Source organism: Myotis daubentonii, chromosome 11 (assembly GCF_963259705.1).
Source record: "Myotis daubentonii chromosome 11, mMyoDau2.1, whole genome shotgun sequence".
Classification (NCBI taxonomy): Eukaryota; Metazoa; Chordata; class Mammalia; order Chiroptera; family Vespertilionidae; genus Myotis; species Myotis daubentonii.
The window spans coordinates 65,532,133-65,658,424 of NC_081850.1; the positions used below are offsets into that span (position 1 = coordinate 65,532,133).

The 126,292-nt window shown below is 40.5% G+C and overlaps 11 protein-coding genes across 12 annotated transcripts; 4 read left to right on the plus strand and 7 right to left on the minus strand.

Moving 5' to 3' along the window:
- Positions 1 to 4,838: 4,838 nt before the first annotated feature.
- LOC132211728 (olfactory receptor 1J2-like) lies at positions 4,839 to 5,825 on the minus strand. The gene has a single exon (XM_059656226.1). It carries the CDS (start codon positions 5,823 to 5,825, stop codon positions 4,839 to 4,841), a length of 987 nt encoding a protein of 328 aa, XP_059512209.1.
- Positions 5,826 to 18,475: 12,650 nt separating this feature from the next.
- Positions 18,476 to 19,449, minus strand: LOC132212804 (olfactory receptor 1L4). Its single transcript, XM_059658791.1, has one exon. The coding sequence runs from the start codon at positions 19,409 to 19,411 to the stop codon at positions 18,476 to 18,478; it is 936 nt and encodes a 311-aa protein (XP_059514774.1). The 5' UTR covers positions 19,412 to 19,449.
- Positions 19,450 to 34,429: 14,980 nt separating this feature from the next.
- LOC132212805 (olfactory receptor 1L3-like) lies at positions 34,430 to 35,407 on the minus strand. Its single transcript, XM_059658792.1, has one exon. The coding sequence runs from the start codon at positions 35,405 to 35,407 to the stop codon at positions 34,430 to 34,432; it is 978 nt and encodes a 325-aa protein (XP_059514775.1).
- Positions 35,408 to 43,498: 8,091 nt separating this feature from the next.
- On the plus strand, positions 43,499 to 44,470 carry LOC132212806 (olfactory receptor 1361-like). Its single transcript, XM_059658793.1, has one exon. The coding sequence runs from the start codon at positions 43,499 to 43,501 to the stop codon at positions 44,468 to 44,470; it is 972 nt and encodes a 323-aa protein (XP_059514776.1).
- A 4,908-nt stretch (positions 44,471 to 49,378) lies between these two features.
- Positions 49,379 to 50,323, minus strand: LOC132212807 (olfactory receptor 1Q1-like). The gene has a single exon (XM_059658794.1). The coding sequence runs from the start codon at positions 50,321 to 50,323 to the stop codon at positions 49,379 to 49,381; it is 945 nt and encodes a 314-aa protein (XP_059514777.1).
- Positions 50,324 to 57,351: 7,028 nt separating this feature from the next.
- On the minus strand, positions 57,352 to 75,672 carry LOC132212808 (olfactory receptor 1361-like). Its single transcript, XM_059658796.1, is given in 2 exon segments — positions 57,352 to 58,286; positions 75,168 to 75,672. Coding segments are annotated over 2 exon segments (1,440 nt in total).
- LOC132212666 (olfactory receptor 1N2) lies at positions 66,984 to 67,949 on the plus strand. The gene has a single exon (XM_059658691.1). It carries the CDS (start codon positions 66,984 to 66,986, stop codon positions 67,947 to 67,949), a length of 966 nt encoding a protein of 321 aa, XP_059514674.1.
- An 8,829-nt stretch (positions 75,673 to 84,501) lies between the features above and the next one.
- On the plus strand, positions 84,502 to 93,997 carry LOC132212299 (olfactory receptor 1J1-like). Of its 2 annotated transcripts, XM_059657729.1 has the most exons (2): positions 84,502 to 85,426; positions 93,978 to 93,997. In XM_059657729.1, exons 1-2 carry the CDS (start codon positions 84,502 to 84,504, stop codon positions 93,995 to 93,997), a joined length of 945 nt encoding a protein of 314 aa, XP_059513712.1. The 2 variants fall into 2 exon arrangements, with proteins under 2 accessions (XP_059513712.1, XP_059513713.1); XM_059657730.1 differs by lacking the exon at positions 93,978 to 93,997 and having other exon boundaries at positions 84,502 to 85,443.
- A 1,649-nt stretch (positions 93,998 to 95,646) lies between these two features.
- Positions 95,647 to 96,343, plus strand: LOC132212809 (S-adenosylmethionine decarboxylase proenzyme-like). Its single transcript, XM_059658797.1, has one exon. The coding sequence runs from the start codon at positions 95,669 to 95,671 to the stop codon at positions 96,341 to 96,343; it is 675 nt and encodes a 224-aa protein (XP_059514780.1). The 5' UTR covers positions 95,647 to 95,668.
- Positions 96,344 to 99,524: 3,181 nt separating this feature from the next.
- LOC132212301 (olfactory receptor 1J21-like) lies at positions 99,525 to 100,463 on the minus strand. The gene has a single exon (XM_059657732.1). The coding sequence runs from the start codon at positions 100,461 to 100,463 to the stop codon at positions 99,525 to 99,527; it is 939 nt and encodes a 312-aa protein (XP_059513715.1).
- A 10,317-nt stretch (positions 100,464 to 110,780) lies between these two features.
- Positions 110,781 to 121,276, minus strand: LOC132212810 (olfactory receptor 1J4-like). Its single transcript, XM_059658798.1, has 2 exons — positions 120,780 to 121,276; positions 110,781 to 111,723 (listed from the first exon to the last, which is right to left on the minus strand). Exons 1-2 carry the CDS (start codon positions 121,274 to 121,276, stop codon positions 110,781 to 110,783), a joined length of 1,440 nt encoding a protein of 479 aa, XP_059514781.1.
- Positions 121,277 to 126,292: the final 5,016 nt, after the last annotated feature.

Genomic DNA, 126,292 nt, shown 5'->3' on the forward strand with positions numbered 1-126,292 from the left:
ATGTTCTTTGATTTGTTTTAGTCTATTTTGCTTTACTAGCCACCTTTTCTATTCATGTTTTACTTCCAAAAGGCAACATAGTCAAAACTACCCAAATAATTCTACCCATCTCCGCATCACTTCTGCCCCACCTCCTGTAGATAAAACATACTATTAATTTCTGATTTACCTGTGCTTCTTTTTGCTCAATGGGCAGACAGTTGGATATTTTATTTCCCTTCATTTTTACATGAGAAGTAGCACGCTATAAATGCTCTTTTACACATTGCTTTTTTTTTCCATTTAGCAATATATCTTACTATTTCTTTTTTTTTCAGAATTTTATTTTTTATTTTTTTTAATTGTTTTATTGCTTAAAGTATTACAAAGGGAATTACATATGTTTCCTTCCCCCCCCCCCCCCCCCCCCCCCGCCCTTGGTAATCCCCTGGCCTCCCCTCCCCCGCAGTGTCTTATGTCCATTGGTTATGCTTATATGCATTCATATAAGTCCTTTGGTTGATCTCTTACCCCCCCACCACTTCTGCCCCCCACCCTCCCCGGCCTTCCCGCTGCAGTTTGACAGTCTGTTTGAGGCAGCTATGCCTCTGTATCCATTTTTGTTCATAAGTTTATAATGGTCTTTATTATCCATGAATGAGTGAGATCATGTGGTATTTTTCCTTCATTGACTGGCTTATTTCACTTAGCATAATGCTCTCCAGTTCCATCCATGCCATTGCAAATGGTAAGAGTTCCTTCTTTTTTACAGCAGCATAGTATTCCATCGTGTAGATGTACCACAGTTTTCTAATCCATTTCTTCATATTAATTCATAGATACCCTTGTTCTTATTTTTTTACAGTTGCAAAATACTCAATTGATATTCTGTGGAGACTACTTTAGTGGTCATAAAATGAGATCTTGCTGATGAGTGTCTTAAATGGTTCAAATGGCTAGAATGGTAAATGTTATGTTTTGTATATCAAACTAAAATTAAAAATTAAAGAGAGTGTAAGAAGTGATCTCTTAAGAACACAGTGAAGAATCATAAGACAATAGTGATAAAGTATGATTAAGTTAATACAGACAGTCCTCGGGTTACTTCGGATTCAACCTACGCCGTTTCGTGATTATGTCTCCATCTCCCATGTACTTATAAAAAAACCATGGGTGGTGTAACATCATGACCGATCTGGCCACCAAGTGGAAGTCAGTCCTGCAGGGCTTTTCTTGGAAACGGCTGCACCCTCCCCGAGCTGTTTCCGATGAGGTCAGGGTTTGAGGCAGGAACCCGCCCTCGGAGCATGGAGGCATATCTTTACAAAGTGTGTCGCGCCAGCATGGCCAAGGGTGAACCTGAGTGGGGGTGGCTGAAAGGCTTAGGAATGACAGACAAGAGAATGAAAGCCGGGTCTCGGTGGGACGCTGCCTCTCTGAGAGACAGTGACCATGCCCACAGCCGTGTCTTTATTTTATATCAGATGCCACGAGGCAAAGTAAGGGTGTGACCAAGATGTTTACAATATTCTCCTGGGTTTCAATCCTACTCAACTACATGCACCTGAACTCCACCAAGCCTATATCTCTCAGGCACATGGGGTCATGTGTTCGGACCATAGTTCAAAACTATAGCTGTTGGTTATAATTGTGCTGGGAGGGCCCTGCACTCCAAGCTGGGACTTGCACGTGGCAATGAGAGGACTGTGCCCTCTCATCAGTCCAAGGCTTGAACCTGTCCAAAACACTGTAGCGCCTCCCCACAATAAAGTTTTAATCTACTTAAATAAAAACCCTGGGTGTAACATCACAGCCAGTAGTGCGTCCAACCGGAAGGAAGTCAGTCCTGCAGCGGTTGTCTTGGAAATGGCTGCGCCGTCCCCCAGCTGTTTCCTGGAGGGTGAGGTTCAGGCAGGAACCTGTCCTCAGGGTGAGGTTTCAGTCAGGAAGCTGCCCTTGGAGCGGAGCATGGCAGTGAAATGATTTGTAATGGATCTATTATTGAAGCTAACTTTGGAAATACTATATCTATAGATCAGTGGTTCTCAACCTTGGCTGCACATTAGAATCACCTGGGAATCTTTTTAAAATCCTGATTTCTGGGCCTCATCCTCCGAAATTCTGTTTCTTTGTTACTAATGTTGTGGCCCCACCCCATAACAAAGAAACAATTTCTGGAGGATGCGGCCCAGGAATCAGGATTTTAGTAAGATTCCCAGGTGATTCTAATGTGCAGCCAAGGTTGAGAACCACTGCTATAGATAATATTAAAAATATATCTAAACATGCAATTCTTTGTCCAAAAAATGAGCATATTCAAAAATTAAATGAAGAAATTTGGATATACTCAATGGAGATTTTCTCACATATTTAAGTGATGATTCCATTGATCCCACAGATGATGTCAAAAAGAAAAATTTTCCCATAGAACTTTTTATAGTATTACTCCTTTGGGAATGCTGTATCATAAATTAAAATTGAAAGTGGGCGCAATCATCATGCTATTGAGAAATCTCAATAGTAAATGGGGTCTTTGTAATGGTCCCAGATGTATTATCAAAAGATTACGACCTAACATTATCAAAGCTAAAGTACTAACAGGATCTGCAGAGGGAGAGGTTGTTCTGATTCCAAGAATTAATTTGTCCCCATCTGACACTGGCCTCCCATTTAAATTGATTCGACGACGGTTTCCTGCGATGCCAGCATTCGTGATGACTATTGATAAATCACAAGGACAAACTCTAGACAAAGTAGGCATGTTCCTACCTGAACCCGTTTTTGCACATGGTCAGTTATATGTTGCTTTCTCTCGAGTTTGAAGAGCATGTGATGTTACAGTTAAAGTTCTAAGTACTTCATCACAAGGGAAATTAGTCAAGCACTCTGAAAATGTTTTCACTCTTAATGTGGTGTACAGGGAGATATTAGAATAAGTTTAATCATTTTATCAGTCATTGTTTGCATCACTGTTGTTTTTATATCATGTTTTTGTTGTTTTTATATCATGTTTTTGTTGTTTTTATATCATGCCTCTGTTGTTATATTCTTTTGTTACTGTTTATTTATTAATAAATTTATTATTTCCATATACATTTTACTAATTTCCTTTCATCTCTCACACTTCTATGATAAAGGGCAAATAGCAATATTAAAATATCTCCATTAATTAATTACCCTTTTAAAAAATATATTTTATTGATTTTTTACAGAGAGGAAGGGATAAGAATAGAGAGTTAGAAACATCGATGAGAGAGAAATATCGATCAGCTGTCTCCTGCACATTCCCCACTGGGGATGTACCCACAACCAAGGTACATGCCTTGACCAGAATTGAACCTGGGACCCTTCAGTCCACATGCCAATGCTCTATCCACTGAGCCAAACTGGTTAGAGCAATTCCCTTTTAATGTGCACAAATTTCGTGCACCGGGCTACTAGTTTATTTATAAAAAAAGTTCTGTTATTTTGACATATGTACATATGTGCTTTATGTTTTCTTATTATTTATTTATCACAAGTAAAGGTCAGGAATTGTTATCTTTCCTTTAAATTTTTTACTGTTTCACTTCATTACTGCTGTGTCTGTGCTCCATGTGAGTGACTAGGTGTTTATGTAGGTGGGTTTTGCGCTGTAGGAACAGATCCCCGATGTAACCCAAGAACCTACTGTAGAGGAAAATGGATTAAAATATACATTTTATCAAAAGGGAGGAAGAAAAGAGAGAATATATGTGAAACATGTATCAAATAAAAAACATAGTTGCATGGAAAATATAAATTCAAATGTATTATGATTACATCAGATGTCAAGAGACAAATTCTCCAGAAATACAATACTTGTTGCTCTACATAAAATGAGCAATATCCAGCATTACATTGTGAATAATGGACACCTCAGAGATATAAGGAAAAAGAAAAGTTTAAAAGTGATGGAAAAAATATACCATTAAACTCTAACTGCAAGAAAACTGCATTTTACTCCCTATTCTGTACTAGTATCTATATCTCTATCTGTATATTTATACCTATATGTCTGTTTGTATATCTGTATGTGTACCTATATCCATGGCAACGTAATCACAAAATGGCGTACATTGAGTCTGATGTAACTCGAGGACTGTCTGTATTAACTTAATCATACATTATCATTATTATTTTATGATTTTTCCTGTGTTCTTAAGAGATCACTTCTTACACTCTCTTTAATTTTTAATTGCAGTTTGATATACAAAACATAACATTATAGTAAAGTACCTATACTATATTAGAAGTAGATGAGTAGTTAAGGTAAAGCCCATTTCTAGAAACATCTCCTAATCATAAATGCAGTGGTGTGCTTTTGAATGTATTTTTAAAATGAGTGGCTCTCTTGTTTGAAAAGCGTTATTTGTAGCATATGCCATTTTTCATAGTGAAATTTTTCTTATCATGGCTGATTGCAATCTACCAACATGATGTCATTGAATGTCAGTTGGGAAGAGATCCTCACAATCATCTTGAAGTCATCAAAAGCCAGCATTAAAGAATCAGGTAGAAAAAAATTTCACCAGAGGCAAATCATGAGGCTAAATCAGTATGTCATCAATAACATAGCATAAAAAATACATAAGCAAAAGCTGACACATCTCAAAGGAGAAAAAGAAAATCCACATCTATAACTTTGCAATATATTTTACATAAGATTTTGCATATATCTTATGAGATGATGAACAAGCAAAAATTACTAATTGGGAATATAACATTATTAACAATACATGTAGCAAACTTGACCTAGTTTACATATAAACCACACTGTACATGACAACAGAATGCATATTTTATTAAAGTTATATGGAGATGTTGACTATTCAGTAATTTTAGGAGATATATTTCCCTGTGCTCCTGACTGCAACCAGAGGATTTAGTGATTGCCACTTAAAGAACTTAATCCTCTTGACACACATCTCTAAGGCCTGTTTGATATCTCTGTTCCTCAGGCTGTAGATGAAGGGGTTCAGCATGGGGGTAACTACCATGTACATGACCGAAGCAATTATGTCTTTGGAACTCCATGTTGAGGAGAAAAGATAAACACCTGTAGCTGTCCCGTAGTATAAAGACACCACAGAGAGATGGGAGCCACAGGTAGAAAAGGCTTTATAGAGTCTCTTAGTGGAGGGGACCCTGAGGATGATGGCCCCTATACGGATATAGGAGCCCAAAATAACACCAATACACAAAAAGGAAATCATTCCTCCCCCGGTGAATATGACCAGCTCATTGAGAGAGGTGTCTGAACAGCTCAGCTTCAGGAGTGCAGCGAGGTCACAGAAGTAGTGGATGATGGCATTTTCAGCACAGAAAGACAGTCGGACCAAGAGGAGGGTGTGCAAAAGGGCAATGACACAGGAAAGAATCCAAGAGCCAGCCACCAGCAGCACACACAGCCCCTCCCTCATGATGGTGGTGTAGTGCAGAGGCTGACAGATGGCTACATACCTGTCATATGCCATGACAGCCAGAAGAAAATTGTCAAGACCAATAAAAAGTATGAAAAAATACAACTGAGAAAAGCACTCATCATAGGAGATGGATTGTTGCTGAGTCTGCATGTTCCTGAGCATCTTAGGGACAGAGACAGAGGAAAGAGAAAGGTCAGAGAAAGCTAAGTGGCTGAGGAAGAAGTACATGGGCGTGTGCAGGTGAGAGTCCAGCCTGATGAGCAGGATGATGAGCAGGTTGCCCAGCACCGTGGTCAGGTACATGCCCAGGAACAGGGTGAAGAACACGCCCTGCTGCCCTGGCTGGATGGGGAGCCCCAGGAGGAGGAACTGGGACACGCTGCTCTGGTTCTCAGGCCTCATGCTGCTCTTCTGTCTGCTGGGGAGGAAAAGGCTTCGGAGTCTCAGGAACCTAGAAAGGACGAACAGGACATCTCATCTCATACTGTCATTATTGGGACACCCATTCATTTTTAAATATTTTCATATTAATTTCTCACACCTGTGGATGTATGCATCTTTCCTCTCTCCCAGTCTGGCTCCAGGAAAACTTTGAACCTCCAAAGTAGTCACAAGACCTCATCACATAGAAGAGGGGTTCGCTGTTTATTCAAATATTACTTTTAATATCACGTCTGTATCGGAACCTCTACTAAGGACTGCAGTGTAGCAGTGAGCAAGAAAAGCAAGGCTCCCACCTCTGTGAGTTTACATCTTGATGAGCATGGAGGGATCATTTCTACACCAGGCCAGAGCCAAAGCATAATGATTCACTGTGGCAGGAATAGAAGGTGAGCCCATGCAAAGTGGTGTCAGTTGTTTCTGCCTAAAAGTCACGTGATGCCGGGAGCCGGTCCATCCTTGCTGTTTCAAAGGACCTGGCATATATGGCATACTGTTCTTAATATGTTTGCTCACCTTCTTGGCACTATGTGTTTTAACCAAGGTCTCTGAGAAAGGTTGTTTCCCCAGGTATGGATTTTCCCCTGAAGTTAGGGAAGGAATAAAACCTCTTAACTAAGTGCCAGGTGGTTAATTAATCACTTTAACTATGAACAATCATGCTTAAGCTACATAATCTGTACTCCCTGGAATGGAGATAAGAAACGCCCTAACCTTTGTAATAGAGATTGATAGGATTGAATCAACTGGTATAAATACAGATGTAACAACAGAGAACTTAGAAGACAGAACCAAGAGAGACAGAACCTAGGCACAGAACCTACACAGAACGTTCTCTAGAGACAGAAGAACTTCGCTGGAGAGAACATGGCAAAAGATCCTGGACAGAAACTGGCCTCAGAACCTAGCGAGAGAACATGGCAAAAGATCCTGGACTGAACCTGACTACAGAAATTGGCAAGAGAACCTGACTAGAACCTGGTGACTGAACCTGGCTGGAGAACCTGGACAGAACCTGGCTGGAGAACCTAGCGAGGGAACATGGCTACAGAACCTGGCTGGAGAACCTGGACAGAACCTGGCTGGAGAACCTAGCGAGGGAACATGGATACAGAACCTGGCTGAAGATCCGAAGCAGAACCTCTCTGGAGATCCAGACCAGAACTTGGCTGGAGATCCTGGCTGGAGATCCTGGCTAGGCTGCTGATCAACTGAACACTGTCTCCGTGTCCTTCCTTCTTTGCCGACTCCGTCTACGCCTTTGGGAACCCCGGGACCCGCTGGGGTTGGACCCCGGCAACGTGAGACTCCAGTGCTGAGCGGGTGTTGTTGGAGTATTGTCAGACCTCCTGTGAGCCTTCCGGCTCCCATTGACCCTCAGTTGTAAACTCAGGGACACTCTGGAATTGGGTGGCCATTGAAACTCAGTTGAGGCCAGAATATCTCCAAAACCAGAATAGTCCACAAAGTATCTTTCATAATAATGCTGAACATTTAGATGCACATTTGGGTACCAGGCGAAGGACTTTACCTACATTTCCCAATTAAATCCACACATCAGCCTTACATTCCCAGATTTTAAAACCTCTTCACAGCTGCTGTAAGGATTTGTATTCTTTGAACTATTTTAGTTTTTACGAAATAGAAACATAAATGACACAAATTCTATAGGCACACAGCAGTATAGCAGGGACAGAATGGCACACAAATACACGTGTGTATATTAGTATCTATTACATATGTGATATGTACTGTTTATAACTTGATATATATATATATGTATATATTACCATTTTCTATAAATTAAAAATCACCAAGTGTTAGCTACTTCATGGGATTCTGTCTAATATGTCTGTGTGATCAGAAACCATGCTCTTAACTGTTACACAGGGGAACTTCCCTTTTCTTGCTTAGGAGCAGAGCACAATATATCATTTTAGAGCTGTGAGGACCCAGAGTTGTCCAAAATTTTTTTATTCCCTTTACTAGATATTTTTATTCCTTCATATTTATTTACTTTCCAAATGACAAAAATTCTCAAATACATTAAGATGTATTTATGCAATAACTCTATACTAAGGGCCTCTGCAATATTCACAAAACTAGTGTCATTATTTCCAGTTTATAGACGTGAAAGTGAGACATATGTTTTATATAATTTCCCCAAGGTCTCATCACTATTTAATGGTAATTCTGCCCAACACCTTCACACAGCATGATGCCTGGAGGTTAAGGTTAGTTAGTGTGTTTGTTTCCCTGGGACGTTTAGTAAAAATAAAGGTTGGAAAATTATGAGCAGCTCAATCACACTCATGTACATAAAAATGATAGCAAATCCATTTCAAGAACCAGGGTGTTGCTTAGAATTTGAGTATCTTAGGTAATGGTGCCCCAGAAGGAGGACACTTTAGGAAATACTTGAGTCATCAATACAGATCACACACACACACACACACACACACACACACACACACACACACACACTCGCACACGAGCGCGCGCGCACACACACGCACACACACACATACACACAGCTGCTTTGAGAATGTACATCACCCCTGACCAAATTTACATCCTAAGGAAGAATAGCCAATATGTGGTTCATCTCATAAACACTCATATGCATTCATACAAGTTAGAATTAACAGAAAGTTGGACAAACACACACACAGTAATACACCTCTCAGCCCAAAACACACTTACAATGCACATCAATACTCCTACTCCTGTTTCATGATGTACCTAGTGAACACTCACCTCACCACATATACGTAACTCAAACACTACACACACTTCACCAAAAACACACAAAACCACAAAAAATTCAAAAATTTTACAAGAAACACACAACACAACACATATGTAGACCCAGCCACACTCACTACAACAAATAGTATACACTCTCCTATTAATGAGAATGTATTAATGAGCTTCCCTCCATCTGACCTTCCCCTTGCTGGGGGAGGGCAGTCAGCATGGGGCAGTTAAGTTTATTTAGTCATAGGCACAGTCATTAAACCACCACCAACACCCATGCATATGGTCACACACACATGGTCACATACACACAGAGAAAATCTTATAACTCCCAGCTCTCATACACGAGGTGTCACGCACAGGCACAGCTCACATGTGCACCTCAACACACTACTGAGCAGAGGTCTGAGCTCCATCTGAGCTGACCTTGGCTCCTGGTGAGGTCGGCATCTTCTTGTCCAGCAGCACAGACAACAGTGTTACTCCCGATGTTCAGCTGTGATGCCAGTGTTTACAGTCACAGACATGAATCAGGAGTCCCAACCTAACACCAGGAGGCTGAGAACTTGGTCCACATATGGTAAAATGAGACTGTGAGTCAGATTCATAGCACATACACAACTATCAAACAGCACGTACACAACCATATACAATACGTGCACACACACAGGGTCATGGACTCAGAGTCTCAGAAATGAACCCGCTAGCACACAGGCAGATTCATCGCCAAGGGCACATTTCCAGTTCCTCTCACCTGGGCTCCTCATTGGTGAGGTCAGACACCTTCTGCTCCAGACTGTCGCCCATCTCCTCAGGTTTTCTTCAGGAGACCTAACATCAGACACACAGAAGCAATATCTGTAGACATGGCACTTCTACAGACTTTCCTTTCCCTTAAGCAACTCCAGAGAAATGAGTCCAGAAATGACACTTAACTGCTAATGAGAGACTGCAACCAAGTCCCCAAGCTTGTGGCTGATTTCTAACTGGCCTTTGGGAGCTGTGTGTCCAAGAGCCAGCGGGACTGGCATCCTAGGGGACAGTGTCCCTGATTCCAGTCATGCCCTGGACTGCTTTGTTCTTGGGCATTGCTCCAGCTGGGAAAAAAGATTTTTCAACTTTCTATTTTGAAATGATTTTAAAGATATAGAAAAGTTGTAATAACGATATTAAGAATTCCTGGTCAATCTCCAGCCAATTCCCCAATGGTTAACATTTTACTATGTTTACCTTCCGTGTGTGTATCCTATATAATAAGAGAGGAACATGCTAATTAGCTGTTACTCCCTGAGGCGTAATGACCAAGCACATCAAGACCAGTTCATGGATCAGCAAGAGGTTGGGGCACCGAGGTACAAGTGGGCTGTGGAGAACTACAGGACAGGGCAGGGCAGCAAGCAACGGGGAGGTGGAGAGCTACAGGAGAGGGCAGGGTAACATGAGGGGGGATGGGGGAGTTACAGGAGGGCGGGGCAACGCATGGAGAGCTACAGAAGTGTAGCAGCGACCTACTGGTGGGCGCACAGATTCCTATGCAGGGCTACTGGTATGTATATATTTATGTACTAGTATGTCTGTATGTATATTTCAGGCTTAAATTTATAGCTGATATACCAGCACATATTATCAGAAGGCATATGATAATGTTTCCAAAACCACTGTTTTTATCCTTTTTTAACAAATTAAAAAAATTTATTGTTGAAATTATTACATATGCCCCCTTTCGCCACATTAACCCTTGTAGCCTGCCCCCACTCCCTACCCCAGACCTTCACCCTACTATTATCTGGATCCACTGATTATGCATACATGCATACAAGTTCTTTGGTTGATCTCTTCCCACCCACCCACCCATGCCCGCCTTCCCTCAGAGATCCGAGAATATGTTGCATGCTTCTATGTCGCTGGATCTATTTTGTTCATCCGTTTATTTTGTTCATTAGATTCCACATTTAAGTGAGATCATGTGATACTTGTCTTTCTCTGACTGGCTTTTTGCTTAGTGTAATACTCTGCAGGTCCCTTCATGCTGTCTCAAAGGGTAAAACATCCTTCTTTTTTACAGCTGCATAGTATTCCATGGTGTAATGTACCACAGCTTTTTTATCCACTCATCTACAGGTGCGCTGTTTTCCGGTCTTAGCTATTATGAATTGCACTGCTATGAACATAGGGGTGCATATATTCTTTCTGATTGGAGTTTTGGGTTTCTTAGGATATATTCCTAGAAGTGAAAACATGGGGTCAAATGACAGTTCCATATTTAATATTTTGAGCAAACTCCATACTGTTTTCCATAACGATTGTACCAATCTGCATTCCCACCAGCCCTCTATTAGGGTTCCCTTTTCTCCACATCCTCGCCAGCACTTGTCATTTGTTGATATGTTGATGGTAGCCATTCTGATAGGAGATGCATTGTTGCTGAGTCTGAATGTTCATGAGCATCTTAGGGACAGTGACAGAGGAGAGAGAAATGTCCGAGAAGGCCAAGTGGCTGAGGAAGAAGTACATGGGCGTGTGCAGGCGAGAGTCCAGCCTGATGAGCAGGATGATGAGCAGGTTGCCCAGCACCGTGGTCAGGTACATGCCCAGGAACAGGGTGAAGAGCACGCCCTGCTGCCCTGGCGGGATGGGGAGCCCCAGGAGGAGGAACTGGGACACGCTGCTCTGGTTCTCAGGCCTCATGCTGCTCTTCTGTCTGCTGGGGATGAAGAAGGTGTGGGAATCTTAGGAACGCAGAATGGATGACCAGGACCATCATATCTCATACTGTCAATCTCTGGCAAAACCATGAATTTTAACTGCATACCTGTTAGTTTCTTACACCTGTGGATTCATGCATCTTCCCTCTATTCTCTTCTGACTCCAGGAATCATCACACCCCTAAAGAAACCAGCAAGACCTCCTTGCACAGAAACAAGAGGACATTCACCCAGTTCTGTGAGTTTACATCTTTAAAAAAAATTTTTTTTATTGATTTCAGAGAGGAAGGAAGGAGAGAGAGAGATATAGCAACATCAATGATGCCAAGAGAATCATTGAAGGGCTGCCTCCTGCAAGGGGAATGTAAGACTGATGTATGGATTTAATTAGGAAATGTGGGGATTGAACTCACAACCCCGCTATGTGCCCTGACTGGGCATTGAACTGTGACTTCCTGGTTCATAGGTCAATGCTCAACCACTGAGCCACACTAGCCTGGCTGAGTTTACATGTTAATGACCACAGAGAGATAATTTCTAGTTTGGCCAAGGCCAAACCATAATAATTCACTGTGGCAGAAATAGAAGATGACCTGTGTCAGTTGTTTCTGCCTGAAAGTAATGTGAAACCCAGTCCCATTGAACCACACATGTAAACTCAGGGACACTCCAGCGATGGGTGCCATTTAAAGCCACTTGATGATCAAATAGCTCCAAAACCAAGATAGCCCACAAACTTTCTTTCACAATAGCGCTGAACATTTTGGTGAACGTTTGGGTGCTGGTCTAAGGACTTTACCTACATTTCCTAATTAAATCTACACATCAGTCTTACATTCCCAGATTTTCAACCATCTCCACAGTTACATTAAGAAATTGTGTTTTTTCAACTTTTTTAGCTTTTAAGATAGAAAAACATAAATGACACAAATTCTGTAGGCACACACAGTACAGTAGGGGACAGAATGGCACACACGTGTGTATATCTGTATCTATAATATATGTGACATGTATATAACTTGATATATATATATGTGTGTGTGTGTGTGTGTGTGTGTGTGTGTGTTATCATTTTCTATACATTAAAAATGATCAGGTATTACCTACTTCTTGGGATTTAGTCTAATATGTGTGATCATAGCCCACGCTCTCAATCATTACACATGGAAACTTCTCCTTTGTTGTTTGGAGAAGTCAAGAACAATGTATTTATTTTAGAGATGTGAGGACCAAAAGTTGTCCAAAATTTTCTTTGTCCCTTTACTAGGTAATTTAATTCTTTCATATTTATATACTTTCAAGTGACAAAAATTTTCATATACATTAACTTGCATTTAATCAATGAGTATTTACTGAGAGATTTGACTATAAACGGGTGCTGGATTTTGTCAAATGCTTTTTATGCATCCATTGATAGGACCCTGTGGTTTTTATCCTTCATTTTGTTTGTGTGGTGTATCATGTTTATTGATTTGCAGATATTGCACCAATCTTGCATCCCTGGAATAAGTTTCACTTGGTCATGGTATATGATCTTTTTAATGTATTACTGGATTTGGTTGAGGATTTTATTGAAGATTTTTGCATTTATGTTCATCAGGGATATTGGCCTATAAATTTTTTTGTAGTGTCTTTATTTGGTTTTGCAATTAGGGTAATGCTGGCTTTATAACATGGATAGGAATTGCATTGAATCTGTAGATTTTTCATTCCATTGATTATTTAATATGCTTTGTAGGAGCTTTTTAGCTTGATGTATTATCACTTGTCTATTTTTGCTTTTATTACCTGTGCTTTTGGTGTCATATCCAAGAAATCCTTACCAAGACCAATGTCAGTTAACTTTTCCTTTAAGTTTTCTTCTAAGAGTTTTATAGTTTCAGGTCTTACATTTTAATCTTTAATCAATTTTGAATTGATTTTTTGGAGTAATGTAAGATAAGGGTCCAATTTCTTTCTTTTGCATTGGATATATCCAGTTTTCCCACCACCATTATTTTTTCTCATTGTGTATTCTTGATGCCTTTGTTGAAAATTAGCTATTCATGTAAATTGGGTTTATATCTGGACTTTCTTTTGTTCTATTGGTATCTATGCCAGTACTGTACTATTTTGATTTGGTAGATTTGAATATATTTTGAAATCATGAAATGTGAGGCCTCCAGTTTTGCTCTTTATTATTAACACTAGAGGCCCGGTGCACAAAAATTTGTGCACTCGGGTGGGTCCCTCAGCCCACCCTGTGCCCTCTCGCAATCTGGGGCCCCTTGGGGGCCCCTTCCCCTGGCTGCTGGCACCAGTTTTCCTCCGGTGCCCGGAACCCAGGCCTTCGCTCTTCGCTGGGAGGGGCCCACACGGTGGGCGAGGGGCTTAGCTCTTTTAAAAATACTTCTGAATGTTTGGTAAATAACCCTGTAGGAATCTACTTTCTGAAACATGCTGGTTGTTAAGGGCTGATTTGGGTAATCAACAAAATGTATGTTAAAATCCTAATCCCCAGAACCTCAGAATGTACCTGTATATGGAGATAAGATCTTTAAAGAGGGGATTACATTAAATTGTGGCAGTTCCAGTGGGACCCTTAGCCCATCTCACTGAGGTCCTTATAAGAAGAGGAATGTTGGGGTCCAGCCCCAGCAGGTCCAGGGGTTCCCAAAGAAGGAATGACACAGAGGCAGCATTCAGGTTATCATCATAGCCAGGTTCTCTTTTTATTGTCCTGTTACATCTATATTTATACTATTTGATCCTATAAACATGCCTCTGTAAGCTTTTTTTTTTTTTTTGCATCGGGTCCATTTATTGGGGGGTCAGTCAAAGGGGGAGCTGGCTAGGGTGGGGTAGGGCAGCAGCTTGTCTGGCCCCCGAGAAACCCAACTTAAGTCCGGAGCCTCGAGGGCTTAGAAGCCAAAGTCTTCCTCCACCTTTATCTGCACGGGGGCCAGCTCCGGAGTCAGCGGGACTCCTGCCCAGTGCCCTTCCTATGGCACTCGCCGCCTCTTCCAACTGCTGGGCCCCTTGCCAGGGGCCGGGCTGCTGGCTTCTGTGGGCGCTGGCGTCCTCCTGGGCGGGGACAGCCCCTCTTTCTCTGGAGGCTCGTTCTCAGCGTTGCCTGGGTTGGGGGCGTCTCTGCCCTGGCTGCCCTCATCCTCCAGTAAGATGGTGAACTGGCTGGCCCGGTAGTTGTCACCGTAGGAGTCCAGCACCTTCATGAGGAACCTCCGCTCCTGCTGGAGTCTCCATGTTATCCTCTATATCTGATGGAGCCTGTTCAGGACCCGCTCCTTCGCCTGCTCAATCTCCCTGCAGCGCCGATCCAGCGCCTGGTACTTCCTGCGATTGAGTTCCTGTTGGCGCCGCCCTTGCTGGCCTCAGGCTGCCTTCTCCTCTTCGTCTCACTCCTGGAGGCTGGAGCTGCCCAGACCCCCAGACACGAACTCCACTTTGGTCTCAAGCTCGCTCTCCAGGATGTGACCACCTTCAGCGGAGGCAGCGCCAGCTCCCAGCCGGTAGGTGCTGAGAACTCCTCAAAGCCCACAGCTTCCATGGACCCCTCTCTCTGCTCCAGCTCCATTTCTCCCTGGCTCCCGACGCAGAACTTCCAACCTTGCAAGCCTCTAGTTTAAAGTGGCTTGCGAAACTACAGCCCATCCGATTTCACAGCCAGGCACCCAGGCCCTGGCCGCTAAGCCTCCTGGGAGTTGTAGTTCTCTATTTCTGGCTTGCCTCCCTCGCCCCACCCCCACCCCAGTCCCAACTGAAAGGCCCTGCTGGCTGGTCTAACCCTGTGGCCAGGCATCTGAGTCACCTCGGGTCTTTATTCCTGTCCCGACACCACGCCATCTGACCATGGAGACTCTCCTCTTGCGAGGCCCCTGGGTCTCCTTCTGGGTCTCCTCAGCCCAGGTACTGGATCGCGTGCCCCAGCAGCAATACAGCCCTGGTGCCTGGGTCTCCTTCTGGGGCCTGGCTGTATCGCCCCCGGACCGGATGGCGTGCCCCAGCTGTGACGCAGCCCCGGGCCCTGGGTCTCCTTCTGGGGCCTGGCTGTGTCGCCCCTGGGGTCCAGATGGTGTCCCCAGGCAGCTATGCAGCCTGGCCTCTGGCCCCGCCTCTGGGTGTTCTCCCATCACTGGTGATCAGTGATCTGAGAAGCCAGGCAGACATCCGCCTCTTCCCTGCCCCACCCAGCTTCTCCCATTACTGGCCCAGGGCCGGCAAAGGCGGCCAGGTTCTCTTATCACAGAAGCCGGCAAAGGAGGCCTGGCTTCTCCGAGCAAAGGCAGCTCGGTTCTCTGGCTCTTGGCTGCCGCCTCGGTTTCCGATTGCAGTCAGCGGCAGGCAGCTTCTTCCCTCCTTCCCCTTTCGTCTCCCAGCATTGCGCCTATGTTGGCAGTTAACTGCCAATCTTAGTTGGCAGTTAATTTGCATATAGCCCTGATTAGCCAATGAAAAGGGTATCGTCGTACACCAATTACCATTTTTCTCTTTTATTAGATAGGATTGTTTTTGCTGTTTTGTTCTTTTTACTTCCATATGCAATTTAGGATTTCTTTATCTATTTCCGTTAAAAATGCCAATTTTGAATTTATTTTGTGCCTACCAAAGACTTATTAGAATTTTCCCAAGTTAACTTCTGTACACCTAGTTTGGATAGAAAAACTTTTATTAACTTCCTCAGATTGTACCTGTCCACATTAGTTCACCTTCTGAAGTGTGACAGAGAATGTCCTTGGGCATTGCCTCATATTCTGATAGACACCATAGTTCTGACTGAGAAGGTTAGGACTAACCTGAGGGCCAGATTGGTAATTCTTCCACCTGACATGTTACTGCATGGTCTTATTATCTGGAATTCTCTTTAGTGTGAACTTTTTGGAATATCTGTAGGCTTACACATAAAAGATCTTGATTTCTTAGTGACTTGTGTGTTGCTGAGACAAAGAAATCAGATGCTGATGGCAGAGTGAGGATAGAAGTGAAACAATATGTTTCCTGGTACCAAAGGACTTCATAAGTTACCAGAAGCTATAATTAATGAGTTTATTTATTTAATATATGCCAGGAATTCTTCATATTCTAAAGTGGTGTATTGTACCTGATTGAGCATGAGAAAACTATGGCATGTAAATAGTGGAAAGGGTACAGATCTTCTAGGCCAGCATCCGTAAGCCAAATGATTGGTAAGAGTTAGTGGTGACAGCCAGGTCACCACTATGAAGATTATTGCAAATCAAATTTGTTGCATGAATTGCTGGTTGCTTCATGACAATTAGAAGAAAACATAATGACAGCAATGGTGGGGACCTTGGTTTTGGGCCCTAGGTGTCCCTGAGTTTCATTAGGCCCCTATAAACTTCTTGTTATATTGTTAGGGCAAAAGGACTTGTATTCAACTTTAGGTCCTGCTATCCACAAGTTTATAATCCATAAAATCTGCTAGTTGTAAAAACATTTTTTAGTTTGGTTTTGTAAATTCTCACCTGAGGACATTTTTTCCATTGATTTTTAGAGAGAGTGGAAGGGAGGAAGGGAGGGAGAGAGAGGAGAGGACACACACACATGCACACACACACACACAGGGGGCGGGGGGGGGGGAGAAAGAAAGAGAGAGATAGGAGAAACATTAATGAGAGAGACACGATGATTGGTTGCCTCCCACATGCACCCTGACCAGGGCCAGTATTGAACCTGCAACCCAGGTACATGCCCTTGACCAGGAATCAAACTGGTGACCCTTTGGTGTGTGTGTGTGTGTGTGTGTGTGTGTGTGTGGAGGGGGGTGCGGGGGAGGGGAGGTGACATTCTAACCATTGAACAACACAAGCCAGGGCTGGTTGTAAAAACTTGATGAACTAATTGAGGCAAAAGAATTCCAGGAAGGATATATATCTTACTTTACTATTGTTATTGGCAATAACAATCAGGGAAGGATTGATTAAGCAACAAATTTATACTTTTATGTATTTGTGAGTTGTTAGGATTGTGTAATGGTCATTAATGTTGATCTCTGAATACTTTGGGCTCTCCATTTTACAAATACATTGTTGGATTGTGCCTTGGGTTCATTTTGTTGGGTGGCGTTAGGAGATTGGTTGTGGACAATGAGTTGTGGTCAGAAGTGCTGTGAGTCACTTCAGAACCTAAGTATTTATTTGTCAGAACAAATCTTCAAGAGTCTTTCTCAGCCTCTGACAGTAATGATTAATGCTTACAATGATGACTGCTCTATCAAATTTGATCCTTGAGTGTATAAAATGGGCAACACCCATATACTTTTTTTTTTTTTTTTACAGTGGACTTGCAGTGTGAATAAGAAACTAAAACCTTTGGTTTTTAGTTCCAAAGATTTTTGAGGTTGTTTGTTCCCACAACATAACCTAGCTATCCTGATTGATTTATATCACTATCCCAAGCTATAAAGGGAACTTCAGTGAAGATTCTGGCCATGTGGAGAAAAGAAGAATCACTAAGGAAGGGAAAAGGAAATGAATATTGAGAATTCACACTGTGATAATACATTGGTGTTGGTAAGATATACATCTGCTTTGTAAATTCTTTTATCTTTCCAGTGTTATCCTCCCTGCTCTCAAATTGAACAAGCTTCACAGGGCTCTTTACTGTATATCAAACGCATCCCATATGCTTATTGCCTCTGCCTGCTTGAATGATTCGCACTGTTTTAAATACTCTGCTCATTTCCTCGTCTAGTGAACTCCCATCTGTCAAAATTCAACCCAGCCTAAGGACAATCTTAGGTTATTCCTCAAAGAGCCTTTGCCAATTCCTGACCAACTCCATGTAATTTCTTATTCTAAAAACTAATTGAATTTTATAATTCCTTGAGGACTAGCTGATGTCAAACTTATAGAAGACATATTTGGAGAAAGCTTTATTCTACCATCTGGGTTGAAGAAACTGTTTTCCTGAAATTCGGATTCCTAGCAGTACCTACTCTGGGATTAAATATTTGGTCAAGTTCACTGATAGACCCCAAGTGTCCTAGCTTCCAGGTCAATGCTCTTACTGCTATTCAACACCACCTGCCATGACCTCTGTGGGTGCCATGTGAAATATAGTTAGGAAGGAGGATAACCTATCATCTCTTAGGTCACCTCCCCATTATGACATTCCACTGTATTGCTCTTTCTATGAGTGAATTCTGTCCCTTAGTTTCCTCAAACCGTTCTTCATATCTTTGTTCCTAAGGCTGTAGATAAAAGGGTTCAGCATGGGTATCACTACTGTGTACACAACTGTGGCTACCCGGTCCTTCACCACTGAGTACATGGACAGGGGCCTAAAGTAAACATAGATGACACTCCCATAGAATAAGATGACTACAGTGAGGTGGGAGCCACAGGTAGAGAAGGCCTTCCACTTCCCAGCTGTAGAGGGGATTCTGAGTACAGTGATGATGATTTGCAGGTAGGAAAAGAGAATGCACAAGAAGGGGGTCACAATGACTGCCAGCGTCTCGGTCATGACAACAATCTGGCTGGAGGAAGTGTCAGAACAGGATAGCTTCAGCACAGGCTGGGTATCACAAAAAAAGTGCTTAATGACGTGAGAGGCACAGAAAGACAGGCGGGACATGAGTAGCACACGGAACAGGGAGTGCACATGGGAGATGGTGCAAGAACCCAGCAGCATGAGGACGCAGCGCCGTAGGTTCATAACCACATCATAATGGAAGGGGTTGCAGATGGCTACCAGCCGGTCTATGGCCATAGAGGCCAGCAGGTAGCTGTCAGTGTTCGCAAATGCCATGAAAAAGTACATCTGGACCAGGCAGCCCACATAGGAGATAGACTTTGTCTCTGATAGTAAATTTACCAGCATCTTGGGCACAACAACTGTTGTGAAGCAGATATCCATAAAGGAGAGATTGCTGAGAAAAAAGTACATAGGTGTATGGAGCCGGGAGTTAGAGTAGATGATGAGGATGATGAGTACATTTCCCACCACAGTGACCAGGTACATGGTGAAGAAGACGGCAAAGAGCGGTTTCTGCAGTTGAGGGTTGGAAGATAAGCCCAGCAGGATAAATCCTGAGGTGCTGCTGCTGCCGTTCTTTATCTCCATGTCTATTGCCTTCCGGGACAGGGTTGGAGAAGCAGTGGAAGAGATATGAGCATCTTCCTCACCGCCAGCCTATGAAAAAAGCGCGCTGCTGTTTGTTAGGGTTTTAGAGATCAAGAAACTGTAGAGAAATCGGGAGTAAAAATCTCACAAGGGAAACGTTTGAAAATTTCAAGTTGCTTCCTAGATGAGAAACTAAACATTTCTCATGTGCTCTTAGGACCTCCTATGTAGCCTAATTTGTCTGAGTTTTCCCTCAGTTCTCTTTTTAAAGATTCTTCTTAGGTTGTTTTCTGGCCAACTTACTAGCCACTTTTTTTTTTTAATCCCATGGGAAGAGGCTGCTGGGTCCCACCTTTAATCATGATGCTTTCAAAGAAGGGGTTAATGAGGTCCTCTCATTAGGATCCTCTTCTGATAGTTCCAGAGGTTGTGGTAGTTGAAATCGGACAAAAGTGAGCATCAGATTTAATCAGTGCTCCTTGGTATCCACAGAAATCAGATGAGAATATTTAAATCTTAAGAGAAAAATCTTCTTAATATATATTTAAATATTTCTGTTTGGCTAATATAATCGGGCCACTTAAATTATAAGTTTTTGTTCAAGGATGCCACTCAAAATAGAAATGTTACCAGGAATAGCCTATGTTATGGAGATTAATTATTTAAATATATTAATTTTCTGAATAAAAACTATGAAGTCCTTATTCTAAACATTCAAAATACCTGAATATAAAACTGTGAATGTAAAAGTCTGATTCCCATCAATATCATGGAAAGGACAAGTCAGTATGGCCTCTGTTACCATTATTGAACTGCATTGCTTAGATGGTAGTCTAAGCCAATTAAAGGCAAAATTAAAGAAATAAGAGGCATAAACATGCGATTAGGTAAAATTGTCATTATTTTCAAGTGACTTGTATATCTGGAAAAGTGCTAATACATATCTGAAGACTTTAATCATATGAAGATTTCACCAAAGTGGCCAAATACAAGATAAATACACAAATATTAATACTTTTCTTACATTAGGAAAATGCATGGAGAAAAAGTTTGAATTGACAATGCTAAGAAAGTCTAAGAAATACTTAGGAATAAACCTAAAAGGGAAAATAAAAAGAAATGTGAAATATCTATCTGAAGAAACTATAACAGAATACAAAGTTATGATCTGAATAAATGGAGATGTTTTGTTCCTAAAAAAGATTCAATATTAAAGAATGTCAACTTATAGATTTCACATATAAGTAATATCACATAGTAATTGTCTTTTTCTTTCTGACTTATTTGACTTAGCATAATGTTCTTGAAATCTATCCACATTGTTACAAATGGCAGGATTTCCTTATTTCTCATGGATGAATCTAAAAAAAGACAAACTCACAGAAATAGATTGTAGAATGGTGGTTGCCAGGGACTGGGAGGTGAGTGAAATGGGGAGATGTTATACAAAAGGTACAATTTTCCAGTTATAAGATGATTAAGTTCTCGGAATCTACTGTAGAGCATGGTGAATAAAGTTAACACTACTGTATTACACAGTGCACAGATGTTGTATTGTAGAATTGTGCGTCTGAAACCTATATAATTTTTTTAACCAGTGTCACCCTAATAAATTCAATACAAAGGAAAAAAATCCCCAATAAAGTCGTTTATACATTTAAAGTAAAAAAATACTGTATTAGATACTTGGAATTTGCTAAGAGAATAGATAATTATTTATTTTTATTGAGACATAATTAATATATAACGTTGTGTAAGTTTAAAGGGGTAGAACATGTTGATTAGATTCATTTATATATTGCTGTATGATTACCAGCGTAGCATTAGCTGACACACATATTATGTTACAAGTCACATAATTATCATTTTTTTATGGTGGAAACAATTAATATCTAGTCTTTTATCAACTTTAACATTTATAGTACAGTATTGTCTATAGTCACTGTGCTGTGCATTAGATATCGAGGATTAATTTATTGCTTAGAAGTTTGTACCTCAAAACAGTATTTCCCCATTTCCTCCACCAATCCTCCCCAGCCCCTGGTGACCATAATTTCTACTTAAGAGAGTAGATCTTAAATGTTCTCATCACATAAAAGAAATAGTAATTATGTAAGGTGATAAAGTTATTAACTAACCCTACTGTGGTAATCATTTTGCAATATATAACTGTATTAAATCATCTGTACACTTTAATTTATAGCAATGTTATGTGTTAATTATATCTCAGTAAAGCTGGAGAAAAGTCAATTTTTCTTGAATTATAAAATTCAATGCACCTATAATAACACCCAAAGGGAATTTAAAGTGTTGATTATTTTGCTAGGTCAGAATATTTTAGATTAATCCTTCACAACCTGTTGAGCATCTTCACCTTAAGCTTTATTTTCATTCACAAGAACTCAGAATTGATTACAATGAAAATCAAACAAAAACGTTGCTATATCCTAGGTATTACAAGTTTATACCGATTTATGCAGCTTTGGTAAAACAATACCATATTTTAAAAGTTACTAGCTAATTTGAATGATAGTATCTTGCACATCATTTCTTCTTCACATATACATTTAAGCAATGTAAAACAGTGGTACCCCAAGGGAATCTTTTAAGAATTGAACTTATTAGAATGACTGACATCGGTTAATAAAATTATACTGGTTATATAGGTTTCAGGTGTACAGTTCTATAATACATCATTTGTATATTGTATTGTGTGTTCATCGTCCCAAGTCAAGTCTCCATCACCATTCATCCTCCCTATGCCCTCTCTACCGTCCCCCACCCCCATTCCCTCTTACAATTAACCCCAAGGGAAATTTTACTGTCACTTTAAGTCATTCTAAATTTATCTAAAGGGGTAAATGGCTAAAGAAAGACAAGCTTATTCTAATTTGAAAAAATTAGAATAACAGAGAACTTTTCTAATCTAAAAATAAAAACACACAAATAATGAAAAACAATAAGAAAAACATTCAGAGAAAAGCAAATTAATGGACCAACATAAATAAATTCTGTATATCTGTATTTGTACATATATACAGATCTTAAACTCTATGGAACTTAGTATGTAATAAAGATTTATTTCATAGCAATGTAGGAAAGATGGAGTATTAAATAAGTGATATTTATGATAGTTGGCTGAGTCTTTGGAAAATATGGCTAGATTTCTATCTAACCCACACATAAAAATAAAACTCATATGAATGAACAATCTAAAAGTAAAATTCCAAAGTGTAAAGTAAGTTTTAGCAAAAAATGAAGGAGCATATTTTAATGGTCTCAGTATGGGGATGCTGTTCCAAGCAAGAAATAAAATATAGCGGTAAAAAAGACAAGTTAGTGTACTAAAATATGTAAAAATTGCACCAAAATAGACAATAAGTAAAGCTGAAATATAAACTATTGATTCAAAGAAAATATCTACAACACATTTACCGAAGAAAATATGAGATGTTTAGCCCACTGGCAATTAGGAAACATAAATTACACTGAAATACAATTTTCACCCATCAGATTATCAGTACAGTTTTTGAACAATATTTAAAGGGAAAAAGATCCTCACAAACATTACTAATGAGAGGGTAATCAGGATAGACCTTTCGGTAGTTTCTATCAGAATTGAAAATCTGTATCTATCCAATAATTCCTCTTGAGTAAATATATCCTTTTAAAATAGTCACATATGTGTAGCATAGAGATATGGACACATTTTTGTTATTACTTTGTTTATAACACCAAACAAACAGTACAAATACGCAAAACAATCCACAGAGGAAGCAACCTAAATATCAAATAGGTGAATTATTAAACAATTTGTAGTGCATTCTTGTTAGTCAATATCATGCTGTCTCTAAAGAAATAATGGCTAACATTAACCATCATATATTAGTACTCAATATATGCCACACATTGAACTAAGCACTTTGTGTGTCTTTTATAATTTTATTTCCTCCAAATCCTCTGATATCGACACTGTCATTATCCCTGTTTTACAGATAAAGTAATAGGATTTAGCAAAGTTGAGTAACTCACCAGATCCCACAGTGTGGAGGTGGTAGAGCTGTGGTTTTAATCCAGGCAGTCTGATGCGCAGAGTGGAAGCTACTCATTGCTAAGCTATGTTATCTCCATTACAGAACTGTCTAGGATATTTGTTTAAGTGATAAAAGCAAGTTGCATATAGAATAATCCCATTTTGGTAAAAAAAAATCTTTATATTTGAGTTTGTTTTGGTGTGTGTGGCTTCTTTCTGAAGTGAGATTGGAGGGATGGAGTGAGGAGTTCTTTCCATATTTAACTTTATATTCTATTGTCTGCATTTGAATAGGCATGACTGACCAGCTAGGGATTGTGCAGGACCCTTTTTTCAGCTCTCTGAAATCTCTTCTTTCTGTCTATTTTTTTTTTTTAACAAATATGTCAGTTTAGCGATTTACCTCTCCCTTCCCAGCTGTTCTAGATTCCAAGGAAATGGACATTTACTAGTAAAATATGCCCATTGGAATTCTTTTCCCTCAGCCTCAACATACCTCTAGTCTCCATCTGATCAACCAGAGGTGCTTAAAATGGGACTTACGCTGGAAACTAATCGCTTGCGTTTTTTCTGCTGAGCTGGCAGCACCTCACCTGGAAGTTCCCTGTTGGAGATGCCCACTTCATCGCAGCCTCTTCCCTGTGTATTGTCAGCACTTACACATGCCAGAAACTGCTCTAAGAACTTCACACCCAGTAGGTCATTTAGTCTTTACAGCCCTCTGCTTTATAGATAATGAAAGTCAGGTACAGGGAATTGAAGTGACTTGCCTAAGTCCACATAGCTAGATGGAGTGGAGTCCAGCTTCGGAGTGTGTGCTTTGAACCCCTCCTTGCATTATCCTAGCTTCCTTGTTTACTTGTTTCCTGGCTTTGGAGATGGAGGAGAGAAGAAGATAGGATGAGGAAAGGGAGAAAGATCACTTGAATATATTGATGCCACAGTCTCTGATCCCCAAACCCCTCAGCCTGCCTACCTGTGGGCTGACAGAGGAGATTCAGTGTCCTGAACTTGGGGCTTGCCAGGGAGTTAAGATCAGGCTCTTAATCTCTGAGGACAAAGGCTGCTAGAAGTGCTCATATAACTTCAGAAATGTGCCAACTCTTCTCTCCATCTACTGTGGGAATTGATGATAGAAAGGGAGACCCAGGGGCCTGCCCTCCCAGCAGGCCAGAGACCTGGGGGCATTGGCCCTGGGGTCTTCCTAGGGGAAGAAACATTACTGATGCCCGCGCTGAGCTCTGTGCCCAGGAGCTTGTGGGGAACCTGGGCTCCAGAAGTGTAGCCTCATCCCTGGGAAGGGAATTAGGGCCATGCAGCAGCAGGGGTGGAGCTGTGTTCATGCACATATGTGTTCATGTGCACATGTACTCTCTGTACATGCATGTGCTCCTTCGCATGTCTATGTGTAGGCTTATCAGTACCTACCTAGAGGGAGAGGTGATGGTTTCTGACATCTCTGAGGTTCTATGTCTGTGTGTATGACTGTCTAGCTGCAGATTGTAGTGTTGTGGGGAAGGGATTGAGGTACTAGCTCTGGGGACAGACAGAATAGCTTTGGATACTGGCTCTGCCTCTTACAAGCTGTGTGAGCGTTTGCAGAAGTTAACCTCATTTTACTTTGTTGTTGTTTTGTTTGCCTTTCCCAAATATTTTATTGCTTCTATTTTTTAAGCCTGACTGCTTTTTCTAAAATATGTTTTTATTGATTTTAGAGAGAGAGGGAAAGGGGAGAGAAAGAGAAAGAGAAACATTGATATGAGAGAGAAACATCGACTGGTTGCTTCCCGCATGCACTCTGACCGGGGATTGAATCCACCACCTGGGTATGTGCCCTGACCTGGGATCGAACTGGTGACTTTTCAGTGCAGGGGATGATGCTCAACCAACTGAGTCACACCGGACAGGGCCTGACTACTTGTTTTTCAATGCCAGTTCCAGGCCTTAACTGCATAGCTAAGTTGGTTAGAACGTCCTCCTGATATGCCAAGATTGTGAGTTCTATCCTGGGTCAGGGCACATACAAGAAGCAACCAATAAGTGCATAAATAACTGGAAAAACAAATTGATCTCTCTCTCCCCCACCTCATTATTAAATAAAATTTAAAAATAAATAAAATAAATGCCCATTCCACCAGTTACTAAGTGGGTGAATTTGGGTAGGATATTTAGCTTCACCAGCTCACATTGTCCTCATGTACAAATGGCATAGCAATCATAACTTTCAGATAGATATTTTCCTTTAAATAAAGATTTTATTTTTAGAGCCCTTTTTATGGGTTCATAGCAAAATTGATCAGAAAGTGCAGAGATTTCCCCTACCTGCTGTCTCCATATACATATGGCCTCCCCCACTATCAACATCCCCACCAGAATGATACATTTTTAAAACTGATGAATCTACATTGACATATCACCCAAAGTCCATAGTTCACATTAAGGTTAATTATTGGCTTTGTACCATGTGTAGATTTTGACAAATGTACATTGACACCATTATAGTATCACAGAGAATAGTTTCACTACCCTAAAAATTCTCTGTACTCCACCTACTCATTCCTCCTTTCCTTCTAACTCATGGCAACCACTGATCTTTTTACTGTCTCCATAGTTTCACCTTTTCTTTTCTTCCAGCTACTGAAGGACACTTGGTCCTTCCAAGTTTGGCAATTATGAATAAAGCTTCTATAAACATCTGGTTTTTATGTGGGCATAAATTTTCAACTCCTTTAGGTTGACACGAAGAAGAGTGATTGTTAGATCATATGGTAAGAGAGTATGTTTAGTTTTGTAAGAAACCATTAAACTATCTTCCAAAGTGGCTGTATCATTTTGTATCCCTCCAGCAATGAGTGAGAGTTCCTATTGTTCTACATCCTTGTCAGCATTCAGTGTTAAAAGTGTTCTGGATTTTGGCAATCTTGATACATGCGTAGTGGTACCATACTGTGGCTTTAATTTGCATTTCCTTCATGACATATGATACTGAGAATTGTTTCATATGCTGCCCTAAAAATCCTCTGTGCTCTGCCTATTTATTTTTTTTGGTGAGGTGCCTTTATGGTTTTTGGCCCACTTTCTAATCAGTTTTTTGTTTTATTATTGTTTAATTTTAGAAAGAAAACCTTTTGATACATAGCTCAGTCTCATGGAGCATAGAGCAGGGTGGACAGGGTGGAGAGAAGAGTAAATGGAAAAATGGAAACTGTCCTCACAACTCCATTCATCTTCCATCTGGTGACCACAGTGGTCTTTATAAATTAGAAGTAATTTTGTAATTATTTGGCCACTTCTCTGCTCTACATCCTTCAAAGTCTCCCCCTTGTTGACAGATTGTTTTGATTTTATTTTATTTTTTAATATATTTTATTTATTTTTTATAGAGAGGAAGGGAGAGGGATAGAGAGTCAGAAACATCGATGAGAGAGAAACATCGATCAGCTGCCTTCTGCACACTCCCTACTGCATGTGTGCCCACAACCAAGGTACATGCCCTTGACCGGAATCGAACCTGGGACCCTTAAGTCTGCAGGCCGACGCTCTATCCATTGAGCCAAACCAGTTAGGGCCAGATTGTTTTTAATGTGGTTTGTTATGGTATATAACTTAATGGAATTAATATGGGAGAATGTCCATTTTACTCATTTTTTAAGAAGGAGGAAGGAAGCATTTAAAAATACGGCATGGAATAAGAGTTTTGGCTGAATTTTAGTGATAGAGCATATATAACTTTAATGTTTACGAGTTTCTCATCCTTCAGCAGAGTCGCTTCTTTCTTGAAGAGCCATCAGTCTTGGGGCCAAGCCCCATGTTCTAAGACTGAATATCCTTGCTGGCCTTCTCATGAGCTTGTGACTGCTGCTGCTGTAGTTCTCTTTGGCTTGTTTCACTGCAAAGTGTGACCGAGGTCATCTTTTATTTCTCAAACACATACTGCTTAGGGATGTGTATTAACAGATTCCATCAAGACAACAAAGCCCTATAAGTAGTAAGTTTTAGAGGGTGACCAATTGGTCACATAATCCATATTCCTGGATGGAAAGATAATATAATAAAAATGACAAGTCCTCCAAATTAATATATATTACTTAATCATTATATATATTATTATTATATATAAATTATATTATATAAATCATATATAAAATTATATAAATTATTATATATAATCAATTATTATATATATAAATAATTTATATATATATATTAGTCAGTAGACTCACAAAACTCCAGTAGGATTTCTTTTCTTTTTAAATATTTTTTTAAATTACAGTTGACATAAAATATTGTATTAGTTTCAGGTATACAACCCAATGATTAGACATTATATAACTTACTAAGAGATCATATTGATAAATCTTACACCCGTTTGACACCATATATAGTTATTACAATATTATTTACTATATTCCCTATATTGTACTTTACATCCCCATGACTATTCTGTAGCTACCAATTTGTGCTTCTTAATCTCTTCACCATTTTCACCCATCCCCACAACCCATCTCTCATCTGCAAGCTGTCAAAATGTACTCTATATCTAGGATTCTGTTTCTGTTCTGCTTGTTCAATTATTTTTATTTTTAAATTCAATTGGTGATAGATATGTATTTATTGCCATTTTATGATTCAAATTTTTGATCTTTAAAATAATTTTCTTCTTAAAGAAGACCTATGTAATACTGGTTTGGTGGAGATGAACTCCTTTAGCTTTCCTTTGTCTAGGAAGCTCTTAATATGTCCTTTGATTCTAAATGATAGTTTTGCTGGATAGAATAATCTTGATTGTAGGTCCTTGCTTTTTATCACTTTTAATATTTCTTGCCATTCCCTTCTGGTCTGTAAAATTTCTGTTGAGAAATCAGCTGACAGTCTTATGGGAGCTCACTTGTAGGTAACAAATTGCTTTTCTCTAGCTGCTTTAAAGATTCTCTCTTTGTCTTTAACCTTTGGTTTTAATTATGATGTGCCTTGGTATGGATCTTTTTGGGTTCACCTTATTTGGGACTCTGAGCTTCCTGGACTTATATGTCTGTTTTCTTTACCAGGTTAGGGAAATTTTCCATCGTTATTTCTTTTACATAGGTTTTCAATTTCTTGCTTTCTCTCTTTTCCTTCTGGCACCCCCATGATGCAAATGTTGGTGTACTTGAAGTTGTTCCAGAGGTTCCTTATATTACCCTCATTTTTTTTTGGAATCTTTTTTCTTTTTGCTATTCTGATCGAGTGTTTTTTGCTTCCTTATCTTCCAAATCTATGATTTGATCATCTGCTTAATCTATTGCACTGATGATTCCCTATAATGTATTGTTTTAAAAAAATATATTTTAAATTGATTTTTTAGAGAGAGAGGAATAGGGAGAGAGAAACATTGATGTGAGAGTCAAACATTGATTGGCTCTCTCCTGCACACCCACTACTATGAATCAAGTCAAGGCATGTGCCCTGACCAGGAATCGAACTGGCAACCTTTCGGTACACAGGATGATGCCCAACTAACTGAGCCACTCTGACCAGGGCCTGTAATGTATTCCTCATTTCAGTAATGTATTCTTCATTTTTGAGTGGTTCTTTTTTTGTGTTTTCTAGTTCTGTTTTTATGCTCCCTATCTCTGTTGAAGTTCTCACAAAGTTCATCTATTCTTCCCCTAAGTTTACTGAACATTGTTTTTTAAAAAAATCCTCACCCTAAGACATGTTTTTATTGCTTTTCAAGACAGGAAGGGAGAGAGAAACATCAATGTGAGAGAGAAACATTGATTGATTGCCTCCTGTATGTGCCCCAGCTTGGGATTGAACCCACAACCTAGTATTTGCCCTGACCAGGAATTGAACTTGCAATCTTTTGGTGTATGGGATGACACTCAAACCAACTGAGCCACCAGCCTGGGCAGTGCCATTAATCTTCATATTTGTAAATGTAAAGATATATTTTTATAAAAACCAGTTTTTCAGGTAGGATCAAGAGACTTTCAGTTTTACTTTATAACTTCTGTTTAAATTTCACAACTGTAGTGTATTCATGTGTTATCTGTATACTTAGGAAATAGAAAAGAGAAATATAGAAGGCCAGAAAAGTTGAATTAGAATATCTTTAACTTAGTGCCTTATTGTGTCTTCTTGCTATCAAGTATTGACACACAGAAAACGTTAATGATATATAAAACTTCCTTGATACATAAAAACATACCTAGGAGACAGGGGAAGAAGTTCATTAATTTGCTGAACCCTAAAATACCAGTTCTAACAAATTTCACAAGCCAACTGGGGTCCTCTAAAGAGATCAGTGGTCTCGACCTGGCTGTTCACTGAAACCATGTGGGTGCTTTAAAACGACTGATACCTAGCCTACATCTCAGCGATTCTGACTTAATTAATCTGGGTGTGGCCCTGAGCATCGGGATCTCCTTATATGCTAAATATGTGGAGGATAATGTTATTCAAAGAATACAAGGAAAAGGATCTGGCTAGAACTAGCTTAAAATTCTGGACTACTACTCACCCATAAGAAAAGATGGAAAGGAAAAGAAAAGATGAAATACTGCCATTGGCGACAACATGAATAGATTTTGAGAATATCATGCTAAATGAAACAAGTCATAGAAAAAGTTAAGAACCAAATGATTTCACTCATATGTGGGATATAAAACTGAAAGAAACAAATGAACAAACAAGACAAACAAACAGAGACTCGTAGACACAGACAACAGTATGGTGGTCACCAGAGGAAAGGGATATGGGAAGCGAATTAAAGGGTAAAGGAGGTCGAATATATGGTGATGGTAGAATATTTGACTTTGGGTGGTGGGCACAAAATGCACAATTCAGATCATGTATCATAGAAATGTACACTTGAAGCCTATATAATCTTGTTACCAATGTTACCCCTAAAAATTTATGCTAAGTGAAATAAGCCAGTCAGAGAAAGATAAATATCACATAATCTCACTCATTTATGGAATATAATGAACAACATAAACTGATGAACAAAAACAGATCCAGAGACAGATAAGCATCGATCAGACTGTCAAACCTCAGAGGGAAGGTAGGGGAGGGTGGGGTATGGGGGAGAGGTCAACCAAAGGACTTATATGCGTACATATAAGTCTAACCAATGGACACAAACAACAGGGGGGTGAGGGCATGAGTGTGTGTGTGTGGGGAGGATAGGGGGTGACGTGGGGATAAGGACACATATGTAATAACTTAATCAATAATAAAAAAAAAATCCCCTCCATCTAAAACAGGTTACTCAGTAGCTCCCTCCAGTGCTAGCCGTGGAGGATTGGCCTCAGGAGGAAACCAGGAAACATCCTGTTGAAAAGTTTCTGAGGCACTGTCACTGCAGAAGCTCCCTCAGAGGGATGAGGTCCAATCTCAGCTTTCTTAATGAGGCTCTGGGGAGCTCTTGCTGGTGAACCTCCAGGCTCCTTTACTTGTATGATAATTAACTACTCAGAGCATCTGTTACAGACCAATTGAATAGAACCCAGGGGCAAAAGTTTGGCTCCTCCGTGGGAATGGTTGGTTGGGAATTAAACCAGTTGTCTCTTAGCACATCAGATCAGTCTCAAAGTAACCATGGCTACAACTGATCTCAGCACAGCCCCTGGTCAGAGAAACAGGCTACCAAGGCACATTTATCACACCGTCTAGTCTGAGAAGCATGCTTTACCTTGAGAGCAAAAGTGTCGATCTCCTGTTCAGAAGGACATGGGCTCCTCTGGTTCAGAATTCTGAAGTAGGAGCCAGGAAGGGACTGTGGGGATGTGATGGCTGTCCTCGGTGATGTGCTCACACAGATTAAAGTGTAGCCTCAGACAGGTCTCACTCCCCCCCATGGCGTTTGGGTAGGCACTTCTGATTTAGAGTTAGTCAATTTTGAGTTTGAATTCTATTTACTACTTACCTGATGGTGACTTTGGGTAAGTCAGTTCACCTCTTTGAACTTCATCATTAAAATTAGGTTATTAATTTCCATAATTCAGAATTCTGGATGATTGATTTGTGCTAGTCGCCTTTCTATTACCATGATAACCTCGTGTACATGTATTGGCATCTTTAAATTTATTAAACAGTCCAATTATAAAATGGGCAGAGGACCTGAATACACACTTCTCCAAAGAGGACATACAGGTGACCAAAAGACATATGTTCTCAACATCACTCATCATCAGAGATATGCAAATTAAAACCACTATGTGGTATCACCTCCCTGCCAGGATGGCTAGCATCAATAAATCAACAAACAAGTGCTGGCAAGGATGTGGAGAAAAAAGAACCCTAGTACACTGCTGGTGGGAATGCAGACTAGTATAGCCATTAGGGAAAACAGTATGGAGTTTCCTCAAAAATTTGAAAATAGAACTGCTTTTGACTCAGTGACCCCACTTCTAGTACTATATCCTAAGAAACCCGAAAAACCAATTAGAAAGAATATATGCACACCTATGTTCATAATTTACAATAGCTAAGATCTGGAAATAGCCAAGTGCTCATCAGTAGATGAGTGGATAAAAAAGCTGTGGCACATTTACACAATGGAATATTTTGCAGCTGTAAAAAAGAAGGAATTATTACCATTTGTGACAGCATGAATTGATCTGGAGATTATTATGCTAAGTGAAATAAGACAGAGAAAAAAAACATGATCTCACTTATATGAGGAATTTAATGAAAAAAATAAACTGATGAACAAAATAGAACCAGAGGCATGGAAACATGGAACAGACTGATGAATCTCAGAGGGGTAGGGGAAGGGAGAGTGGGAGATTCACCAAAGAATTTATATTCATATATGCATTGCCCATGGACACAGACAATAGGGTGGTGAAGGCCTTGGTTGGGGCGGGAACTGGGTAGAGGAGTGCAGTGGGGAAAAAGAAGGGGACATCTGGAATACTCTCAACAATAAAGATAAAAAAGTCAATATGTATACCTCTGTACCCATGGGTTCTGTATCAGCAGATTTAAGCAACTGTGGATAGAAAATATTAAAAATAAATGTCACCTTATTGATGACATGGACTATGTAGTTAGGCTTACAAAAGTTGTGTCTGTACTGAACTTGTACAGACATTTTTTTCTTGTCATTCCCTAGTATAACAGTATAACTAGTATAACAACTAGTATAACAACATTTGCATAGCATTTACATTGCCTTAGGTATTATAAGTAATCTAGAGATGATTTAAAGTATAAAAGAGGATGTGCATCGGTTATATACAAATGCTACATCATTTTATACAAGGGACTTGAGCATCCATGGATGTAGGTATTTTGGGGAGGTCCTGGAGGCAGTCCAGGGGACAGTAGTATATGCTGGCTCACCATGTGATGGAAATTATGAGAGGGCATTGTGGTCAGAAAACTCAGGAAAATGTGGATCTCACTCTAAGATTCAGTTGCCCAAGGAAACTTGGCAAAGTGGAAGCAAAGAAGCACAGAGTCTGAATGCAGAGAGTAAAAAAAAAAAAAGCTAATTTTATAATTGAAGCTGAATGCAGATGGTTTATTTGGAGAAAATACTTGTAAATGCATATAGCAAACAAATGGTTAATATGTACTAGTACTTTCTGCTCCCATGGTCATAGCATACACTGTAATCAATCTTTATTCATCCTTCTTCATTCAGCCCAAAGGTAGGGAAAAATATTTTTTCACTACAGCATTTCAGGAAGTCCTTATTAAATTATCAGAGTAGGTATGGAAGTGAAAACTAATTTGCCATACATTCAACAAAGGAATGAAATGGGGCAATAAATACTCACCCAGACTTTGTCTCACCCTAGGTTTGGCATGATTGAGGCAAAATCAAAGGAGTTTAAAGACTCTTTATTCTATCATTTAAAATCTTTAAGATTATCCATTTATTCCTTGTCTAAAATACCATGAAAGATTAATTTGTTTGACTTAGACATTTCCATCTATTAAGATAAAAACACCAGGAGAGAATGAGAGAGAGAGAATCACAATAAACTGCAGTTTTTCTTCGCAACACAAAACAAAATAATTCATCTGACTGTGTTGCTATATAATTCATTCTCCAACTAAATCGCTTGTTTTATATCAGGCATTCTCAACAAAGCTTCTTACTAGTAGTTTACATCATTTTCTTTTTACATGTAATAAAAAGAAAACATTTCTGATTACATGTAATAAATCTTCTATTCTTAAAAAAATGACAGAGACAAGACACATGGAAACACAGGCATCTCTAGAGAGGAGAGCACACAGGCAAGTAGCCCCAGGAAGAATCAGGTGATGAATGCACCCTGAGCATATGAAGGAGAGGAAGAGCCGAGACCAAAACATGTGTAGAAGCATAGAGCTGGCTCACTAGTGGTAAATTAGGTGCTTGATGTCAGTTGCTGGGAATCTAGTGACCAGAACCCAGGATAGTCAGCTGTTGGGAGAATTTCAAGAAAGGGCATGATCAGGGACAGATTCTACATCGGGCAGCTTCTAGTCTGATAGGAAGTTCACACACACACACACATACACACCCCTGGAAAAAAAAATCCTAACAGTTTCAAATAGAATAGAGTGGTTATTTATGCATAAACATCTCTGCACGTATATACTTTCTGTATAGATATGTATACAAATTTTCTGGATATTCAGTGACCAAACAGGCTGAATTTATAAGTAGAGAGAAATATGGAAATTTGCAAATAAATATGGAAGGAGTAAAGAGAATGTGATTTTCTGGAATGGAGAGATATTATGGGGTAGGTCTGCAGTCATAGCCCAGGTACTAAGATTGAGTGGAACTGTCCTGTCATGGCATGACAGAGACCACAGGGTGGAGAACCACAGGGTGCAGCTACAAAGATGAAAGAGTATTTCTCCACCAAAACTTGCCTCAGGTGCTGGTCGCGGGTGTTTGTATGTACACCTGAGTGTGCAAGTGTGTGTGTGTGTGTGTATGTGTGTGTGTGTGTGTGTGTGTGTGTACGTGTACACAAACACACCATACCTTGCAATTAGGGTCCATGAATTTTGTTGATTGTTGTAGTAGAAAGCCTGTCCATTTCAGACTTAATCTTGCTTATCAGTTTCTCTAAGCCCCGTTTCATGTCTTTGTTTCTTAAACTGTAGATAAATGGGTTCAACATTGATGTCAATACAGTGTATATGATTGTTGCTATTCGGTCCTTGACAGTATACTTTGACAATGGCTGGAAATAGACATAGCTAATACTCCCATAAAACAGAGTCACCACAGTGAGATGCGAGCTGCAGGTGGAGAAGGCTTTGCGTTTTCCAGCAGCTGAGGGAATATTAAGGACAGCAATGAGGATCCTTAGGTAAGAAATGATAATGCAGGCAAATGGGGCCATCACAGAGGCCAGCCCTTCTGTCATGGCTATGACTTCATTGACAGAGGTAGAAGAGCAGGCCAGTTTCAGAACAGGGTTGACATCACAAAAGAAGTGATGGATAACATTTGATGCACAAAAGGTGAGTTGATTCACCATGAGAACATGTAGGAGGGAGTGGAGGCAGGAGAAAGCTATGGAAAAAACCACTAGCAACATACAGCGTTTGTGGTTCATAACAGTGATGTAGTGGAAAGGGTTACAAATGGCCACATAGCGGTCAATGGCCATAGCTGCCAGGAGATAACTATCCATGTTTCCAAAGACCAGGAAGAAATACATCTGTGCCAGACATTCAGCATAGAAAATGGTCTTTGTGTCTGATAAGAAGTTCACTAACATCTTGGGGACTATGACTGTCGCGTAGCAAATATCAGCAAAGGACAAGATGCTCAGGAAGAAATACATGGGGTTTTGGAGTTGAGAATCAGAGCGGATAACCAAGATGATGAGCAGATTTCCCATCAAGGTGACCAGGTACATGATAAGAAAGAGGGCAAAGAGTGGCTTCTGGTCCTCAGGGCGAGAGGAGAGTCCTAAGAGGATGAATTCAGGAAGTCTTGTCAGGTTGCACATTTCCATGGATTTATATGCACCTGAAGGTAAACAACACTGTCAATAAATGATTCTTGTCATCTGTAATATGTATTTTTACATCTTGTTTATTATACTGAGCTGTTATTAATAGAGCATGTATTCCAGTGTTTTTCTTCCTGAATATGGAAAAATCAGAGCCGAAAGTGTTTTTAACTTGTTCTTTTAAAATCTTTGAGATAGAAATCTAAAGAAAAAGACAGGAAGCAGGGGAAAGAAAGAGAGAGACTAGGTTGGAGAGCTGGATTTTCTTTTCTGCCTCCTGACTCTGGGCTGATAAATCACAGGCCCCACAGATGCAGTCTTTGAATCAAGTTCAGGTCAGTTTTAGATTAAGGATTATCAGTAGCGAATCCATATCCAGCTAATTATGATAGCTATCTCACCTAGCTTGTGGTTGATGAATAACCATCATTTTAAAGTCAAGATGCCTCTTTCCACATCATCTACAATGGAAACAAGAAAGTCATTTAAAGAACATTAAATTGAATATAAACAGTTACAGGGAAAAGAAAGATGGAGGGAGGGAAAGTGAGAGAAAGGGAGTGAACTTGTGTGAAAAATACTTTCCCAAATTTCCCTACATTTTGGCTGATAATTTATATCCTGAGATAGGGGAACTGTGCCTCACAAGTAAACCAGGGCAAAGGCAGATTGAACTTTAGAGTATAGTTGCAAAAGACATCCACATTTAGCATGAACATAAGTTAACTCTCTTATTTAGTGTCTCTCTGAGGTAAGATATTCCCACTTCTCACCAGGCATTATCAAAGTTGATTTCTTACCTAGAAAGGACATTGAGCTCTTTTGTCATGTATTCTATTCATTCCACTCCCTTCCTTTATGCTCCATGAAATGATTTGTCAAAAAGAAGACAAAACTCTGCCAAGAGACAGCATATAGAAAAGCTACCTGATAAAAATCTCTGAATGCTTCTTGAATCCAAATGTTCCCTTCCTTGGATTCTTACCATCCTTCATAGGTGTAGATACTCATATGCTCTGCTTCTCTCATGGGAGTATCCTCTGAGACTGTCTCACTAAGTTTCTGATGTTTGATGAGGGAGAGAGTAAGAAAACAAACATCTATTAACTTAGTGCAAGGTTGTCTCCAAGGAGCCAGTGGAACTTACAAGTATTCTCCCTTTCCAGGTTGCCTACATGCCTCTCCTTGACTCTGGGTATAATGCAACATCTGTTTAGCCTGGAAGTAGGTGTTGGAAACAGACAATACTTTTCTGTCCCTGGCTCTTCCAACCTTTCTGGGGGCTTACCTGGGAGATGTCATCCCATGTAGCACTGAGGACAGAGTACCAGGCTCCAGTTTTTCCTTGAACTTTGATTAGACCTCCCCTTAGTGCCTCCATTTCTCTGAAGGACAACTACTTAGTGTAGCCCAGCATTGGGTACCTTCTGCTCCACTCCTCCCAAGTTCAGATACATTTGCTAGTTTAGTAGCTATGACTTTATGATGCTATCCTCCTACAAAAGAGAGTGTTGTAACTTTTGAACCTGGCCTCAGGTCTCCCTTCCATGTTAGCCAACCCTCATTCCTTCTATTACAACTAGGGAAAGCCACCTCTTTAGATAGTTTACTCTTCTTAATTCATGAAAGCACACAGAATTCATGCATCAGGATCCCAACATGCCCTGCCAAATGCACATTGCCTATTTCTTGTCACTGATTTCTAATCACATCTTACAATTCACTCACTTCACTTTCTTATATTTCTCCCTTCACCTGGGTCTTCAAGCTCAAACACAGCCTCTTACAAAAAGCATTCTTTGATGAACTAATGGAATGTTTTTTCTGCACCCTTAGTATGTGAATTGTCATTAAACAAAAATCACATTCATTGTCACATAAGTTTTCACTTAAAGGAAGACAATTATCACATTTTCAGTAATTTATAAGCTTTTTTCATGCAACCCACACAACCACCTCATACCATGTGTACTTATTGTCTTCATTTTTATAGTGACTTAGAAAAACAGGGTAACTATTAAACATAACTTGAACCAAAGGCCATTTGAATCCAAACCAGGTAGTTGAACCTCTCTGTTTTTCCCTGACAAAGTTAAAGTTTTATATTAAAGAACAGCTTTCAAATGACTAATGGAGCACAAATTTTGCCTTATTTTGCCAGATTAAACTTGAAAGTCTGTACTTTTAGCATAAGGACTACTTTTCTTTGAAGCATTAATTCAAATGCAGGCATGATTCCAGAAACTATACAGTGGGGCCTTGACTTACGAGTTTAATTCGTTCTGAGACCGAGCTCATTAAGGAGCTCGTTAACTCAAATTACTGTGTCAACTCAAAGCAAAAAATCAGCCGAGAGACAGCTGGTATCTCAAAAAACTCGTTAGTCGGGACACTCGTAAGTCAAGGCCCCACTGTACTCTATATTTTGTATGATCCACCTCTCATATTTTATTGATAGCCGATATCTGAGAGACTAATATTTTCCCACATTTTAACACTCTTGTATGGGGTGAATTTAAATATATGGCAGCATTTAATTGGCAGCATTTTCCACAATGGTACATTAAAATAATATATCTTATGCTCAACTTTACTAGCTATTTGGGAAGTGATAATCAAAACTAAAGATCAATCAAAGGACTTGTATGCCTGCATATAAGCCTAACCAATGGACACAGACAATAGGGGGGTGAGGGCATGAGTGGGGGGGATTAAGGGGGGTAATGGGGTGGATAAGGACACATATGTAATACCATAATCAATAAAGTAATTTAAAAAAAAACCATGAGTGCCCTAGCCAATTTGGCTCAGTGGATAGAGTGTCGGACTGTGGACTGAAGGGTCCCAGTTTTAATTCTGGTCAAGGGTATGTGCCTGGGTTGTGGGCTCGATCCCCAGTAGGGGGTGTGCAGGAGGCAGCTGATCAATGATTCTCTCTCATCATTGATGATTCTCTCGCTCCCTCTCTGAAATTAATAAAAATATATTTGAAAAAACTATAATGAGATACCACTGCACACCTGTTAGAATGGCTGTTATCAACAGGACAAGTAATAACAAGTGTTGGAGAGGTTATGGAGAAAAAGGAACCCTCATTCTCTGCTGGTGGGAATGTAAACTGGTAGAGCCACTATGAAAAGCAGTTTGGAGGTTCCTAAACAAATTAAGAATAGTTACCATATGTCCCAGAAACCCTTTTCCTGGGTATCTACCCAGAAAATTTGGAACATTTATTCAGGAAGATATATGCACCCTCTGTTCATTGCAGCATTCGTGGTACTTGCGAGAGGATAGACCTACAGATAACTGGGATATAATTGAGAGTCCAGAAATAAACCCATTGATTTTTTAGATATATATTCTTAATGATTTCAGAGAGGAAGGGAGAGGGAGAGAGAGATAGAAACATCAATGATGAGAGAAAATCATTGACTGGCTGCATCCTGCACACCCCCACTAGAGATCGAGCCTGCAACCTAGGCATATGTTCTGACCGGCAATTGAACCATGACCTCCTGGTTCATAGGTTGATCCTCAACCAATGAGCCACGCCGGCTGGACGTCAATCAATTTTTTATTGTTGACACTATTACAGATGTCTCCCGTTTCCCCCCTTTGCCTATCTATACCCAGCCCCTTGCAATTCCATATGAATATTAGGATTCCCTTTTCCATTTCTATAAATTAATTGATTGGGATTTTGATAGAGATTGCATTCAATCTGTAGAACAATTGGTGGACACTTGCCATTTTAACAATACTAGTATTAAGTCTTCCAATCCATTATTTGGATTGGAAGACTTAATAAACATGGACTGTACATGTATAGGCAGGGGTAACGACTCAGAGGGAGTCAAAAACAGCCTAAAATTCGGGACTGTCCGCTTAGGGTGAGACTGGGAGAAATGAATCTCATCCAACCATTTTCAGTCCTCTTACTTTTCCCCCGAAGTAAGTAGGACTGTTAGAAAATCAAATAGCTGCTCTGCAAACAAAAATAAATGTATTACACTTTTTGAGGAAATTGATTACATTTTGATTGATTAGAATCTCTTTGTGTTTCCAATGAATTTTGATCATATTTACCAATTAGTAGTTAGCATGGGACTGAGTTTCTTCTGTGCAGGTCAATGGTGGAAAATACTGGTATGTATTCAGTTTGTAACCATTCCCATAATATATAATCTATATCAATAAGCCGTATGTCATTATTACTATATTTTAAAATGAGACAAAATATTTCTCCAGTTCGCATAGTCTCAGATTTTTTGATGTGCTGCTCTACATCCTGCTCTTTCTTTTATACTCAAAGACTTGTTTAAATCAAAATAGATAAAGTGGCTGGATGAAATCCAGCAAAAGCATGCTATTAGATGAGGGTGGGAAATGAGGAAGGCATTGGAGAGTGGTCAGAGTTGTCCTATTGCTATCTCATAAAGCCTCATGCCTTGCAACTAATGCAGCTGAATTAAAATAATTCAGCTGCATTAGTTGGATAGGTTAGAAAAGATGGTTTCTTGAGGTGATAAAATGAGAATCAATTTCTCCTTGGGGTTTTTTCTTGCCCATCTGTTGACACTATGCAAAGCTATGGTGATCCCCATAGGGTAGACCTTCCCTAAAGACATACTTGTTTTCAGAAAAATTTTTTTTTTTTGCCTCAGTGAGATCTAGGTACAAGGAAGGAGGAGCAGACTCCTGAGCTACAGTCCGTGTTTATAAAGAGAAATAGAAGGGCTCAGCCCATTCTAATCAATATTTCATCCGAACTCAATTGGAGGCTTCTGGGGTTGCTAGAGTCTCAGAGTGCATACATGTAAGCAAGGCTGCCTCAATGGGATGAGTTGTCCTAAGAGGGCTTTTTTTTTTTTTTAAAATATATTTTATTGATTTTTTACAGAGAGGAAAGGACAGGGATAGAGAGTCAGGAACATTGATGAGAGAGAAACATCGATCAGCTGCCCCTGTACACCCCCTACTGGGGATGTGCCCACAACCAAGGTACATGCCCATGACCAGAATCGAACCAGGGACCCCTCAGTCCGCAGGCCGATGCTCTATCCACTGAGCCAAACCGGTCAGGGCTTAAGAGGGCTTTTATGGAGAATTACACAAAGGCAATCTCTAATTTTGTGAGAAGGTAGCTAGGAGCTCTACTCAGACTTTCTAACTTGAGCGTATGATGTTGGATACAGAGAAAAGGTGAGGATAAGGTTATAATCTCCCTAATAGTAAATAAAAAGGGAATAGAAAATAAGACATTATAATCCTCTTGTTAGAAAATTGTATGATATTTGTTCCAAGAAGACCAATGAATAGAATGTGGTAAAAGTATTAAAATAAAGGTAAGCAATGGGATGGAGGAATTGTCAATAATAACACGAAGGGGTCGGTTTTTGAGTGAAAAAATGAAGGTGTGGGTGGAGAATATAATCATGCAATAAGATAGGGTATGGAGAGACATTTCATAGTTTCCAGGTACAAGAAATGTGTGACAGCGGATCCAATTTATCTTGTAAGAATTTGGAAGATATATTCTTGAGACAGAGAAAAAGGAAGTTCTAATTTACATATCTCAGATTCAATATTTGTGGTTCATCAACACAGGGTATAGACTAGAAATAGAATTTAGACTAAAGACATTAACTAGTACACATTCCTAGGATTTAGATGTTGATAAAACAGTGAAGACTCATATGACCCTTTGTGCTTTCATCAAAGAAAGACAAGAATACCGGTAAGCAGGTTTAGGCCTTGACCCTCTAGCTCCCTCCCTTAACTATTATCTAGATGTCCCTGAAGCACCAGGTAGGATTAGAGGACCTGAGATACTTTTTGTTCTCATTTCAGGGATTCTTCCTTTTGTTTTTGTTTGCCAGATTTCAGTTTAGGTTACTATCTTAAGGTGTTCAAATCTGTACATGTGCATACCTTCATATTTATTTTAACAAATTACTCTTCTCTCTGGCATCAGCATCCTTGATCCCTCAAAGTTGTCTGAACTGGATCCACAGAGCTCAGGCTCTGATGGGAGCATGTTGAGATATTGAAAAATAGGAAAGATAAAGAGATGACTCTTGATGAAGTCAGCGAGTAAGAGCACTACAACTGCTTATTACTCTTATTGCATATAATTGGTTTAAAAATACAGTTATGCTGTACTTGGGAAAAATGGACTCTATGTTATTACATTCTTATCCTCATAGTGGATAAATCTATATGTTTTGTTTCTTTTTGCCCCTTAGAAGCCATTTTCTCTCCCTTTCCCCTGGAAGAGGCTTATTCCCTCTCCCTTTCTTCTTATCTCTTCTTCTCTTTCACTTTCATCTATACCTCAATATAGACATCCCTATGTGGCCACTGCCTTGAATGAGTAATAGGACCACAATAGCATATAGCTGAGCTATATCTATGGGCACAGAGAAGGATACAGGGAGAAATAGAGACAAAAGGTAAGTTTTACATTTTAAGTTTCTGCTTTATGTGTGATCTTTAGATTAAAGAAAGCACCAAGAGAGATGTCCTTAAATAGTTTTGATTCTTTATCTCAATGTTAGGAGTATTCTCCTTTAGTTGGGTGGAACACTGGTCTCATCAAAGAATAAATGTAACCATAGCACACCATTTGGCTCTGCAGTGAAACATACTTACATAGTTATACTAATATAAATGTTGTCTGTTGACTCTCTTTTACCTGGAAGAGTTACCTATAGTTATAACTCCTAATTTATATCTTTTTTTTCAATCTTGACAATAAACAAATATAGTACAGCTTTCCAAAGTTAGGGAGGTTGCAGGGGTGAAGATGATAGGTATAGCCTTAACTTGATGGAATAAGAAATACAGATTTAACTATGTTATTTAAAAGCAAAAAAGTAACTAATTGGAGAACTAAAATAATCATCCAAAATGGGGGAAAGGGAGAAGAAAAGAGTAAGGATTATGTAAACAAGATAAAACTTCATCTTTCATAATAAAGTCAAAAGATAATCCTAAATTGATAAAATTGTTACATAGATTATAAATAAATAGTATATTATTTAAAGGCATTAACGTTATGAACCACCAGACGAGTTAAAACTAATTAAACATGGAGGTGGGCAAAGTTAGAGAACTCTGCTTTTCATTATATGTTCTCTTATACTCTACTATTTTAAAATTATTTTCTCACATTCACAAAGGAAAATAGTATTGCATCAAAATATCCTTATCCATATAGCAGCCTCAGAAAGTTACCTCTTTGGTGTACCATGTAGATCTGCCTATAGGGAAAACCTGAGCTGAAAAGACATGAGAATTCTATCCCTGTAAGATTTTATTATTAATTGAAAATTAATCATTAATAAAATTAATGATTATATTAATCGCTTCTACTCTCATTTCAGGTAAATTTAGTTGACTTAATGGAATAAAAACTCCCCTCCCAAAGGAACATACAAAGTTAGGACCAGATTTTTACTCCAGTGCCCCCATCAAGAATGTAGAGACTGACATCTGGCTGGAGTCTTGACATCTTTCCCTTTCCTCTCCAACTCTGACAGCTAGCCAAGTGTGGTGCTTAAGTCCAACAAAGCTATACAGGGTCAAGTCTAGTTTTTGTCTCTCAGATCTTTAATACAGTAGTCTCTTTGATTTACTTTCCTTATCTGTAATATGGGTCTGAAAGTACTGTAGTTTCTATCACATGGGATTGTTGTGAGAACCAAATGTGTGATATTTAGTATGCTCTTCAGCTCATAACAAGCATCAAGGAAATTTTGTGTATAGTGTGATGCTTTTCTTGTCATATAGTGAATTTCTTAAAAGCAGAGACCATGTGTAATTTATCTTGCTGTCCTTCATATCTATCAAATTGAAAGATTCTCAGTGATCAATCAATGAACCTGGAATAAACTAAAGAGTGGATGAGTGAGTGGTTGGATAGAAAGATCATGGCAAGGGAAATGAATTAAATGAAAAAACAAACAAACAACTCTTTCGGAAACTAGAGCCATTCATGCAAGAAAAGATGTTTCCTAATAGTTATCCCAGAGTAAATTTCAGCATTATTTGATCTTAACACTTGCTTTTCGCAGGGAATGTGGATTGTGTCTTATGGCCACTAGAAACAGGACGGAAGTAACGGACTTTGTCTTATTGGGCCTGTCCAGCTGTCCAGAGATGCAGCCAGTTATTTTTGGGATTGTCCTTGCTATGTACCTGGTGGCAGTTATAGGCAATGCCCTGTTGGTAATTGTTGCCCTCTCAGATGCCAAGCTTCAGACCACCATGTATTTCCTGCTCTGCCAGCTTTCCTTGATTGACATATTCCTCACAACCATCACTGTTCCCCAAATGCTGGTCCACACACTGTCTGTGAATAAAACCATCTCCTTTAATCACTGCATGCTCCAGCTGTTCTTTTTTATGGCTGTGGGCAGCATGGAAGGCCACCTGTTGGCTGCCATGGCCTATGACCGCTATGTTGCCATCTGTGACCCCTTAAGATACTCTGCCATTATCAGCCGTCGCTTCTTTCTATACATAACCTTGACCTCATGGGTGGTTGTCAGCCTCAACAGCCTCCTTTATAGTGTGTTGGTCACCCGTTTAACCTTTTGTGGCAACCAGGTCACCCACTTCTTCTGTGACATCACACCCTTACTGAAGCTCTCCTGCACCCGACCAGTAGTCAGTGAAATGCTAATATTTACTGAAGGGGTAGCTGTGGTGATCAGTCCCTTCTTCTTCATTCTGGGTTCCTATGCCCGCATTGGTGTTGCCATAGCCCATATGCACTCAGTTGCTGCCCTGCGCAAAGCTCTGTCCACTTGTGGCTCCCACATTCTGGTTGTGCTGCTCCTATATGGCTCTGTGATCCGCATGTACCTTCGGCCCTCCTCCAGCTATGACTTGGATCAGGATCGCCAGGTCGCCATCTTTTACACAGTAGTTACCCCTATGCTAAACCCACTGATCTACAGCCTGAGGAACCAGGAGGTCAAGGGAGCTCTGCAAAGGCTTTCCAGGAAACTCTGCATTTCAGGAAACTTCCAGCCTGGGTCCCAGGCCACCCGGGAAAGTTAAGTTCTAACTGGAAAATGCCTCGAAGAGATGGTTGCACTCCTGTTAACTGGTATGGTCACATTCCTGTGGGCTAATCTTTTCTGTGGACTCCGTCTTATTTGGATTTGGCAAGAAGTACATTTTTGAATAAATAGTTCTGGTCCCTGTTGACTGACTTAGAATCTCATCACTTTGGAACTGAAAAGATACTTTTAAATCATCAAACTTGAACCTCTCATCTTTCAGATCTAATATGAGGCATGGGGGAGTACTAAGTCGAATTATTACAGATCAGCATGGCCTGCAGAAATTTGATCATTTTAGTGACGATATAGCATGTACTGTTTTCCAGAGAGAAGTCAAAGTGAGGTACAATACCACTATACAGAAGAGAGATTTTTCAGCAAACCATAGAGTAGTCTAAACCTCTCTTACAATGGTAATAATTTTATGATTTCTCATTATTCCAAACTCACAGTAATAATAAACAGTTTAATACTTATAGTGACTGGATTATTTCATCTGAAATTTTGTGTCACTTCATAAAAGACAGTGTAGGTCACTGATAATAAAGAGTGGAGGGGAATCTTCATAGTGGCTCTAACATCAGGAGTAGGTGGTCAGATATGGGGCATATGGTAAGTAGAGCTGTTGAGACACACTGAGAGACTAGACACGATATGTAAGGGAAAAGGAAGAACCAAGGATGGACTGTGAAAATGGGTGGAATAATTATATGTGGAAGGCTCTGTGGAAGTGGGGGCATATAGATATGGTGGGAGGGGGGTGCAAAATCAATAACTTGTTTTTGGCCATATTTTGTGATATCTATCAAAGTGGAGATCTTTCATAAGCAGTTAAATACATAATTCTTGAGACTTAAGGCATTGTCTTGAGATGGACATGTCACAACAAAATGTAGATGATATTTGAAGCCATGGGGCTGGGTAAAATCACCTAATGAGAAAATATAGAAAAGACGACTATGAACAGAGTCCCAAGATGGTTGTTCATGCCAGCGTTTAGAGGTCTGGGAGAGGAGACAGCAAAGGAAAGTGAGAAATGGCTATTTACAGGAAGAAAGAAGGTAAGTTTGATATGCCTGAATCCTAGGAAAGAGTGTTTCTGGAAAATGGGAGTGGTCACTTTCTCAAATGCAGTTAAGAAGTCATTAATGAGAGCAGATAATCAATTATTAGATTTGACAAGATATAGATTATTGGAAACCATGGTAAAGCCAGTCAAGTGAAGTGTTAGGGGAAAAGTGACAATTATTGTCATTTTATGATACAACTAGAGGCCTGATGCACGAATTTGTGCACGGGTAAAGTCCCTAGGCCTGGCCAGCAATCAGGGCCAATTGGGGTCTGCCAGCTGTGGGGAGGGATGGGGGGAGGGATCACGGGAGGTTGGCCGGCCAGGGGAGGGACTGCAGGAGGTTGGCCACAGCCCTTGGAGGGAGCTGGCCCTTGGCCTTCCTGGGAAAGGGGCTGTGTCTGCTGCCATCCACCCCCAGTTCCCTGTCCCAGCCTGGGGCCCTAAGGTCCCAAATGGGGTCAGGAGAAGAGGCAATGGTTGCCTGGCCAGGTGTGGAAGGAATGGACGCCGGATGCCACTGCCGTCAGCGCCCCACCACCGCACGGTTCCTCACCTCTCCCCCTCCTTCCCTTGCTGCCGTGCCACCACCACAGCAGGTGGGTGGTGGGCTGATCGGGGCCTGCTGGCTGGGGGTGAGGAATGGGGGGAGGGACCACGGGTGGTTGGCCGTCTGTGGAAGGTTAGCTGTGGAGTGCACTGACCACCAGGGGGCAGCTCCTGCATTGAACATCTGTCCCCTGGTGGACAGTGAGCATCATAGTAAGTGGTCATTTGGTTGTAACGGTCGCTTAGGCTTTTATACATATAGGTTGCAAGTGAGAAAGTGGAGGCTGTGATAATAGACATTTCTCAAGTATAATTTAGAAAAAAAGAAGATAGATTTAAAAAGTGGTGTGTAACTTGAGGAGGACAAGAGTCAATGGAGAATTTCTTCTAATTTTTGTAAAGACTGGTGACATGCAGCATCATTTACTGGTAGAAATAATTCAGTATATAATGAAATATTCAGGATTCAAGAAAGAAAGTAATTAATTGCAGGAATAGAGTCCTTGAAATGGGATGCATATCTATTAAGGGGATGTTTTTATCTAGGAGATGAGCCACTTCTTTCCCTGTAACATAAAGGAAGTCAGAGTATGCAGATGGGCTGGTCGATTTGATAGTGGGAAGATGGCATATACTTGAAAAGACTTCAGCTGAGAGTGGCAGGGAGCAGGATTGTTTTTGAGAATTGTAGAAAGAAATTATGTGAAATATGCTAGAGTTTGAGAAAGTGAAGTACTAGAAAAATGTTATGGTAAGCCTCAATTCTGCCAGTATTGAGTGCCCATTTAGGTATTTCATTTACAAGTTTAATATTAGTCATGTCAGCATGGTTGTTGATATTCTGCAACAATGATCAGGTAATCAAGTACAATCATGAATAAACAAAATGCTGGGTTTACCTAGGGCTGGGTAGAGCTAAAGGGAACAAAAGAATTAAGGGTGTTTACAAGAAGGTTGTTTACAGTTCTGGACCATAAAATGTATTCTTGTAAAGGTGGGAAGGAAGGGCATAAATTAGATGATGGGTAATGAAAATCAATTTCAAGGGACAATAGATCTCAGTGATGTCAGAGAATTGTAGTTGAAGAACTAAATTAAATAAGGTGAAAATATAGTAGCTGGTAGGAAGTGAAAAGTTTAAAATTGAGATTCACCTGTGGTGTAATCTATAATAACAAAAGCATAATATGCAAATCGACTGAACGACTGAACAGCAAAATGACCATCTGGACGACCTTCTGGACGACCATGCTGTGACACCCACTGGCACCAGGCCAGCCAAGGCAGGTGCAATGCGATTGGTCAGGGGCCTGGCTATCGCCCCATGATTGCTCTGCAGAGGGAGGCCCAGGCCACCGGCCGGTGGGGTGATCGATCAATTGGGGGGCTCCATGATTGCCCCAAAAAGGGAGGCCCAGGCCACTGACTGGTGGGCTGCTGTGGGTGGGCAGGGCATCCCTCTGTGGAGGCATGATCGATCACATGATCGCCCTGCAGAGGGAGGCCGCGGGGGTCGGGGGGGCATGATCAATCAGGGCACAATCGATTGCCCCAAAGAGGGAGGTCCAGGCTACCCGATGGTGGTGCTGTGGTGGGTGGGGCCTACCTCTTTGGGGCGATCAATTGCGGGGCTCCCGGATTGTGAGAGGGCACAGGCCAGGCTGAGGGACCCCCCAGTGTATGAATTTCATGCACTGGGCCTCTGGTTATTTATAATGGCAAAGTCTAAGATATGACCATACCTGAGTGGGTGGTTAAGATGGGGTAAAGTAAAAGATTGCTGAAGCTAAACAGGTCAGGAACTGAGAACCCAAGTTGTTTGTAAGATAAACCAGTTACATGGACATTTGTATTTCCAAAGTGGTGATAAGTAGCAGTGGAGAGAGTTAGAGAATCAGATGCTGAAGTCATCAGGGAGCAAGGGCAAAACACCAGAAAGTTTCCTTATTTATGTTATTTTATTTTTTAAAAATAAAAATAGTATAAATTTAAGTTTAGAACATGATGATTTGATATACAGGGTGTGGCAAAAGTAGGTTTATAGTTGTGAGTGTGAAACAGTTTATTTTGGTATTGTTATTTATTAATTAATTGTGTTCTTTTCCATACGAACAACTATAAATTTACTTTTGCTCTAGCCTGTATTATGTAAAGCACTCATAAGAGTGACCAGCCCATAGTAAGTACCATGTATGTATATTCTGTTATTATTAGCATACCAATGAAGAAATAATGGGATATAAGTACAAAGAGCTGCTAGGTAAAGCTTGGGTATCTATATGTACCTAGAGACTATTGCTGAACTGAGAGTAAGGTCAGGAGTTAATCTGCCTCATTCTTTTTATTGACTGAATAGCAGTTCATAGTATACTTGTATTGTATTTGGGATTTCCTTCAAAGCACTGAGTAAGAAATAATCCAAAACTCTGTATTTATAACAACAGACATTTATTTCTCAGTCTAAAGTCTGCAGGTTGAAAGAGGCAACTGTAACTCCTGACCTTATTCAATGGACATTAGTCATTATATCCCTTTCCCTATATTGAAATAATTCCCCCATTTTATTTATCTTGGTCAGAGACAGAACCTCCTTCTATCATAGAGAATAAAAGCAGCCGTGTTGCTCTCTCAGCTTCCCTATGAACTAGAACATGGGCGAGTGACCAAGACTTGGCCATTCACCTGTACCACCTTATTTGAATCTGGATGTGTTGGTGCAAAGAATAAGAGCTGGGCAGTTCTTTCTGGAGGTGGCCGCATCTGGTCTTCAGGCCTCCAAGGGCTATGCCCAGTGACTGTTGCTGGTAACTATTGTTGTTGGGGATACAGTGGCAGTGAACAGTGTGGTGATTACAGCATTGAGCTCATCAGACCACTCTGAGGTATGATTCTGACTGTGTTTCTTTTCTATTTTATTGAGCCTCATCACTTAATCTTCTTGGAAAATTCATGTACATTTTCAATAACCATATTACCTTCACGATTCAATGAGAATTGGTTTTTGTTCCTTGCATCTAACTAACTCTGAGCATTAGAACCTGAGTGTTTAATGACTGGGCCAGAAAACAACCTCAACTATAACCAAAGCCATGCTATTGTTTTACACTAAATACATAGTTTCATGTGCTTTGGGTTTAAGGAATATCTCAGGACAATATCCAAAGAGAAAGTCTGTGAGATGTACTTAATATAGATATTTCTAGGAAGTTCTAAAAGAAAAATATGCGAGGGACAAAACTGTTTCCCCAGAATCACAGATAAAATTTGGAACAGTGTTTTGGGGTTTCATCTAAAGAAAGAAATCCATGATCTGCTCCTCCATTTCCTGAAGGCTCTCTTGACATCCCCATTTCTCAGGCTGTAAATGAAGGGGTTCATCATGGGGGTCACCACTGTGTGCATGACTGTCAGGATGCGACCCTTGGCCACCGAATAGCTGGTAATAGGCTGGAAGTAGAGCCATGTGAGCGTGCCATAGAAGATAGCCACCACCGTGAGGTGGGACCCACAGGTAGAAAAGGCTCTCCACTTGCCCTTGTCTGAGGGACTCCGGAGGACCACTGAGATGATGCAGGCATAGGAGGCAATGATGAAGGCCAGAGCTCCGTTGATGACAATAACACCTTCTGTGTGAATCATCAGGGTGTTGAGGTGAGTGCTGGAGCAGGATAACTTCATCAGAGGGTAGAGGTCACAGAAGAAGTGAGGGATCCTGTTATCTGCGCAGAAGATCAATCGGCCCATGAGAAAGGTGTGCAACAGGGCGTGAAGATGGGAGAGGATAAGGCACAGGGCCACCATCTGTGAGCACAGCATCTTGGTCAGAATCATATGGTAGCGGAAAGGGTGGCAGATGGCGATGTATCTGTCATAGGCCATGATAGCCAGGAGGAAGTTTTCCATGGCTGCAAAGCATATGAAGAAATAGGTCTGGGCTAAGCAGCCCATGTAGGAAATGGTCTTTGTAGGAGAGAAAATGTTCTGCAGCATCTTGGGGACTGTGGTGGAGGTGAAGCAGATGTCTGTCAAGGCCAAGTTACTGAGGAAGATGTACATGGGGGTGTGGAGCTGTGGAGTAGAGATAATCAGTGTGATGATGGCAAAGTTGCCAGAAATGTTGATTGCATACATAAGTAGAAAAAGAAGGAAGAGGGGGATCTGTTCTTGTGGGTAGGCAGAAATGCCCAAGAGAACAAAATGGGATACGCTGGTCCGGTTGGTATTTTCCATCTGTTGCCATAAGAACAAAAATGATTATTACTAGTTTTTTTATTGAGGTATAATTGACATATAACATGATACTAGTTTCGTGTGTACAATATAATGGTTCAGTATTAGTATATATTGTGGAATGATCACCATGATAAATCTAGCTAGCATCCACATGCTAGTGTACTAATTACAATTGTTTTTTCTTGTGATGAGGACTTTTAAGATCTACTCTGTTAGCAACTTTCCAGTCTGCAGTATAGTATTATTAACTCGAGTACCATGCTGTCCATTGTATCCCCATGGCTTATTTATTTTATACCTGGAAGTTTGTACTTTTGGATCCCTTTCATCCATTTTGCCTACCTTCTCTACCCTTCACCTCTGGCAACCTCAACTCTGTTCTCTGTATCTATGAGTTTTTTTCTATAGATTCCACATATTAATGAGATCATATGGCATCTGTCTTTCTCTGTCTGACTTATTTCACCTAGCATAGTACCCTCAAAGTCCATACACATTGTTGCAAATGGCAAGATTTCATTCTTTTTTTTATGGCTGGATAATATTCCTTTATTTATGTCACATCTTCTTTGTTCATTCATTCATGGATGGACAGTTAGGTTGTGTCCCTGCCATAGCTATTGTAAATAATGCTGCAGTAAATATGGGGTTGCATATATCTTTTCAAATTAGTGTTTTTGTTTTCTCTGAATAAATACCCAGAAGTAGAATTGTTGAATTACATGGTGATTCTGTTTTTAATATTTTTGAGGAACCTCTATACTGTTTTTCAAAAAGGGTTATTTTTATAGACTTGGACATGTGAGCAGGCCATTTAGTTACTATCACTTTTTTGCTCCAATGTAAACTACATATGGTGTTTATGAAAGGATCAAGTGCTTAATTGTTTTCCTAAATAACGAGGTATGAATTTTTCATTATAATTAACATCGTCACTATCACCGTAGCTAACATTCACGGAGAACTTACCTTGAACCAGGGACTTTGCTACATTATCACATTTAATTTTTATAATAACTCTATAGAAGCAATTATTATATTATTATTATTATTATTATTATTATTATTATTATTATTTTACAAATGAGAAAACTGAGGTATAGAAAGTTTAAGCTCATAAAAGGGCAAAATCTGAACTTAAAGTTTTGTTTATCTGGCTCCAGAGGCTATGCTAGTGACAGTGCATAACACAACTCCTCAAATTAAAACCAAGGCATCTCATCCATGGTAATAAGACCTGTTGACAGGCTATATATAGGCATTTTGGCTAAAAGGGATTTCAGAGGTCATTTGGTCCAGCAATTTCTATTTTGGGGAATGCATACCCCAGTGATGCCCAATGACTTCTCAGAGTGCACAGACATGGTTTTAGGAGAATCAGTATCCAGATTCTCAGCTATTGCATTTTTCTTTTCTTAAATCATTTAGTCTTCAAGATGTCACCTTATGCATTTTCTGTCTCCCACATAACAAATGAAAGACATACTTTAATCCATCCAAGTCTTTTGCATTGCCTCAGGATATAAAAACCCCAAAGGAGCCAAATGAAGGGACAATTAGAACTATTAAGAAAATGAATTACTTTAATGAACAGAATACAAATATTTTTAGATTAAGGGGCTTCCAATTGCTTGCTCTCAAAAAATTGAATACCTAATCTAGTTGTCAGCACATCATTAAAAATAATTTTTGATTATATGTAACACTAGTTACTGTCATATTACTTGGACAGCATTTGGTCCCCTGGAATCTCAAAGAACAAGTCTACTACATTAAATCTAAACATCAATCAACAGAGACAGCATTGTGCAGTGAGCTAGAACCCCGATGCTTTCATTTAACAGTCATATGACCTTGAGGAAGTCACTTGCCCACTAGGAGCCTAGGTGTTCTCCTCTGTAAAATGGAGGGATTTTGATAGCACATTACTCATAAAGTTGTTATGAGGATTAAATGAGAGTACCTGGTCTTTGGGAACTGTTCAGTGCCAGCAACTATGCCTATCAATTTTTCAGTCTTCTCTACACAGAGTCTCCAGGTTTTTCAGGGAGGACAGTGTTTTGCCATCCAGGCCTCTCTACTGTGAAACTGCTCCAGTTTGTCATTGTCTTACCATTTGCAACAGCATGGATGGACCTGGAGGGCATTATGCTGAGCGAAATAAGACAGTTGGAGAAAGAGAAATGTTACATGATCTCATTCATTTGTGGGATATAATGAACAACATAAACTGATGAACAAAAATAGATCCAGAGACAGAGAAGCAGTGAACAGACCCCGTCTAACCTCAGAGGGAAGGCAGGGGAAGGCTGGGGTAAGAAATCAACCAGAGGACTTGTATGCATGCATATATAAGCAGAATCCATGGACACATGGGTAGGGGGATGAGGTTATGTGCTTGGGGCAGGGTGGTTGGAATGGCCGGAGAGATGTCAATGGGGGAAAAAGGAGACATATGTAATATTTTAAACAATAAAGAATTAAATAAAAAATAAAATAAAATGTGGCTCTCAGAACTAAGCAAAATTCTGTGAGTCTGCTCTTTCATCACAGGGTAATCATGATAATTTGTTCTGGTCATAAATCATAGCTTTTTGGGTGGAGATCAGAGTTGGCAGTCCACAAGTGAGCTATGTCCATGGCTATCCCAAGAATACTTAACCTTCACAATTAGGTCGTTGGAAGATAAAAGTGCAAACAATTAAGATCTGCCCCGTATAAGGCACTTTCAGATGCATGGTCTTATATAAGCCTTACAGCACTTCTGGCTGCAGCAGTCACTTATCCTCATTTCATGGAGGAGGAAGCCAAAGCAGAGGGAGGTGAAGTGATTTACTCAGCATAAATGGTCTGGCTGGACTTTACACTTATGTCTGAATGCCTTGAGTACTGTGTGTGTCTGGCTACATCACACTCCCCTTTAGCTTACTTAGCATCTCCCCTATGGAAATGGATTTATTCATCACTCCTGGACTGTCTGCTTTTATATGTCAAATTAAAGGATGTCACCATAGTACAGCTTAAGAGGGTGAGCATTAGCTTGTTCAATTATAAAAGTGAACAAATTCATAATATGCCATTGAGCTATCCTTAATTGATTTCACTATGGTATGATGAGGAATAAGAACTAAGAGTTGTAACCACATTTGTTGAGCACTTCATGTAAACCAGAAGTTGGTCTAAGAGCTTTATGTATGTGTTTTCCCTTAATGATCACAGCAATTCTGAGATAGAGGTATTATTTTCTCAATTTATAGATGAGGACATTGGAGTTCTGAGGGGTTCTGTAACATGCTCAAAGTCACAGTCAGTAGATGGTAGAAATGGAATTTAAGTTCGGTTCCATCTTACCTCAATTTCCATGCTCTTAACCACTGGGCTATGCCTCCTTTTAAGCTTTCCCCAACTATTGCAGTTCCTACTTTCCTTTTCCACTGTGCTACCTTGTGCATTTGACCTATCTTGTGATAAGTGTCTATCATAGTTTTTCTAGTTTAATCCTTATTATAGAATTAGGAAGTAGATATTATTCCCATTTTTAGATCATGAAATTAAGGACCAGGGGATGAATTAACGCCCCCCCCCCCCCCCCGCCCCCACGCCCAAGGTAACAGAGCACAGGATTGGAGCCAGGTTCATCATGAATTTGTCTAACTTGGAAGCAATGCTCTTTCCCACCTCACCCATTTACCGTATCTCCCATGTTTCATTCTTGTCGTGCTCTTGGTTCAGGAAAAATGGGATGTCTCCTCTCAGTTCTAGGGAGGCCTAAGAAAGAGACTCAGCTCTGCTTGACAGTTAACAGACTATGCTGCTACCTGGGGCAATGCCATATAACTCCTGTGACAAAGCTCCCCAGAAGGCTAGAGAGAGCCCCAGAAGTGGTTGGAGGGTGAGTTGCCTGGAACCTTGGAGTCCTTGTCTGCCTCGTAGCCAGCAGAGATTATCCTGCTTGATTCATACTGCAGCCTATCAGCTCTCTACGGGAACTGGAGAATAATGTGGTGTGTAAAGGGGATGGGGAGCCAAGAATGGGGAACTACTAGAGAAGAATCTTGCTTTAGCTAAGGATGTGGAAGCAGCAGCAGTAGTGTGGTGTGTGAGAATGGGTCTTGACCCAGGAACCAGAAGATTTGGGCTTTAGTCTCAGATCTGCTATGAAAATTTTCTTTGAGACCTTAAAATCACTACTATTTTGGCCCTCAGTTTCTTCATCTGAGAAATGGGAAGAATAGTACTTGTTTTCAATCCACAGTCTTTGTTAAAAAAAAACAAAACAAAACATAAGAGACCGTGGACATAAAAGCCCTTGACAAGTCTTACGAAGCAGTGAGAAATGGTTCGCATTACATTTCTTTAGGAACTTCGGCTCTCTGTCACAGATAGGTCCCCATAACTTCCAATAGTCTAATGCTGAGACTTTCTGATAATACAGCTACCTTTCACTCCAAAGTGAGCTTTGTAAATAGAGGAGGCACTTGGATAGCAGTCTATTCTCTGAGTTTCTCTGTTTGATCATCAATCCCTAGAAGTGGAAAGAAAAGTCTGGGCCAATTGTTAAGAGAAGACAAAGTGGACAACCGTGTCCAGGGGCCGACTTTTGGACCATCCAACCCTGATTACCCATAATACCTCCCCAGCTGATTGATGCTTTCTGAAATTCCATCGGATATTTTCTTTTTGGAACACTCTTGACTAACTGAATTATTCATTCTTTTTGTGGTTAAGTTTTAGTAAGTGGCGGGGAGAGAGTCCCTGAACACACAGCATATCTGAGGATGGTGTAGGGAAGAGGCGCTGTGAAGGGAAAGAAGAGGAAAAGGAAGATGACTTAGGGAGTCAGAGACAAACTTCACAGTATGCACAATATTTGAGCAAGATGGTCTTCCCTCCAGAAATTACTAGGACTCTATGTAGGAATAGTCTAAGGTGCTCAGAAAGCACTGTGTGGTGTGCAGCCCCGAGTGTAGGCACTCACCTTACTGCAGACCCCCAACTAGACTGCAATGGGCTGGGCTTGGCACGCCATCCCACCTTCAGCAGCACGTGCTGTCATGTTTTGTTTTGACTGCAGCACGGAGCAGTCCACTCGGAGGAGACAGAGAAAGTTGCCCAGCACAGAAGAAAGAAAGGTATCAGGAAGGGGTTGAAGGGCAGAACGGCTAGATTCCTGGGGGTGCTTCTGCTTGTCAGGGGCAGGAAAGCGTGTCCGGTAAAGGCCTTGGGAGGACTGAGCATGTGTTTCTACATGAATCCCCTGCTTCCTGCAGCACAGTTTCCCAAGCGTGTCATTGGCCGAGCTCACTGCCTTCTCTGGGGAGTGGGGCCCGTGAGGCAGCGCTTCCACGGTTAGTATTAGTGACCGTGGCTTGGCATCTCAGCTGATCCCAGGAGAGCAGCCAGGACCTGGGAGACCAGCCTGGACATGGGGTTCTCTGATGTGAGCTCCAAACTGTGGCACTGAGAAGAAAGCCCAGAAAAACTTTGGTATGGTCAAAACATGGATGGGTATCTCCCTGCCTGAGGCCTGAAAGATATAGCCTTCTTTTAAGTGATACACTCTTGTTTTTCAAAATATTTAGCTGTGAATGTGTATTGAAAACTGAGCGTCTGTTTCTCACTTTTCCCATTCCTCTCTAGGGGTGATCTCTGTTAATTTTTTTTAAAAAAATATATTTTTATTGATTTCAGGGAGGAAGGAAGAGAGAGAAAGAGAGAGAGAGAGAGAGAGAAACATCAATGATGAGAGAGAATCATTGATCGGCTGCCTCCTGCACACCCCACACTAGGGATCGAGCCCACAACCCGGGCATGTGCCCTTGACTGGAATTGAACATGGGACCCTTCAGTCCACAGGCCGATGCTCTATCCACTGAGCCAAACCGGCTAGGGCAGTGTGACATTTCTTTATCAGATTTCACATCAGTCAGTGCTCAAAAATCGGAAACACATACTAGTATGAAGACTGACATCATCGAATGGACAGAGTTGGCAATAATAACAGCTCACATATGTTGAGTGTTTACTATGTGTCAGGCATTCTGTTTAAAGTGTTCAAATGCTTGTATGTCATTTAATCCTCATAGTAAGCATATATATATATATATATGAGTTACCCCATGTTCATTGTAGCATTATTTATGACAGTCAAGATATGGAAACAGCCTAAGTGTTGTTTATTGAGCATTTACTGTGATCCAAGTTAGTTAACATATTATTTACTACTTAGAGGAATCCAAAGATGTAGTTATTTCAGTTTTACAGAAAAAGAAACCAGAACTGAGACAAAGAATTTTCCTCAAGTTACATAGTATGAAAGCGGTGGACTTTCGGTTGTGGCTTGTAACTTCTGACATTAAGTCTTGAGTTCTTGTCACTAAAACACTAAATATAATTAGAACTAGGGTATATGTGGGGAGGGGTGTAGACTAACATAATCCAATTACTTTAATTTATAAATGAGGAAACCAAGGCTCAGAGACATTAAGTGATTATCTAGCAGTCACACAGTTCATTGATGGCAAAGCCAACACTGGAACCCAGGATTTAAATGAAAGCTTCATTCTTATTCTTCTCTAGAACACTGCCTCTTTAAATGTAAAGTATCTGGTCATTTCCTTTGTATTTCATTCTACCAGACAGAATAAATCTGGTATTCTTGAGCTAGAGATATATATCTTCTATAGTTCTTTTATAACGTGAGCTAAACAAAAAATTTGGACTTTTATTTTCATTTTATATGTCTACAAGCCCCCACCTGTGGACTTTTCTTAGTCATCCATTAAAAATGAACAAGTACTGTTGTGGGAGTGGGTAGTACACTACTCAAAGCATGGGCACTTCACAGAGATGGTTGGAGGTTACTGCTATCGCAGATCTTCTCCTTGTCCTCAGATGTCAGTCTGCACTGTGAAATATAAACACGAGAAAAACAGGAGTCTCAGGTTTAGAGAAGTTACAGTTGTTGGGCTCTCCGGGGGCTAGTTTTCGACGCTCAGTTCTGAGTCTTGGTCCTGAAAAGAGTGTTAGAGTGTTTTTCTTCTGAGAAGCTTTCCTAGAGCCCCTTTCATATCCTTGTTTCTCAGGCTGTAGATGAAAGGGTTCAGCATGGGGGTGACCACTGTGTACATCACTGAGAAGACTCTGTTCTTTCCACCTGAGGTGGATGATGGAGGACATAAATAGACCCCAATAGCTGTGCTATAAAACAGAGAGACCACAGACAGGTGGGAGCTGCAGTTGGAGAAGGCCTATTGCTTACCCTTTGGGGAATCAATTCTTAGAATAGCCAATGCAATGTAAAAGTAAGATGTAAGGATGCAGACAAAGGGTCCAATTAACAGTATTCCTGCTACAAAGATGAGCATCAGACTATTGACATAAGTACTGGAACAAGCCAACTTCAGGAGGGGGACCAGATCACAGAAGAAATGGGGGATGATATTGGGGCCACAGAAAGAAAGCCTGGTCACTAGGAGGGTATGCACTAGGGCATGGAGGATAGTGACCACCCATGACCCAGCCACCAAAAGGACACAGCATTGGGAGTTCATGGTCATGGCATAATGGAGGGGGTGGCTGATGGCCACATAGCGATCAAATGCCATCACAGCCAGGAGAAAGTTGTCTAGATCTGCAAAGAGGCCAAAGAAATAGAGTTGTGTAAGGCACTCACCATAAGAAATCAGCTTATTCCCTGAGCCAATATTACCTAGCATTTTGGGAATTATGGTAGAGATGAAACCAATGTCAGAGAAGGACAAGTTGGCCAGGAAGATGTACATAGGGGTGTGGAGGTGCATGTCAGAGCTGATGGTCAGGATGATGAGCAGGTTGCCCAGCACAGTGACCAGGTACATGCCCAGGAAGAGGCCAAACAGGAGAGGCTGCTGCTCTGGCTTCTCAGAGAGCCCCATGAGAAGAAACTCATAGATGCTGGTCTGGTTTCTTCTTTCCATGTCTGGAATTCTGTATGAAATAAATTGTATTAAGTATAAGTAGCAAAAAGTAAAATATAGCTGTGTTAAAAATTTTCAAGCCCCTACAAAAGTTCTGTGTTTTAGACAATTCTGTTTGGGAGAGCTCGAATTTGTAACTATGCACATTAGGAAAGACCGTTTGGATCAGATGATTTGTAAAGTTATAGATTGGTGTCAGCACTTGACCAGATATCCAAGGCTCCTTCAAATGATTCCAGCTGTCCCCATGAAACATGGCAGGGAGTATGGAAGGTGCTCTGGACGGCACCCATCCTATCAGCACACTGGATGATTATAACTTCCCTGAATAATTATGTCATTAAGTAAATAACATTTTGATTAATTATAATTAATTAATTGATCATATATAATTATAAATAAAATAACCAGATAATTTATTTAAAATACTTTTAAAAAAAGTGAAATTTCAGAACAGCGTGTATATTCATAATTTCATTTTTGTAAAATTAAAACATAAATGTTAGTATATGAGTAAGGACACAGAAATAAACACTGTGTAGAGGTCAGTAGTATTTTCTTCTGAGAAGTGAGTATGGGTCAGAAGGTTGTGGGTGCCACCTTCTTCATTACTCAGTTTTAACAGAACGTATTATCTTTGTAATGAAAAAATTCTTTTAAAAGTATGAAGGATGTGATTGATAAACCAAGTGACCATCCAGAAGGCTTGGAGATTGGGGGAGTTCTGTCAAGTTGACCAGGGTGTACTCTCTAAAAGGCAGCTCTGACAAGTGAGTAGGAGAACAAAAATCAAACGCCTCTGACCCTGTGTGAAGGAAAGAACCAGTGAGGGAGCAGGAATTTGTCATCATAGCCCAGTCCATGCAGGCCCTTTCGAATCTTCCCAACTTTTCCAAAGAGAAGGCTGTTGGAAGTGCATAAAATATTGCTCCCATTCGCTCTGACAAGGCTGGGAATTATTGTACTTTTTCTCTGACAACATTGATATTCTCACTCATCCGGCTTTTCCACCCACGTTGAACCTCTTCATCTGTATTTAAAAATCTAATGGACAGTATATTCCAGCTTCTGACTCCTTTGCTCTCACAGGGCTTTCTTATATTTAGATACTAGATTGATATATTGCAAAGCTAAATAGAAGGTGTCAAATCCTTAGTTCGTCCCCAAACTACCTGTTTGTTTCCAGCCCTGTTCAGAGAAGAGGATGTTTTTACCTGAGACTCAGATATCTTTATTTTCCATAGCAATCGTATTGCAGATACATCAGGAATCTCATAACAAATCTCATAACTAAATATTGGATATTAGGTTTAACCCATCCATATCCATTGCTCTGAGTTAATGAAAAAGTCAGAGTAATAATAATAATAACACTTGCTGAGCACTAGCCATGTGCTGGCCACTAGATTCTCTTAAGTGATAACTCTGTGCAGAAATGCTGTGATTATCTTTATTAAGAAACTGAGCTTCTGACAGGTTAAGAAACTTCAAAAAGCCACACATTTAGGAATTGAAGTTAAATTGTCTGAATCAAAAGCCTAAGTTCTCTGATCTGCTATGCTGCTTTTCAGTGTTCACCAAACCACATTCTAACTCTAGCTCCGCTTCCTGCATATGTTCAATAAGGAGAAAATGCAACATCAGCAAATTCATTCATTCCAACTTTATCGAGCTATAGCTGACAAATAAAAATTGCATATATTTAAGGGGTACAATGTGATGTTTTAATATGTTTAGTGCATAATTACAGATACATTGTGAAATGATAACCGCAATCAAGTTAATTAACATATCCATCACCTTAGAGAATTGAAATATTCATTCAATTGGGCAGTTCCAGTTCATGGCAAATGAGGATATTTTGTAATATTGGCTTATGCATCAATCTTACGTGAGTGTGAATTGATAAATCAGTCCACTTCTGTCCAATGTTTGGATAAGATCCAGTTTCTGTACTTGTAAAGCTTAAGGCCTCAAGCCATGATTTTTACTTGAGAGGCCCAGACTCTTTCCTTTCTGGTGTCTCTCTCTCCTCTGTCCCCAAATGCAACTGGATCTAGACTTAGGAGCTTAGCAAATAGCAGGAAATACAGTGATATAGTCTTTTATATGCATCCAACTGTACCACCTTTATAGTGAGAATTGGAAATAAATGAACATTTATTCCAGTTTTTACTTTTCTTGCTCAAGGGTAACTTAACCTTCAGGAATTTCATTATTCACTAGAAGCATATCACCTGTTATAAACAGTTACACTGATTCCAAATGAAAATGTACAAAATTAATTAATCTGAGTCTTCTGATATTCTGGGCATATAAACTAATAAAATGTAAAACAATTAACTTTTGGGAAAACAGTATGTCTTTTGGTTTAAATTTGATTATTATGACAAATGGTCTAACACCCTGGCCAAGGGTCCAAGCTGGAGGAGTGTGTCACAATCACATGGGGAGCATAGGAATGGAAATTTCAAAATGAAACTCTCACGGTATCTATACACTTGAAACCTCTGCCTTAGACTCATTTATGTGTTCCTAGGAGAATACTTAGGTGCATAGAGTAAAGAAGAAGAATTTTGATTCACCTTCTATATCCAACCTAATAATATGCATTGAATAATTCATTTAGCTTCTCTGAACCGTACTTTCCTCCCTGTGAAGAGGGATAACCGAGTCTGTCTCATAGGCTGTTGTGAGGTTCCTTATTGCCTCACATCAGGAAAATGTCAATGCTATTTCTTATGACATAACCAGCCCTTCACGATCCCTTCCCCATCTGTCTGTCCAATGACACTTCCCCCGCATGCCATGCCACTACACATTCTTGCCCAGGAATCACTCACAGTCCTCAAACAACTCATCATGTTTTTCCTGCATGCCTTTGCTGCTTAGCTATTCCACCTCCCTGAATGTCTCCTCCTCTTCTCCACCTGGCAAGAGCTCAGGCAGGTGTTAACACCTGGGGATGTTGGAGTTCATTGCTTTATCTTCTGTGCTTCCCAGTCCTGTATATGGGTCTCTGGTAGAACACTTGATATATTGCCTTATAATTGCTTATCTCCATTAGACTGTGTGGTCCTCAGTGCCAGGGACTCATTTTTATTCATCTTGTTTCTTCTTAGTATGTACTTGGTGATCTTCTATTGAATAAATCAATGGATGGGTAGACAGTAAAATGACATTTTAAGCCACAGTGAAACTGTATGGTGTTATTGTTTAGCTACCAGCATTGCCTTTTACTTACAGAGATAGTTAATAAAACAGATGACTCTTAATGAAGATCTTCAGTTGCTTAGCATATGTTCTGTTACATAGAAGGTGTTCAAAATTTTGTGAAAATGAAAAAATGCCCCAGCCGGTGTGGCACAATGTTTGAATGTTGACCCATGAATGTTCTCCTGATCTCCTGATTGTGGTTTGATTCCCGGTCAGGGCACATGCCCAGGTTTTGGGCTCTATTCCCAGTAGGGGGTGTGCAAGGGGCAGCTGATCAATTATTCTCTCTCAGCATTGATGTTTCTATCTCTCTGTCCCTCTCCCTTCCTCTCTCTGAAATAAATAAAAACATATTTTAAAAAAATGTATGGTGGATGTTGAATTAGTAATCAATTGTGTATTTTCACAAGTACTGAATTCATGGTTTGTTTATATCGTACATTTGAATAAAATATTGTTTTGTTTTAATTTAAAAAGATGCACAAGAAATTAATGCTTGAAATTCAGATTTAAATGTGAGCGTATCTTCATGTGCCCCTTCCCAATGCTGAGAAATATTCACCAATTCTCTTGCTTTTATATATTTGAAAACAGCCAATATTATCTGATATCCTCCATTCACATGTCAAGCCCCTCTCAGGGGCATATGGAAATTTTAGGAAACTGTGGTTTCAGGGACCAAAGGGTTAAATTAATAATCTGGGCAATAGCCAAATCTATCTAACCACCCCACCCTTTAGGAACTTAAAGGACATTAAACCATCTAATACAACTGTCTTATTTTATGAACGAGTAAACAGACCTCAAAGAGCTGCTGCAATCTGTCCAACACTACACCTGTTACCAAAAACAAGATTCCCGAAACAGTTTACAGTGGACCATTCTGTTTCTCTTTCATATGGCCAATGACTTACTGTCAGTCCTGAGCTGGGCCAAGAAGAGCTGCTTATTTCTTCATGTAAAAGTACATGTTTGATTATTCTGTTTGCAGTCCTCACTTGTCAAGACTGATGAAGTCATATTTGATGATCAGATGGAAAGATAGCATCTTCCCCTATGTTTAAGGCAGAAGGGACCCCTGGTATATGGAAACCTCATCTACTCTAAGGAAGAAGAAATTAGAGAAGGGCATCCTAGATCCTGAGTCAGTCAGCCTGGCTAGGATCCCAGGAAAACATGCAGCTTCTAGCACAATCCCCAGAGTTCTCTGAGGGAGGTTTCAGAGACATCTGGGAATACCAGTCTCTAAAGCATCCATTGAGGGAAAAGCTTGGTTCATGCCTAGTCCCAATTCTCAAACTCTAAATGACTGCTCTGTGACTTTATGAGGTTCGCTATCCTCTCTGGACTTTGGTTTTCTCAAGTAAATAAATCAGAAAACGAAATATTTTCTCACAATAGAAATCTTAGAGTTAAAAAATATATATATTTTTGTCATTCTAGAGCATATGGAGCAGTATCTTGTGGTTTTAATGAACAGTTCCCCAATTCCTAATGATGTTGAACACATTTTCATGTGCTTATTGGTCATTCCTACACATTCTTTATAGAAAGAGTCTACCCATTTTTATTCTTTAAAAAATACATATTTTCATTGATTTCAGAAGGAAGTGAGAGGGAGAGAGAGAGATAGAAACATTGATGATGAGAGAGAATCATTGATTGGCTGCCTCCTGCCCACCCCCAGCTGGGGATGGAGCCCATAATCTGGGCATGTGCTCTGACTGAGAATCGAACCATGACCTTCTGGTTCATAGGTTGACACTTAGCTACTGAGCCACACCAGCTGAGCTGTCTTTATTTTTTAAAAAATCTGAACCTGAGGATATTTTTACCATTGATTTTCTGACAGAGTGGAAGGGGGGAGAAGCGGGCAGAGAGAGAGAGAAACATCGACATGAGAGAGACACATTGTTTGGTTGTTTCCTGTAAACGCCCCACCTGGGGCGGGGGATCAAATCCACAACTGAAGTATGTGCTCTTGACTGGGAATCAAACCAGACACTCTAACCACTGAGAAGAACTGGACAGGGCAGGTTGATTGTCTTTTGACAATGACTTGTAGGAATTTTAATTCTGATTTAATGGATATACTCCCTCATTTTCTTTTAGTTTAAGTATTTAAAAAACCCAAGAATTTTATCAAGATATTTGACCATTTTTCATTTCCATATATCTTATATTATTTCCTAAAAATGTTTACCTTTTCATTTAAGTGTTTCTTCCACGAGTCTCTTTGTGTGGCAAACCTTCCGACTCTTTATGTATCTTAAGAATATTTGTAATATGTCTCTACATTTGAATGGCAACTTGCTGGATATAAAATTACGGGTTCAATGTTGTATCCCTCTTATGCATTAAAAAATTGCAGTGTCTTTTTACATTCAGTGTAGCTATTAAGAAGTCTGATGTGCCTGGTTGGCATGGCTTAGTGGTTGAGCGTCGACCTATGAACCAGGAGGTCATGGTTCGATTCCCGGTCAGGGCACATGCCCAGGTTGTGGGTTCGATCCCCAGTGTGGGGCGTTCAGGAGGCAGCTGATCAATGATTCTCTCTCATCATTGATGTTTCTACCTCTCTATCCCTCTCCCTTCCTATCTGAAATCAATATAAAAAATTAACAAAAAAAGGAAGTCTGATGTGAATATGACTATTGTTCTTTTGTAGGCAAACTTCCCTTTCTCTCAGATATTTGAGAGAAAGGACTTCCCATAGTTCTTTACCCCAAAGAGGGCAACCCTGAATGAGAAATTGTTGTCATTGGACCGACCAAATCACAATGGCTAATTGCTGAAGATGTGTAATTGGGGCCAGCCATTTCCTGGGGCATCTTCCAATGCCACAATGACTGCCTGGGGTTTGGCCAATTGTGCTGACCCTTATATTCCATCCTTGATTGGGGATATTCAGTCGAAGGATTAAAAAGTAGCAGCCCTCCAAAGAGCTTGACTAAGGAAAGGGAGTAGGGAAGACTTAGAATTTGCTGGTGCTCCCAGATGAATAACTGCCAGGTCTAAGTGTTAGTGATAATCTGCTCAGGACTGGCTAGTGCTTCCTGTCTATTGGGGTGCTCAGCAAAGTGATATATCCATTGTATCATACCAGTTTTCCTCAATAATTGCTGCCCTCTTCTCAAGTTTCCCATTTGGGGAGGCATATGCATTAATGACTGCAGCAGCATGGGCTATTTTTCATGCCATGAATACCCAGTGGAGCAGAGAAAAGATTGGAGATGAGCCTGGGAACATTGGGGTGGGTGGACATTGCACACCCATTTCCACAAGTCTAATGGATCCTGTTATTACTTGAGAATCTGAGGGGATTCAATATTCATTTGAGGATCACGAGATATGCAAGCCAGTTGGCACATCTTGGCAGAAGTTAAAGGTAATTCTGAGCCAGAATTATAAAGGTGAGGCCCAGATTCTTTCCTTTCTGGTGTCTCTCTCTCCTCTGTCCCCAGATGCAACTGGACCCAGATTTAGGAGCTTAGCAAATAGCAGGAAATATAGGGAGGGCCAGTTAGCACACCTTTTCACCTGTTAATTGCATAAAATCTTTAATAAATTTGTAATTTTCAATCAGGTCAAATCTTGAACCTCTGTTTCAGTTTCTTACCATGTATTGTTTTTTGAGTTGTTATAGGACATACTTTAAGGGGGGGATCTTCTCTACCCAGTTCATGGTGGTACGCTTCCTCTTTCAGGAAGTCCCAATCTGTATCACTAGGATTAGGGGAATCCCCCATCGTTGCTACCTTATTGGCTTTACAGACCCAGGACATAGGCTGGTAGTAGGGTAGCTTTAGCATTTAAGAGGACCCACAGTCACTGCTAGTCCTTTTATAATAAGCCAGCAGGGTCATGGTGTCCTCTGGCCCTTCAGGAGGAGTCAGGATAAGAAGCCATCAGGGCCACTTTTCATAATTGTTTGTGCCACAGACAACCATGGTTCATCTCCCCACCCAATATTTCTTAGAGTCAGGGTCTTTGAATTAATTCCCCCCCTACATCCTCTCACAGAGCAGCAATAGACCTCTTCCCTAGACCAATTCTCAACCTAGCTTTCCGCCCCACATTCTATTCCAGCTCATAACTGTCTTCCTTTCCCTCATGGGTTTCTCGGTTTTAATATTACTATTATATTTCCTAGATTATTTTGTTTACCTTAGTTTCTCAAGGACTGTTTTGGTGGGTAGGAACCAGCAGCCTAAGCTAATGACCCTTTTAGCAACAACCTGAAATCCAGAGGCTCAGAGAAGTCAAACAACACCCTCTCCCTCAAGGTAGCGGGGCCAGAAAACCTTTTGGCCAGGTTTGGAGTCAAAGTTTGCTGCTCTACCTCCTGTCCTGACCTCCTTCTGCCCTCATTTCCAGCTTTCTGAGGAGATACCCCAGAGCAACCACTACCCTGAGATCAAAGACACACTCATCCCTGGGCACAAAACTGATCAAATGCAAACCTCCCCAGTATGTTCTGCACTCCTCCCATGCTCCTGGGTGAGCCTGGCCTAGGGAACCAGAGTATGAGGCTAGAGCAATTACTTCATGTTTGTCTCTGAGGATCAGCCAGGGGAATCATACTCCAGAGGCCCTGAACCTAGAAATACTCCCATGACAAGGTGCACAAAGGATGTCTAACACCCATCACTGCAGTCAGGGTTGCTGCTCTCCAGCTGGCTCAGTGAAACCAGCCTCACCGGGTCCTTTCAACCTTCTCACCTGCTATAGGCTACGAAGAGCCCTGCGTGCTTGAAGCATGGTCCTCTGAGACCAAAGAGGGAACCCAGGAACAGTGTGGGCTCCTTTGCGGTGCATGCTGTTTGGGCCAGAGCAATATGGTGAGTGCTGCAAGAAAGGGGCAGGCAGGGTTGTGTTTTTCCTCTGAGACCCACAACGATCACAGTCAGCATCCCTGTGCACTGTCCCAGACATCCTGAGGTGAGCAGTGGGAACCGAGTCACCTAGGTCTGCCTCCTGCAGAGGAAGAGGTTCAGCTCAGAGGTGGCCGTGATGCAGGGTGTTTAAGGACGTGGGAAATGCTGTATTTTCTCTTTGTGACTTTGTGAGAGTGACTGAATATCATTGAGCCTTGTGTAGCTCTCTGTGATGTCAGATAACAAAAGCATGCACTACACAGAGCATTTGGTTAGATGCTGCAAAGTATAGTGCTTTCGGTTCAGCAAATGGCAGCTCTTAATGCCCATGTTTGATATCGCATGCATGGAAGTAACCTGGAACTCACATCCCCAGCCAATACCGACCACTTTGCTTTTGTGTTTTACTCTCTCTGCCTACTTGCTCTCTCTTACCAGCTAAACTGAAGAGTAGGGAAGAATTAGGGGAGATCCAGGAGGGAGGGGCTAGGGACCTTTATAGTCTAATCTACTGAATAAAATATGACTCTCTTATTGAGGATCACAACTGTTACTTTTTGTGCAAGTTTCCTGTATCTCTTTTCTCTTCCTAGAAAGAGTGGTGGCATGGACAGAATTAACCAGTCCAGTGCCACCGAATTCCTCCTCTTGGGTCTCTCTGAGAGCCCAGCGCAGCAGCCTCTCCTGTTTGGCATCTTCCTGGGCATGTACCTGGTCACTGTTTTGGGGAACCTGCTCATCATCCTGGCCATCAGCTTTGACCCTCACCTTCACACCCCCATGTACTTCTTCTTGGCCAACCTCTCATTTGCCGATGCCTGCTTTTCTTCCACCACAATCCCCAAGATGCTGGTGAACATCCAGACACAGAGTCAGACCATATCATACGGAGGTTGCTTGACCCAGATGCAGTTTTTCATGATATTCGGGGCACTGGACGACTTCCTCTTGGGGGTGATGGCTTATGATCGCTATGTGGCCATCTGCAAGCCTCTGCACTACTCCACACTCATGAGTCCTCTTGTGTGCGTGCTTTTCCTCATGGCATGCTGGGTCCTCACCATCCTCGCTGCCCTCTTACATACCCTGCTCGTGGCTAGGCTTTCTTTCTGTGCAGGCAACACCATCCATCACTTCTACTGTGACATAGTCCCTCTGCTGCAGCTCTCTTGCTCAGACACCAGCACCAACCAGGTAGCCTTGTTCACTGTGGCCTCCCTGATACTTACTGGCCCTCTCTTCCTGATTATCCTGTCATATGCACACATCATCTCCTCTATCCTCAGGGTCCCATCTGCCTCTGGCAGGCAAAAGGCCTTCTCCACTTGTGGGTCCCACCTCACTGTGGTCTTCTTGTTCTATGGCACAGCAATCGGTGTCTATCTGTGCCCGCCTTCGTCACACTCAGGGGGGAAGGACAAGGTTGCAGCTGTATTTTACACAGTGGTGACTCCCATGCTCAACCCCTTCATTTACAGCCTCAGGAACAATGACATGAAGACTGCACTGAGAAGGCTCTTTGGACTTCACAACTGTCTTCCCAGGGACTCTAATCTTGTATCCGTATTTTGACGTTACACTCTGAAGAAACCCAGTGTTTGTGAAGAAATATGATCCTCTATCACATTTACTTAGCTTTTAGAGAAAAGTGATCTAGAAATCATTCTCTTAAACCCTCCAAATTCTACAATGTATGTAGTCAGCATATTTCATAAAGGACATATACTATGATAAGTGTTGTCAGTATTTCCTTGGTTTGAATGGTGATCTCAGCTAGATGGGGGTAAAGGTCAATTAAAACTTCATTTATTTACTGTCTTAATTAAAGTGTGAATTTTTTAACATGCAAATCAACATTTATTAATCTCTCTCATTTGCCAGATACTGTGTCAGGCAGAGGGGATACTGAATCCACCTCTCCATGTGCTATGTGGTTGCACTTATAGTTGCAATTAATGACAATATATGTCCAATCATGATGATTTCTGCATAAAGCTTAATATTTACTTTGTTCCACTTTCTTATCTCTCTAAATATATTATGCCATTTACTAGTAGTTCCTTAATTGTAATAATCTTGGATATGGTACTCTGGGGAAACTATTTTACAGATGGGGAAACTATGCTATAAGTGGGAAGGGAAGGTTGAAATTTGTTTCTTGTCTGACACTGGAGTCCACACTCTTACATGCTTGTGTATCCTGCTGCTCAATGCTAATGTTTGTACTAAGAGAAATATTCATATTAAAGCTAATATGTATATGTTGATGCCTACCATGTGCCAGGTACTATGCTATACACTATTGACAAAATGTGCAAATGAGTAAGATACTGTCCATATTTCTACATGGTAGAAACATGTTCTGTTTATTGTTAATCAAATCAGATGATGATAGTTTCCATAACAAGTATTGGAGCACAAAAGGAAGAAAAAAAATGTGTCAGGTACAGTTTTACCCATGAGGTGACATTTTATTGAGGTTTAACGTGTGAGCTCATTTGAATTAATGAAGAAAGATTCCATAGGGACAGGCTAGTTACAGAGGGTCATGCTTGTTCTTGGAGCCATTGCAGTCCAACTTTGGAAATGTTTGCAGTGGTTATCTCTCTGAAGGTGGGTCTTGCCTTTCTTTACCAGTTCAGTTTCCATAAAGTCTCTTGGTCAATTCTGTTCTTTGTGGCTCTCTCTCTCTCTCTCTGTGGTCAATGCTTTTGAATTCTGGCTGCAGATTAGTATTTCCTAGGGCTTCAGAACTCTCTAGAAAAGAGATCCCAGTGTCTTTCATAAAAACAAAATGATAAAACTGGTAACTCTAGTGCAACCAGGTTTGAGAATACTGTTGTGGGATTTTCTTCCTGGCAGCAAAAGGACGGATGAAATAAGGTATGAAAATATCTGGTGAATGGTTTACCCTAGTAACAATTAATAAGATAAAAATCACTGGGCGGGGGTGGGGGTGGGGGGGAGCAGGGTGCGGGGGGGGGGGGGGCGGGCAGGGCATAGAGCACTAAGTTCCTAAATACTCAATCCTGGCTTAATCCTTTTACACCTAGTTCAGTTTTTAATTCTTTGTCTGCTGTAATTCTCTGTCCAGAAAAATCCTTGGGACTTGCTATACACTTTCTACCTCTGAATAACATTTATTTCACTATTATGCATTATTTTAAATTATGTTAACAATAATATCAGAGTGAGGCATTTGTCACTGCCAAAGAGTCTATTTATATCCTTATCTTTGTGCTTCTACTCCCATTCAAAACAGATAAGCAGATAGATTGCATACTGTTCTGCCCTCTGGAAGGATTTCTCTTCACTGCTATTCTTTAGAGTCACTCCGGGGTGGGGTTGTATATTGCAGTACACATTCTTGACAGTATCTGTCCATTCCACTTTCGCTCTTGAGTCATGATTTTATCCATGAACCAGGTTGGAGTGTTTTCCACTCTAACAGGCCAGTGTTGTGAGCTGAGTGAAAGGAAACTGAAACCAAGGTAAAGGACATGGGGATCTGGGCTGATCATCCCTGTCACCGGTGCTCTCTGGATCTGCTTGAGACTAATCCCAAATACAAGATGTTTCAAAAAATATATATACACATTGTAACAGCTGATAGCTCAATTTTGAAAATCAAATGCCTTTTAGTAAACACTGCCTTTATAATTATTCAAAGTGTGTGTATACATTTCTTGGGGACACCCTATAGTTCCATTGTATGATGGCTTGCTGCACCCTTAAACTTTGATTCAAGTTTAAAACTGGGTGATGGATCATGATTTTTTTTTTTTTGCAAAAGCTACCATCAGCTTGCCACATACTATTTTTAATTTTTTTTATTATATAATTAAAGCAATACCCTCATTGGCTTCTCCTCTACCTCAGCCGTAGAAATACCACAGTGTATTAGCCAATACAACAGATCTCTATAGGAGATCTGACCTTGTTGCACATTTTGGTATTTTGCCATTTTCAGTCACATACCAGTGCTGCCTCCTGGGCCTCTGATGCTTCAGGAAATTTTATTCCTGTTGACACCAAAGAGCCAGGCTCTATTTTAGCATTTCCTATCAGTCTGTCCTAGGGAAGAGATCATCAGTCAACTTTTCAGTGATTCTGATGTCCTCAGAATCACTGAATTCTTTATTGCTTTAGTGAAGGGAGTATCTTCTGTCCCTTCTTGGGGAACGCAGTAGCTGGTGGATTCTCTGGTCTCCTATAATAAATGCATTCTCATATGGCCATGTACCTAAGATTCTGACCTCTTCTTCAATACTTTGCCAAGGGGTTCTAGCATCTGCATTTCATTTATTGTAGGCTGCCATCATTTCCAAGCCTGTCAATGATCCCAGCTGTGTAGAAGAACTTGTTCTAGGTGTTCCTCATATGAGAAGGCTCCCACATCAAACAAATGTACTCTATCTAGCCTTATGAGCCTTATGTTCCATAACTTCCTTGTCCAGCACTCTGAGGATCCACCTCCACTTGTATTCATTCAGCCAGTTATTAGTGGGATGTCTTAGCCAAATCTGCCCCCCTTTTGATGAATCAGGTAACTATTCATATAGCCAGGACTGTTGTCCCCTGTTGGGACTGTGCTGAAATCTGTTTCAAGTTATGAATCTAGAGAAATGAGGGAGGGAGGCAGGCATTTTAAGAAGTCAAACATCACCTTGCACATCATCCACCTCAGGGGAGAACTTTTTCATTTATCAGATGCTCCAGAACAACTCCAAAATTAGTGTTTAGAAAATACCACCATTTACTTAGTTTTCTTTTCCATGGGTTATCTGTTTAGATTCAGCTCAGCTGGGTAATTCTCTTAGTGGCTTTGGAGGCTCACTGATGTGTTCGCAGTCAGCAGTCCATCGACTGGGTGACGGTGCCCCTGGAGCCTGGCTGCTTTTAAACTGAAACAATGGGAGTCCTACAGGATCACATGCCTTTCATCATAGGACAGGCTGGCCAAGGCATGTCCACATGTCACCACTGTTCCAAGAACAGCAAGAAAACAAACACTTTTCAAAACCTTGCTTGTGTTAAATTTGCTGTTACCCTATTGGCAAAAGGAAGATGTAAGGCCAATCCATATTCTAGGGTTGCAAATTTTACCTCTTTGGAGGAGATACCAAGTCACATCTCAAGGATGCAGAATCGGAGAGAAAGAATTTGTAGCCAAGTGCTAAATCTATCACCGAACCTTTTCATGGCAATCAGGCAGTGGGCCTCTGCTTTTGTCTGCCAAGGGAAAGTGGAATGCTTCCACCCATCTGTAGGATTTAAAGGAATATGAGATTCAAATAACTCTATCTAAATGTCCCAATATTAGGTCTCACATTTCCACCCTTTCTCTTTCAGAACCCTGAATTTAGAATAGGAGACCTAGGGCTCTGCCCCTCAAATTCTTATGATCAAATTATGATCCAGATTTCCTTAAAAATTTTCTTTTCAATTACAGTTTACATTTAGTATTATTTTGTATTGGTTTCAGGTGTACACTATCCAGCGGTTCTCAACCTGTGGGTCTTGACCATCGGAAAACACATATAGCATATCAGATATTTACATTACGATTCATAACAGTACCAAAATTACAGTTATGAAGTAGCAACGAAAATAATTTTATGGTTGGGGGTCACCACAACATGAGGAACTGTATTAAAGGGTCGCGGCATTAGGAAGGTTGAGAACCACTAACCGTTAGACAATCATACTTTAGAAAGTGTTCCCCCTGATATTTCCAGTACTCACCTGACACCATACATAATTATTACAATACTAGAGGCCTGGTGCACAGATTCATGCACAAGGAGGCGGGGGAATCCCAGCAGTCGGACATCCTCCAAGGGGCTGGGTGCCACTACTCGATAGCACTGCTGCGGAGTCGTTAGAGGCTCCCGCCACTGCAGCTGCATTCGCCAGCCATGAGCCTGGCTTCTGGCTGAGTGACACTATCCCTGTGGGAGTGCACTGACCACCAGGGGGCAGCTCCTGTATTGAGCATCTGCCCCCTGGTGGTCAGTGAGCATCACAGCGACTGGTTGACCGGTTGTTCTGGTTGTTTGGTTATAATGGTCACCTAGGCTTTTATATATAGAGATTATTGACCATATTTCCTATGCTGTGCTTTACATCCCATGACTATTTTGTAACTACCAATTTGTACATCTCAATCCCTTAACCTTTTTCACCCTGCCCTGCAACCTCCCTCTCCTCAGGCATCAGACTGTTCTCTGTCTCTGTTTCTATTTTATTTGTTATATTGTTTTTTAGATGCTACATATAAGTGAAATCATATGATACTTGTTTTTTTCTGACCACCTTATTTCACTTAGCACATATCCTCTAGGTCCTTCCATACTTTTGCAAATGAAAGATTTCATTCTTCCTTTAAAATATATATATATTTTTATTGAATTCAAAGAAGAAGGGGGAGAGAGAGAGAGACAGAAACGTAAATGATGAGAGAGAATCATTGATTGGCGGCCTCCTGTATGCCCCACACTGGGGATCGAGTCTGCAACCGGGCATATGCTTGACCAGGAATCGAACTGTGACCTCTTGGTTCATGGATTGACTAGAGTTTGGGGCATTACCATAGCCTTAAATGTCACTCGACTTGCTGATTATGTAGTAATAAATCCTATATTTAGGTATAAAATTGGGTAAACATATTGCATTTTGCATACGGCAGACAAAAAAGAGATGAAAAGATTGGGGTGAAAAGTTGATGCCCATAATAACAATAATATGGATGGGACTCACGGCAAATGCTATATTGTGGACTATGTCAAGGGGCATGGCAAGTCAAATGAGGACTTTTAGACACGAATGACATCCTATAGCATAAAATTGTTCAGTGCCTTGCCAAGAACTCAAGTGTCCCTTTGTGGATATAGGTACTTGAAAATCAACAGTGCCTTATAACAAATGTACATTTTATTGTGCATCGTGTGTGAAATAATTCTCAGTTAAAATATCAACATATGCTTGAGTGACATTAGCAAGATTACAAGTGTAACTGAAATCCCACAAGGCTTCATAAAAACAAAAAGCCACTAATGGATATGGGTTGTAATTTTTTTCAAAGCTTTGGCTTCATTTGCATAGAACATATAGTCTGCTGTGATGATACAAAGCATGATATATAGTATCTGATATATCTATGTTATATATGAAAGACAAAAGAAAATCTAATATCTCAGGAAAGAGCCATTAGAGATTGGAAAAGAAATGTACTGCAGGCAGAATCAATCTGAAAATACCATCATGAACCAGAGATTTCTCTATTACTAACATAATTTAAGTATTCTCTTGTTTCACTCTCCCCACTCCCAGAGTTCATGTAAGGTGTTATAATTTTGCATCCCATACCTCCATAATTTAATTCTTGACACCAGGCTCTTCAAATCAGAGTTCGCAGATCTGCAGCATCAGCATCTTGTGGGAGCATCATAAGTGCAAATCTGGGGGCCCCATCCAGAACTACTGAGTTGGACTTCGTGGTGGTAGATTTCAGGAACCTGTGTTTTAGCAAGTTCTCCAGGAATTCTGGTGCACACTAAACCTTGGGCAGCTTTGCTTTCTTTCTTCATTTGGGAAGGCAGGATGTCCGTGAAGGATAGTCAGTGCTGGAACGGGAGTGGTGTTTGTGGGAAAGTGATGATGTGTGCAGAGAGTATGCACTGTAATGTGATCATATGTATCTACAAAGGATGACAGCATGAAGCATGCTTTTATTAATTATTGTGTATGGGGGCTAAGCAATATCAACCACACAGTACTGGCAAAGGGGGGGCCTGTGGCCAGTCTTGATCTCCTAAAGGGACCTTCATCTTCAGAGTTAGAACATTTTATATCATTGGTGGAGAGTAATACATTTCTTCTTATATAAGTGACAAGTAGTTTGGATTCTTTGCTTTCAATGGGCCCATAAAGATGAAAAGAAAACCTATTTATTTTGCATAAGATTGTGTAGAGAAATAATGTAGCTAATTCTTTAGATTCTTGGGTTAAAGCTTGAGATTATGGTCTCAAAATATAAGAGTTTCCATAAAATCTCCTCTAATAACAGATAACCACACTGTATATTATTATATCTCTTCTGCCTCCAAGTTGCAGAAATCAGTAATAAAACTGATCTAACACTTGCTAATCAAAAGTTACTAATAAAGGAGAGCATTGTTAATAAGATAATGAAGTTCTGGTCAACAAATATTTACCAGGTACATCCAATATGCCATCATTTATCTTAGGGCTTATGTCTCCAAAGACCTTAAAATTTTCAGACATACTCAAATGAAAAATCAGATATGTGAGATCAACAAAAATGAGTTTCTGATTTGAATAAAAGTCACAGATATTACTGTGAGAAAAATGTTACTTTACTGAAAAGTTTCCTAAGGGCCTTCTTCATGTCCCTGTTCCTAAGGCTGTAGATAAAGGGGTTCAACATGGGTGTGACCACCGTGTACATGAGAGCCACAATGATGTCCTTGTCAATGAAATTGCTTAATGTTGGGAAAAGGTACTGCCCAAATATTGCCCCATAATATAGAGACACCACAGAGAGGTGGGACCCACATGTGGACAATGCTTTACAGATCCCCTTGGTTGAAGGGACCCTCAGGATGGTGGCCCCAATGTAGCCATAAGATACCAGGATACATATAAATGGCAGGGTAATGACCACCACCCCTACTGTGAACATGACCAACTCATTGAGAGAGATGTCTGAGCAGGACAGCTTGAGCAGGGCCCCAAGGTCACAGAAGAAATGGGGAATGGTGTTAGCACAGAAGGATAACTGGGTCAGGAGGAGGGTGTGGGAAAGGGAGTTGGCACAGGACAGGATCCAGGACACAGCCACTAGTAAAACACACAGCTCTCTCCTCATGATAGTGGTGTACTGAAGAGGGTGACAGATGGCAACATATCGGTCATATGCCATTGATGTAATAAGGAAGCTGTCCAGGTCAGTAAAAAAAATGAAGAAATACATCTGTGAAATACACCCTGCGTAGGGGATGGATTTATACTTAGTGTGCATGTCTTTGAGCATCTTAGGGACAGTGACAGATGAAAAGCAGACATCAGTGAAGGCCAAGTGGCTGAGGAAGAAGTACATGGGCGTGTGCAGGCGAGAGTCCAGCCTGATGAGCAGGATGATGAGCAGGTTGCCCAGCACCGTGGTCAGGTACATGCCCAGGAACAGGGTGAAGAACACGTCCTGCTCCCCTGGTGGGATGGGGAGCCCCAGGAGGAGGAACTCGGACACGCTGCTTTGATTCTCTCTCCTCATGGTCCTCTTCTGTCTGCTGGGGATGAAGAATTGTTGAGAATATTAAAACCAATCTTTATTGTTGAAAGTATTACATGTGTTACATTGACCCCTTCTAGCTCACCCCGCCCCCCACCCCAGGCCTTCACCACACTATTGTCTGTGTCCATGGGTTATGCATATATATGGTTGAGAATATTAAGGACTCTTTAGTAATGATTTTTAGCTGTCATATGAAAAATATGTATGTTTTGTTTCAGAAACTGGGAAACTTAACCTGTGTTTCATATATTCCTTATATGTTGGCACATAAGGAAATTAGAAAAATTGCCAATGAGGTATGTTAATGTGAGCCAGCTTTTCTTAGTTCACTGACAAAACAGAATTTGTGCATCTGTGGCATCTGGGACCTGATGTCTCAGCCACGTTATTGCCCCAAGGATACTCTGTGGTGAGTGCTCCAAACCATCAACCATGGCATGGCAACTTTTAGAAGATTTGACTTCAGTACCCATTTTTAAATTTCATATGAGAGGCAAAATTTTAAATAAAAGGTTACAAAGAATAGTACTGTATTCCTTAAAGAAGACTCATCAATATACATATATTTTTATTTATGTCAATTTTTAAAGGATCCCTGAGAAACTCTGGATTATGTTAATTCATTCTTCCTCCTGCAGGGAGGGAGATAGTTTGAAAGTGTAAGCAGCTGGCCTTAAGCTCCTGGCTTACCCACCTGAACAGTTTCAGAATGCTTAAATCCTGGGCTGCCCAGACCTGGTTTCCTATGTTAGGATCCAGCAAGTGGAGATTCCTTCTGAAAGACTCTGCTTCCCTGTGTCTCTGTCTTTATCTCTTGAGTCACTTTTCTTTCTTTTCATCTCTTTCTCTCTTCCTGTCTATCCCTTCACTTTATCTTTCTCTCTCTCATTTTCTCCTTCCTTCCATCTCACTCTCTGCCTCTGTATCTTCATTCTCCTGCCACTCCATGTTTCTTCCCTTCCCTTCCCTTCCCTTCCCTTCCCTTCCCTTCCCTTCCCTTCCCTTCCCTTCCCTTCCCTTCCCTTCCCTTCCCTTCCCCCTTTTTCATTCTTTCCCCTTCCATGCCAAAATAATATTTTTGATCCTTCCTCTTCCATACCCATACATAAACTCATATATTGCTGAGAAAAAAATACCCATTCCATTCATAATACTGACCATACCTGCATTTATAATCCAATGTTTGGTGGGTGTATCTGGAGATTCTCTTTAGGAGACCTATATATCAGCTTCCAAGGTCCTAAACATTCTTGGGCATCAAAAAGAGAAGCTACAAGCTCAGATTTTCACTTCTGTTGATTAGTTCCAGAGCTATGAATTGAAGAGTATAACTAGCCCAGGAGAGAACCCTAGGGGGTAGGGAGCAGAACTTGTAATTTCCTGTTGAAGACATGCATCAACTTGGATTAATTGCCCAATTTCCCCCTTGATTCTTTTAGAAACATGTCCTGTGGGAGGGATGTTTGTGCTGAGAACTTTAGAGAATGAGCCTACAGAGAAAGCTCTCAAGGCACCATTAGTCTTCCTTCTGTCCCAGGTCCTGCTTTCCCATAGGTTAAACTCCAGAGAGGTTAAAAAAAAGAATGACTGGCTCCAACCAGGTCCAAACAGAAAGCCAAATGACTAAATGGCCTGTAAGAATTTAGGTAGAACCATATCCCACTCAAAGGGATCTCATTGGGTACCTACCCACCAGGTAACCTTATATTTTCTCTCTCTAGTGATAATTATTAAATGCAAAGTGGGGAGAGACAGGGATAATTACCTTTTTATTTTGGAAGCTTTATTGTTTTATTGACAAATTTAGATTTGGTTACATCAAATGAAAACAGTTTTCAAGCAAGAAAAAGGAATGAATGAATGAAGGAAAGGAGGCTGAAAATAGGCAAAAAATAACCCACAAAGAAAGCAAATTTGCAAATAGGAAAGAAGTCTACACACGCAACCCATAAAAATTTGACTCTTAAAATTGAAAAGCTTCAGGTTCTTTGAAATTGACCATTTGAGAAGATGATAATTTGTTGTATCATTAGTGATTCTTAGGGGTGAGATATATAGGACAACAAATAAGTATTTATAGCTTGAGATAATCTTTGGGTATTTATTTTGCCCTTTTTGATGTCTGGGTTTGAAAGGTAGTCAATACAGCATAGCTTCTCCCTGCAGAGCTTCTTTCTAGCTGTGATGACTATATTACTGCCACAAGTATTAGACCTTAAAGCAGAGGACTTGGGAGAGACTGTCAACTCAGAATTGTTGAAGTCCAACAGCATTCTAGGCAAAAGCCAGAGAAGAAAATTCCCTGAATATTAGCCAGTAGCAGCTTAGCAAACTCAAAGTGGGCCATAAGCTAGATTGACTGTAGGCTCTGGATTCCCTGGGAAAGACACACTAGACATGCCCTGGGAAAGACATGGTGGGGCTAGTGGGTAGGTCCAACAGACAAAAAGGCTTGGATACAGGATTTAGGGGACTCAGGTACTAGACACAGGAAGCGATGTAAGCAAGCAGTACAGACAGGAGCAGATGGCAATGCACAGACAAAGGTATGTGTGTGGGGGGGTTTGGACAGATTGAATAATGAGTCAGGGTGGAGACACTTTGGAGTAAGATCTGACATGCTTAATGTCAGAGGCAAGACCTGTGGCAGGCTGTGCGGGATAGACACAGAAGAGCTTACAATGGGATAGATGAAAGAGAGGATTCTACCTGGAAAGCAAAAGACAAGTTATTGCACCTTTCACAGCACTTTGTAGGCCTCTTCAGATTTTGGAGACATACTACTACCACACCTGGAACACTGATTTCGCCAATTTGTCAAATGACTTGATAGACTGCCAGCTTTAAGTAGGATGTAGAGCAATAGAGGGCTCTGCTGCTGGTTCAAACTGTGGTCCAAGGGTCATCTAAGTTGGCAGAATAGTGCTGGAAGTATCCATGGTAGATAATGGCACCCCATGGAGCCTCCAAAAGACTAAATTAGAAGAGCTTCAGTGCTGCACTTCTGGAAGTAGGAGCTGCTGCCAAGCTATTGGGCGGTAGAGAGTCCAAATGCCTAACTGTGGGCCATCAAGAGATTGGAGCTAAGTGCTGGCTGGCACAAAAAGTCATAAGGTCAGTAGCCCCAACAGCAAATTTGATATTAAGCCTTAGTAGATAGAGAGAGCCAAGGTAAATTTCAGAACCAGGTAGCCTGGACCCTCATGTCATCTACCTATGTTGCATCGATGTCTATCCCTCAGTTCGCACCTATGGCCACCATTTTGGAGAACCTGTCACAGGACGTGAGAGGGTCTGAACAGTGCAGGAGGCAAATTCCCAGCTCATACTTGTTTATCTTACCATTTCAGTGCATTCTGGCTAGAACCCCAATGACCACTGTTTTTACTTCTTTGAGGACTTTCTCTGGCCACTGAAGCTCAATTTGCCTATACATTCAGCCGGCCAGAAGTGCCAGAAATACTCTTCACCCTCTACTACCACCCCTAGTTGTCCTCTATTAAATACAGACAGGAGATGGCACGTAAACACCTCAACACACTCACTGCTGGGGTGGACAGATTTGAGGTTGGATTCTAGTGTTCCCTGTGGAGTTGGCTTCATTACTTGGGTGATAATTTTCCTCCCTTCCCAGTGTCCTTCTTCTACATAGTCCAGTCACCTTTTACTTGTTTTGGTTGCCTTGAGTGTCTGCTTATGAGTAATATCTTACAAGCCTACCTGCTTGACCCCTTAACTTTGGGGTTGATAACCAACCTCTTTGCTCCCATAGCACGCACTGCTTTGTCTGTCTTGCTCATTAGATTGGGCTCTTTGAAAGAAAAAGCAACCCTGTGTTTTCAAATATAGACTCACAGTACTCACAGAATTCTCGCTACATAATAGGTACACACTATTTTAATGAATGAGTAAATGAATGAATGAATGAATTATTGAAAAACAATGAATAAAATGCTATCTCCTCCCCTTGATTCTGTTACTCTCTGTATTTGCCAGTATTAATGAAGTAGGTTTCAGAGGCTTCTCACACTCTTTCTTATGGTTAAAGAATAGATTTTGAAACCTGAGGATGTACCAACTATTATTATGTGTCATAACTGTTAAAAAAATATTCTTGCATGCATTCAGGTATTTCTTCAGGATTAAAAAATCTATATTTCTGAAAAACAGAAACCCAACTATTCCATGATACATGTTTTATTCCCCAGGGGTTAGCAGCAGCTCTTCTCCCAGTTCCAGATTGAACATGAGAAGGAAGAAGTCCATGTGCTACAGAGCCCACTGTTACAAGGGAGGCTTCATGGTGCAATGGAACTAGACTTTATGTTTGAAGCTAATGTGTTTGGGTTTGAATCCTCATTTGGTAATTTTCTTTTGACTCACTCACTCTCAAATGCAATACAATGGGGAAAATCTATCTCACTCAAGAATTATTGTGAGGGTTAAATGAGCTCACAGATGTGAAAATTCTTTATAAAAAAATGAACTTGCAAATATGAAAGTTCTCATTTATATTCCCCAATGAGTTGACTGTCTTTAGTATATGGCTAAGGCACATCTCCACTGGGAATGGTTAAGGAAATGCAGTAATTACTCCCAAATTGTTCCTTGTCCCTCACTGGAGATGTGTGACCTTGGTCTCCTGGGTTCCTAGCCTGGCTGGTAAAAATGGATACCATTGTTGTTGGCTGGATCTGGTTTAAAAGAGAGAGTGTACCTCCTTCTCACTTCAGGGCTGAGCTTGTGACTTTTCTTTCTTTCCCAGCTCTAACCCTTTTGGAGAGAAATTGAAATATTAGTTCATACCTTAGGGCTGACAGTATTTGAATTTATTGCTCCTGAGCTAGGTAAGGGCAGTTCTTGTAGGCTGCAGTCAGCAGTGTGTGTGTGTGTGTGTGTGTGTGTGTGTGTGTGTGTGTGTGTATGATTTATGCCAAGCACTTTATATAAGTTTGTTGTGTCATATTGAATAACTTAGATGGATGTAATAATTATAATTCCTTGAGGTTTGTACTTTCCTCTCTAGGAAAATATGGTCTGTTTTACAATTTTGCTGAAGATCTGGCCTGCATCTAAACTATGGGCACAAACTTCCAGGTTTAAAACAGTGGTCTGTATTTTTTGCAAATAATTGTAAACATGCGTGTATAGATTCTTTTTATTATGTTCTTTCAAATATTATAACATATGCTTTTCATGAGCTTATTTCATTGGCTAAATAATATTATTTCCAATGGATATGTACCATAGTTGCTTTAAACTTTCCGATATTGGCTGAAATTAGGTAGTCCATCAAAAACATTGACCAGGGTCTGACCTTGAGGCCCAAGAAATTCACTTCATAAGCAGCTGTCTTTTATTTATTAAAAATAGTTTATTGATTTCAGAGTGGAAGGGAGAGGGAGAGAGAGATAGAAACATCAATGATGAGAGAGAATCACTGATCGGCTACCTCCTGCATGCCCCACACTGGGGATCAAGCCTGCAACGAGGCATGTGCTCTGACTGGGAATCGAATTGTGATCTCCTGGTTCATAGGTCAACACTCAACCAGTGAGCCATGCCAGCCGAGCAGGCAGCTGTCTTTTTAAATTCAGTGGTTGGTATTCTAGTTTCTCTATTCACGTTTGGTCATCTGATTAGGGACTGAGGCAATACATTTATCCAAAAGCTTTTGGGAAATTACAAATCCAATATTCTGCTCTTTAATGAGGAGAAGATGTCTTTTTTTGGTCAAATTATGCTCTGCTAGAGAAAATATATGGTGGTTAGAAACATGGGTTTGATATCTGATAAATCTGAGATTGAATGACCTGTCCATATTTCCATGCTGAATATTTTAGGCAAATTATTTATACTCCCCAAGCCCTAGTTTCCGAATGGTTAAATAAGAATAATGCCTTTTTTTGTGGTCCTATTAGGCTGATATGATATAAAGTATATGTCACACCAGTTGGCCTATATTCCACAATAAATATGTGATTAATAAATGGTCTTCATTATAATTGTTATTGTCATTATTATTGATATTACCATCTAGGCACATATCTTGAAACCATAGGTTTTCATTCCTTCTCAAACTTTCAGATTTATTTCCTAAGGTTCTAGAGTGCTTTCAGGCAGCAAGCACTGTCTTCCTTGAGGATATAGTTAATAAAATCATGTAATACAGTGGGAAGAATTTAGTCTTTGAAGCCAGATAGACCTAGTATCAAATCCCAGGTTCACCATATACTTGTGCTATAACATTGGGTTAGTTTCATCACTGAGTCCCAATTTTCTCCTCCCTAACATGAGAGTTAGATGCCTATGTGGGAAGAAGTGAGCAGTATTTGAAAAGCACCTGGTCCAAATTAGGTGCTAAATCCTATTTTATTGACAATGTGACTGTTACTAGCCCCATCACAGCCATCTCAGTCAAACTGGAAAGATAGTAAATTTCCTTTCAGTGTCTACAGCCTCTGCTTTCACTCTACCTGTAATCCCCACCCCTCTAGCTTCCCCTCCCCACTTTGTCTTAGTAGGCCAATGGCCTTGTTCAGCCATCCAAACCTGCTCCCCCCTCAAATGTACGGCTCCCAGCCATTCCATCTCAGTGAGAGTGTTGAACAGAGGACTGTCTCTCAGGAATACTTGCCTTTAAACCTAATCTGTAGTTGGGACCTTAAAGCCTTTTTCCTCTTGCTGAAAGAATTTAAAGTATCTGCAGGCTATTGAGGGTGGTGTTTTGGGAAGGAATATGGAAGGCTCGTTGCTCTGGAAGCCACACCACACAGGTATAGTTCTGCATGTCCCCTGAGAAAAACTGACCCAGATAATCTGAAGAATCTCAAGAAATTTAAGAGTGTGTTCCATTACTCATTTCCCACAACCCATGAAGACTGTGGGATCAAGTTTGGGTCTGAGCATTGGAATCTGTGCAGAAAGCCTCTCTGCCTCTGGGGCTAAGGAGCAAACCATCTTCACCTCTTTCTAGGAGATCTGATGGTTAGGCATTCATTAATATACTGGTTTGATATCTGGTTCCAGATATATAGGGAGCCAGTCAGCTGCTTTGCTGTAGTCATTGACAGTTATCATTTGACATGAAATTTTCCTTATTGGATTAAGTTGGTTCATAACTACACTCTTTCTTTCACTCAGTTGGGGTGGGAAACCAGGTCTGGTGGCATATGGTGGCCTTCTGAATCCAGTTGACAAAGTGATGATGAGACCTCTGGACACTATCTTCTTGCTCCTGCTTCTTTCTCTCATGTTGGTTAGTGTATTGACTATTTGACTTCATTTTTTTGTGTGTATTTCTAGCTCATATTGATTGAGCTTTTTGTCTTGTCCTTATTAACTCACAGGAATTCTGCATGTATCCTGAGTGCTAATCTCTTACTGATTTGAGCAGTGTGCCTTCTCCATCCATGGCTTGTCTTTTTGTGGCTTTGTTATGGTGGAAGTGGTTGTACTAAAGAAACTTTATTTTAATGCAATCAAATTTATATTTATGCAGTATGCTTTGGTGAGTCTTGATTCAGAAATGTGTTACTACCCTAAGATCATATTATAATTTACAAATTTTTTCTGTTTCTGAAATTTTGCTTCTTACATTTACGTTTTTAATATATCTGGGATTATTTTTATGTATGGTGTGAAGTAGTGATATAATGTTATTTTCCCCTTATGGAAAGAAAACTGCCTTAGCAGCATTACTTGAAGAGTCTATATTTTTTTCACTGATTTATAGTGCCACTCTGTCAGTTACCAAGTCCTCTTTATAAATGTGTCTGTGTCTAGGCTCTCTATTTTCCTCCACTGGTTTATTGGTTTACCTTCATAAAAATACATTATTTGTTGTAATCAATGTAGCTGTATAGTAAGATTTGATATGTTATAGTGAATTCCTGTCTTTACCATTTATATATAGTGATATTTCAATAATTAATGATCTGGGTTAGGAAATAAATCTCTTGTAGGCTAATTTAAAAACACTGGAAGGATTAGAATTCCTCTTTAAAATTATTTTTGGCTTTTAGATGCACTTCTTTGAATATGATGCCATGTTATTAGGATTATTAGGACTAAACTGGGGTCTTGAATAAGGCCTGATGTAAGTTTCTTAAATGGGCTGTCATGACGAATTTAATTGGATGAGACATCTTTTATTTGATCAACAAATTTATATTGTGTATGCATTAATTATCTGTGACAGATTTTTGTTCTACAGCCAATGAACTAATTAGAAATAATGATGGGATATGTAGACAAGCAGGGGATACAGAGTTAAACAGATCATTACATACAAAATTATGAAGGCCAATGAGATTTCTGATGTCAAATAATTTGCTTTGTTTCAAGAGGACAAACTCTGGAGTCAAAATGCTTGGGTCCAAATCCCAGCTTCTCCTTTTCTTACCACTGTGAAAGTGAGACTGTTTGCCTCAGCTCTCTCATCCAAAAGGTGGAAATAATAACAGTACCAATCTAATTCATATACTTAAGATTGTTGAGTCAGTTACTGCATGTAAATTATTAGACCAGGGCACAAAACAACGTTTAATAAACATTAACTGTTAATATTATCATTTACAGAGACTGGGACCACATTGAGAAAGAAAGTGGTTGTATATCCTAAGCTATACTTCTTTTACATTTATTCAGCAAAATATACATAAAATGTAAGAAAATATGAAGACATTCTCTAAATCAAAAGAATGTCTCTATTATGCTATGTCACAACTATCATTTTTTTTTAATTCCAAGGAATTCCACCTTTTCCTTCAGCTTTTTCCACCAGTCTGCTCCAGCTAGGGTACCAGTATGAGGAGGGAGAACCAGAGCAGCGTGTCCCAGTTCCTCCTCCTGGGGCTCCCCATCCCGCCAGGGCAGAAGGGCCTATTCTTCACCCTGTTCCTGGGCATGTACCTGACCACAGTGCTGGGCAACCTGCTCATCATCCTGCTCATCAGGCTGGACTCTCACCTGCACACGCCCATGTACTTCTTCCTCAGCCACTTGTCCTTCACTGATGTCTGCTTTTCATCTGTCACTGTCCCTAAGATGCTCACGAACATGCAAACCCAGCACCTATCTATCCCCTATGAAGGCTGTATTTCACAGACATATTTTTTCATACTCTTTGCTGATCTGGACAGTTTCTTGATCACATCAATGGCTTATGACAGGTATGTGGCCATCTGTCACCCTCTGCAGTACACCACCATCATGAGTCAGAACATTTGTGTCATGCTGGTGGCTGGGTCCTGGGTCATTGCTTCTGCTTGTGCTCTTTTGCATACCCTCCTCCTAGCCCGTCTGTCCTTCTGTGCTGACCACACTGTCCCACACTTCTTCTGTGACCTTGCGGCCCTGCTCAAATTGTCCTGCTCAGACACTTCCCTCAACCAACTGGTAATCTTTACTGCAGGATTAACAGCCATTATGCTTCCATTCTTATGCATCTTGGTTTCTTATGGCCATATTGGGGCCACCATCCTCCGGGTTCCCTCTGCCAAGGGCATCCGTAAAGCCCTGTCTACGTGTGGCTCTCATCTCTCAGTAGTGACTCTGTATTATGGGGCAATTATTGGTCTATATTTTCTTCCTTCATCCAACAACAGCAATGACAATAATATAATCGCTTCATTGATGTACACAGTGGTGACTCCCATGCTGAACCCTTTTATTTATAGCCTGAGAAATAAAGACATGAAAGGGGCACTGAGGAAATTCTTGCATAAGAAAACATATTACTCCAGCTGATACTTTCTTTTTAAAACACCCATGTGATCATATTTCCTTAATAGCATGTAAATATAAATTACTAAAAGCAGAGCTCACTAGTCTTCCTTCTATAGCTGTCAATCACAAACCTTGGCTGACATTATTCTTGGACTTGTCATGGGAATAGTAAAACAGGATGTGCTTTATAGGACTTGATTTGCTCTTTTTTTTTTTTTAATAATGGGGACTATAAAATACTTGGAGGATACCGTGCCACTTTGGCTGGTATCATTAAATAGAAGCTGCCAGGGCTGGTCCTTCCCCAATTTTTAAGTTATAAAATGTGTTTGGCTTTTCACACCTTCATTTTGAAAGAATTTTTCATTTTGGTGATGATATGGCGTCTTCTCCCCCAGGCACTCACACATCTAGGGACTCTGAGCCCTTCTATAAGTTTAAGGGAGAACATATGAAATCTTACTCTCCTTACATAATAATTAACACACTGCATTCCTGTCCTTTAGGAATATATCTCACACATCCTTTCTCTCCAACACATGCAGATATTCAGCAACAAAATAAATGTCACACCCATTGTCTCAGGTACCAGTCAGAAAGCTTAATATGCACTAAAGCCATCTACTTTAATCCTGAGAACAACCCTAGGAGATATGTAGGGAAAACTCAGGCTCAAAGAGGCGAAGGACAATTTATAATTGCAGTTAGTGAAATGAAAACTTGCATCTTGGCTGTCTGACTCCACAGCGATTCAGTCAAGAATAATTCTATAGAATGCTGTGTCCTGAGGAGGAATAATCAGTTCAGCCCAGTGGCAGAGGATATATGAAAAACTCCCCAGAGGAAGTGCTGCTTTACCTGAGACTTAACAAATCAGAATTACCCAGACACACAAAGTCTTCTCTCAGCCTGATGATCAAGGCAAAGGGAGCAGCCTTGAACTAGAAGTTCCAACAGAGGCACCATGATTTCAGAGACACCAGATAACAAAGGGAGTTGTAAGGCACACAATAAAGATATTTATAGGAAATACCCTGTAATCAATTTCATAACTCTTGAGCCTCTGAACCTGGATCTAAAATGCTAAGAGATGGAGGAGATGAGAGGTTCTTGTAAAGATGTTTCTTTTGGATAAAGCTGAGCAGTGAGTCCCAAAATCTCCCTTGGGGGCATGTGCCTTCCTCCTCACCTTAAACTTGGAGAAGCTTCAACAGCACCATTTAGAGAGTTTGATATACTATATTCCCTGTTTTTATGACTGTGAAGAGCAATAGGAAAGATGAAATGGGAGGAGAGCAACAGTGAGAGTGAGCAAGAAAGAGAATAAATTATATTTGAGAAACACCTTCACTTATTTTCATAGTGGGGCAATAAAAGCATAAATGTTTCCTATGGACCACAGATGGATTATGTGTGAGAGAGAACTGATATGCAACCATTTCCCCAAGAAAACCCATTAGAAAGTCTGGGAGATTCCAAGAAAGAGTAAGAGATTTGTAGGGGATGCACCACCCCAGAACCAGGGGCTATGAGGGGAAACATTCACAGGAAGAAAATATATTTAGTACTTTAGCTATATCACAGAGGATTTGTGGGAAGGCAGTCTGGTATGGAAGTCTTTGAACATCCCCTGGCCTGGAAGTGACAACAAAAGAATGAATTAGTTTTAACCATCATCCAGGTGGAGAGAAGTCAAACCTCTTTAAAATGGTAGCAACCAAAGAAGCATATTATTGTCACCCCTTTCTCACTCTTGCTCCCATGCCCCATCCCCACAAAGGTGGGTACAATAAATGCAACTAAACTTCAGAAAAATGAGAAAAAAGGCAATATGCAATTCTGACAACTTCCTGGATCTCAGATTCTTGCCTGGCAGAAAGAAGTGATAGAAAGTGTTGGTTTTTAAGAGTGAGGAATTGATCACTCAAAAGTAAAAAGAAATCTGTATGTTGGATGGAACAAGTAAATATTTCTGTGAATTAAAAAATATGAGATTTTTTTCATCCAGTATTTTATCTCTATGTGTTCTAGATTCCCAGTTTCAAAGAGGCCACAATTCATCTCATCATTCCCATGTCCTTAGGAAAAAATCAGGAAATAAACTATTTTTTACAGGATTTTTAGATATTTTATTTTTTGTTAAGTAGGTATATTCCAGGGTCCTTTCCCTGCCATTCCTATTGACGTTAGTTTAGAACAGGGGTGGGAAACCTTATTTCTGCCAAGAGCCATTTGGATATTTATAACATCATTTGTGGGCCATACAAAATTATCAACTTAAAAATTAGCCTGCTATAGTTGGTCAAACATTTAATTAACTCACCCCTAATGCCTTGACAGGGCCAGACCAAATGATTTTGTGGGCCTTTTATGGCCAGTGGGTCAGACAGTCCTCATCCCTGGCTTAGAATAATTAGTTTTATCACAAAATATAATATACTTCAGTACTTTTGAGAAATGCTTCAAAGTTCTCTTTTCATTTCAGTGATCTGAAATTATAAGCACTTCCTGGGTCATCATAACAATCTCCTTATAATGGAGATCTGAATATCTACTAACTGTGAGCTTGGATTTTCCAGTTCTAATCTATACTAATAAAAGGGTATTGCCGGGAGCCAGTCCATCCTTGCTGTTTCAAGGGACCGGGCATATATGGCATACGGTTCTTAATGTATTTGCTCACCTTCTTGGCGCTGTGTTTTAACCAAGGTCACCTCTCTGAGAAAGGTTGTTTCCCCAGGTAGGGATTTTTCCCCTGAAGTTAGGGAGGGAATAAAACCCCTCAAGTAAGTGCCAGGCGGGTAATTAATCCCTTTAACTACGAACAATCATGCTTAAACTACATAATCTTTTCTCCCTGGAATGGAGATAAGAAATGCCCTAACCTTTGTAATAGAGATTGATAGGATTGAATCAACTGGTATAAATACAGTTGTAACAAGACAGAAACAGACAGAACTCAGAACAAGACAGCAAGAGACAGAACTCAGACAGGGCTTGGAAGACAGGACCAAGAGAGACAGAGCCTAGGCACAGAACCTACACAGAACGTTCTCTACGGACAGAAGAACTTCGCTGGCGAGAGCATGCCGGAGGATCCTGGAGAGGGACTGGCCTCGGAGCCTAGAGACAGAGCCTAGCGGGAGAACATGGCAAGGGATCCTGGACTGAACCTGACTACAGAGATTGGCAGGAGAACCTGACTGGAACCTGGACACTGAACCTGACTGGAGAACCTGGACAGAACCTCTCTGGAGATCCAGACCAGAACTTGGCTGGAGATCCTGGCTGGAGATCCTGGCTAGGCTGCTAATCAACTGAACGCTGTCTCCGTGTCCTTCCTTCTTCGCCGACTCCGTCTACGCCTTTGGGAACCTCTGGACCCGCTGGGGTTGGACCCCGGCAGGGTATTATGTTAATTAGACTGAATGTCTTCCGGATGTCCTTCCGGACATCTTTCCAGACAAAGCCATGGTGGTGGGGGATGAGGCAGAGTCAGTTAGGGGCGATCAGTCAGGCAGGGGAGCAGTTAGGGGGCAATCAGGCCAGCAGGGGAGCAGTTAGGGGAGATCAGGCTGACTGGATTGCGAGAGGGATGTCTGACTGCCGGTAGTCGGACATCCCCTGAGGGGTCCCAGATTGGAGAGGTGCAGGCCGGGCTGAGGGACCTCCACCTTTACACGAATTTTGTGCACCGGGCCTCTAGTAGATATAAATAAAAATACATTCCAGAGCAATCTTGGTCATCATGTTTTGTTTTGTTTTCATGTACTTTTGAGATATTTTATGAAGATTATTAATTTAATCTACTATGTCTTTCAAAGAAACATTGATAGTGATCATAAGAAAATGGGGAAATATTTGCATGTTTGGCTATCAGTATTTTTCAGTGGGGGTACTCTTAACACTTTGAATAGGGCAGTCCTTTGTTGGGCAGGATGTCTTGTGCATTTCAAGCCATTCAGCAGCATTGGCCACTGACCACTAAATGCTGGTAGCAGAGTCAATCATTGGATTAACCACACATGCTCTCAGAACTTCTTAAACTCCATTGGAAATTTAAAATACCTGGAGAAGTTCACTGACATTGTTTTAAGTTATTTTGGTAGCTTAAGATATTTTGGGAGAAGGCTAAGAGTTAGTTCTAGTACTTACATACAAATTAAGTGTGATTTTTTTTTTAAAGTGCTTCTGATTAGGGTGAGACTAAAGCAAGGCAAAAGAAGCATATGTGTAAAATTTACCTCAAGTGCAAAATTTGAGACGTTTCAAAAATTCAGTAATTAAAGCAAATATTACTTAAAGATTAATTTTTAATTAAGATGAGCTCAATTCACTCTTTTACCAAATTAAAATTAATACAAAAATATATGATCGACAAAATAATAAAATGTAAATAAAGACAGAAACTGATCCTGTACCTGCACAACTCAGCCTCCTCACCCTAATCCTGTCTAATTCCTTAGCAGTCTTCCTAAGGTGTTTTGTATCCTTTTTCTCTGGCATCTTCATGGGTTTATTCTTTGCCTTTGGTTTTCTTTTTACCCTTAGTTATGATGTCTGTAGGTGCATTTCTTTTTTTCAAATTTATCTTTCTTTCAGTTTGCTTAACTTCTTTCTTGATCCTGTAAGTTGATGCTTTTAACCAAATTTGAGAAATGTTGAGTTTTTATGTTTTTACATGAATTGTGTGCCCCACTCATTATACTATTTTTCTTTTATGTAATGAACATACTTATGATAACTACTTCCACATATTTTTTGGTCAGTTTCAGTGTCTATGCTTTCTTGTGATCTGTTTCTTATGACCCTTTCTTGACATGATGCCCTTTTGTTTACTTCATGTGTTATGTAATTTTTCAATGTTTAGTGAAAATTTTGGAAGATGCATTTTGTATGAAGCATATTTTAGTTTTAAAGGCGCTGAGTTTTGTTCTGGTAGATAGTTAAACTACTGGCAGAACCTTTTTAATCTTAGATTTTGTAGAGGAAAGGATGTTCATGTTGCATGTGCAGGATGAGCAGGTCTTATACCCAATGAATAGGGAGAACAGTGCTTATCGTGGGGAACACGTTCCTCTACTGAATATACTTCCTAGAGCCCCTTTCATATCCCGATTCCTCAGACTATAGATAAAGGGATTTAGCATGGGAGTGACCAGGGTGTACAATACAGCCACAATGACATCCTTGTTGCTAGAGTTGTTGGATGAAGGAAAAAAGTACAGCCCAATAATTGCTCCATAGTACAGAGACACCACAGAGAGGTGGGAGCCACATGTGGACAAGGCTTTGCAGATGCCTTTGGTGGAGGGGACTCTCAGGATGGTGGCCCCAATGCGGCAATAAGAAACTAGGATGCATATGAGTGGCACAGTAATGACCACCACTCCCACGGTGAGGATAAGCAGCTCATTGACTGTGGTATCTGAGCTGGACAGCTTAAGTAAGGTGGAGAGATCACAGAAGAAGTGTGAGAGAGTGTTGTCTCCACAGAAAGAAAGACGGGCCAGGAGGAGGGTGTGCAAAAGAGCACTAGCACAGGATTGGACCCAGGACCCAATTACTAGCAAAACACACAGGCTCTGACTCATGATGGTTGTATAGTGCAGGGGATGACAGATGGCCACATACCTGTCATAGGCCATTGAGGTAAGAAGGAGACTATCAAGATCCCCCCAGAATAAGAAGAAGTACACCTGGGAAATGCATCCAGCATAGGAGATGGATTGATCCTGAGTATGCATATTCATGAGCATCTTTGGAGCTGTGACTGATGAAAAGGAGATGTCAGTGAAGGCCAAGTGGCTGAGGAAGAAGTACATGGGCGTGTGCAGGTGAGAGTCCAGCCTGATGAGCAGGATGATGAGCAGGTTGCCCAGCACTGTGGTCAAGTACATGCCCAGGAACAGGGCAAAGAACATGCCCTGCTGCTCTGGCCGGATGGGGAGCCCCAGGAGGAGGAACTCAGACACGCTGCTCTGATTATCCCCCCTCATGGTCTTCTTCTATTTTGCTGTAGATGAAAAAAAGATATGGAGATGTGAAAGAATGTGAAACCTTAATGACGACAAGTAATAGAAACATGACAATTAGTGAGTACTTGAATTTTAACCTGAATAACTCATGCTTTTTGCCCACTAATGGGCTAATGGTGTCAGGATAGTATATGTCCACCTAGAAACCAATGCAATCTCTTCTGGAAAAGCCACGAACCATCAGAATGACAATTATGTCAGGTCAGGTACAACTTTGAGGAGTCTAGGAATTCATGACAGAAATCTGAGATTAGGGGCAAGGCTAGGTCAGTAACTAGTTATTAGAAGCACTAGTAGAGGCTCTCCATGGGGCCTGTTGTCCTTTCTTAACCTCCCCATGACTCTCAGCCAAAGCATATTTCTAATATTTTTCTTTCTCCAGAAATATTTCATTAATAACATTGTTTCTATACCATGCTTTATTTCAATGGATTGGGTCAGGATAAGACAACCAAGTGGACTGCACAGGATCTTCCAGAAATCAGGATTTGGCAAGTTCGTGGAAACATCGCATATAACTTACGGACATTAAGAAGAATCTATGCCAATAATAATAAATCTAGAGAAATAGTTTATTACATAGCCATCAGTCCTTTAAGATAATTCCTTCCTACTCCTCAACATTTTCTGTCTAGCATTACTCTTTCGAAAGGAGTTGTCATGGAATGTGGAGAAAAGGTCTGTTTCTCTTCCAAATTCTCAACTTATTCTCACAATTCTTACCGGATCACTCTTGTTCAAGTTCTCAGAACACCAGGAAATACTTTTTCCCCCAGTCATATCTTGGATCTGCCAAAGAATAAAGTTTGTAGGTGTCCACCTTTTTTACAGTTCCTATCCTATGCTAGTGATTCATAACTGATATTTTTCTTGTCATATTCTAACACTTCCACTTTGCCAATACTATCATTTCTCTCTCTTTCAGGTCAATAATTTTAGACTTGCCCATGTGATCACTCACAAAATAAAAGTGAAAGAAAACAGAAAGATCTAAGTATTAAAAAATAGAATCCACATATGATGTAAATATTTATTCAATCTAAAGATCCTTCTCTTTGAAAGCTGAGAAAGTGTCTCACTGTAGGACTCATCATTCATCTTGAGGGTTAACTAAAGTTTACATTATCTACCAATTCTTCCAATTTGACTGAAATTATGTCTGAAATACATTCTTTAGTCTATTACATTAACAGTCCTGTTAATTTAATGTTGTTACCTGAGATGAATTGCGCATTCAGTTTCACTAGTCATTCCCATGTTAATAGTAATCAGTTTACCTACCACAATGAAAGGGCTAATTAGCCGTGTGATGGAAATTTTGGTTGTTTCTAACATTCTTCTGTTTCTAGCAATATTTCACTAATAACATTCTTCATATGCCATTTTCACATTTATACACACACACACACACACACACACACACACATATATCTGAAGGATAAAAGTTAGAAATGGAATATGAGGATATGTACATTTACAATTTTGATAGATACTGTCCAATTATAAGAGGCTAAGGTAGTGAAGAAACCTTATCTTATGTGTTCTTTAAGATGAGTCTTGAAAAATAACAGCATGTCATGTGAAGATTATAAAAATGGTCATTCTAGTAAGTGGAGAAGACAGGGCTATGGTGTTTGAGGAACAGAGAAAATTCAGGAGCATATCAGCATGGGAACATTATGAGGTTTGAGATTTGTCTGGAAACCAGAATATGTAAGGTCTTTTCTGCCATAATGGAAAGTTAGTATTCTATTCTCAGAGCAACAGAACACTCATGAAAATGTTTAAGGAAAGGGATGAATGCAAACATTTAAATAGTATGCTGGCTCCTGGGCAGAGAACAGATTAGGGCAAGGCAAGAGTGTTAGCAGAAATATTAGGATGACATAGCAGTAGTTCAGGTACAAAAGTAATACCTGCTTACACCTGGATTATAGGAGAAGATGAAGATCATTACAGAATTGGGATAAAATTGGAGGAAAAACCAGTAAGACTTAATGGGGGATGAATGATAAACAAGAGGAAGTATGTTTTCCTATTCCATGGAAAATTAGACAGAGGATCAGTTTGACATAAATTAATCTACATGGAGCTCTCTGTTAAAATTTGGTGTGAGGTGCTTCAGGGACAGGCTAGAGACCAGTAACTTACATTGGACACACACAAACACACAAACACATGCAGTCACACTACTGAATAGTAAATTCCACCCCTGCTCTGATATTGCCTTTTAGGTGGTGAGCACTCACACGTTCAGCTGCAGCATCAGAAGGTTCCACTAGTTCTCTCTTGAAGACACACAATACAGTGAAGCAGGTGGAGTCTCTAAGGGTCTCAAAGATACATCACAACAGGGAGAAGAATTCTATCATATAAGATAGATATGTAGACACACACTTGTTTAACACTCTGAGCAATGGGTGTGGGTTCTAACTTAATAGATTATGGAGAAAACCCAGGTGGTGGTGGGTGGCCAACTCTACACCCCCCGCCTCCAAATTAGAGACAAACTGGAATAATTGCTTTTTTGCCTTTAGTTCCCTTGAGGGGAAAACTGTTTGTTGATAGCAGGCACTTAGAGAGTTCATCCTTGGAGGCACAATGCTAATAACCACAACGCAGCTACTAGGGATTTGGTGATTCCAAAAGGTTTTTGTCTTCTCAGTTGACATTAGGGAAAATGCTTTTCCGAGTTCATAACAAACCAAACTGGAAGTTGAGTGTGTTAGTGAATCTCTCTTGTTTCTGAACCCAGTGCTATTTTAAGAACACCAGAACCACGCTAATACTTTCACTCTCTGAACAAAAGGTTGAGGGGCATTATAGCCCACCATCACAATGGGACCCTGGGGAATGGACCATGGTTTCTATAAATCCTGGTCTCCTGCATACATATGTAAATGTGCATATACACACATGCAGAGAAAGAGAGACAGAAACAGAGAGAGATGTGTACACATAAAAATCAAACTGTAGAAATTTAGTGAAATCGTAAGCATAAAAATCAGGTTATATCCTTTTAAGAGAAGACAGAGAGGCAGGATTTGAAGGAGCTCATGGGTAGATTCAAATGATGCTTTTAAAAAATAAGTATTTATAATGGAAGTATAACATGCATACAGCAAAATTAGCATGCATTAAGTGCTGATTGATGAATTCCAAATAAATACATTCCTGAAATTATTAGCCAAATAGAGAAATAATCCTTCATCATGCCTCTCCCAGTAATTTCCTCCAGAGGTTAATCTCCTTGTATTTATCACCACATATTACTCTTGTGTGTTTTTTTTGACTCATAAAGGTGAAAAAAATTAAATAGTCTATATTCTTCTTATATTTTATTATAATATATACTTTACATGCTCAGATATTACTGAACTAGTCCATCCATTTGAACAAATACACATGAGTATACAAAGCATTGCCCTCACTCCACAGAGTTTCTTTGAGCCCCTTCCCATTGACATCCTCTAGGAGCCACCAGTAATCTCTCTTTCTCTTTTTTGAAAAACTTCTTTATTGTTGAAAGTTTTACATATGAATCCTTTCCCCCCCCCCATTGACCTCTCCCCACTCATTCCCACCCCCTCAGCACATGTCCTCACCCCCCTACTGACTGTGCCCATGGGTTATGCTTATGTGCATGCATATAAGTCCTTTGGTTGATCTCTCCCTCCTCTTCCCTGTACCCCATAGCAATAAGTAAAAACGGTTCTGGAGGTGGCTCCAGTTCTGGCACTAGAGCTGCCCTAGCTGTATAGCTGGTGCTAGAGTGGGCAACGGAGCTAACTCTAGCTCTGAGACTGGCTCTAACTTAAAACTGGTACTAGTTCCAACTTGAATAGGTGACAGAACTGGTGATACTAGATCTGACTCTTATGTCTCGAGCTGGCTCTTGCTGTCTACTGAGTCTAGATTTGGTGCTGATGCTGAAACTGGCATGGTAACTGGCACTAGCTCTGAGACTGGTGATAGACCATGTTCTAAACCTGGCACTGAAAATGGAAGAGGAGAAAAGTTAACCAAGGTGAATGGCTTTCCATTTGCCTTTGCAAAGACAGAAAAACATCATATTGCCTTTAAGGGAACTCAGCCCAGATGCCACCCCAGGAAGTCTTCTCAGACTGCTTTTGAAGGATGTTCAGTGTTCAATCCTAAGTGTGACAAAGACTGACAAGCAGGAAGCTTATGTACTCGGTGAGAGTAGCATGTTTGTCTCCAAGAGATGTTTTATTTTGAAGACATGTGATACCACCCTCTTGCTGAAAGCACTGGTTCCCCTATTGAAACTTGCTAGAGGTTACAGTGGTTTTGACTCAATTCAAAGCTTCCTTTATTCTCATAAGAATTTCGGAGCTTCTCACCAAGGGTACCCACACCAGAATTTCCAGAAAGAAATACAGTTTCTTAATGCAATTTTCCCACATGGAGCAGCATATTATATGGGACGTATGAATTCTGACTGTTGGTACTTGTATACTTTAGATTTCCCTGAGAGTAGGGTAATCAGTCAGCCAGATCAAACCCTGGAAATTCTGTTGAGTGAGCTTGACCCAGCAGTTATGGACCAGTTCTACATGACAGATGGTGTTACTGCAAAGGATGTTACTCTTTCGAATGGAATTTGTGAACTCATACCAGGTTCTGTCATTGATGCCACAATGTTCAATCCTTGTGGGTATTCGGTGAATGGCATGAAATTGAATGGAACTTATTGGGCCATCCACATCACTCCAGAACCAGAATTTTCTTATGTTAGCTATGAAACAAACTTAAGTCAAACCTCCTGTGATGACCTAATCAGGAAAGTCGTGGAAGTCTTCAAGCCAGGAAAATTTGTGACCACCTTGTTTGTAAACCAGAGCTCTAAATGTCGCACCTAGAGGATTGAAGGTTTTAAACGTCTTGATTGCCAGAGTGCTATGCTCTATGATTACAACTTTGTTTTTACCAGTTTTGCTAAGAAGCAGCAACAGCAGCAGAGTTGATTTAGAAAAAATGCAAAAAGGAACCACACATAAAAGAAGGTGGTGGCTGCTTTTTAGATACTAGAGGCCCGGTGCACGAAATTTGTGCACTTGGGGAGCGGGTCCCTCAGCCTGGCCTGTGCCCTCTCCCAGTCTGGGAGCCCTGGGAGGATGTGGACTGGGAGCTTAGTGGGCCTAAGCCATCAGTCAGACATCCTTAGCATTGCCACAGAGGCAGGAGAAGCTCCCACCACTGCAGCTGTGCTCGCCAGCCATGAAACTGCCTTCTGGCTGAGTGGTGCTCCCCCTGTGGGAGTGCACTGACAACCAGGGGGCAGCTCCTGAATTGAGTGTATGCCCCCTGGTGGTCAGCATGCATCATAGTGACCGGTCATTCCACCATTTGGTCATTTGCATATTAGCCTTTTATTATATAGGATACACTGTAGATGAGGCCCCCTAGAATCATAAGAAATGCAAAAAAATCAGTTAACTCATTCTCGAGTTGCCCCCACTTAAAATAAAATTGCCCCCCTGTGGGGCATGTGCTGCACCTTGGGAACTAGTGGGCTTGACACTTTTCCTCTCTGAGCTTCATTTCTGAATACATACGCATATACCATGGGAATTGTAATCTCTTCTCCGTCTACCTCACTGGGTTGTCATGAGGAGGTTCTGAGCTAATAAACCTAGAAATGTTTCATTAAGTAAGTGATGTCTAAACCGGAAGGGATTGTTATTTTTAAGCCCACAGGTACCCTCGCAGGTAGCAGGTGCTGATTAGGGGAGGAGAGCATGATTGTTTCCCGGGACTGTTGCTATGGAAGCTTTGCAGAGGGTTCCGCAGGCCTGGAGGGGCGGGCTCTAGACAGCAGCCCTGTAGTGGTGGTCATCCCTGGAGGCACTGACAGGTGCTCGGGGGGGTCGTGAGGCTGAAGGGGAAGTAACTGTCAAACCGTCCCACTTGGTGCCATGCTGTAAATTGTATGTGGCTGTTTCACAGCTCTACCTGCTCAGGGTGGGGCTCCAACCCCCTGGAGCGGAGTGGGGGCCAGGCCAGGGCAGAGCCAGGCGGGCTAGGAGGGCGCTTTTAGCCGTGCCCCCAACGAGGTTCAGTGTGCTTCTTCTGTGGAGGCAGCGCTGCTGCTGTGGGTGGGGGGTGGGGGGTGGGGGGAAGGGTGTGACCCTGGGGCCGCTCAGGCCTGCCTCCACCCGGGTCTGGAGTTATAGGGAGGAGAGGCGAGTCCGGCCCCACTAGAGGGGGCCGGGCAGTGGTGGGCCGTGGGCCCTGGGGGCTCTGACAGGTGGTCACCAGCATGCTATTGTTGTGGGCGCCCCTGGCAGGGGTGGCAGGGGAAGAGATCGGGAGTCAGAGGTGCGGGCTGCAGCTACCCCCGAGGCTGGGTCTTCTCCCTGTCCTGTCAGCTTCCCCATCCCCCAGGGGTGCAGGGGGATTAGAAGAGCTCCCCCCGGCCACTTTCTCTTCCTTCTTTGCAGTCCAGGCTCCTGTCAGGCAGTCTCCTCAGACCCCTGGGAACTTGGCTCTGGCCGCCCACCCCCTGCTGCGTGCGCATCAATATGCAAATAGGTCGTTATGGGGACACCCGGCATGGACAAATTACCATATTACCTCTTTATATGTATAGATTGACACCGGGGGTCATGCTTTCCATAACCACCACCTTGTAGTTGCAGAAAGTCCTAGATGTAATGATAGTGTAATCATTTTGAATTGAATGCATTATTATATCAAGGAGCTAGATATCTTGCATGGACCCTCTCGTCTTTGTTCAGGCATCCTATGCCACTCTTGTTGTGAAATTGAAGTGCATGTAGAAAAAAACTTTTACTATATGAAACTTTACAACACTTGTGACAACTATTCAATTTGGTTTATGCACAGTGTAATATTTCTCCAGGTTTCACCCAGAATTTCCCATAGACAAGGCTTTTGTCCTCATTAGGTCTTGGCTTCAGCCTAACCCTCTGGGACTGTTCCATTAAATTGCTGCCAGCATGTTATATCCAGTTACCTTCAATTTCTAGAACATATTCTCTGCCAATGTTATTGAAAACAATTTCTACTTCATCCAGATGTTTTTTTTTGCAATGGCAATTAAAGTTTTTCTTGCACGAGTCAAGTCCTTTTAAGAAAGTGCTTGCGGTTAACCATTTTGTGTACTACTATTTTAACATTAATGCTTCCTGAGTTTGTATTCCTTTAATTGATTTCATTCCTCACCATGGTTTTTCCCCTCTCAACCCCACCCCAATAAAGCAATACACTAAAAAACAAAAAAGAAAGTGATCATAAGAAAATGGGGAAATATTTGCATGTTTAGCTATCAGTGTTTTCCAGTGGGGGTACTCTTAACACTTTGAATAGGGAAGTTCTTTGTTGAGCAGGATGTCTTGTGAATTTCAAACCATTTAGCAGCATTACTGGCTACGGACCACTAAATGCTGGTAGCAGATTCAATCATTGGACTAACCACAGATGCTCCCACAACTTCCTGAACTCCGTTGGAAATTTAAAAAACCCAGAGAAGTTCACTGACACTGTTTTAAGTTATTTTGTTAGCTTAAGATGTCAATCTAAAAACATAACTGAAAACCAAAATTTGGACAAGTGACAAGAAACTAGAAAGAAAAATAAAACTCAATTTCTAAGAAATATCATTTGTAAAAATAGATTCCAAATGTATTAAAAATTAAACACACAAATAATATCATGAAACTGCCAGAATAAATATTTGTGTTGTCTATATAAAGTTTGGAGAATATAAAAAATAAAGCTGTGACTACATACACATTTAAAATATTTGTATGACAAGAGATATCATATGAAAACTTAAAAAAGACATTTAGGAAAGGATAGCTGTGCAGGTATGTTTTTAATATACCTTTTGCATGAGTCTAAAGTGAACAAGAAAACTAAACAGAGAAGAAAACTAAGTCCAAGCTGAAACAGAGACAGAAGATTGGTTGCCACTTCGAGATTCACTACGAAGCAGCTATTTGGAGAGGAAAGGATGCTCACATTGCATGTGCAGGATGAGCAGGTCTTATATCCAATGAATAGGGAGAACAGTGCATATCATGAGGAACATGTTCCTCTACTGAGTATACTTCCCAGAGCCCCTTTCATATCCCGATTCCTCAGACTATAGATAAAGGGATTTAGCATGGGAGTGACCAGGGTGTACAATACAGCCACAATGACATCCTTGTTGCTAGAGTTGTTGGATGAAGGAAAAAAGTACAGCCCAATAATTGCTCCATAGTACAGAGACACCACAGAGAGGTGGGAACCACATGTGGACAAGGCTTTGCAGATGCCCTCGGTGGAGGGGACTTTCAGGATGGTGGCCCCAATGCGGCCATAAGAAACCAGGATGCATATGAATGGCACAGTAATGATCACCACTCCCACAGTGAGGATAAGCAGCTCATTGACTGTGGTATCTGAGCTGGACAGCTTAAGTAAGGTGGAGAGATCACAGAAGAAGTGTGAGAGAGTGTTGTCTCCACAGAAAGAAAGACGGGCCAGGAAGAGGGTATGCAAAAGAGCACTAGCACAGGATAGGACCCAGGACACAATTACTAGCAGAAGACATAGGCTCTGACTCATGATGGTTGTATAGTGCAGGGGATGACAGATGGCCACATATCTGTCATAGGCCATTGAGGTGAGAAGGAAGCTATCAAGATCCCCCCAGAATATGAAGAAATACACCTGGGAAATGCATCCAGCATAGGAGATGGATTGATCCTGAGTATGCATATTCATGAGCATCTTTGGAGCTGTGACTGATGAAAAGGAGATGTCAGTGAAGGCCAAGTGGCTGAGGAAGAAGTACATGGGCGTGTGCAGGTGAGAGTCCAGCCTGATGAGCAGGATGATGAGCAGGTTGCCCAGCACCGTGGTCAGGTACATGCCCAGGAACAGGGCAAAGAACATGCCCTGCTGCTCTGGCCGGATGGGGAGCCCCAGGAGGAGGAACTCAGACACGCTGCTCTGATTATCACCCCTCATGGTCTTCTTCTATTTTGCTGTAGATGGAAAAAGAGATGGAGATGTTAAAGAATGTGAAATCATTACGACTGCAAAATAAGAGGAATATAACAATTAGTCAGCACATGAATTTTAACCCAAATAACTCATAATTTTTGTCCATTAATGGGCTAATAATAGTCTGATATCAGGATAGTATATGTCCACCTAGAAACCAATGAAACCTCTTCTGGAAAAACCATGAACCATCAGAATGATAATCACGCCAGGTCAGGTTCAACTTTGAGGAGTCTAGGAATTCATGACAGAAATCTGAGATTAGTAAATTAGGGGCAAGGCTAGGTCAGTAACCAGTTATTAGAAGCACTCCAAGAGGCCCTCCAAGGGGCCTGTTGTCCTTTCTTAACCTTCCCATGCCTCTCACACATGCTTTGGCTTTTTCTTATATTTTCTGTCTCCAGCAATATTTCATTAATTGTTCTTATACCATGCTTTATTTCCTTGGATTGGGTCAAGATTAGACAACCCAGTGGGCTGTTCTGGGTGTTCCAGAAATCAGGATTGAGGAGTTGGTCGAAACATCACATATAACTCAAAGGCATTTAGGAGAAGCATCTATGTCAATAACATAATAAATCTAGTGACATAATAATTACACAGCCATCAGACCTTCTTTTAAGATAATTCTTTCTCAGTTCTCAACATTTTCAGTCTAGCATCACTCTTTCTAAATAAATCGTCATGGAATGTGGAGAAAAACATTTGTTCCTCCTCCAAATTCCTACCTTATTCCCTCAGTTCTTACCAGATCACTCTTGTTCAAGTTCTCAGAACACCAGGAAATACTTTTCCCCCCAGTCATATCTTGGATCTGCCAAAGAATAAAGTTTGTAAGTGTCCACCTTTTTTACAGTTCCTATCCTATGCTAGTGATTCATAACTGATATTTTTCTTGTCATATTCTAACACTTCTTCCACTTTGCCAATACTATCATTTCTCTCTCTTTCAGGTCAATAATTTTAGACTTGCCCATGTGATCACTCACAAAATAAAAGTGAAAGAAAACAGAAAGATCTAAGTATTAAAAAATAGAATCCACATATGATGTAAATATTTATTCAATCTAAAGATCCTTCTCTTTGAAAGCTGAGAAAGTGTCTCACTGTAGGACTCATCATTCATCTTGGGGGTTAACTAAAGTTTACATTATCTACCAATTCTTCCAATTTGACTGAAATTATGTCTAAAATACATTCTTTAGTCTATTACATTAACAGTCCTGTTAATTTGATGTTGTTACCTGAGATGAATTGCACATTCAGTTTCACTAGTCATTCCCATGTTAATAGTAATCAGTTTACCTACCACAATGAAAGGGCTATCTGTCTGATGGACATTTTGGTTGTTTCTAACATTCTTCTGTTTCTAACAATATTTCACTAATAACATTCTTCATATTTCATTTTCACATTTATATATATATATATATATATATATATATATATATATATATATATATATATATACACACACACACATATATATATATCTGAAGGATAAAACTTAGAAATGGAATATGAGGATATGTACATTTACAATTTTGATAGATACTGTCCAATTATAAGAGGCTAAGGTAGTGAAGAAACCTTATCTTATGTGTTCTTGAAGATGAGTCCTGAAAAATAACAGCATGTCATGTGAAGATTATAAAAATGGTCATTCTAGTAAGTGGAGAAGACAGGGCTATGGTGTTTGAGGAACAGAGAAAATTCAGGAGCATAACAGCATGGGAACATTATGAGGTTTGAGATTTGTCTGGGAACCAGAATATGTAAGGTCTTTTCTGCCATAATGGAAAGTTAGTATTCTATTCTCAGAGCAACAGAACACTCATGAAAATGTTTAAGGAAAGGAATGACTGCAAACATTTAAATAGTATGCTGGCTCCTGGGCAGAGAACAGATTATAGCAAGGCAAGAGTGTTAGCAGAAATATTAGGATGACATAGCAGTAGTTCAGGTACAAAAGTGATACCTGCTTACACCTGGATTATAGGAAAGATGAAGATCATTACAGAATTGGGATAAAATTGGAGGAAAAACCAGTAAGACTTAATGGGGGATGAATGATAAACAAGAGGAAGTATGTTTTTCTATTCCATGGAAAATTAGACAGAGGATCAGTTTGAGATAAATTAATCTACATGGAGCTCTGTGTTATACTTTGGTGTGAAGTGCTGCAGGGACAGGCTGGAGACCAGTAACTTACATTGGACACACACAAACACACAAACACATGCAGTCACACTACTGAATAGTGAATTCCACCCCTGCTCTGATATTGCCTTTTAGGTGATGAGCACTCACACGTTCAGCTGCAGCATCAGAAGGTTCCACTAGTTCTCTCTAGAAGACACACAATACAGTGAAGCAGGTGGAGTCTCTAAGGGTTTCAAAGATACATCACAACAGGGAGAAGAATTCTATCATATAAGATAGATATGTAGACACACACTTGTTTAACACTCTGAGCAATGGGTGTGGGTTCTAACTTAATAGATTATGGAGAAAACCCAGGTGGTGGTGGGTGGCCAACTCTACACCCCCCGCCTCCAAATTAGAGACAAACTGGAATAATTGCTTTTTTGCCTTTAGTTCCCTTGAGGGGAAAACTGTTTGTTGATAGCAGGCACTTAGAGAGTTCATCCTTGGAGGCACAATGCTAATAACCACAACGCAGCTACTAGGGATTTGGTGATTCCAAAAGGTTTTTGTCTTCTCAGTTGACATTAGGGAAAATGCTTTTCCGAGTTCATAACAAACCAAACTGGAAGTTGAGTGTGTTAGTGAATCTCTCTTGTTTCTGAACCCAGTGCTATTTTAAGAACACCAGAACCACGCTAATACTTTCACTCTCTGAACAAAAGGTTGAGGGGCATTATAGCCCACCATCACAATGGGACCCTGGGGAATGGACCATGGTTTCTATAAATCCTGGTCTCCTGCATACATATGTAAATGTGCATATACACACATGCAGAGAAAGAGAGACAGAAACAGAGAGAGATGTGTACACATAAAAATAAAACTGTAGAAATTTAGTGAAATCATAAGCATAAAAATCAGGCTATTCATTTCCTTTTAAGAGAAGACAGAGAGGCAGGATTTGAAGGAGCTCATGGGTAGATTCAAATGATGCTTTTAAAAAATAAGTATTTATAATGGAAGTATAACATGCATACAGCAAAATTAGCATGCATTAAGTGCTGATTGATGAATTCCAAAGAAATACATTCCTGAAATTATTAGCCAAATAGAGAAATAATCCTTCATCATGCCTCTCCCAGTAATTTCCTCCAGAGGTTAATCGCCTTGTATTTATCACCATATATTACTTTTGTGTGTGTTTTTTTGACTCATAAAGGTGAAAAAATTAAATACTCTACATTCTTCTTATATTTTATTATAATATATACTTTACATGCTCAGATATTACTGAACTAGTCCATCCATTGGAACAAATACACATGAGTATACAAAGCATTGCCCTCACTCCACAGAGTTTCTTTGAGCCCCTTCCCATTGACATCCTCTAGGAGCCACCAGTACTCTCTCTTTCTCTTTTTTAAAAAACTTTTTTATAGTTGAAAGTATTACATATGAATCCTTTCCCCCCCATTGACCTCTCCCCACTCATTCCCACCCCCTCAGCACATGTCCTCACCCCCCTACTGACTGTGCCCATGGGTTATGCTTATGTGCATGCATATAAGTCCTTTGGTTGATCTCTCCCTCCTCTTCCCTGTACCCCATAGCAATAAGTGAAAACAGTTCTGGAGGTGGCTCCAGTTCTGGCACTAGAGCTGCCCTAGCTGTATAGCTGGTGCTAGTGTGGGCGATGGAGCTAGCTCAAGCTCTGAGACTGGCTCTAACTTAAAACTGGTACTAGTTCCAACTTGAATGGGTAGCTGAGCTGGTGGTACTGGATGTGACTCTTATGTCTGGAGCTGGCTCTAGCTGTGGACTGAGTCTAGATTTGGTGCTGATGCTGAAAGTGGCATGGTATCTGGCTCTAGTTCTGGGACTGGTGATAGACTATGTTCTACTAGGTGTACCGGTTAATAATGTGGATTTTTTCAATAGATGGAGTTTCACATATGTTGATATTTATGCGATTTGATATGTATGCTATTTTGTTGTATTGACCCCAAGCTTCAAAACTTCATATATCAAATTTTCTGAAGGTGTTAACATCATAGATATTTTTATGCTTAAATATGTCAAATTTTGTGCCAAAAAAAGAGCATTTGCGGCAAGTTTTAATTCGTTACTTTATTTTGAAGAAAAGTGCTACTGAATGTTATCGTATATTTCGGGAAGCTTATGATGAACATGCTCCATCTCAAGATACTTGTGAACGCTGGTTTATACACTTTAAAAGTGATGATTTTGATGTGAAAGACAAACAACATCCAGGTCAATTTAACCACGCTTTGATTGTAAAGCCACCAGAATGGTCCAGAAGTCACAGCAAAGTAATTTGCTTCATGATAACACACTATCACACACTTCAAAACCAGTTAAAGACACGTTAAAAAATCTTGCCTGGGAAGTATTAACACCCCCTCCCCCCCTCTGTATTCACCAGACCTTGCTCCTTCAGATTACCACTTGTTTCAATTGATGGCACACGCACTTTCTGAGCAGCACTTCAAAACGTATGAAGAAGTGGAAAATTGGGTCTCTGAATGGTTTGCCTCAAAACAAGAAAAGTTCTATTGGGACGGTATCCACAAATTACCTGAAAGATGGGGGAAATGTGTAGGTAGCGATGGACATTACTTTGAATGAAGCACTTTCGATGTTTCTCTTGAAATTATCGTGTTTTCTTTGATTACAAAATCCGCCATTGTCAACCGGTACACCTAGTAAACTTGGCACTGAAAATGGAAGAGGAGAAAAGTTAACCAAGATGAATGGCTTTCCATTTGCCTTTGCAAAGACAGAAAAACATCATACTGCCTTTACGAGACCTCTCAGCCCAGACTCCGCCCCAGGAAGCCCTCTCAGACTGCTAACTGCGGTCTGAGGCTACACGTTGTTCCTGGCCCAGCTCCAGACTCTGGAGGCTTTTCCCAGTGTGGCATAACCCCCTGCCCTCGCCCCCTCGAATGCACACATTTATCAATCCCTCACTCTTCCTGTCCCTCAGGCTTTGCCTCAGTAGATTCTGGATACTCCAGCTGGGCCCCAAGAAGGTAGGTGTGGTGCTCCAGGTCCAATCTGGGCAGGCTGAGCTGCACATCAATCACCAAGGGCTTTATGTCAGTAAAGTGCAGAGGCTGACAGAAATGAGGTCCGGCAAGGTGCCTAGGATGGAGGAGATGATGCTGAGTCAAAGGCCTGGGCTTTCACACATTTCTCCCACAACATCCCTGCAAGGGGCTGGGCTCCTGTGCCGGCTCCTGCCCATCCAGAGGCCAGCCTCATACCCAGACCCCAGCTCTTGCTATCCTGGCAGTGGCAGACCTGGTCACTGAGCAGGGGCTGACAGAGAGCCTCCATCACAGAGAACCCTTGGTAAAGGGTCTGACCACCCCTCGCCTTCTTCAGTAAGGCCGCGGCACTTCTCTGTTGGCATCCTGTGGCCTCCTCCCCATTGGAACATAAACTCTATGAGAACAGCGAGGGTGGGGTCTGCTGTGCCTTGCCGGCACACTGTCTGTGCTCCATGACTGTCTTACAGATGAAGGAATAGAGTGTTTCCTCCCCAGACTTCACAAGGCCTGCATGCACCTCAGCCTGCAGCTTATGGAACTGGGGTGGTTTGGGTCTGTTTCCAGCTCCAATGTCCCAAGCCTGATGCTCTGACCTTCCTACAACTTCCTTGAGCCAGCTGCTGTGTTTTATAAAAGTCCCCATTTTTCTTAATTAGCCTAGCTAGAAGTTTATCAATTTTATCAAATAATCAACTTTTGATTTCATTGATTTTTGTCTATTGATTTCCTTTTTTCAGTTTTACTTATTTCTTCTCCAATATTTGTTATTTTTGTCTATTTTAAGTTTATATTATCTTTTTTCTCTAGTTATTTAAGGTAGAAGCCTATACTATCAGTTTTAGAGCTTTCTTATTTCCTAATATATACATTTTTAATTCTATACATTTCCTCGAAGCACTGCTTTTGGTGCATCCGATAATTTTTCATAACTTGTGTTTTCATTTTAATTTAGTTTAAAATATTTTAAATTTGTCTTGAAACTTCTTGTTTGACCCATGTGGTATTTAGATATATGTTGTTTAATCTCCAAACATTTTGAGATTTTTTTCCAGCTATGCTTCTGCTATTGATCTCTAGTTTAAAATTCACTGTGGTCTGAGAGCATACTTTGTATTTCTATTCTTTTAAATTGTTGAAGGTTTGTTTTATAACTTAGAATGTGGGATATATTGGTTAATATTCCATGTGAGATTAAGAAAAATGTGTGCCTTTGCTGTTGTTGGATGAAGTGTTTTAGAAATGTCAGTTAGGCCCAGGTGATTGATGGTGCTATTCAGGTCAACTATATCCTTGCTGGCTTTTTGCCTATTGGATCTGTCAGTGACTGATAGAGGAGTGTTGAAATCTCCAACTATAATAGTGGGTTTGTCTATTTCTCCTTGCCAGTCTATCAGTTTTTGACACTCTGTTGTTAGGTGCCTATGCGTTAATGGTTGTTATGTTTTCTTGGTGAATTGACTTCTCTATCATTATGTAATGAACTCTTTATCCCTGATAATTTTCCTGTTCTGAAATCAGCTTTTTCTGACATTAAGATAGCGACTCCAACTTTCTTTTGATCAGTTTTTGCATGGTATGTCTTTCTTTATCCCTTCACTATTGTATTGTGGTAAAATATGCATAATGTGAAATTTACCATTTGAATGATTTTTAAGCAAACATCATCACGATCCATCTCCAGGACATTTTCATCATCCCATACTGAAACTTTGTACCCACTAAATAATAACTACCCATTCTCCACTTCCCAGCTCCTGGTAACCATTCTACTTTCTGTCTCTATGCACTTGCTTATTCTATGTATTTCTCTATACACTTGCTTATTCTATGTATTTCATTACATAGATATTTGCCTTTTTGGGTCTGGCTTATTAGCATAATATCTTCAAGGTTTATCCATGTTTTAGCATGTATCACAAGTTTATTCCTTTATAAGGCTAAATAATGTATTCCATTGTATATATGCATATTCCACATTTCGATTATTCACTCATCTGTCAATGAACACTTGGGTTGCTTCCACCTTTGACTATTATGAACATGATTGTACAAATATCTGTTTAACTCACTGCTTTAAATTCTTTTTTGTGTATGCCCAGACATGGAATTGCTGGATAATATAAAATTCTACTTTTTATATTTTGGGGGAACCACAATAATATTTTCCATAGTGCCTGCACCATTTTATATTTCCATCAGCAGTGCACAAGAGTTACGATTTCTCCATATCCTTGCCATTTGTTATTTTCTGTTTTTTTAAAAATTATAGTAATCCTAATGGGTGTGAAGTGGTACCTCACTGTGATTTTGATTTGCATTTCCCCAATGATGTTGAATATCTTCATATGGGCTTATTGGCCATCTGTATATCTTCTTTGGATAAATGTCATTCAGGATCTTTGCCCAATTTTTAATTGGGTGTCTTTTTTTGTTGTTGCTATTGTTGTTGAATTTTAGTTCTTTCATATTCTGGATATCAGTCCCTTGTCAGATATGTGATTTGTAAATATTTTCTTCAGTTTTTTGTGTCCACCCTATACTTTTAATTTATTTGTGCCTTTATATTTAAAGTGAGTTTCTTGTAAGCACATATAGTTGGGTCTTATCTTTTTATTCACTTTGCTAATGTTTACCTTTTAATTGATGGTTTTAGTCCATTCACATTTAAAGTGATTATTGATGTAGTTTGATTTTTAGTACCCTGCTATATTGTTCCTGTTTTCTATTTGTTGCATTTGTTCTTTGTTTCTATCTTCCACTCTTTTTCTGTCTTCTCTGGTTTTAATTGAGCATTTTACATGATTCTTTATTCTTTCTTTTCTTAGCATATCCATTATTCTTCTTAACATTTTTTTCAAACTAAAGTATCCTATAGTTTGAAACATATCTTTAAACTTAATCTAAGTTCACTTTGAAATAACAGGTAGTGTAGTTACTTTATATAAGAGTACTCCCAATTCCTCCCTCCCATCACTTAGAACATTGCTGTTAATTCATTTCTCTTATGTATAAGCCACTATTTCTCTTTACATTATTTCTGTTATTACCTTTATATAGATTAGGGACATGAGAACTATATAAATTAACTAAGTCAAACAAAGCTAAGTCAGGGTCTGCTGCGTGCTGTCTGACATGGAACTGGACTGACTGGAGATGCAAGGAGACCTCAAAGAACTTCCAGATAAGGAAAATTCCTTCAAAGGTTGATTAATAGCTTCTCACCCACACCTTATTGTTTACCCATACAATAAGGGCCACACAATGTACCTTATAAAGGTTAAAGTTAATCCAAACTTTTTGCTATTCTCTATTTCCCCATACCAGCAATTTTCCATAGAAACCACAAACATATATAAGCTCAACCTCTAGAGATGGTTGGGGTCTCTCTTCCTTCTCTCATGAGGAGAATCCACTATTCTCTATGGAGTGGCTTTTCCTGCTTGTCTCTCTTCATCACATTGGGGGTAAGGATTTTAACATATAAATTTGGGGGGAACACAAATATTCAGTCTATTGCAGAGAACTTAATATAAGATCTACCTTCTTAGCATATTTCATATATACAACATAGCATTATTAAGTATAGACACTATTACAGCACAATTTTGAATTTAAGTGGTACCACTGAAATTGTTACCTTGTTCCTGACTTAGGAGGAAAGTATTCAGTCTTTCACTGTTAAGTATGGTATTAGTTTTAGGTTTTTCATAGATATCCTTTACCAATTTAAAGTTTTCTCTATTTCTAGTTTCTGAGATTTTTAAATCAAGATTGGATGTTGAATTTTATCAAATACTTTTACTTTATATATTGATATTCCTTGTTACCTCTCATCTTTATCTTCTACCAATCCCCTCAGTACACTGCTCACTCTCTGTCAATTTAGCTTCCTGTTTTTTGTGTGTGTGTTTTTTTAACATGTCAACCACTCTCTCATCTCAGACTCTGCAGTTTCTACTCCCCAGTCTGGGATATTCCTCCCCTCAGATAAGAACAATGACTTATTCCCCTGTTCTTATTAAGCTTTTTGCTCAAATCCCTTGTTCTTCTGGAAGCCTACCTGGGCCACTAGACTACTTAAAATAACAAGGACACCTGCAACACTCCTTTCTCGCTCACCCTGTTTGTGCTAATATCCACACTATGACACTCATTATCTTTTAACATAACATGCATTTTTCATTTTTATTTTTACTGACAATGTCTCTCCTCTTTAGTTTAAAAGCCTCAAAGGGAGAAATTGTGATTCATTTGTAAAGCATTGCCCAGTACATAGTACAAATTTGAAATACAAATTTATTTAATGAGTGTTATATCATGAATAAATGTTAGAACGTTTATTTTTGCTTCAACTAGAAATGGATTGTTTCAGTTTGAGCAGAAAGAAATAATCTTCATTTTCGCAAACTGGAAGGAAGAGGAATATAGACCATCCCACCAAGAAACATCCCATAGAGGGAAAAAGACTTAGAATCAGGAAATATTTAAATAAAGTGATTGCCCTATGCATCTCTATTGGGTTCTTTCCACCATGGGCACAATAAAACTAACTAGTAAATTCAAGGCTCTACTGTTTAATTTTAGGTAGCTATAAGGAAACACTTTATTAATTAGCTACCTCATTAGCAAGAAAAGCACTTTGAACTTCCTAGAACTTTATAGTGCTGGAGGAAAAAAATTAAGAAACTAAATTATTATTAATTTTTTATGCAACTATTTTATGATACCTCAATTTTTTAAAGAAACTCAATTTTGTAGATATGAAAACTAACTCAAATAAGGGTCAAATGTACATTTTACTTTTTATTTAAAATGTACTATCACATAACACATTTGATAGTTCCAATCTTCATCTTAGGAGTCAAAAATTTAAAGAGTGAGACGGTACCTTCTGCAATTATATTTTACATTTCTAATCCATGGAGTATAGGGGACCAAACAGGGGAGACTATTAAAAGTGGGTACAGAGCAAGAAACAGGATGGTTACCTAACTGCACATTTTTCAAGGAGATTTCTCTGACAGGATCAGTGGATGAGATAATAACGAGTAGGGCACTGTCACTTAGAGAAAAGGATCTCCCTCTTGAAAAGTTTCCCTAGAGCCCCCTTCATGTCTCTGTTCCTTAGGCTATAGATGAAGGGGTTCAGCATGGGGGTCACCACTGTGTACATCACTGAGGCAATTATGTCTTTGTCATTGGAGTTGTTTGATGATGGGAAAATGTATAGACCCATAATTGTCCCATAGAATAGAAACACCACGGAGAGGTGGGAGCCACAGGTGGACAAGGCTTTGTAGATCCCTTTGGTAGAGGGGACCCTCAGGATGGAGACCCCAATTTGAATGTAAGAGACCAGAATCCCAGTAAATGACAGGATACTGATCACTCCCCCAATAGCAAAGATAAACATTTCATTGAGGGAGATGTCTGAGCACGAGAGCTTAAGCAGGGCAGCGAGGTCACAAAAGAAGTGAGGGATAATGTTGTCAGCACAGAAGGACAATTGAACCAGGAGGATGGTGTGGGACAGAGCACTGCCACAGGAGAGGAGCCAAGATCCAGCCAACAGAAATATGCACAGCTCCTCCCTCATGATGGTGGTGTAATGTAGAGGGTGACAGATGGCCACATACCTGTCATATGCCATCACTCCAAGGAGAAGGGTATCAATACAGCCAAAAAATATGAAAAAAAACATCTGTGTTACACACTCTGCATAGGAAATGGATTGATCCTGAGTCTGCATGTTCATGAGCATCTTAGGGACAATGACAGATGAGAAGGAGACATCAGAGAAGGCCAACTGGCTGAGGAAGAAGTACATGGGCGTGTGCAGGCGAGAGTCCAGCCTGATGAGCAGGATGATGAGCAGGTTGCCCAGCACCGTGGTCAGGTACATGCCCAGGAACAGGGTGAAGAACACGCCCTTCTGTCCTGGTGGGATGGGGAGCCCCAGGAGGAGAAACTCGGACACGCTGCTCTGGTTCTCCCTCCTCATGCTGCCCTTCTTTCTGCTTAGATGGAAGGAATATTAGAAATGTCTCAGATGATAAATAGTGATAATGGCCAACACAGTTGGGTTATCTATTTTCTATGGAGAAATTCCTCAGGTATTTCTCACATGCTGTTGCCTGAATCCTCACTCGCACATCGTAGGGAGATAAAGAGGGAGTCATCAGACCTAGAGTGGTCCACAAAATGCCCTTCAGTGTAAACCAGATGAAATTATTTATTTATCTAACATGTTAGGCACTGAACTATTTTCTGGAGAAAATAAGATAAAGTTCCTTCCTTCCAGAGATCACATTTTAAGGAATCGCCTCTTCATGAACTGCTTCTGAGTATCTGAGAATCTGAAACTAGACTTCTAGTGGGTTCTGACTCCACCACTTTCTAGCTGGTTTCAACAGTTTACCTTTTAGCCTGTTTTTTAAACTTTACCAAATAAGCATGATAATTCCTACCCATAGGGTTTGTAGAAGAATTAAATGATTCCATGAGAGTTATGATATTATAGAGAGTTCTTTATGTAGTAAGGGCACAGCTATGTCATCTGACATCTTCAGGCCTGTGTGAGTGTCCAGATAAATCTTGGTTGTTGTTTTTTAAATATTGGGTTGATCTTTAGGAATCTAATATACCAAAAATGTGAGGTAGGCATTAGAAAGGAGCAGGTGGCTAATCTAAAAGTTGTGTTAACCTATAAATTTGTTTAATTTAGATTAAATATTTTTTTCTTTACATATTTTTGTTGTTCATTCCTTTGAGTCTATTTCAGTGAATCAATTGGCTCATATATGAGATTTTAAATGCAGTAACCACCTAGGGACCTGAGAATTTATAGATGCTATAAGATTGGTGATGCCTATTAGAATTAATATTTACCTGATTAGTGTGACTATTTCCCAATGTCAATATTAATGTAATTGACATTTGTTGAACATGTATTCAACTGTATGACAGGCAAAAGGAAGGGATTTTTGTGTATATATATATATATTTATGTAGTGTGTGTGCATGTGTGCACATGCAAGCATGCTGAAACTAAGAAATGTTAATAAATGAGCTCATCATCACATGGCCAGTAACCGCTGGTCTTCATTTCCCCCCCTTGTGTCTATTTTATTGTGTAAGCTCCTACTGAACATAATCTACCTCACTGTATTTAATTAAGCAAAATAGTCAGACCTTGAGGCATGTTATTCCAGTGTTTGAAAGAGGATCTCTATGCTCAATATTACCTTAATCACCAGCTCAGATGTCTGCCCATCACTCATTCCTACAGCCATTTATATGTCTACAGCCAATAGTTTGCAAACAGCTTTCACATACTTTCAACTACATGCAGTTAATATATATTTTGTCTGAGAAGGAGAGAAGACAGAGACTTTTCTTTTCCATTCTACTAACCTGAGCAGTGAAGTCACTTACACAGTGTGTTTGGTGGTGGAACTTGATGTCAAAGAGAACTCTCCTAATGCTCTTCTCATTAGAAACAGACACTTCCCATTTCTTTGCAAGGGAGTGGCTGGTAGAGTTAAAATACCCGTATTTTATGATGCCTGGAAGAGGAAACTGACATAAGACATGGGAATCCACATCTGACAGTAGATTCTTGTTCCAGACTAGGGTGATTCTCAGGGACAATGGGACAGTAGGAGGAAGTTGGCGACCTCACCTCTTACTAGGCCTCCCTGCTCATTGACAATGGCTGGGTGAGACTTCCACTAAGAGCTCTGGCTTCTCTGGAGGTGAAGTGGGGGTGCTGAGGGACCAGAAAACCTGATGTGTGCAGGCACAGCGCTGCGGTGTCAGGGAGCTAATCAGCGGGAAGGGAACCTGCATCTTGTGTGTAAATGGTCATGTGACCTGTGCTCAGTGATGAAGCTGTAAAGTAAGGTTTGAGAGAATTTTGGCACGGGCCTGCTGTCCCTACTTTCACAGTGCATTCTCTCATGTGGAGCTACCTGGATGGGCAGTCAGGAAAGTCGGCCTCCATCTGAAGAAGGGTATATACTGGCCACAGAGACTGGTGGCTTACTGTGTGCCTGGCATGTATTAAACTGTTGCCAGCAATATTGTACAGGAGCTATTATTATTCATTTCTGTTTAAGGCTTCTGGCCTCAGAGAGATCAAAGTAAGGCCACAAAACTATTGGAGGACAACTAGCAGATTTTGAGGACACCCGAACCAGGACACTTAATGAGGCTGCCATGTTCCCTAAGTATAAATATGGGTAATGCTAAAGGCCAGAGTGAGAAATATGAACCCAGGGCACTGGGGCAATACTGGAACATTCAACCCACATAGTCCAATGGCCCCAATAGGGCTTAATGTGGATCCAGTTTGTAAGTGCCTAACTATGTTCTGGTCTTGAGTCCAAAGGAACATCAGAAAGTGAGATTGTTCCAAGCATGGATGGAGCTGGAGAGCATTATGCTAAGTGAAATAAGCCAGTCAGAGAAAGATAAATACCACATGATCTCACTCATTTGTGGATTATAGAGAACAGCATAGACTGATGAACAGGGACTGATCCCAAGACAGAGAAACAGCGATCGGACTATCAATCCCCAGAAGGAAAGGAGGGGAGGGAGGGGTTAAGGGGAAGAGATCAACCAAAGGACTTGTATGCACGCATATAAGCCAAACTAATGGATATGGACAACAGGGGGATGAGAGCATGATTCGGGGGTGGGGGGAGGATGGGGGTTAATGGGGTGATTAAGACACATTTGTAATATCTTAACTAATAAAGAATGTTAAAAATGGTATTTAAATATATAAAAAAGGAAAAAGAAAGTGAGACTGTTCCATACATGGGCAAATAAACAGACACGCACACACATGCTCTTAGAGTTTCAAGCCTTTACTTTCTACTTTCTCCCTATCCCTTCTACTCAAACTCCGATTTAGTGGAAGTGTGAGTTTGTTAAAAACAATACAGACACTTCTATACATATTCTCTCTCTCTCTCTCTCTCTCTCTCTCTCTCTCTCTCTCTCTCTCTCACTCACACACATACACATACACCCAGCACACATATTGTTGAAGGATGATTTGCTGTTTTTTTTTCTGATATATGCATATCCTAGATCAGTGATGGCGAACCTATGACACGCGTGTCAGAGGTGACACGCGAACTCATTTTTTTTGGTTGATTTTTCTTTGTTAAATGGCATTTAAATATATAAAATAATTATCAAAAATATAAGTCTTTGTTTTACTATGGTTGCAAATATCAAAAAACTTCTATATGTGACACAGCACCAGTGTTAAGTTAGGGTTTTTCAAAATGCTGACACGCCGAGCTCAAAAGGTTTGCCATCACTGTCCTCGATGAAAATGGCCATGGCACAAAACTGTTTCACACAAGTTCATAAATAATCATATGTGCAAAATGCTCACAATGCACAGTCATACAAAGAACTTATGGACAACATATAATAGAAACACATACATATAGGCACTTACAGACAGTCACAGATACTCAGATTGCAACATACAAAATCACACCAACAGTACACAGACAACATAGACATAACCCCTAAAGCACATGCATTGCTCAGAGATTTCCAGCCTGGCCTGATCAGTGCACATCCCAGGTGGAGGCTGTCCATGTGTGTCAGCGACACTTACAGGTAGAAATACACAGAACACACATACCTAGTCTCATGTTCCCACACACATGTTTATAGGGGCAGAATCCTGGTCCATTCTAACCTATGCTAGTCCTTAAAAATCTCAGATACCTTCTGCTCTGCGCTGTTTCCTTAGTCTTCCCTTTCTGTCCAAGAGACCGGGGAGCCACAGGACAAGATACAGCCTCCATGGCCCAAGGACCTTCATAAATTTGCTTGTCTGTTTATCAGCAATAGAACAATGGGCAAGAGGGGTTTATTTATAGCAGAAAGAAGACATGGGGGAGAAGACACCTAGGATCTTCAATAGAGAAACAGCCAATGTGAACTAATTGAACAAATTACTGCTGGCCTCTTGGGGAGGAGCCTGTGCAAGGACCAGAGGGGCTGAGCCACTGGAGTCCCTGAGGGCAACGTCTCTGATGTCGTCTGAAAGGGGCACTCTGGGCTCCTTTCTATCTGATCTGGTGGTTCCAGGTGGATGGAGGAGAGGCCAGGGTCGGTCTGGGCTTCTCAAGTCTACATGATTGTAGAGTAAGCCTGTTCCTTTATCACACGCAAGGCTCTAGTAGCTCCTACACAAGCCTCCTCTAAAGCTCAGCAGGTCTCCCTGCTACCTGGAGAGGCTACTGGAGGGCAGGGGCTGGGCCTCACTCAAATGGTAGGAGAATGAAAGGATGGACTCTGTAGCATCTTGAATTGAATTTGGACTCAGCCACTTACTGTGAGCTCCTGAACAATTTAATTTAATTCGACAACATTCAGAGTCTTTAAGTGTAACGTGGTGATAAGAATAGTACCTTCCTTATGAGGTTGTTGTAAGAATTAAATGATACAATGCATCTCAGAGTTCTTATCACAGTGCCTAACACATGCAAATGTCCAATAAATATTAGGGCATATCACCAATAGTGGCAGGGCACTTAATAAGCATTGGGAAATTAAGTGAATTAATTAATTTGTTCTTTTTTTATGAATAGTTATTAAAGACTTCTTAAATGTGACATTCTAGGCTGTGGGAGCACAGCAATGAATAAAATAGAAATACATCATCTGGCAGAGCTTACATTTTAAGGGGAGGAAGCAAACAAAAGAATAAAACAAATCAATACACAACAGAATAAAACCACAAAAATCACAATAGTAAAATCCATGACATGGCAGTTGGTGACAGGAGTCATGGAGTAAAACAAAGCAGAGAAGGGGTACAAAAGAGGACAAGAAGCAATTCAGAATTAATAGGGTGGTCAATGTAGATGTCCTGAGAAGATGCGATATGAATTAAAAGTAGTTTATTAGAATGGGAATGTTTTCTGTAACCTTTTATTATCTGAGGAGGAAACTTCACACTCCACCAAATAATTTATTAAATCCACAGAAAAATTGACTAATGTATGAAATCCACATTTGGCCATAATCATTCTCAATGTCAACCTACAGTCACGGCTGCCACCACTGTAACTGCTGGGATGGCTGCCTCAGACCTCTCCACCTCTCAAAAATTCGTGATCTTCTAGATCCTGCTTAAAGCTCTCTCTCAATCTAAAAAGATTCCCAAAATATCAATCTTGAAACACATATCTGCCCCCAAATATATCTTAGACTTTCGTTTTTTAAAATATTTTTCTTCCTTTTGGAGAGGAAGAGAGAGGGAGAGAGATAGAAACATCAATGAAGAGAGGGAATCATTGATCAGCTGCTTCCTGCATACTCCACACTGGGGACTGAGCCCGCAACCTGGCTATTCCTGACTGGAAATAGAACCGTTACCTCCTGCTTCATAGGTTGATGCTCAACCACTGGGGAAGATGGCCAGGTTCAGCCCCCAAATATAATGTGGCTCATTTACTTTACCCCAAAAGTTGTAGGCATGCCAAAGAAAGAGAGCTTTAGTTGACATTTCTCTTTGCCCAACTGCCTAACATAGATCTGCACACATAGAAGGGGCTTAATAATTGATGTAGTCAATAGATCAGCTCCCTTCCTATAAACCAAGGTGGGTAAAACCTAAGTCATAACCCAAAACACTGACACCAAAAACTGGCAAGTATCTAGAGTAACAGGAACTGTCATTCATTGCTGGTAGGAATGCATAATAGTACAGCCACTTTGGGGGACAGTTTGGCTGTTTCTTATAAAACTGAACATACTCTTCCTATACAACCCAGCAATCACATTCCTTGGTATTTAGAGGAAAGCTTATGCCCACACAAAAACCAACACACAGGTGTTTAATAGCAGCTTTATTCACACAGTAATTGTCAAAAGTTGGAAGCAACCAAGATGCCCTTCAGTAGTTGAATGGGTACTTGTGGGGGCATCTGGATGGAGATTCACGGGATGCCTGTCTTAGTCTGGGCTGCAACAACAAAATACCATAGACTAGGGTCTTATAAAGAACAGAAATTATTTATTTGTCACAGTTCTGGAGGCTGAGAAGTTTACATTCAAGGTGCTGGCAGATGTGGTGTTTGGTTTGGGCTAGTTTCTTACTTCATGGACAGCTGTCTTCTTGCTTCTCATGCCCTCAGATGGTGGGAGGGGCAAAGGAGCTCTCTGGTGTCTCTTTCACAAGGGCACTAATCCCATCCATGAGGACTCCAATCTTGTGCCCTAATTACCTCCAGTCCAAATATGATCACATTGGGGAATAGATTTCAAAATGTGAATTTTTTGGGGGGGGTGGGGGAGGACACAAACATTCGGTTTATAGCAGATATGAATTATGCAGTAGATTGTAACAATTCCTGATGAGCATTTCCCTTTTTTTCATGTGCTTTGAATTGTTTTACATTTCATGTAACACTGCTACCAAGGTGACTTACCCCCTTTTCTTTTCTTTGAATTTTTGGATATATTTTTGAAGTCCATCTTCTAAAACAGTAATTTTAGGTTCATTCACTTGTTTCTCAGCATTATTTAAACCCTAGGGTTTTCTTGATTCTAAATTCCTGGGGCTCTGGTTCTTATTAGGTCAAGGAGGAGATGTGAGGCCAAAATTCCCTTTTCCCCACCAGGCTAGGGTTTGATTTGTCTAACTTTCTCTACCTACAGCCAGAGGTAACCCGAAGCCGCTGGTGCCCGGGACCCTGTGTCATGCGGCTTGTCCCTCTCCCAGGTGGCAGCCTGGCTGGTCCCCATTCCTCTCTCGTGAGCTCATTTGTGCCTGGCTGGTTCCCATTCCCCTCTCCCCAGTGTTGAGTATCTGAGCAGTTAAGGCGTGACTGTGTGAGGGCGTGATGATATGAGGGCATGATGACCATTTGCATATTAGCTCTTTATTATATAGGATAGTGGAAATAATAAAGAGGAAAGCAGGAATCAATAAAATAGAAAATAGAAAGGCAATACATAATACCAATAAAACTAAAAGTTGGTTCTTTCAGAAAAATTATGAAATTGATAAACCCGACTAATCAAAGAAAAAAAAGACACAAATTACTGTCAGAAATAAGGGGAGGGAGGGCAGGCTTACAAAAACATCTGAGGAAACTTTTCAGGGTGACTTGAGGATATGTTCATTGTCTTGATTGTGGTGATGGTTTCACATGTATATATCAAAATACATTAATTTTAACTTTTTAAAACTGTATATCAATAAAAATGTAAGTGAAAAGGAAAAAAGGGACATATGTAGTACTTTCAGCAATAAAGATTTATTAAAAATAAAAGAAATAAGAAAGAAGCAGGTCCCCTCAGACAACAGAGGCATTTCCATTGAGACCACTTTCTCATTATCTTAATGAACACAATTTCAAACCAGGGAAGCCTTTCCGCACAAATGTATTTCACAGCAGAATTTAACATAGAAATATTATTTTTCTCCATCTTTATTTTTCAGAGCAGATTCCTTTGGAAGAGTAAGCTTTTCCCACCCAGTCACCATCCAAATGACTGGAGATCAGAGTTACATCTGCCCTATTCCATTGCTTCCTCAAGGGATGATTCCTATGTTTGGTCCACATTGCATCATCTACAGGGCTCCCAAGGATATACAGTTCTTTCAGTTATTTGCAAAGTTTTGGCAGAATTTTCCTCCATATCGATTATCTATAGCAATCCCCAGTGAAGGTGTAGATGTTTATTTTCAGGACATGCATCTTGATTCAGTTACATGTGTTGCTCTTAATCGCTTAATTTAAATGTTCTCAACCTCGGCCTCACATAAGAGTCATCTGGGAGAAGTTTTGTATTGTGTTTAGTTTTTAGGAAACCATCAGAAGCATTCAATTAGTCAGCTGCTCCATTCAGTAAGCCAGCATTCTGAATTTCCTTACCTTAAACTTTGGAGTTAAATTAAGAAACCTAGATCTGGAAAAACATGTTTGACAAAATTGAGGGTGGAACTAAGGAGCCCATTGCTGAAATACGGATTATGATTAGTTCTTATGCAGCCATTTCAAGTGTTCTAATTATCTACACTACTGAGTTACACAAGTATTGATACAAACTCATATAAGATGTCCACATAAACACTACAAAAGTTTCCAAACCACAACACATTAGACACTTTCCATATTCTTCAACTTCAAGAACGAGAGGATACAGCTTGTAAGAATGCCTAACAAATTCAAACACCAAATACATTTGCAGTCAACATTTCTTTTACCTTAAAGAGGAAACATGTATCAAAGCAAGATTTCTACTCCTGACTTAAAAGAAATTGGGTGCTTTAAAGACAACTGAGATAATGGTGCTGTTGTATGTATCAGATCCCAAGGCTTATGGAAGCATAAAGAGACAAAAAATAAAAAGCTAAAGCAAAAAGAACTTGGTTCAAAGAGCACAGTTGGTGAGTCTGTGCCTTGAGGAAGCCACGGGGTTCATGTGAAGCAAACAGTAATAACAGTCAAAACAAGTAACCGAAACATGGAGCTGAGATGGATGTGTCAGTAGCAAGGATAATCCCCGGCATAGTTTTCCACAGTGACTTTTGGTGAACTAACAACTGAGAAGGTGAGGTGATTGTCACTTGGAGAAAAGGATCTCCCTCCTGAAAAGTTTCCCCAGAGCCCCCTTCATGTCTCTGTTCCTCAGGCTATAGATGAAGGGGTTCATCATGGGGGTCACCACTGTGTACATCACTGAGGCAATTATGTCTTTGTCATTAGAGTTGTTTGATGATGGGAAAATGTATAGAACTACAATTGGCCCGTAGAATAGAAACACCACGGAGAGGTGGGAGCCACAGGTGGACAAGGCTTTGCAGATCCCTTTGGTAGAGGGGACCCTCAGGATGGAGACCCCAATGCGGACATAAGAGGCCAGGATGCCAGTCAGTGGTGTGATGATACCCAGTGCCCCCACAGTGAAGATGACCAACTCATTGATGGAGATGTCAGAGCAGGACAATTTGAGCAGAGCTGCAAGATCACAAAAGAAATGAGGGATAGTGTTATCAGCACAGAAGGACAGCCTGGCCAGGCTGAGAGTGTGGGACATTGCACTGCTACATGAAAATAACCAGGATACAGCCACTAGTGAGGCACACAGTTTTTCCCCCATGATGGTGGTGTATTGTAGAGGGTGACAGATGGCCACGTACCTGTCATATGCCATCACTCCAAGGAGAAGGTTATCAATGCAACCAAAAAATATGAAGAAATACATCTGTGTTACACATCCTGCATAGGGGATGGATTTATACTTAGTGTGCATGTCTTTGAGCATCTTAGGGACAGTGACAGATGAAAAGCAGACATCAGAGAAGGCCAAGTGGCTGAGGAAGAAGTACATGGGCGTGTGCAGGCGAGAGTCCAGCCTGATGAGCAGGATGATGAGCAGGTTGCCCAGCACCGTGGTCAGGTACATGCTCAGGAACAGGGTGAAGAACACGCCCTGCTGCCCTGGCGGGATGGGGAGCCCTAGGAGGAGGAACTGGGATACGCTGCTGTGGTTCTCAGGCCTCATGCTCCTCCTCTCTCTTCTGGGGATGAAAGGGCAGTGAAAAATGTCAGAGGCTTTGAAAGAGTGATTATAGCCACCACAGTAGGGTCTCTTACTTTCTCCTGGAGAAAAAGAATAACTTCTTGAATACGTATCATCAGCTAGCTCTGCCAAAGCGAGCAACAACCCTCAATGCCAAGCATGGTTTCTTTCAAATTGTATGCATGCATATAAGCATAACCAATGGACACAGACACTAGGGGGGTGAGGGCATGTGCTAGGGGTGGGGGTGGCTGGGGGGAGTTCAGTGGGGGGAAAGGAGACATATGTAATACTATATGTAATACTTGAAACAATAAAATAAAATTAAAAAAATAAAATAAACAAGGAGAAAAAGGAAACATTAAGACCAGGTCCAGCATAAAAGAGGCACACCTTATTGAAAGTGTGTGTGTGTGTGTGTGTGTGTGTGTGTGTGTGTGTGTGTGTGTTAAAAAGCAACCAGACTGAATTTTTTTCCTCATTTTTCCTGCCGTCTATGACAAACACCCCCCAAAAAATCCAGCTTTAAAGCCATTTTGCAATGGTTGTGTTTTCCAAATTAAATACCTTGTAATAAAAAAAAAAGAAACCAGAACAAATTCATTCTACTTATTATTTTAATCAAACAGGTTCCTGGCACTGTGCTACCTAATTGAGATGTAAGAATAAATGGGACACACAGGACCTCTTTCCTCAGCCCCCTGACCCTCTGGGCACCCCTGACAGAGGACTGAGTAAAGGTAAGGCTCTGCAGCCAGAATCCTTGTGCTGCGAGTGAGTCTGGCCTCACCGCTTTCTGGGTGGATGACTTGAGGAGCTGATTCTCTTGGCCTTACGTTGTGCCACAGTTTGTGAAGATACCAATGTCACACATTCCTAGAGTTCATAAGTGGGTTCTAATTCAAGACACATCAATATATGAGAACAGTGTCCTGTATAAAATAAACATACACAATTTTAGCCATTATTTTTATGACATGCTAACTTTCCAAATAAAGCCAAGATCAAATGCAGGAATTTAATTAAACAGCATAATGAGATGGTCAGCACACTCTTCTGATCTATATCAGGGCTATGAGTTCTGATACCTTGCGCTTCGTGCTGTTTCCTGAGTCCTCACTTTCGGTGCAGGAAATCCAGGATCAAAGTAAAGAGAGCAAACCTTTGTGGTTCGAAGACTTTTACAGACTTTCATGTCTGTTCACCAGCTTCAAAACAGTGGGCAGGAGATCTCCTTTTACCATCAGAAAGAGACCCCAGAGGGAGACAGCCCCAAGTCCCTGAGTAGAGCAGCAACCAATTGGGATAATTGCCTAACTTCCTCCTGGCTCCTTGGGAAGGAACGTGTTTAGGGGCCAGAGGAGCTGAGCTGTACCTGGAGTCCCAGGAGAAAGTGTTCTTAATGCCAGTGATACCTCGGGCCTCTGGTGAAGTCTCTGGATGGGAAGCAGGAGGTTCTCAGTTGCCCGTGGCCTCTGCATCACAATTTCAGCTTCTCTGCACAGCAGTGAATGGCCCAGGCAGTGTACGGGCTTCAGCAAGCTGGCAAAACACTACACAGACCTCTGTTCCAACACAGAGCCCCTTCAAATGTACTGGTGTCCCCATCCTCTGTGGGGTCTTATAGGGTAGGGTCTGTGCCTTGTTCAGGGGCAATGGGATTGAGTCTGTAGGCTCTGGGAGAAAGACTCTGGGCTCCGTCCCCTTACTAAGAGAGCATGTCTGAGAGATTTATCAAAGATCTCCGAGACTTGGGTCCTTCAAAGTGGAAATAATAATAGTACTCTTCAGATGAGTTGAGGGATGATTAAATGAGCACATAGTGTAAGCTTAATAAATGTTCAGGGTTATTGTCAATATCTTTGTAACACCAGGCATCAGCTATGGCTGAAATGGGCACTTGGTAACGTTGAATGATTCATTTGTTCATTCATTGACACATTCTCTTAAGTAATTATTAAGGTTCTCACAAAAGTAAGACAGTGATATATACTCTGGAGACACAGCAGTGAATAAAACAAACAGAAATTCCTCTTGGAGAGCAGGGGGAGCAGAAAACAAGTTTTAATTAAAAATATGGTAGGTAAAAAAAAATATGGTAGGTAAATGGCAAAAGTGCTGGGGTACAACAAAACCAGGTTTGGAGCTCTGTATCCATGGATCTGTTTCTGTTTTGTTTGTTCCTTTATATTGTTCTTTAGATTCCACATATAAGTGAAAAATCATTTGGTATTTGTCTTTCTCTGACTTATTTCACTTTAGTATAATAATCTCTAGGTCCATCTTTGCTGTCTCAAATGGTACAATTTCATTCTTTATAATGGCTGAGTGATATTCCAGTGTGTATGTGTGTGTGTGTGTGTGTGTGTGTGTGTGTGTGTGTGTATGTGTGTATGTGTATGTGCGCGCGTGCGCATGTGTGTATAATAGCTTTTTTATCCACTTGTCTATTGATGGGCCCTTGTGTTGCTTTCATAGCTTGATTATTGTAAATAACACTGCAAAGAACATAGGGGTGCATGTATTCTTCTGAATTAGTATTTGGGGTTCCTTCAGATATATACCCAGAAGGGGAATTGCTGGCTTATAAGAAAGTTCCATTTTTAATTTTTGGAGAGAAACAATAACAACATTAAGTATGTTCATGTTATTCCTCTATTGAATAACTTCTAGTGGGTTCCCAAATCATTCAGACTGAAAACCAAAAACTCTGCTATGGTGATCAATTTTATGTGTTAACTTGGCTAGACTACAGTATCCAGATATTTGGTCAAACATATTCTAGATGTTTCCATGAAGATTATTTTTGAGATGGAATTAACAATGCAGCTAGCAGACTCTGAATAAAGTAGATTGGCCTCCAGAATGTTGGTGGGCCTCATATGATCAGTTGAGGGCCTTAAGAAAAAAACTGACTTCGCCCAAAGAAGAGATAGTGTTCTCAGAAGACTGCCTTCAGACTCAAACTGCATCTTTTCCCCTAGTTTCTAGTCAGCCAGCCTACTCTGTGGAGTTTGGACTACCAGCCTCCACAGTTGCATGAGCCAATTTCTTAAAATCTTCCCTCCTCCCCCTCTCTTCCCCCTGCCCCTCCCCCTCCCCCTCCCCCTTCCCCTTCCCCTTCCCCTTCCCCTTCCCCTTCCCCTTCCCCTTCCCCTTCCCCTTCCCCTTCCCTCCCCTCCCCTCCCCTTCCCTTCCCTTCCCTTCCCTTCCCTTCCCTTCCCTTCCCTTCCCTTCCCTTCCCTTCCCTTCCCTTCCCTTCCCTTCCCTTCCCTTCCCTTCCCTTCCCTTCCCTTCCCTTCCCCTCTTTCCACACATACCCCTATTGGATCTATTTATCTGGAGAACCTTGGCTAATACACCTACTATGACTGTAAGTACCCTACAAATATGGTCTCCTGATACCTCCAAACTTATCACCTACTATCCTTCCCCCACTCAGCCTTGTCCAGCTCCATAGGCCCCCTTAATGTTCCTGCAATGGGCCAGGCACCATCTCACCTCAGAGTATTTCAAGTTGCTGATTTTCATGCTTGGAATGCTTTTCCTCAGATATGCCCATGGCTCACTTACCTGTCCTCACTAAGGTCTTTGTTTGGGTGTTACTTCTCCAATGAGCTCTACTTGGGCCACACAATGTAAATTAAAAACCCTGACCACACCACTCTGATTCCCCCTTTTTCCAATTGCAGTTGACATTCAATGTTATATTCATTTCAGGTGCACAGCTTAGTAGTTAGACATTTATATAACTTACAAAATGGTCCTCCTGAGAAGTCCAGTACCCGTTGACACTATACATAGATCTTACAATATTATTGACCGCATTCCCTAAGATGTACTTTATATCCTGTGACTATTCTATAACTACCAATTAATACTTCTTAATACTTCACCTTTTTCAGCCATCCTCCCACCCCCCTCCCATCTGGCAAACATCAGTTTGTTCTCTGTATCTATGAGTTTACTTCTGTTTTGTTTGTTCGTTTATTCTCTCTTTTTTTAGATTCTACATATAAGTAAAATCATATGGTATTTGTCCTTTCCTGTCTGACTTATTTCACTCTGCACAATACCTTCTAGATCCACCCACGTTGTTGCAGATGGAAATATTTCATTTTTTTGATAGGCATTTTGCTCCCCCTTTCTATGCTTCCTTTATTCATGGCAGTTTTTACCTACAAACAAAACTTAGAATTTATTTCTTTATTTCAGATTCAGACCCATCTCATGTAGAGCTGAGATTCCAATTAAGAAACAATGACAATAAAGGGAATTAGTAAAGCTATGATGTGTTAGAAGATTAAAAACTGCTCTGGAGAAAGAGGAGCATGAAGAGTGGGGTCAAGAGGGTTGGAATATACATCCTATGTGGGGATGGGGTGTCTTTAAAAAAAACTGATATTGCAGAACTTAGACAATCACCTGGCATATCATAGTCTCTAATAAATGTTTTTATATGCGTGAATTATGAATTCATGCATTTAGCTTTCCCCTATTAGAAGTGGGAGCTCTCAATTTGGGAATAAGACAATAATCATTTCATGGACTAACATTAATCAGACAGAGATAGCCTATTCTCACCACAGAAATCCAACTCAGAGGCAAAAATTGCAGTCTTCCTAGAATGTGGTCCCTGGTTAAGTTCTTGTCACAGGCAGAATCAAATTAAAGTGTATTTAGGTTTTAGAAAAACATCAAAAGCACTTTATTAACTGCTACATTAAAAGGTATAGCATTCCAGGCTTTATTAAACAAAACATTAGAAACTTTACTGAATATTTGTAGCTTTGGAAAACAATAGATAAGAGAGAGGAAATGAAGTGATTTATATCTCATTTACTCCGACAGACAGAAACTGTGAATTATAATTAAAAGCCATATTGCCTAATGTTGAGGTTTTTTCTAATCTATGAAAACAATATTTCACAAAACGTAAACTGGCTCTGATTCAGGGTCCAATTGTTCATTTCCTTATAGACAAAGTAAGTACCATAA

Excerpts from the sequence above, each read along its gene's own strand:
- LOC132212810 (XM_059658798.1), bottom strand. The coding sequence starts at position 121,276 with ATGAGGCCTGAGAACCACAGCAGCGTATCCCAGTTCCTCCTCCTAGGG. Across the intron at positions 111,724-120,779 it reads ACTCTCAGCCTGGCCAGGCT|CATGAGGAGGGAGAACCAGA; the intron begins GTCCTTCTGTGC and ends AAAGAAGGGCAG.
- LOC132212809 (XM_059658797.1), top strand. The coding sequence starts at position 95,669 with ATGTTTGTCTCCAAGAGATGTTTTATTTTGAAGACATGTGATACCACC.
- LOC132211728 (XM_059656226.1), bottom strand. The coding sequence starts at position 5,825 with ATGAGGCCTGAGAACCAGAGCAGCGTGTCCCAGTTCCTCCTCCTGGGG.
- LOC132212804 (XM_059658791.1), bottom strand. The coding sequence starts at position 19,411 with ATGGAGATAAAGAACGGCAGCAGCAGCACCTCAGGATTTATCCTGCTG.
- LOC132212301 (XM_059657732.1), bottom strand. The coding sequence starts at position 100,463 with ATGAGGGGTGATAATCAGAGCAGCGTGTCTGAGTTCCTCCTCCTGGGG.
- LOC132212299 (XM_059657729.1), top strand. The coding sequence starts at position 84,502 with ATGAGGAGGGAGAACCAGAGCAGCGTGTCCCAGTTCCTCCTCCTGGGG. Across the intron at positions 85,427-93,977 it reads GAAATTCTTGCATAAGAAAA|AATTGCTTTTTTGCCTTTAG; the intron begins CATATTACTCCA and ends ACAAACTGGAAT.
- LOC132212666 (XM_059658691.1), top strand. The coding sequence starts at position 66,984 with ATGGACAGAATTAACCAGTCCAGTGCCACCGAATTCCTCCTCTTGGGT.
- LOC132212806 (XM_059658793.1), top strand. The coding sequence starts at position 43,499 with ATGGCCACTAGAAACAGGACGGAAGTAACGGACTTTGTCTTATTGGGC.
- LOC132212805 (XM_059658792.1), bottom strand. The coding sequence starts at position 35,407 with ATGGAAATGTGCAACCTGACAAGACTTCCTGAATTCATCCTCTTAGGA.
- LOC132212807 (XM_059658794.1), bottom strand. The coding sequence starts at position 50,323 with ATGGAAAATACCAACCGGACCAGCGTATCCCATTTTGTTCTCTTGGGC.